General features: G+C 45.7%; 1 protein-coding gene and 2 pseudogenes across 1 annotated transcript; 2 read left to right on the top strand and 1 right to left on the bottom strand.

Moving 5' to 3' along the window:
• Positions 1 to 11,119: 11,119 nt before the first annotated feature.
• LOC142590424 (uncharacterized) lies at positions 11,120 to 37,877 on the bottom strand. The gene is made up of 5 exons (XM_075702521.1): positions 37,718 to 37,877; positions 17,538 to 17,599; positions 17,242 to 17,319; positions 16,296 to 16,328; positions 11,120 to 11,226 (listed from the first exon to the last, which is right to left on the bottom strand). The coding sequence occupies exons 1-5, from the start codon at positions 37,803 to 37,805 to the stop codon at positions 11,140 to 11,142; spliced, it is 348 nt and encodes a 115-aa protein (XP_075558636.1). The 5' UTR covers positions 37,806 to 37,877; the 3' UTR covers positions 11,120 to 11,139.
• Positions 37,878 to 55,814: 17,937 nt separating this feature from the next.
• Positions 55,815 to 65,051, top strand: LOC142591196 (uncharacterized; annotated as a pseudogene).
• Positions 57,356 to 63,366, top strand: LOC142590760 (uncharacterized; annotated as a pseudogene).
• Positions 65,052 to 114,671: the final 49,620 nt, after the last annotated feature.

Raw genomic sequence — 114,671 nt, 5'->3', positions numbered from 1 at the left:
CAGTCAGATTGTCCCTGGTGTTCAACTCATCTCCAGTGACTCCGGCGCGGTTGGCTAGGCCTCGCGCAATGGAGTGGGTGACCTCGTTGAGATTGGGGAGGTGTGGGTGGACAGGGCCCGCATGGACCGGGATCCATGTTAGGGAGATTATGCTGTCTTTAGAGTGTGGTGCCTGGCAGAGACGCGAAGAGCTTGGGGATAAATACGGCCTTTGCTGAAGTTAGTGACGGCTGAGCGAGAGTCACACGCGATGGTGTGACAGGTGGGATCTAAAGTGGCCAGAGCGATGGCCACTTCTTCAGCTGTCTCGGCAGTGGGGGTAGTGACGCTGGAGGCGTGGTGTAGGACTCCATCGCGTGTGGCGACGGCCACAAATCGTGTGCCATGGGAATATTGGGCAAGTACAGAACAGAATCATACATATTGCGTAAAAGTTGCGATCACTACATAAACCAATTATGAACCACGAACAACGTTTATGTTACTCATTTAGCATATTCGGATCATCTGATACTTAATATTTTCCCAAAATGTTGGTGTCCTCTAAAAACTTTTTCAGAGCAAGAAGCGCTCTTTTTTGAAGGCCCGCAGTTGGCCATTGGCCAAGTATCTTTTTTAGAGTGAATGGTCTTCTAATATCAACAAATTTGCTTGCAGTACCCTTCTTTGTGGATCGTATTTCATGCACTCGAGGAGATGATGCACATTTTCGTCTGGATGGCCACAAGAACACTGCGCACTAGATACAAGTTTTATCCTGTACAAGAAGTGTTTCGTAAATGCAGTACCAAGACGCAGGCGGTGTACCAATGTTTCAAATTTTCTGTTGTCTCTTAGATTTTCCGGTATTGATAAGTCTATACATGGGTATACAAAGGGTAACTCCGAGTCTTTAGTTTGCTGATCAAACCAGGTAGTTTTGCTGAGGCGACAAGAAATCTGTCTCAGGAGCAGACGGACTTCACTACGCAATAGGGGAAGATTGGTTGTCTCCGCGGTATTGTGCGCCCGATTCGCAGCTGCGTCCGCTGCAGTATTACCAGGAATATTGAAATGCCCAGGTATCCACTGGAATGCAATTACGTAGTTCATGGCGCTTGCTTTTGTAAGTTCTTTGAGTGTCTCATACAATAGCAAAGTGTTGAAAGAATTTTTCTGATTGCTCTGTAGTAGTGTGAGAGCGACTTGCGAATCGCTAAAGATAACCCATTTTTGCAAAGCACACAGGATTGCAAACAGTTCTGCCACGGTGGAAGATGTCTCTCGGGATAGTTTAAATGTTTGCTCTAGCGCTAAATGTGGAAGGACGAATGTTGAAGTCGAGGAATTTTTATGACACGAAACATCTGCATAAACGTGGATGTACTGGGGATATAAGGAGTAAATTTGGAAGAGTGCCAGTTGTTGTGCGGCTACTATGAACATGTCTTTCTTAGATATAAGAGAGATGTTCATAGCAGCCGCACAGTTGTTGCTGCTGCTGAGCTCGTTGGGCCCACGTCAACCGGTCATCACCACCAACTCGTGGGCTGGGGGCGAATCGTATCCTTGACGTGCATCTCTGGCTCGGGTTCCTGGAGCGCCCTCCAGACCATGACGACGGGCGACCGCGGTTCCTCGATCTCGAGCGCCACCGCTCGCCGGACAAGCAAGCATCTGCGTTGGCGGGTCGTTGATGGCACTACTCTCGCCGTTCTTGAGTGGCGGAAGGTCTTGCTGACTCAGGGCGAATGGTCCTAATCCTGTGGTGCTTTTACTTGCGTGCGCTGCGATTCTTCTTTCAATTCGTCTTCTTCGGACGACGTAGGGGAGGTGGAAGCGGTTCCTGCATTCCTTGCTGGCCGTGACGTGAATTCCCTCGCAGAGGGCACACTTGATCGAGGTGCACACATTGTCTGCGTTAGGGTTAGCTAGTCCGCAGCCTTTGCAAATGGCGTCGCCGGGCGAGGGGCATAAGCCGGCACAATGGCCGAGTCGGCCGCACACGTGGCACATGGCGGTCTGCTTGCGGTAAAAGGAACACTTGATCAGGGCGTAGTCGAATCTGACCTAGTTCGGGACTCGAAAGCCGTCGAAGGCGATGATGACCGAGCCAGTTTCCTGGATTCTCTTTGCCGCCAGTGCGAGCGGGTCGCGTGGGTTGACGATCTTGCGGTTTATGGAGTCCTACATCTCATCGAGCGGGACCCCTATTTAACGCCTTTGCACGTTTCGTGCGGCGCCGTCCTACATGGAGTGGTTTCAAATGTTTGTTCTCCTATGGAAATGTTGCGGATCCTGGGTTCGCTTCGGACGGTGTGCTGACCACCACGATGTTTTGCTTCAAATTGGAGCATATCGAGTCCTCGCTTCGCTCGTTAGGTTCGATGCAAGCACCCATGCAAATTGCTTTGGTGACCGTAAGTTGGCATACCTTGGCTATGTTGATTCCACCACGTATGCGAATCACGATCTTGATGTTGTCTTGCGGCAGCGCGGGCATCCTGCTTGCTTTGATCACGGAGTTTCTCGCTGTTGAGACGGTTTCGTTCGTATTGCCTCCTTTTCGTTGGAGGTTAGCGAGGGTGGTCTGGCTCAACGCAGTCGTGATTACTGACGCGCGCGGTGCCACCATAGTCCAGCCGGCGTCTGCGGTAAAGTCGTCCGGGCTCATGTCTTGGCCTTTGACTTCGTATGCCATCGCTGTATAGCTCGTACTTGGGTGGAAGGCTCGTTTGTTGTGATTGCCGGAGGCCCCCGCAGCCGGGGTGAGCGCGGGGAGGGCTGAAGTCGGTGGTGGCTTGGTCGGAATCTAAACGGGCGTTACGGGCGGCTGCCGTACTCGTCGTTAGGCTTAGAGCCCATGGCGGGGCGGCGAGAGATGAAATCACTCGTAAAAAAGTCCAGAGGTCACGCACTTGTCGAAATGTAGTCTTGCCGGGTGGAAAAGAACTTCAAGAATCCGATTCCGAGTAGAAAAAGCACAAAACTGGGCAAAAAGCACATTTAAATTGGCGAGAAAGCGGGAAATGGCGCGTACGCGTCCGCCGCAAGCACATGCTTCTTCTTCCTCCATCTTGTATATGTGTTTGTGAAATAAGGTCCGTAGAGCATGGGTACTGCGCTGACTAGGCATGTGCTCTACCCGGAACAGGCATGTTCACTATCATAGCGGTTTTCTCGCGATGCTTATTTTGAGGACTCATGATCGCCTTCAGAGAACATAGGCCGACAGATTTCCACCGCAACCAAAATTGGCAAAATACCTCTGTTTAGACAGCTGATATTTAATTATAGGTAACAGCGCGCTCAAGAGACAACAGGCCGCAAAGAATGTTCCTTGAGCGAGAAAATTAGACGAGACTTTGTAAAGTTCTTTAGACTTCAAAAATACGTTTTCAGTTGGTATACCCAGACAAGCGCAAGTAGTCTAGAATTGCAGAGAAAGCGTTCACTTACTGGAATCGGAAGAACGGAATGGGTCAGCTCATAAATTCCAAGAATGGGAACGGCCCAACTCTCACCATTCCGAGGAGTTAAAAGAAGTGGAATTATTGGGGATCGCCTCTCTCCAGAATGCAGTGGGAGTGGAATGAAGCGCCCCAATCCGCAGTCCTGACTGGCGCAGATGTCGTCGGTGGGCCTTCGAGAGAGGCGCTGGGTTCCGGAGTGGCTATACACAGGTTCTCACCGAAACAGAAAACAAAACGAAATTGTAAAACAGGCCGCCGCAAAGTCTTCAGGCCAATGGGATGGCACCGTGTCTTCCAAGTAGTTAGGGCAAAACTGGTACAGTCCTTTAATTGCCACTGTCCTTGCATGTCTCAAATAATGAAATGTTTCAATATCCGTAAACTTGGTGACACTTATGGAGCCTACTTCGGTTCGTTGAGCCTTGCCGAACGATCCGGATTGTGCAACGCAGACACTGACGGTCTTCTTAAAGAGGCGAGCCGGGCCTCCTTAAAGCCTTCTAGCTGTAACCTGTTTCCGAGCTACACTACTCTGCGCCAAACCGAAACTGGGAGGCCGCAGCGCAAAGCCGCGCCCTTCCCGGCGACGTGTGAAGAATTGTCTTCTTTACAGCAGCTGGCACCCAGCGCGCTACGCCTCCATGCTCCTCGTTTTCGCAGCGCGCTGGCTGTCCGCTGCAGGGTGACGGAAGCAGAACGTCGCCTGGCGCCACTTTGCGCTCGCTGCAGCTTCCCAGTTTCGGTTTGCGCTCAGTGATGGCCGAAATTCGTCGTGCCACAGTTCTGCGGGTACTCGCATTTTTCGAGATTACAAACGTGGATATGGCTTGCACGGAGAGCTTTCTTCAATTTCCCATTGACTATGAGCCCGCTGAGACTAATTAAGACGTGTCAAGGCGGAACCGCATGGCGCGATTTCAGGCGCGATTGACGCGCGGATGGTAGGACGCGCGCGTCATTTCGACGCGTGCGCAGCATGATCAATCTTTACATGATGCCTGCCGCGTTGTCCGGTAAACTCGGTTCCGTGCCCTCTCCCTTTTCTCGTCTCCGGATAAATGGACGTTATGAGCGTCCCCTTTGGAACGGGGCGGTGGGTTGAGCCACCAAGCTCCCGCTACCACACTGCCTAATGTCCCACCTAGATTAAACAATAAAAAAAACACTATCAACTATCACCCCCAAATTTTCTGATCCCCTATTGCGAACTGTGCTTTTGTACGTCTCCGTCTTTTGTCGTTTCCCTACTTTTCTTCCACCAATCCTACAATCGCCTCTCACTAATGCCTATTGCGGACATGTTTACTTTTCCACTGCTCCCGCTGAACCCAAGGGTTTCAAGGAGACCAGTGGCGCCTAAATCGACCGCTGGGTAGACGTCTTCACATTCTAATAAAACATGATCCGTCGTTTCCCTAGCTTTACCGCAGCAAGCACATGCTTCTTCTTCCTTCTTATATCTCGCTTTATAGGTGCGTGTTCTAAGGCATCCCGATCTCGCTTCGAAAAGCAATGAGCTTCCCTTTGAGTTATCATAAATTGTTTCTTTCCTGATTTCGTTTTTTCCTCTTAAGTAGTTAGTCATAACAGGTTTGTTTTCCATTTCCACCACCCATGAGAATATTTCAGCCTCTCTGACTTTCCGCTTGACGTTCTTTGTTGTTGTGTTGCCCACCCTACAGGCCGCATACTTGTTGGTAAGCTTCCTAGTTCTTTTCCTCCACTGTGAATCAGTGTCTTTCCTGTACAGATACCTGAACACTCTACCAGCCCATTTACTTTCTTCCATATTACTCAGCCGTTCTTCATACTCAATTTTACTGCGAGCTTCCCTCACTTCAAAACTAGTCCAGCTCCATATCGCCCTGCACAGCTTCATTTGTAGTCTTCCCGTGAGCGCCCAATGCGAGGCGACCCACTGACCTTTGGTTCCCGTCGAATCCTGATTGTACCCCTGATTTAAAGCAAACAAACCGCATTTCAAAAAGTAAGTCCTGGAACAATTACACCTTTCCATATACCTCGGAGGACCTCGTACCTGTTGTATCACCATAGCGCTCTGTGCTTCATTATGGCTGAATTTCTCTTCCCATTCACTCTTATTGTTTTTTCCTGCGTTTCCAAATATCTATTGCCCTCGTTTATAACCATATACCAAGGTATTTATATTCTGTTACCCGAGGTATTTCCTGGCCCTGTATCTCCACTGTCTATTCAATGTTTTCACTGAATACCATAACACCTGATTTTCTAACACTAAATTTCAAGCCTAAATTGTTGCCTTCCTGTGCACAGATATTATCCAGACGCTGCAAATCACTTTGCTTGTTAGCTAGCAACACAATGTCGTCCGCATGAAATAAACCTGGAAGCTGCTGCTCTACTACTGTTCCCGCCTGTTTGTATGAGATATTAAACCCGATCCTTCTAGCGCCCTCTCCATCCTCACCATGTACATCATAAACAGCAGCGGCCATAAAGGGCATCCATGCCTCAGTCCCTTGTTGATATGAACTTTCTCCTCGCTCCTCATCCCTTCCCCTTCAACGGAAACTGTATTTTCTAGGTAAATATCTTTCAAAAGCTGTAGACAATCGTCACCTAAGCCTTCCACTTCCAGAATATCCCACAAAATGTTGAAGTCTACGTTGGCGTAGGCTCCTGTAATCTCTCAAAAGGCCACATATAACGGTCTGCTTTCTACTTTTATATATTTCAATACACTGAGTAAGAACAAATAAGTTATCATCTAAACGCCGACCTATTCTGAAGCCATTCTGAAGTTCTCCCAAAATGCCATTATTCTCTGACCATGCTTGAAGCTTTGATTTGATTGCCTGCATTGCTACCCTGTATATTACCGATGTAATGGTCAACGGTCTATACGACTGAATTCCATCTTTCTCTTCCTTACCTTTATAAATTAAATTAATTCTACTTTGCCGCCAACTGTCTGGTATTCGTCTATCTTTTTAAGTTTCTTTCCACGGCTTTTACCAGAGCTTCCTTACTTTTGATCCCAGTTCATTAATCAGCCTAACGGGAACCTCGTCTAGCCATGTGGCTGTGCGCTTAGGAATTTCTCTTCCGCTTTCTTCCAGTTTAAATTTGTCAGCACCAGCTCCTTTTCCACTTGGGTCTCTTTCATGCTCTTTTTTTTCTTCAATTACAACCTCGTCATTGCCTTGGAAAGATTCGGCTGTTACTTTTCGGATGTAATTTATTGCCGCTTCTCCTTCCAGTCTGTTTTCATCTTCGTCTAGGATATGTTGTAGTATTGTTGTTCACTTCCTGCCTAATAATTTTATGTGGTTCCAAAATATTCTAGGTACGACCTTCTTTTTCTCACGCATTTCTGACAACCAACGTTCACTTTCAACTTTTAACTTTGCTTGCACCAGTATTTGAACCGTGGACTTTTCTCCCGGTATATTTCCCATTTACTGGTTACTTCATCCGGTGGCAACTGCGCCTTCTTTGCCTGCCTGTGCTCTCGAGATGCTTTCTGTCGTTCGGAGATCGCTTCTCGTATCTCCCTGTTCCACCAGCGTTTCGGTTTTTTTTTCCTTTCCACACAACATGTTGTTTCTCTTTCCGTATTTCTGTCGTTATTACACTTAGAAGCTCGCCATATTCCCACTCTTTACTTGGCCATTTGCCAAGTTCTTCCTCGAATCTAGTGACTGTATTTGCTATTTGTTCAGCGTTCAAATTTGGACTGGCCATTGTGCTTTCCTTGCTCTCTTTCCCAACTACATATCCCATTTTCAAAATGATGCGTTTGTGGTCACTCCCTATGCTACTAAACCCTTCCTCATCGATGACCATTCCTCTCAACTTATCATGAATTCCTTTGTCATCAGACAGTAATCGATGGTCGATTGCCGGTTTCCCATTTCCCACGTGATCTGCCCTTCACACTTAGGCCCTGTATTCACGATAACGAGGTTATGTTGTTCACATAGTCTAGCACTGACTCCATGTTGTCGGTATAGCCATCTAAATCCTGTATGTGGGCATTCATGTCACCTAATAGGACAATTTCAGCACCATTCCCGAAACCCCTAATATCAGCGCTTATGTATTCCACTAACTCTTTATTCTTCTCTGTGCAATTATTTCCGGTCCACAAATACGTAACGCCCAGCCAAGTTTTTTTTCCCCACTCATTGTAGTGAATTTACTCTTTTCCTTTTGGCTCCCTGATGGACGAGCATTCCGACTTCCCCTCCCTTTCTTTCCAACTTAGTTCGGTTGCACCCTTCCCAAATATAATTCTCAATAACTGGCGGCTCTTCTGAGTCTCTAAGGTGCGTTTCTGTAACCGCATACACCCCTATTTGTTCGCTATTTACCCGCTCCTCAATCTCTGCCCACTTTTCTTTTCTTCTGCCGTCCTGCATGTTTATGTAGCCTATTATATTTGGCGAGCTCTCTTTCTTGCTTTCCTCCTTTTTCTGTTATCGACGGTGATGCTCTTCTGAGGTTCCCCTATGGGACCTTCTTCATTACTACCTACTCTGGCCTCCTGAGCGCCCGCGGGTCCCCTAAAATAGCAACAGTGCGACCACCAAGTCGCCAGCCCACTTCTCGTTCCAGCCTGTAATTGAAGTGGATTCCGTCTCGTTTAAAATCACCACACCTTCTCACTTTCCTGTTTACTTCGACAACCTCGAAGTCTTTCTCTCGGCTCATTTTCCATATCGGCTCATTAGCAGCCACTACGGCTCATTGTACGTGACTGTCACGCACAGGCACCTCCGGTACCGTGCGCACCACGATCTGCACCTGAGGGCATAGCTCGCGCAAGTCATCCACCCCTTCACCAAGCGCTGGCCTAGTCCTGTCCCTTTCCTGTTTAGGACGTCATTTAGCCCACCTGCTACTATGACAAGTTTGCGCACGTGGGCATTTTCCGCGAGCTTTTCTTTTGCTCGCTCCATGACAGAACTCAGTGTCCGCCCTGGAAATGTGCCTAACGCTATTTTTTTATCGCCTTTCATCCTCTCCACAATTCCTTTTGAGCACCCAGCCAGGTTTAAGACGCCGGCGATAATCACCCTTTCACTCTCTCCTACCTCCCTGCTTCCCTTTGTCCTTTTCCGCGTGATTCGGGCTCGACAAAGGGCATTGTCCCCTGGGCTCTTGCTTTTTCCGCGTGGCGGCCTCAAGGTAGCTGCCGCTCTTTCCAGCTAACCCTTCACCACGCTGCACGCATTCCACGTACTTTCCTGACAGTCCCTCTTTTGTCGCGTCGGGAGTCTGCGTTCCATTGTCACGCACATTCTCGTTCACAATGGCGGCCCTGTTCAGCTTTTCCTCGGCTACTTCAAGTATCTTTTCAACTACCTTTCGTGCATCACGCTCCCTGTTTAGCTTATTTTTGAGCTCTTGTACCTCTTTGACAAGCTCTTTCTGGAAAGTCTCCATTTTCTGCAGCCCAGTATCGACATCACATTGTGTGCCGGATGTTTCGACGCCCTCTCCATTCTCATCCTTCTCCTCATCTTGCTTCAGGGACCCCCCGCGCACTGCCTGCTTTCCCTGCTTTCTCGCCATGTATTCACGGCTTTCTGCAAATACTATAATAATGCTACTACTGATGCAAATACTATAATACTATATCAATGGCAGAGCACGTGCCTTTTAACAAATAGCGATACGCACAGGATCCAAATCCTCAAAATGCCGCAAAGCAACTCTCACCACTGTTTCAAAAGCGATCAATGCCGCGGAGACCGAAGGTATGACACGCTCTCGCACGCGCTTAACCACGCGGCCACGCTCTCACTTTTCTACAAAACACACACAGTAAAACCACTAATAGCTATTAGTTTTGCCACTTCCAAACTACCATTTAAAGACTACACACACTCAACGTCCCACCCGGTTGCACGTGTACAAGCACGTGGCGCGAAAGGTCGCTTTAACCATCTTGCAAAACCAAATGTACACGAAACACACCTGCTCACCTGAAATACGACAAAGAAAACCACTCAATTACTATTTAAAGGCAAAAAATCAGCAAATCAAAAACAGAAGCAAGCTCAAAGCATGCACAAAAACTTATGATTTCGTCGCCGCCACGGAGCCCCGAAAAGCGCGTCCATTCGCCACATATCAAAACCATCCCGCGAAAAGGCAACGAGCGCCTCTCATGGCGAACGCCTGCAACTTAGATCAAGTGCTGCGGGCTCTGAGATTATCACGGCATCTGTCACCGTCTCGGAGGTCCACGATAACGCTCGCTAACAGACGCCCGCGCATATAACGCGCCGGCGGAAGCATTCAGACGCCGCTGCCACATCCGCCGGAAGTTGAAAAGGCAACGAGCGCTGCCTCACGGAATTTATGCTGAACTAAGGGAACCGCCGCTACAATGGGAATGCAAGCAACGCGGCGAGCATCTAGTAAAGCAGGCATTGGCATGATCCATCACGAAATCGCGGGCTGCTGCTCGGAGTAGAAAAAAACGCCGACGCGCGGGCGTTAGCTGCGCGTCGCGTTTTTCGGTAACCCGCCGTGGTTGCTCAGTGGCTATGGTGTTGGGCTGCTGAGCACGAGGTCGCGGGATCGAATCCCGGCCACGGCGGCCGCATTTCGATGGGGGCGAAATGCGAAAACACCCGTGTGCTTAGATTTAGGTGCACGTTAAAGAACCCCAGGTGGTCAAAATTTCCGGAGTCCTCCACTACGGCGTGCCTCATAATCAGAAAGTGGTTTTGGCACGTAAAACCCCAAATATTATTATTATTTTTCGGTAACGCCCGCGTTGCCGCCGACGCGCGAGCACCCGTACGAAAAACAGTAGCGGCGCTTTCGCGCCGCGTTTTCCGGGTTGCCAGACGACCTAACTCCGAACCACATGAATTGTATTTTTTACTGTGTATATTACATGCCCTTAAACTTACAAAAGATTACAATGAAAACAGTCCTTGGGTAATTAGACAGCTACATTTTTTCCAAAGTATTAATCAAGCTTCAGTTCAAACCACGATGGAAGAAGCCTATCTTCCACCGTGGCACAGACGCAGCAGGCAGTACAGGACGTCCACGCCTGAATGCGCTCATAATGCGTGCTACCGCACGTTGAAATTAAGTCTCGTCGGGTGCCGAGGACGCAGGAATCAAGGACGACCACGATACGCGCCAGTTCTGCCGAGAAAAAAAAATACGCCAAAGAGGTTCCGTCGCTATGCGTAAAAGAGATGCGCAGAGAGCAGGGCCATCTGGTGGGAAAATCAAAAACAAAATGCCACGTGACTTACCTGGACTCTGATTGGCGGACGCGCCGCGCGACGCGTTTTTTTTTTCTACTCCAAGCAGCAGCACGAGGCGGCGCGATTTCGTGACGGATCATGCTGGGCACGCGTCGAAATGATGCGCGCGTCACACCATCCGCGCGTCAATCGCGCCATGCGGTTCCGCTCCCGTCACCCCGCGGTCGCCACCGCTGACGGCATGTCTCCGAAGGAACCGTCCTTTTATTTCAGAACGGCTATTCTTAACTATTGCTACTTGAAGGGTTTTATAGTGCAACAACAATTCGTTGTATGTTTTACCCTGCCTGTAAGCGTACAGTAGGAACAAAAGAAAACAAATACAAAGCGTATTGGAAAACGCTTTAAGGTCATCAAAAGCCTTATGAAAGAACAACAGAGGTGGTAGTGGCGGTAGTTCGCTGGGTTTATTCTGAATCATTCTGTCTCATTCTCGGCATCATTCTCCGCAAGCACATGGTGCCTGCAGTGATTCCTTCCTTGATTTCTGGTTTCTGCAAGTTAAAAGATATTTTTTTCTTTTAAATGAATAATGCATATGCAGCAACGTTTTACAGACACGATCGAAACAACAGACAGCGAACACATACCAGGCGGTAACATCTGGAACCCAGGAATTCGGTGCACGAACATATTGTGCCTTCATCGGCCGCAAATGCTGCTACCACGAAACAAAAGATCTTTGTTTTTCTTTTCTCTCTAAAATGTAAGTCTACGGCAACGAAGCGAGACTCCCAAGATGAAAAAGAAAAATATCTACTAATGGAGGCACACATGAAGCTTTCAACGGTATGGCAGCGTACGGCAGCAACGTACAGCGATGCCGGGTAAGGCCAACGCCCTCTAGAAAAGCTCCCTTTCCAGTTGGCGTTGGTAGGGCACGTGTGAACATTAACTGGAGCCAACGCTCGAACTTACAACGGAGAGCAATGAAGCGCATGGTGACGCGTTGTCGCGGAAGCGGCAGGCCTGAATACAGTCGGGTCTGCAAAAACAATTAGTCCTTTTCATGAGACGTGGCGCGAAAAGGCGAAAAAGATTACCACGTGAATTAATCTGAGTGCTATCGTGCCAACAGGCTATACCTTCGAGCTCAAGGTGGTAAGGGAAGGGTAAGGCGGTCAGAAACACGGAGGATGAAGAAAAAAAAAAAACAACCTCCGCCGTGATCATACGGTAACACGTCGCGCCAAACGCGTTTTTTTTTTATTGAGGCAGCATTCAATGGATAGTTAGGAGTGATATCACTCCCTTCACCCTTCACTTCTGCCTTTCCCCGTATATAAGGTATCCGTCTTCCATCAATAAAATTTAGTTGACAGTCAGCGCTTGTGTCTGGTCCTTGTTACTTTGTGGTTGCATGTGTTTGCACTGCCACAATTCTTACGTTAAGTATGCACCAACTCGCCCAGAAAGAAGTTTTAACAGTTCATGCACGCCAGCAGTGAAGTAGGAGTTACCGGAAATGCATGTGCAGACGGCGGTCCCGAAGTTCGAAACTGAAACCGGATCCTTGTCGGAAGGCTAAGCGCCGAGAGAAACAATGAGGAGAGGTAGTGAAAAAATTACCGACGATTACGTTACTTCCTAATGCGAAATTTGAGCGCAGCAAATAAGCTGTTTCACCTTTTCGATAGATTGACACCGCACAGGGGTTGCATTGGAGGAGGAGCGAAGAAAGGAATTAAGTTCGAGCCGGCGCTTTGACAACCGGAGACTCGCAGGAAGAGGGGGGAGGGGGGCGGCGTGTACACCCAGCGGCAAACGATGGGGGCAGAAGCGCGCGCAGCAAGCGGACAACACGATAAAGGGAGGAGGGAAGAGATAGCAGCGACTGACTGATGCCGCTGACGCCGATAGTGAGTCAACCCCAGCTGCGGAGTTGGTTTCAGGGACAACGAATAACCGGCGCGTCGGCAACTGAAGAGCACCCTATCCGCCACACAAGAACAGGGGGGGGGGACCCTTTCCTCCTCTTTCTGCATGGCGGCGACGGTGTTCTATGCAGTCACGTTATCTTGACTCTCTAGCGGCGTCAGCGGCATCCAGCGGTATCAGTCGGTCGCTGCTAGCGCTGGGGGGATGAAAGGGGGGCGGAGCTGGTTACGAGGCCGACGACAACGCCGACGACGACGCGAAACCCAGGAACGGACGCCAAAGAGCTGCGCTCTAAAATGTCCATAGAGGGGCGCCATGACTGGGTGCAGCGAGCGCTTACGTTAACACTGGAATCGCCGAAACAAGCGAAGAGGACACGCCGGAGAAGACGGAGTGGGGCAGAGTAGCGCCGTCCCAATGTTGTCATTTCTAGGGATTTCTCCCTAGATCAAGGGACGTTGGCACCGACTTATGGATTTGGCGTTTTGGGTAGAATAAACAGGAACCTTCAAAACGCATTGAGAGCTATTCTCAACGATGGATTTATGCACCTGAAACCGCAGTTTTTAATTTTCAATTTCAATTCTCGCTATTCCTATAGCATCGTCGTCGGCTGGTATGCCGGGTTTAGCCATTAAGAGCAACGGACGTGATGAGAAATCAAGAATGCATCGATAGAAAAGACGCTGTCTGCAAGTGGGCAGCTCTTGCAATGCGGGCTTGTTTGTATGTCATCTTGGAATGCTAGTGCAGGGCACACAAAACGATGATTATACAAGGAGAAACGCGCTGACGTAAATGCCAATCACATGAGCAAAAATAGCTGGTGACTTGTTCCCGTTTTGTTTCAGTATCTTGCCGAACACTGTTGTTTACCGTAATCTACGTCTACGCCGGAAGAGACAATCAAAACTAATCTGAATCATTATCGCTCTCCAGAAGCGGAAGAGCGGTGTCGTGTCGTAGCTTAAAAAAAAAAAAAAAGCTTGATAGATTTTGGTGTCCAGTGTCGTCAAAGGCGTTTTCTCAAGCTGAGTTGAGTGCTTCAAGAGACGCTCCGGAGCTGATAATTCAGAGGCCTAGGAAGAAAAACAATAAAAATCTCGTACGTAGATTCCAGCACGTCAGACGATGCATTAGAACGTATGGTAAATTCTAACTGTACGCTAGTCCTTTCTTGACCGGTCTTGCTACATGAACGATACCAATCGTGAAAACTTCAAGCGAGATGAGCGACCGCAGTTTAAAGACAATAAAGGCTCAGCAGAAAGGGATAAGTATGAGTCGATTCCTAATGACTCTCGCCGAATGAGAACCGTTCAGGTTCAGTCGCGTGAAATATGAGCTGCAACACGGTACACGGGTTCAATAGGGCACCAAGACTGCACGGCGGCGCCAACATCCGAAAAATCGGTGTAACAATTACCTTTATATTCTAACTGTGTTCAGCTCTCCAATTATTCGTATGTCGGCGCTGCCATGAAGTCCTGGCGCCCTTTTGAACACGGCCACCCTGATGCAGCTAGTTAACACGCGACCGTACAAAGATTAGCACGTACCGTGAGTTTATGGGCTCTTGTCTGTCTTTCGCGCCATAGTGACGCAATTATTAAGCGCGACGAAATAGAGCTGACTCGTGCAAAATACCCATAAATACGTAAAACTAGGCCTTTTATTTTGTCAAACTAGATGTTCTTCAGGATCTATAGGGCTCACTAGTAAGCACCATCGTCCTATTGAGTGTCTGGCCACTCGAGCGCCACATTAGTAATCCGTGGCACTAACAGAGACATGTTGGGAAGTACACGCAAGACTTTGGAGCACATTCGTCGCCGTCCAGTTTTCTGCGCGCCTACGCTTCGCCATTCTCGCAGGGCTTCTGCGCGCCCAGCACGTCGTAGGGGCGCTTCGACAGCGCGGCGTCATCCTGCTGCTTGTTCAGCATGGCGTCTATCGGCTTCCTGGTAAACAGCAACGGAGGCCATCTTTAGTGCGCGTGCCACCAGGGCGTAAGCTCCGCGCAGCCATGAACGCGATATTCCCTATAACCTCCACATAGATAATAATGCATTAGCATTAAGTGCCTAAGTGGAAAAAAAGTGTGTGTGAAGTGTCGGAAGCCGGTCGTACACACACACACACACACACACACACACACACACACACACACACACACACACACACACACACACACACACACACACACACATATATATATATATATATAGGGTGTCCCAGCTAACTTGGACCAAGATTTAAAACATACCAAACAGCTCTAGAAAAAGTGTACCGACTGCACAGTAGCCGTAGTCGCATGTACTTTGGGCCAGTATACTTCGTGATGAAAAAAATGCTGGCCGCAAGTACATGCGACTACGGCTACTATGGAGTCGGTATGATTTCTCTAGAAGTCTTGGGTCTATCTTGGGTAAATCTTCGTCCAATTAAATTAGCTGTGACACCATATATATATATATATATATATATATATATATATATATATATATATATATATATATAGCAAATAACGGTGGGTTGCTTAGCACCACTGTCAGTCGCACATCGCTTTCCGAAGAGGCAGGACATGTGTCGAGTGAGCTCCTGCACAACACTTGGCAAGTGACGCGAACACGGTTAATATCCATGGATGCGGGACCTCAGAGAAGTGTCACGTAATGCTAACGCATTTCTCGCACTTACTACTAAATCTCCCCCGAAATTTTTTTTGGGATAATTTAACGTGTAATCAACAGAGTAAATAAAATAATATGTGATTGTGCATTGGTCTGTGGTTGCTAAAGCGGCAAATAAGCGTGTTTTGAAGGTTCTGGTAGCATTTTTTTCTCTTCTAAATATATATTAAATGTCATGCTATATATAGATAGCAAGCCAAGTAAATGTACCTTCTAGGGATGTAACATTTAAAAACAAATGTTGGGCACTAATATGTAATATTATTACGGAGAAACAAATATTTAATGAATATAGCAGAAAACGTTGCCAGCGTTTACTGATAATGTAAAAAGAAGGAATACATAAATAATCAGAAATATAAAAAAATGTTTCCATCTCAAAAGCCTATAATACGTTTAAGTTTGAATGTTCTAGGTCATAAGGGACAAGATAATTCTTGCTACATAGAGGAAACTGCCTTTTTCCTTCTGTGGCCAGTTATATTTGGCCCCGTTAGAAAAGTTCAAAGCGCAATACTAGAATGAAAATCAGTAAAAAATATGTGTCATGCTGCATTTTGCTGTCTTTATTTCAGCTAATGCTAGTCTCAATGTCAACCTTGAAATGATTTTGCCTCCCCTATCTAAGTCGGGGGTTACAAGCTCTCAAACCTTCGGCAGATCATTGGCGAAAACTTCGGGTAATATATTCTGTATGACGATGGCTATTACTATCGGAGAGCATTATTTAGTACATACGCTGCTGTGTACTTGTGTGAAAATCATCATGTACTGGTTATGCAATAGGTGTCGAAGAAATTATTTTGAGGCGAAAGACCACGCCGTGAGTGCGGACTAGGGCACTGAATATACGGTACCTTTCTTGTGGTTAAATAGTTAAAATGGGACCACTTGTTATCGATTGGGCGAATGGGGTTGTTGCTGTCGTACATTCTGCTGGTGACGGAATTACGTGAATGACGTCTTACCACTCCACAGACGCCTCTACTTACCGAAAAAAGTTTCTTGAAGCTGAACATTGCTTCCTGCGAAACAAGAGTACGAGAATTAAACGCAAACACAAAGGGAAGAGAGCAAACACAAAAAGAAAGGAAGAATGGTGCGTATACAGGCGGAGAATGTAGTAATAATTATGTAGACAAGAAATAAGATTCCGAGCTTGTGTTGATTATTAAAAAAAGAGAATAATATTTTTAATGATACGTCCTGCAGTGCCCATGGCGACTGCTGCTCAGCAAGACTCACGGTAGAAATCCGCGGACACGGGGGCAACGTTGTCTTAAGGGCGCTGTAGCCACATTGTTATGGCCCAAAACAGAATGAATGAATGAATGAATGAATGAATGAATGAATGAATGAATGAATGAAACACACAAACAAGGCCTGTTCTCACAGGGTTTCGACGTGTTACATTGACCACCATAAAATGCAGAACGAGCTGCACATTACGTTATTTCTAGAAAGCACAGGACAGCCTAATATACGTGGCAGAAGCCGCTTTTTCCACGACCGGTAAGAAAAACGTCGAAAGCTTTCGCGCCGCCGCCAGAGTGCGTTATTTGGAACCTCGTTTAAGAAAATCGGTTTAAATTACTTAAAAAGAAAGAGAGAATATTTAGTTACTACGTGCAATTCGAAAGTACGGCTCTCACCGCAATTCACCACGAATCGCTCGTGCAAATTGAATGACTAAGGCAAAGCGAATTGAGTTGCGAGGCGCTGCACATCATACCCCAGAATTGCGGTAATCTGTGCAGCTTTTCCCTATAAGTAGGTAATGTTACGGTATGCCAGTCGCCGTTGCGTTAATTTTCGGCTAGTTTTCTGCGTACCGCATATGGAAAGAATGCCGGGTTTCGTCTACCAGACTAGCTTGCGGCTCAGAGGTATTCGCGAATCGCGAGAGAAAATTTTCGAATAAGAACAAATGGCACTTACCGGTGTGCAGATAAACCTGGCTAGTGTCTGGACGTTCAGGCGGTTGTACTGCATGACCTGGTTCAGCCGATTCTGAAGCTGCGACAATGGACATGTTTTTCTAGAGCTTTAATCTGCTAGAGCTTTAATCTGACGACAGCATGCTGTTTGATAATGGACATGTTTTCCTAGAGCTTTAATCTGACGACAGCATGCTGTTTGATGTACACGCTTAACTACGAATACCACGATGTTTCTTTGGAAATTAGTTTTCGACTCCTCGCGTGAAAATATAATCTGTAGAATCCCGTACTTACAGATGGCGAGAGGTACATCCACACGCATCCGAGTACTTGCACTCTGTCCCGAAGTCTCAGCGCTGAAAGGAAACGAAAAAGGAGATCCAAATACACGAACAAATCAGATAAAAAAATTCAGCAGAGATACTTAAGACTGCTCACGTGTGGGAATACGAAAGCATTACAGTCGCTTTCGTGAAATGTTTTGTTCGTTTTTTTTTTTCTGTGCGGTCCTTGCCAGCGCGAAGCTCTCGCCTGCGTTTTAACTGCGCCTCGGTAAGGCCAAATGAAAACGCGCCAGGCGTCTCAACACGCTGGCTCGCCCGCGAGGAGTTCGCAACTCGAAGGACCGCTCAGCTGTATTCGATTGGACATTAATGCTTTTTTTTATTTTATGCACTCATTTTATACGCCCATGACGTGGCGCCACCTCTTAACCATTGGCTGCCACGTGACGTGCGCGCTGCCGCATGCGCCAGGCACACATTTAGTCGACCACAACCGTAGAGCCGCCCTGGCGTTGGGGACGCGTGCTCGTCTCCCACGCCGGAGGCCCCGGTTCGATTGCCACCCAGACCGAAATTTACCTAACAACCTTTTCAAAGGCATCACTTTGTTTACAGGAAGCTCCCTGAGAAATTTTCCACCATTTCGAGTATTTTCTGATAAGGTTTTACTTTTTGACGTCGGCCATTTTGCTACCATAATTCAGTCACGCCGCCGACTACGACGCCAGGTTTTCGCGTAATGGGGCACATAATGCTTTCGCATTAAACATACAAATCGTCTGTTCAAAGTCAGAGGGTTATAGATCGTGGATGCTGAGGAAGAATCGGAGGTCCTTGCAGAACGCCCGTAGGCCGTCATAAAATAATGCTCAATCAGGAATGAAGTTCTAGATCATAAAAAAATGCGCAGTGACCTGTGTGGGGTGCCGTAAACGAAGACTCATGCTAAACTTTGACCATTTCATGACTTGAGAGTGCATCTGTGTCTACGTACACCAATTTACACTCCATCCCGGCAGAACTACAGCCTTCACAAACTGTGGCCGTCTAAATCACGACGTTAAGCTCCGTACAAAAAGGCCACAGACTTAATGAGCCGTACTGTTACAGCCTCGTTACGGAATCAATAAGGCAACCGCGATTTTCTGGCCGTGGCAAGGTGATGAAAATGTTTAGGGCTGTTCAGGTATCCAGACACTGCAAAAATATCGTCCCCGATTCCGCACAGTTTTAGTGTTGGGATTGTGACACCCGGCTGAGTGTTGGGCATGTTTGTAAACTTACCTGGAAAACATTTTAACGCAGGCAGAAAGGGACAAAATGAACATGTTGACACACGGGTGTGCTAGCGCACTCTGGTATCTGCGTCTGCTCTAGTCCCTGTCTGCCTTTGCTAAAATGTATTCTAAATTTTTGTCATTATTAATGAACGCAACCAAGCTATAATCAGCTCCACAACGTAACTTCGTTCTCAGCTCGATATAATAGCGGTATAATGTGTAGGTGAAGCACAGTTCAAAGCCAGGGTGTCAGCAGGGTCGGGATCCGTATGTAATATCCAAATCTGTCGATTCCGGAAGGAAAGACTTTCATCGATCAAAAGAGACTGTTCCGTCGAAAGGGCTGGCGGTGTTCTAATATACGCGGGTGTGACATGTTGACCCTACGCAATAAGCGAGGAACAATTGCCGCTGCACAAAAGGAGCGCCGCTATGCCAGCTGTCTCACGACACTGTAGCTAGAAGAAAAGAGAAGCACGCGTCGAAACACGATGGCGTACGAGGAGACCGATGGAAAACAGTCGCCATTTGTAGCCAAGTAGTGCTGACGTTTTGTTGGTTATATGCCGGTGGTATACAGGACCAGGAAAACTAGACCCGGACATCGGAAAGCCAGAAAACCAGGCACACGAACAAACGGAAATGCTTCCTAACTAGCTTCATTTGTTATAAGAAAAAATGTTGAAGAAAAAAAAGTTTAAAAATATAGTGGGTACGGTTTGTTTTATGCGACTTGGCTTCAGATGCTTACATTCGCGTACTACACGCAGATTCACAGTAAAAAAAAAGTGCTTCGGCTTCGTAGTTTTGGCTGCACTGCAAAAGAAAGTTGCAGCCAGAGATAGTGCGCCGGCGTGGCCCTGGCGTGGTATGCCCACAGCTTCTCGGCGAGTACCTGCCGTGTTTCTGCGCACAACGCTGCACGACCGATTCCGCGCAGCGTGATGACGCGTTCACTCGGCCTCGCCATTTTTTGCCTCCAAAGGCGCTGCATGTCGAAGGGCCCTCACCAGGCCTCGTAGCAAATTTCGGTTACACGGTGGAAGCTGTTACGTGCGCTCTAGCCAGCGTTCTGCCGCAGTAATTATTCAGGCTAGTTCATTAACAGGCGAGACAGAATTATTTCTGCGCCGTGGACCCACGATTTCAGGAGGCGAGCGCCACTGCCAAGCGAGACACTCTCCGCTTGCCCTGTCTGTCTCCCGTAAGGGAAATTCCTTCCCTGCGTTCTCTCATACCGGAGCAGGAGGATCGCGTGATGCATAAGTCACGGGCTCCGCCTTCATTTTTTTCTCCTCGCTTTTGTGCTGCGCTGCGCACTTCGCTAACGGCGCCACGCGCGAGCTGTTGCGTTTGTCTCGTTTTGCGAAGCGGACTAAGGAGGAGGAGGAGGAGGAGGATGAGGAGGAGGAAAGAACATTATTCTGGTCCTGTGCAAGGTGTTGCCACCTGCCTGGCTAGTCCCATGTTGGGACCGGGAGATCAAGCCTCCTAGGACTATCACGGGCGTACTGGACAGCCAGGACTTGAGGGATGTGATCTGGAGATCTGATCATTCCTAAAAACTGATTCCGGGAAATTCCAGGGCCGAGCGACCCACACTCCCAGAGCAGATGTTCAAGCGTGCATATCTCCTTTTTGCATGCTTTGCATATAATATTCATGTCTGCAATGTCATACCATTCCTTTATTTGTGCAGGTGAATAATAAGACTGTGTTTGTAGTTGCCTAAGTGTAACTGCTTGTGCTCTGTTTAGCCTACAGTGAGGGGGTGGAAACTCCCTCCTTCCCATGCAGTAATGTTTTGTAATTTCGTTGTATGTAATGAGCGTATCTCTCTGTAGGTTCTCCAATCCAGCAGAATCAGAACCATATGTAAAAGCGGCCCGGTCTGTAAGGTCGCGGGCGACGCTGTTGGCCGATTCATTTGGATTGACAGGAATGCCGTCAAGTGAACCAAAGTGCGCCGGGAACCAATATGTGTAACGTGTAACATTTGTTTTTCTTTTGTTAATTATTCTCACAACCAGTGGGGCCATCTTTCCCCAATTCAAAGCTCTAATAGCTGTTTTCCAGTCACTATATATTTTTGTGAATCTATCGTCTGTTAGTGCCAATGCAATCGCAATTTGTTCAGCGACTTCAGGCTTGCTTGTGTAACCGTGGCGCCGTTGGTGCATTTGCCTTGATCCACTACCGCCACCGCGAACTTAGTTCGATCCTTGTAGGCAGCCGAATCAACAAAGCAGGCTCCTCTGCCCTCTTTATCCATTTTCTTGATTAACGCCCAGGCTTGTGCAACTCTCATTTGATGTTATGTTTTGGGTGCATGTTCCTGGGTAGCGGTGCGACAATTATGTTGTCGGCGAATTATTGATGAACTTTAGTGTACTTTGCTGGATCCGCAATGGGGTTGATAATTATCTTGGCCAGGATTGATCTTCACGTGCTTGTTGTAGATAGTGTCGCTATTTGTGATATTTCTTGAGCCTCCGCGATCTCCATCGTCGTGTTGTGTATTCCTAACTTGAACAATTTTTCAGTGCTGGTTCGAATTGGGAGCCCCAATGCACTTTGAACAACCTTATTGATCGCTGCGTCAAGCTTCTTGAGTTGAACCTGCGTCCAGTTGTACATGGCAGCGGCGTATGAAATATGACAGAGTACGAAAAAGTTGAATAACCTGATGAGGTTATCTTTCATGCACTTGTGTCTTCCTGCCAGGAGTCTGATTATCCTGCACGCGTTATCCGTTTTAAGGGTGATTTTCTTGACCTCCGTATGGTTTTCACCGTTTGCATCAATGAAAAAGCCTAGTACCCTGATCACGTTGACTTTGGATATATTGATACCATTTTCTGTAAGTAGGTGTATATCGCTTTTCGATAGAGGTTCCCAGCCCTTAGCCCTGCCCCCTTTTTCACGTCTATAAAATAGCAACTCCGATTTATGTGGGGAGCACCTGAGTCCAGTGGGTCTCAGGTATCCCTCCACCGTCCTGATCGCTTCAGCCAGTGCGTCCTGTATCTGCCCTTCACTGCCACTAGCACACCATACAGTGAGATCACCAGCATATATGGTATGGTCAATACCCTTAATGTCGCCCAGCTTTCAGGACAAACCAATCATGCACAGGTTGAAAAGAATGGGAGAGATCACCGATCCTTGGGGGTTCCTCGATGTCCGAGCTGAACCACTTCCGAGTTTGTGTCGCCGACCATTATCTTCGCCGTGCGTGCTTCGAGAAAAGATTTGATGTATTTAAACATCCTGAACCCTAGTCCAATGTCTTCTATCGTTTTGAGGATGTACTCATGCTTGACGCTGTCGAACGCTTTTTCCAAGTCTTATCCAAGTATGGCCTTAATATTTCTAAAATATTCATCGAGTATGTGGTGTTTGATTTGCTTCATGACATCCTGCGTGGAAAGTGCGGACCTAAAACCTAGCATGTTGTGAGTGTATATATTATTGTCCTCTAAGTGGTCTTTTAGCCTATTAAGGATTGCGTGTTCAGCGACCTTCCCCACGCATGATGTAAGTGATTAAGTTGTTCAAGCTTAAGTTGTTCAAGCTTGGAGGTTTACCCGGTTTCGGTATTAGTATAACTTGTATTGTTTTCCATTCTTCTGGGACTTCGCATGGGATCCATGCTTCATTGATGACGTCTATCAGCGATTCAATTGACGGCGCATCGAGATTGCTAAGTGATCTGCTTCTTACTCCATCAGGACCGGAGGCTGACTTTCGATTTAGTTCACTTTACACCCACCGGATTTCGGATATGGTGAAGGGTTGGTCGAGTTCAGGTTGAGCGACTCTCCTGTATTCTCATAGAAGTGGTTGGTCCAGCTCATCTCTAAATGGTAGGTATTTGTCAATTAGTTGTTTGGTAACTGTTTCGATAGGCTCATTCTTAAGGGCTATGTGTATAGCTCGGGCGAGGCTGTGTCTCCGGTTGGCTTTGGTGCCTTCTTCATTCAGCAGATGCTTGATCAATTTCCACGCCTTGCCGTTCCTTATTTGCCCATTGACTGACTCACAAAACTCATCCCACTGTTCATGGCAGAGGGTGTTACAATCTTGTTCGATTTGTTTGTCAAGTTCTGCGATTCTTTTTCTCAGCCTATGATTTAGCCTTTGGGCCCGCTACCTTCTGGTTATGGCTTCCTTGGCTTCTATTAGGTGGGCAAGTTTAGAGTCCATTACCTCTACATTAGTGTGTGTAAAAATCCTTTTGGACGCTGTTTTGATGTCCCTTCTGACGCCCTCCCACCAGTCTATGAGATTGAGTTTAGTGGTTTCGTTTCATCTTTGGGCTCTTACGAAAAAGTCTATCTATGACCTCGAATTCTCGAGTTCGGCCTTTCTCAACTTCCAGTTTGACTTCCATTACGTAATGATCGCTGCCAAACTTCATGTTTGACGATCTTACTCGCTATGCACTACAACACCTGGCTAGCGGTGTAAGTCAGTGCCACACGAATACTGAGGCAGACACAAGAGGATCAGCGAGCATGTTCGGGAGCTGGCACACGGTAGGAAATGACACTGTTTCGTTGTCTACGCGCGCGACTGCACGACGTGGGAACAAGCAGACGGAAACGGAAGTGCATCTCTCTTGCTGCGGCGCGAAGTAAAAAAAAAACAAACAAACACGCAGACATTCCCTTTGTCTGTCTCATTATTTCTTTAAACTTTTATTCGTGTATTGAAGCTACAGATTACACAAATAACAGATGTTGCCTTTAATAATTCTCGAAATCGCGTGCCACTATGAGTGACGTCACATCACTGCCATGTACGTAGGCGTACTTGTTCGATGTGCGTCGACTCCCCGGCTGGGAGCGCGGCGCCCGCGAGGAGAAGGGCAGACGGCGTTCGGTTTGAAATTTCAGCTCTTTTCGCGGCGCTTAGCGATGTAATACTTAGCAGACACGATCGTTAGCGTGCATTGTATGCACGCTAGCTCAGAATGGCCAGCTCAGAATGGCCAGACCTGGCGAGGGGCCCTTTAGCGAGGACCAAACACTTAGCTTACGCGATTACGTCCCACAAGCGCGGCTGACGGGATGCGTACTGAATGTCACGTGGTGACGTGCGAACAACACGTCATCAAAGCGGTAACTGGTGACACGCGCGTGGTAGAAGCGGAATGCATGCGAAATATCATGCTAAGACGCTGCTGCCACGAACGGAAGTGACGTCGTAGTTGGGATCACTTGATTGTGACGTCATTTAAAGAAGTATGGCATGTTCCGGTTTATAGTTTTGCTCGCGCTGCTGGACCTGCTTCAGGTTTCGAGCTTAGTTGAAATATAATTTTATGGTGTGCTAGAATATACTTCTCGTTGATGCCTCGAGCGGCCAGTGGCGCGGCAATTCTGCCTGTATTCGCGTGCTTCTTTTCCGTTCGGAAAAAAACTTTAATGTAGCACGTATTGAGCAACAGAAAGGTGTATCGAAAGTTTTTCCTGTACCTCTACAATGTACTAATTGACGCTTTTCATCTGATCATAACATTTGAGAAGTTGAATAACTGATTCGGACTAATTGTGTAATTAGGCGAAATGCAAAAAAAAAAAAACTATCTCCTTCAAAGTGACGACAAAAAACATTAGTTCGGTTCTGCCCGGCTACATGGCATTTACATATGTTTAAATCTTGGGGCATGAATGTTGGGACACACTTATAAATCATTGCTTCTTTTTCAGTTTACCATCAGTACGTCAGCGTCATACAGTCATCGTCATGCCTCTATGCTCATGGGCGACCTTGGCAAGTGAGCGGCATAGATACGTATATGGGACCATATCGGAGTGTGGTGCATATATAGCCGAAGTAACGAAAATCTCAGAATCACCACTACACGTCTCAAACAAGCGTCACTTTCCTAATGTGGTCTGTCGTTACATTGCTCGCCTTCTATTCGCATTACCGTCGACAGTCTTCGTGCAATTAATTCTACCGTAATTTTTTTTTACTGCTGCCTCAATCTTTCCGATGCTATAAATTAGTATCACTTATTCTGTTCTTGTTTATCAGGTTTGACAGTCCAGCGAATTCAGATCACATCAGATAAGCAAACTTGAATTGGACACTGTCATGCTTTGTCGTTTCACAATTAGGTCTCTTGTTACGTGGGAGACCTTACGTAGTTGGGTTGGTGCCTTAGGTCACTTGCAAGTGCTGCTTCCTAAATCAGTCTAGTTACGATTTCACTATTAGTCCCTTCATCTTTCTGTTCTAAAGCTGCACACTTGTTTGCAAGCACTAGCCTGAATTCATCTGCTTTTACGCTTACTGCGTTCGAGGTGGCCTGTTTCCTCTTGACTAATTTGTCTCTTTCTCTCTACAACTTTAGAGCAATCCTAGACCTGACTGATGTGTGATCACTGCGCTCTGCTCTACCGAAAACTTCTACATCCTGCACTCTGCATGGGTCGGCACAGGCTATGAAATCTATTTCGATTCTTATGTCTTAGTTAGGAATTTTCCAGGTCCACTTCCTGTTATTGCGCTTGCTGAGAAAGGTCATCATTATTCAGAGTCAATTCGATTCTGCGAATTCTACCAACATCTATTCTCTATTATTCCTGCAGTCAATGCCGTAGTTTCCAAGTGCCCGTTCCCCAGCCTGCGCTTTACCAGTTTCGTATTGAACTCATCCATCACCACGGTGGAAGAACGGATAGGATATCTGAACGGCGCCTTCTGTCTGCAGGACGAGATGACTACAGCCCTATTCGGGCTTCATCCCTTTGCCGGCAGCAGCGCTGTATGGTAGCAAACAGTCATCCAGCCTGCCTGATCTAATCAGTCATGCTCTACATGTTCTTTATCTAGCATTTTTGTATACATCTCCTTAATCTGCAAAAGATCTGGTAGTATCAATCTTTTACCTGCTTTTTTTTTCCACAAATACTCTAAACGTCTCTTGCTTACTCGACTGCTGACCGGGTGACGCTTCCTTCCACTTTAAACCCAAGCGCTCCTGGAAGGTGTACGTTACTTACGGTTCTCACTGGGTGAAGCCCTTCGCATTCCATTACGTTGTGCTCCCGATCTTTACTACAGTATGCAGATGCCTCACCTACTTCCGAATATTTGCTCCGGTATGTTTTTGTCCTTTTCTCCGTTTGAACCTCAAATAGCAAGGCACTTTCCCTTTGTGTTATCGTACAGATTTTCCCTTCTAATTTCTTTCTTTACATTCTTTGCACCCATTCACGGTCTCTTTCTCTCACTTTCTTTCTGATGAATCCTGGTTGTCTATTTACAGTATCAATTATCCTGTACTTGGTTGCCAACTTTTTTTACCTCTTCCTCCATTCTGTGTCCGCGCTTTTCAGGTACAGATGCACTTTAACTGCCCATTTATTTTCATCCATGTTTCCGAGTCTTTCTTCGAAAGTAATTTTGCTCTGCGCTCTTCTGACTTCAAACGAGGCCGAACCCATGTCAGCCTGCACTCACTCAATTGTGGCTTTTACCGTGAGCTCCCAAAGCAAATCCGCCCACCGATCTTTGGTTAACTTCCAACCCCGACAAGATATCCGATTTTAAGCACAGAATGACATTTGCGAATGTTAGCGCTGGCACAATTACCCCTTTCCAGATTCCACGCACCACCTCATACTTATTGTGGCTCCACAGTACTCTGTATTTCATTATTGCAGCATTCCGCTTTCCCTTTATTTTCACATTCTCTTGGTGGGCGCTTGAGTAAGTCTTTCCTTCATGTATACGCCGAGGCATTTATATTGCTTGACTATGGGTATGACTTTCTCTTGAATCGACACTACATAATTACTCGTTTCTCATTAAAGATCATAATTCCCGATTTCTCTGAGCTAAACCTAAGGCCGATTTGTTGCTGCGTTGCCACGTATATTCGCAAGTGTCTGTACATGTCTTTTATTGTCCGCTAGTAGCCCTGTGTCCTCTGCATACATCAGTCCAGGAAGCTTCTCTCGCACGATTTGTCCATTACACATGTAGATAAATCAAACGCTAAGTCGCTGTTTTCCAGTCGTCTTTCTATGCTTTTAACCTAAAGCTTGAACAACTACGGAGAAAGAGGACATCCCTGCTTCAGTGCTAGGCGAATTTCCACCACTTCATTAATTCCTCAACCTTTTCATACAGCTAGTACTCAGTTGTCTCTATATATATGCCTCAGCAGTTCCACGAAATTGTCATATATGCGTTTGTGTTTAAGAATATCTCATAACAATTCCTTGTCTACCTTGCCGTAGGCTCCTTGAATATGTAGAAATGCTACCGATAAAGGTCTATTCTGAGCTGCTGAAATGTCTATATCCCGAGTTAGTACAAACATATCATCTAAGCTTCTGCCTGGACTGAACCTATTCTCCAATTCTACCAGTACATCGTTTTTTTTTCACCCACTTCGACAGTTCCAATTTTATGTCTTGCATTGCCATTCTATATATTACCGACGTTACTGTAACTAACATGCACGAGTCCGTCTTATCCTTATCACCTTTGCCTTTGTAGATGAGGTTAATCTTGCTTTCGTGCCATCCAACCAGAATTTTCTCCGTTCTAATCACTTGTTCTATGCATCATTATTCAGCAGTGCCTTCCTCTTTGAGCCGAAGTTTTTGACTAGCTGTATTGAGATTTCACTGCGCCCCGCTACTGTGTTATTACGAAAATTTCCTTCGGATTTTTATCAATAATTTATCTTTCTACGCTACTTCGATCTCGGGCTTCTCTGTGGTTGCTGGATATGTTGTGTGAACTACGCTTTCTTTCGTGTTGAAGTTATCTCTAATAACGTCTGTCATGTACCGCAGCGAACCGTCTCCTTCGTAGATTTTGCCGTCGTCATCCATTACGGCAGTTTGCGACCCCCCCCCCCCCCCCATGATCCGCGTCATCCGCCGAGAGAGCCGTAAACCACGACCGAAAAAATTCACCGACGAATGCGATAACTCTATAATGCGAAATTTGAGCGCAAGCTGCATACGTGTTTTCATTTTGCGACATGTTGGCTGGCGCGGACAATCTGTCTCGTTGCAAACGGAGCGAAGTGTGGCGCGACTGCCTCGCTAGGCGGGAGATCGCAAGAGGCAGCGCGTGGGTGACGCGTGGCCGCGATTCACAACAAGCGCCGCAGACGGACCTCCGGGCATGCAGCGCTTTGTTACCATATATGGTATTGGTGGCGACATCGGTGAAGAGACGACGCGCGCTACTCTGGCGCCATCTCGTGGTCATCGTTGCCGCAGAGCCCGTCTCGCGCGGCACTACGATTTTCTTTTCATGCTTACGCCATAAACTACTACTCCGCTTTCCGCCTCATGGTTTCACTGCACTCTCCTCCTCCGCTTTTGTCCTCGCGCTCTCTTCGCTATTGCCGTCTTTCATCCGCGCTACGGCCGGCGTTCGGTCTTTCATCCTTCGCTGTGCTCGTTCGCTAGGTTACGAGGGAGGCCGACGCCGTCGCTCGCCATATCAACCGGTGACTGTGCACTAAAAATCGTTGACACGGCAGCCTCGTTTAGACACCTTATCTGTTCTTCCGCCATGTACCTGACTAATATACTGAGTTTGAACCTTTCTCATTGTTAATTGAATATCTTTGCAGAACTGTTCTATTTCTTCATGATTATGACTGGACGTTGGAGCGCAGGCTAGCGCTAGGTTTATTCTGTCTCCTATTTAGTTTCCTTACGACGACCGCTACACTTTCAATAATGTTCTAGAAATGATTAATTTTACTTATTCAATTATTTCGCTGACGATTCATGATTGCCGTGACGCTGGAGACAAGTGGTGACGTCAACTGTGACCTTACTAGAGCTGACTAGCGAATTAATTAATCAATGTTGCCCGCTACCTCGTTTTGAATTACAAGTCCGATCCCATATGTATACTCTTATCTGCAAGAACTCTAGCAGAGCACGTGTCCGTTATTAGCACAGCATAAGCCCTATCACTTCTTCTCGTCTCACTAAGGACAGTGACATCCCAGCCAATGCCTGATAATTCCTGAAAGAGCCCCGCTATGCTGGTTTCACTCGAGCAGGTTCGCGCGTTAAACGTTGCCATGTTCAATTTCGAGTGGTGGCGTTTGGGACTACAACAGCAAGAAAGGAAAATGATTCAGAAACTTACAGTGACCAAAACAAACTTTTTACCTGCGCCAAACACACACACACACACACACACACACACACACACACACACACACACACACACACACACACACACACACACACACACACACACACACACACACACACACACACACACACACGTGGCTGGTGGTTGTGTGTGTGTGTTCTCACTTTTGTGTGTCTCTTTTGCGTCGCTCTAATGAAAAATAATCCACAGTAAACCATACCAATGAACATGCCCAAGAGAAATTGAATCTGATTCAATTGCCGTTTATTAGTCTATCAATATTATGAATTAAACATTCACAATTAAACATTGCGCAATTATACCCTATTATTTCAATTGCTCATTTCATTACCATTTCTTGCGTGTGCGGAATTTTCTATACGAGTCACTCCGTGATACGAGTTCACCTCCCCTTGTAAAGACGACGCGACTGGCAACCTCTCCCAACTCTCCGCAATAAGCTTTCTTTGTGTGACTCATTTTGCGTCACGCATGCCTTTCAAGGCCTGTACAGCTGCTTTCCACGAATAAGTGTTTCAATATGTGGCCTAAAGAAGCTCGCCCTGTCGCGCATCTGCACAGTTTATTCCTATACTGTGCACGTCTAAAGTGATGGATCGGTGTCTTGAATTGCCGGCACGACGCATTTCGTTGTTCCAATCTTGTCTCTCGGTCAGCATTTTAATCTGGGCCACAAAGCAATTTCTATGAATGCGTTCGTGGATGGCTGCCATCTGGAAGCTAGTTCGTTCAATTCCGCGGGAGGTGCCTTGGAACTATGTTTCAAGAGGCGAAGCTAGCTCTGTGAGGCGCTGACTATTTGGTAACAGGATGATTTTACACCAAGTGCTTGCTGCTGTTGAGACAGAGCATGGTTTGAAAAGAAGCCGCTGCACAAAACTACAGCGAATACCTTGACCTTGTGGCTGATTATGACAATAACGTGGGCTAGGCCAAGTTCACCCTAAGCGATGCTATTTTTCCCTCAACTACATGCATGAACGATGCTAACAATTTAGTATAGTATGCACGATGTTGCAGATAATTTCGTGGCTCACAGGGAGAATGGTCTCCACCGAATCAACAAATAAAAAAAAATCTGGGCCGTAATTTTGCAGTGTTTCTATTTTAGCTGTCATTCTTTCTTCACTACGTCTTGTTGCGTTTCGCCTGCGACACGTGGTTTTGCCGGCGCGACGGCGGCGGGGCGGCGGACATTTTGGCCCGATCGTCGTCACCGCAACACTCATCGCCAGGTGTTTCCAGGCGCGTCTGCGGCGATGCGACCGCCTAGGGATTTCGTTCCAGTCATTGTGCCCGAAACAGGCGATGCCAAAGCAGGGATCTCATTCCAGTTATTGGGCCCGAAACAGGCGATGCCAAAGCAGGGATCTCGTTCCAGTCATTGTGCCCGAAACAGGCGATGCCAAAGCAGGGACCATCTTCTCGTTACAGTCATTGTGTCCGACCGGCAGCGCCACGACCAGGTGCTACGAGATCGTGCGCAGCGCCACGACATGGTGCTACGGCGTCGCTACGACAGTGTGCGTCACCATTAGCCCATTGTACATTCACGTGCTCGTCTTTTGAGGGGTTCCTTCTTGCCCTCAACTGCGAGAGTATAAAAACAGCTGCCCCCGGACGCCAGAGGGAGGGCTCCGATTTCTTCCGTTGAGTGAAGTGCTCTCCCGTCTCTCTACTTCGGTCAAACCTGACCGCCAACTCTTTGCGATGTTAAAATAAACAAGTTGTTTCGTTGTTACCTGTCGACTCATGCTTTGCCGGGACCTTCGGATGCTTGCAGTTGTACCCCAGGCCGCCAGGCCAACGCTACCCTTGGGGCTTGCGACCCAGGTACAACCACGGGCGTCAGCGCCGAGTTCCCAACAGATCGTACCAGCAGTCGGATCCAAATATCTGGTTGCCAGCGGTGAGATCGCCTACGACTTCAAACAACTGTCTGCCAGCGGCGAGATCGCGACAACGGAGGCCAGCAGCAAAGAGATGCAGTTGACAGTATGCTGAGCAGCTCAACGACGATCCGGGAGCAGTGCAACGAGCCCTGTGTGACGACTGGTTGCCTGCAGCGGAACGACTGCGCGGAATTCCTGCCTGCGAGGTTAGGTGAGTGCGGGACTTTCTTCTTCTGAGCTTTGCCAGGCTTTTGTTAGTGTCAGAAACAGAGCTGGTAATTGTGGTTGTCGTTGCTGCCGGGTTAGTTTGCGGCAAGACAATAGTAAGCAGTAGAGAAAGCAGCATTCAGAGCAGCCATGGATTTGAAGTCGTTGCGCAAACCGAAATTGTTGGAGCTTGCAAGAGAGTTGGGTCTGGATGTCTCAGACAAACTAAGAAAACCTGAACTGCTAAAGGCTATTCTTGAGTTAGAGGCTGAGGATGACGAGCTGTCGGAATGCCTTGAGACTATTGAGGAGAGGTCAAAAAGACAGGAGCGCGAACTTAAAGAGCAAAAAGAGAAACATGAGCGCGAACTTAAAGAGCAAAAAGAGAAACAGGAGCGCGAACTTAAAGAACAGAAAGAGAAAGAAGAGCGTGAACGTAAAGCAGAGAAAGAAAAAGAAGAGCGTCAACACGCTTTGGAAATGAAGCGTCTCGAGATAGAGATGGAACGCGCTCGTAATGGAAGTCAGGCACACGGTGCAGGAGAACGCGTATTGTTCAAAATGACTGACCTGATGCGGCCGTTTAAGCTTGGAGAGGACATTGGTTTGTTCCTGGTTAACTTTGAGCGAACGTGCGAGAAGCAGGGGTTCTCTCGGGAAACGTGGCCACAGCGCTTGCTCACTTTGTTACCCGGCGAGGCGGCCGACGTAGTCGCTCGCTTGGATAGAGAGGAAGCAGAGGATTTCGACAAAGTAAAATCGAGTCTGCTAAAAAAGTACCGGCTGTCTGCGGAAGCGTTCCGTCGGAAGTTTCGGGAAAATGAGAAAGGCAAAAGTGAGTCATATACAGAGTTTGCGTATAGGCTTATGTCGAACATGCAGGAGTGGCTCAAAGAAGAGAAAGCGTTTGGTGACCACGATAAAGTTCTGCAGTGTTTCGGGCTAGAACAGTTTTATAGTCGGTTACCGGAGAACGTGCGATACTGGGTCTTGGATAGGCCAGACGTGAGTACGGTGGCTAGAGCCGCTGAGCTAGCCGAGGAGTTTGTGACGCGTCGAGCTCGCGGAGCTAAGGACGGTCAAAAGGGTGAATTTGGCTCCAAGTCTGAGAGGCCAAGGTTCACGCCCATGAGATTTAAGGGGGACACGCGTAGTGAGGATGCGAGTGAAAGCAATCCGACCAAACGAAAAGAGACGGCAGCCGAAGCCGAACGCAGAAAGCGGTTCGAGATGAGGCGAGCGGGCGTTTGTTATACGTGCCAGAAGCCGGGTCACTTTTCGGCGCAGTGTCCGGAAACAACACCAAAAGTTGTGTTTTTTTCAATAGGCAGCACTGACGAGAACATGAAGCTTCTTGAGCCTTACATGCGAGACCTCCTCGTAAACGGGAAAGAGTGCCGAGTGCTTCGCGATTCCGCAGCTACGATGGATGTAGTTCACCCGTCTTACGTAGAACCCCATATGTTCACGGGCGAGTGCGCATGGATCAAGCAAGCCGTGGAAGCTCGTAGCGTGTGTCTGCCAGTAGCAAAGGTGCTTATTGAAGGACCTTTCGGAGCGCTTGAGACAGAGGCGGCAGTGTCATCTATGCTGCCACCCCAGTACCCGTACCTATTTTCAAACAGGTCCGATCACCTCCTGCGCGAGAAGGGGCTTTTGTTTGGTGAAGCTAGTGTTCAGGCCTTAACCAGATCGAAGGTTCGGGAGCTCGCTGCAAAGGCGGTAGTTGCGGGGCCGACGTTATCAAACAACGAAAAAGGGTCAGAGGCGCAGCAAGCTGATATTCCGAGCACGCCCGAACTGAATAAACTTGAATCTGTAACGTTAAAGGCGCCAGATACTGGAGAGGAAATGCCCGACACGGGAAAGTTAGAAGAGCTATCTACTGATTTGCTCATCGCGCCTACGTCAGACGGACTTGATAGGTTGCTAAAAGTCAGCCGGTCGGCTTTGATAGCCGAGCAAAAAAAGGATGGCAGCCTGGAAAACGTGCGCTGCAATGTCAAAGAAGGTATCGCCAGGAAAACTGCGCGTTTTGTGGAAAGAGGTGGAGTCCTGTACCGGAAGTATCTAGACCGCAGAGGAGTGGAGTTCGATCAGCTGGTCGTGCCTCAATGCTATCGCCAGGATCTGTTGCGCTTGTCGCATGGGGGTTCGTGGTCCGGACACCTAGGAGTTAAGAAAACTAAGGACCGTCTCTTGCAAGAGTACTATTGGCCAGGGTGTTTTCGGGACGCAGACCATTTCGTGAGGACATGTGACACTTGTCAGCGGGTGGGCAAACCAGGGGACAAATCGAGGGCGCCGTTGAAATTGGTACCTATCATTACGGAGCCTTTTAGACGGCTCGTTATTGATACTGTGGGACCTCTGCCGGTAACAACCACGGGGTACAGACACATTTTGACTGTGATCTGCCCAGCGACAAAGTTCCCTGAAGCAGTGCCGCTTAAAGAACTCAGCTCAGTTGAGATAGTTAATGCACTACTGTCCATATTTGCGCGAGTTGGTTTTCCTGCAGAAATTCAATCAGATCAGGGCACAGTGTTTACTAGCGCTTTGACGACAACTTTTCTCGAAAGGTGTGGGGTAAAGCTGCTACACAGCTCAGTGTACCACCCACAGTCGAATTCCGTTGAGAAGCTCCACTCCGTCATGAAGCGCGTGTTGAGAGCGTTGTGTTTTGAACATCGAACTGACTGGGAGCTGTGTTTGCCTGGGGTGATGTTTGCTTTAAGGACCGCGCCGCATGCGGCTACGGGGTTTTCGCCAGCTGAACTGGTGTACGGTCGCTCGCTTCGATCTCCGCTTCGCATGCTTCGAGAATCATGGGAAGGTAGGGGCGACGACCCAGTCGTGGTGGAGTACGTGCTTAAGCTCCTCGAACGCTTAAGAAGGGCACAGGAGTTGTCAGGTGAAGCAATGGCAAAGGCCCAGCAGAGGGCCAAGGTTTATTATGATCGGACAGCCAGGGCCCGTCGTTTTGAGGTTGGCGATGAGGTCATGATATTGCGCACATCGCTAAACAACAAACTAGACGTGCAGTGGGAGGGCCCAGCACGAATTGTTCAGAAACTGTCGGACGTTAACTACGTGGTAAGTCTGCCAGGAAAGCGGAAAGCACAGCAAGTTTACCACTGTAATCTGCTCAAACCTTATAGACAAAGGGAAGCAGTGGTGTGCATGATGGTAAACGTTCCTGAAGAGCTTCCGGTCGAGCTTCCAGGACTAGGCTCAGTGACGAACAGGGAAGACACCGGTCAAGTCATTAGTGACCTTATCAGTAAAGCACCGCTGTCGCCTGAGCAGAAAACCGAACTACACCAGCTATTACAAGAGTTTCAAGGTCTGTTCTCTGAGAGGCCTGGTAGGACTTCTGTACTTACTCATGATATAGAACTTACCTCCACAGAGCCAGTACGATCCAAGGCGTATCGGGTGTCACCCCGCCAGAGCGATATTATGAAGGCTGAGGTAAAGAAAATGCTACAGCTCGGTGTTATTGAGGCAGGTGAGAGTGATTATACCTCCCCTTTGATTTTAGTTGAGGTACCGGGCAAGGAACCTCGTCCTTGCGTCGACTACCGCAGGCTTAATTCCATCACTAAGGATCAAATTTATCCGATCCCTAACATCGAGGAGCGCCTTGAGAAAGTTAGTAGCGCTCAGTTTATTTCCACCCTAGATCTTGTCAGGGGTTATTGGCAGGTTCCACTTACAGAAGAGGCTAGTAGGTATGCGGCGTTCATTTCACCAATGGGAACATTCCGTCCTAAAGTGTTGAGTTTTGGTTTGAAGAACGCGCCATACTGTTTTTCAAGTCTCATGGATAAAGTGTTGCGGGGACAGCAAGAATTCGCTTTACCGTATCTAGACGACGTAGCGATATTCTCCGCATCCTGGTCTGAGCATATGACACACTTGCGGGCAGTGCTAACCCGCCTGCGCGAAGCGGGCTTGACAGTCAAGGCTCCTAAGTGCCAGTTAGCACAGGCCGAGGTTGTCTACCTCGGTCACGTGATTGGTCAGGGTCGTCGCCGCCCCTCTGAAATAAAAGTGGCCGCTGTGCGAGACTTTCCGCAACCGCGCACAAAGACCGATATTCGGTCGTTCTTAGGTGTCGCCGGCTACTATCAGAGGTACATCCCTAGGTACTCTGATATCGCGGCTCCCCTGACGGATGCTCTAAGAAAGACAGAGCCTCAAACAGTCGTCTGGGACGAGACCAAGGAAAGAGCTTTTAGCGCCCTAAAGAGCGCCCTAACAAGCCAGCCTGTGCTACGATCGCCAGACTATACAAAAGGGTTCATTGTTCAGTGCGATGCTAGTGAGCGAGGCATGGGCGTTGTACTGTGCCAACGGGAAAATGGAGAAGTAGAACACCCCGTCCTGTATGCTAGTCGTAAGCTGTCCAGTCGTGAGCAGGCGTATAGCGCCACCGAGAAAGAGTGTGCGTGTCTCGTGTGGGCCGTTCAGAAATTGTCATGCTATCTAGCCGGCTCGAGGTTTATCATTGAGACGGATCACTGCCCTCTCCAATGGCTGCAGACCATCTCTCCCAAAAATGGCCGCCTCCTGCGCTGGAGCCTCGCTTTACAACAATATTCCTTTGAGGTGCGTTACAAAAAGGGGAGTCTCAACGGTAACGCCGATGGCTTAAGTCGAAGCCCCTAACGTAGGAATCAGCCTCAAAATTGTTTGTTACTGATGTTTTTCTTCCTGAGGCAGGATTTTTTTTAACATATTGCTTTTGTTTAGTGTTTCAAAGTGAAGATATGCTTTCTAGTGCAATTTTTCAATTTGTGGACGCGTTCTGAGTGATGCTAGACTACTGTAAGGAACTAGGCAGTGGTATAAAAAGGGGAAAGAGCCTGGCAGGGCTTAGTGAGGGTTGTGCCGTGCTTGCTGACTGAGCGGTTGAGTTTTCAGCGTAGTTCTAACGCTTGCCGGGAACGAGAACAAAAATGTGAACTCTCCCGAAGTCACTTTGCAGTGTCCCGTGCGAACCTGAACGAGAGAACGAGGCCTTCTCTGTGCGCTGCGCTCAAGAAACGTCAAGGGACGCCCGACTTCGGTTATGAGCATCATCGAGCGACATCCCTCCGGACAGCGGATGCAGTCCCCTGTCCATCGGGATCTCCTTTCCCCGGCGGGGCGGTCTGTTGCGTTTCGCCTGCGACACGTGGTTTTGCCGGCGCGACGGCGGCGGGGCGGCGGACATTTTGGCCCGATCGTCGTCACCGCAACACTCATCGCCAGGTGTTTCCAGGCGCGTCTGCGGCGATGCGACCGCCTAGGGATTTCGTTCCAGTCATTGTGCCCGAAACAGGCGATGCCAAAGCAGGGATCTCATTCCAGTTATTGGGCCCGAAACAGGCGATGCCAAAGCAGGGATCTCGTTCCAGTCATTGTGCCCGAAACAGGCGATGCCAAAGCAGGGACCATCTTCTCGTTACAGTCATTGTGTCCGACCGGCAGCGCCACGACCAGGTGCTACGAGATCGTGCGCAGCGCCACGACATGGTGCTACGGCGTCGCTACGACAGTGTGCGTCACCATTAGCCCATTGTACATTCACGTGCTCGTCTTTTGAGGGGTTCCTTCTTGCCCTCAACTGCGAGAGTATAAAAACAGCTGCCCCCGGACGCCAGAGGGAGGGCTCCGATTTCTTCCGTTGAGTGAAGTGCTCTCCCGTCTCTCTACTTCGGTCAAACCTGACCGCCAACTCTTTGCGATGTTAAAATAAACAAGTTGTTTCGTTGTTACCTGTCGACTCATGCTTTGCCGGGACCTTCGGATGCTTGCAGTTGTACCCCAGGCCGCCAGGCCAACGCTACCCTTGGGGCTTGCGACCCAGGTACAACCACGGGCGTCAGCGCCGAGTTCCCAACAGATCGTACCAGCAGTCGGATCCAAACAGTCTTCAGATAAAACGAGGCCAGGCTCCCGATAGCGTCGAAATTGTCCACTCGCCGGGGCGGATGATATGAACTGAATACAATGGGATGAAAAGAATCTATTGCCCTTCAGTCCTCTATCGCTTATGCTGGGCGTCAAATCCAACGTCACTGAAGTCGTTAAAGGAAAAACTGGTGCAAGGTAACATTATAAGACCTAAGGTATTCGGCCGTCAGTCATCTTCTGTCACCAGGATCATTTTAAGTACTAATTACCTGCTAAGTAGACAAGATAATAACGGAGATAAGTATTTACCTTAGAGAAATATATTTGCGCATAACGTAGCGCTCTGAAAACGACTGAATGGGATGTTTAAGGGCTTTCCCATGGAAAGTCACGCCCATAATTATAAATTTAAATAGGTTGACATGGCGGGTCTTCCAGCCATTAAGTTTTCTTTTTTGTGACGTTCAGTAGTATAATCACGACACGCGTACCACCCAGTGGTAGTGATCTTCATTGTCACTCCCTGGTTTCTATCGTATCCCACGGCATCACAGTTCTACAGAGGTATCTGGTAGGGGCCTTCGACGACAGATGCTGTCACACGCTCTGTAAATATTAACTGATGACAAAAACTGCGCGTCTATCGAGAAAGCGACTGAAGGCAAACACTACCACTGAGACGAGGGTCTAGTCGGGCGGCACATTTAACGCACCGAGAACGTCCAACTTACGGCAGAATGCAGGAATTTTCTTTTTCGGAGCGCACAGGCAGCAGGTGACGCTCAGCAGCAAGCACACGCCCAGCACCGTTAACCTCATCTTCCTGGTTTGTGTTCTCGTTGCGGGACGTTCCTGGTGGCCAGCGAGAGAGTCGTTTGTGAGACACCTGGTTCGTTTCGTGTCCTTCTGGGTTAACCTTCCAGAGCAGCCGACATTGGTGCAGACAGCATTGTGTGTCGCACACGTCAATCAAAGTTTCAGACATTGTTGGTTACATTGGCGGAGTGGGCTGCATTGTTTGCATTGCGTCTATCTAACCGGCTTGGTCATGTGCCTGCTTGAAAGAAACAATGAAGCGCTCACATAGGAGCCCTCTCTGGCTAGCTGTAGGTGCGTTGTAACTTTACGCATGTTATTACAGTTTCTTAAAAGAAAGGGCAGCATGCACGAGGCGGCTGTCTTTGTGCGAATAAATGACAAAGACGCTTGTACAATGACGCAACCTATCACACACAACACTCTGACAAAAAGCATGTAAGTATAACACATGTGGATGCAGAAGAACACATCGGCATAACATGAACAAAAATTTGATAGAACCCGTCTCACGATGGCTGTCGCTAGTTATGCGCTTAGCTAATATAGCGACACAACGTATAGCCACCGTCGAAACGAGTTTCGCAGCTTGTGCTGTAGCGGGGTTACTCTTTCGCGCTTCCCTAAGAACACTCGGCGCAATCTGGCGCCGCCGCCGCCGCGAAGCCTGTCCGCATAGGGTGCCTCGACGCGCGCGCTCTCCTCCGCCGCCGTGCGGGGCGCGCGCATCGAGGCACCCTATGTCCGACATGCATGGCGCGCCGTCTAGTGCGAGCGTTGAGAAACGCGTCATGCGGCAACCAGGCTCCTCTCTCGCACATCTTTCTGGACACGCTGCGCCGTCTAGTGGCGCTGCCTAGAAGTCCGCGCGCGGCCCCCGGGACGAAAAGCGTGGCGCGCGGGTGCCTGAAAACGCCGAGGGATGTTCCCTCGCTTGCCGCGCACCCTATGGCACATACGTAGTCACCCAAGTTGGTGAGAGGGTCATCGAAGAGCAGCACATACCCAGTGCATTATCTGGCGCAGCCTACTAAAGGCTCTGGTCGCTGTCCTTAAGGAACCCTTGTGACTTGGCTTCGATGCACTTTTTTTTTGGTGTGTATGTGTGTGTGGGAGCACGTTTGTTAACTCTGCATTTGTAGTATTCTATTATTGATCGGAGTATGTGCTCAATATTTCGCTTATGTAACTTTTTTGTGAGCTCGTTTGTTAACACTGCTTTTATAGTATTGTATTGCTGATCGGAGTATGTGCAGAATATTTCGCTTATGTATCTTTTTTGTTCGCTTGTGTTCGCCTATTCACGTACTGCCTTATTCATGTACTGTACCAATTGCCTAAGTACTCCTTTGGCCTGTTTTTTGTGCTATATGTATTATTGGAATATTCATGTATTGGTACCAATTGTTGAAGTGCTGCTTTAGACCCACCCTGTAACGGCAGACAGGCCAACAGTATGAGTAAAAAAATTTCCGCTCAGCATCGGTGGTGGTGGTGGTGACAACAGCTTTATTTTGAAACTTCGAGTATTGGCCTCCGGGCCTAGGTCGGTCTTGCATCTCCTATATCAGGGAATCCAGGCCGGAGTCCACGATATAGAATAGTAAATTAATTTGGGGGCCATGAACCCACGCCTGGAGGCCATCCGGATCGGTAGGTACTATTAGTTCTCGATGGACGTGCCTTCTTTGAATGTCTTCTGTGGCAGCGCACTTGCAAAGGAGGTGTGCCGCATCTGCCGCTGCTCCTTTGCTGTTGCACTTTGGACGGGGCACCGGTTCCGCTTGTTCCTCAGAATCCTGCGGACGCTGTCGCCAACTTTCCACGATGTGAGGTGACAGCGCGACGTCAAGCCGGAGGCGTCGTAAAATCATTTCCTTCTTCCTCGTCAAGCGGGGGGGGGGGGATAACGACGGGGAACCATGGAATTAGGACGCGAGCGTCTTGTTATTCTGGCTCCCGGGCTACTTGAAGGGACAATATGTGATCAGTTTTGTCGGCGCTTTGATCTTAGTGCAGTATTGTTTCGTTTCGCGACTGCGCAGTGGCAAGCTCGTGTGCACGTTCATTTCCATGCAAGCATGTTGCGAGTTCTCCAGCGAGCGTGTGTATGATCTGGCTAGGAATAACGTGTTATGTACCTATTTATGTCCACTGAATGCCCTTTAGAAGTCCGTGTACACATACGTCGATGCGCTCGTCAGGCTGGATCTCTATTAGAGCCTGAAATGGACATTCCAGGATTGCATAAAATTCTGCTGCGGTCTGATTGTCGTAGGGAACGTGTTCGTCTTCCATTTGTCCGTTTCCTTGAATGGCACCAAATGGTGACGATGGTGTCCGCTGTCCATGTCGTGCCTGTGAATATGGCGTGGTAAGTACTCTGGATACACTGAATGTTCTCTTGTTGTCTTCTAAAGGTAGGACGTTGGTGTCATACAGTTTTCGGCTTGCGGTGTTGTGTATAGATTTGTTGCTCAATATGGTATGCCCACGGCGGAAGCTGCCACCATGAGTCAGTCTGCTCGTACGTCAGTTGCGTGCCGCGCATGTAATGTTTGATGCGACTGTTTTGCCTGTAGCGACCCGTATATCTGTTGCAGTTCCGCTGGTTGACGACCTTTTGAAGAGTGCTCATCTGGACCTATTCCCGAAGAAGTGGTATCGGTAGTAATTTTGGGAGGCCTCCATGTCACTGTACCCATCGCTTCTTTGTTAGTATTTTCAATTAATGGCTGTTCCAGTTGCGTTAGCCTTAGGTGTTGCGCTGTATAGGTCATACGTGGTTGCCTTACGCCTTTATAAACCGAGTTGCTACTTCTGTCCATGAACCACCAGCTCGGACAGAAATCCTTCCTGTAAGACGCATAGTCTCTAGAGCTGATGTCCTCGCTCGGTGGACCCAGAGACCACCCCCTTCGCCTGCCTTGTGAGAGCATAACGCTTAACACTTTCAGTTGGCTGCATTTAATTAAGAGGCTGATATCTTTGTGTTAGCTGCATGTTCGCAAAATCTGGGCGACTGCGAATCATCTTACTGGCGATTCGCATACATGTTGTTTCTTCGCCGACATCTCCAAACCGATCCTTCTAATTTCAGCGTCAATTAGGTCGCTGGCATTTTCAAGGCATTTTTCTTTTTGGCTCTGTCACGCTCGGGAGGTTGCTCCAGAGGGTCACATCTTGTGCATATATATGAATTGCCTGCTTCTCTGTACTCAGCATCGGATAAGTTGAAGCGACCTCTTTCGATGTGGTAGAGCGGCACATTCCCACAGTGGTACACACTTAGTTAACCATGCTTGCGCTAAAGACGCTCATTAAAGAGCGGCAAACACCTACTGGCACACGCGCAGTGACCCAAGTTGGCATCATAGAGGCTGGTTGAAGACTAGCACAGATCAAGTGTCAAATACCAAGCGCTCCAAGTCGGCCTTAAAAAGGCTTCTGAACATCGGCACCTACTTAGTCCGGCATACACAGTGACCCATGTCGGCGTGAAACAGGTTCGTTGAAGAGCGGCACATATGTACGCATTGTCAAGTTGGTCCGACGGTTGGTTTCAAAACTTGTTCTCTCTGCACAGCAGCCCGATGCACTACGCATTCGACCAAGGGCTACCCAGTGACCCAGTTAGGCGGGAAAACTGTTACATAGAAACATACAGCCCCAGAAAGCGCTGGAAGTACCCTGATAATGCTAACGCATTAATAAAATGAACGGGACGCAAGCACATTCAAAGAGCTGCACTGTCCTAAGTACGTCCGTTTAGTGGCACGCACCGTCAGACGGTCATAAGGACTGGGGACACGGGATTGACTGGGACTATTTCCGGCGGCGAATGAGGCGTGGCAGTTGCCGACGGTGCGGCGGTGGACGAAGCGCAGAATCATCCGGTCGACACAACTCACTTGCAGTGATGAACGTTCGCGGCAACTGGATGGCTGCTACGCAAGCCCTGCAGGAGACGTCAATAAGGACCAGGTACGGGACCCTCAGCAGCGCCCGATGTGGCCCAGGTCGTGGAGAATGCTCGGGTCCCTTCACCCGGCTGGCGACACATATACAACCGCCAACTACGCCTAGCCCGTCCTGCGTGCTCATCTATGAACTTGTAGTGACCGTCCGTGACTTCGTTGTCCCCGCCGTAGAGGTCAATGCCCCCTGCTCTTTCTTGGAACCAAAGCTGCTGCCCGGCTGGGGCGCCTATACTGCCACTCGGCAAACCTGCTTTTACTTGGTTCTCCAGCTGTTAAAACGAGCATTCCTTGCCTCAGCTGAACCGAGTTCCCCAAAAAGCTGCTACGCTTGAGTGCCCGAGCTTCTTGAACAGCAGGGCTGCTCTTCGATATGTCTGGCTGATAAATGGATCATACTCACGAGGGGGATTGGTTACACTGGAGGTATCGAAATGTGCACGCACCAAAGAAAAAAAAGAAAGCAATCAAAATGGAGACCTTGTGCAACTGAAGGATAACAAAATTTCGATAGCACTTATTAACTCAAAATAAAAAAAGGAAACCTAAGCAAGAGCGCAATGGCCGGAACTCCTAGAAGCGTAACTTTCGGACACTTCAGTAAGCTCTCGCAGAGCAGCTGTATACTAGACTTGGGACTTGTACGTAAATGACAGGCGCCAAAGGACAGTAGATTTGATGTTGCTGGAGTTAGGCCTAGATTACGCGCCTGTAGTACGAGAAACATTCTGCAGAGGGAAGAGAAGAGGAAGCAGAAAAAAAAGAAACGACCAGTTGTTTTTGGTTCGTTACACAAGGAACAGAAGTTAGTCATAGGGAAAATAGACCTATAAAGCCAAAGATATAGATGCACACCTCTGCAACGGAAAGCTTGATAGTGTCGCCTTGGATTGTATTTAAACACATTTGCTCGTGTTCCACGGAAATTGTAGGCGTCGGAAATCATCAAAGAAAATTAGAGACGATTTGTTGCATTTTCGAAGGGAAAATTAAGGTGTTTAAATCTAGCTCCTGCAACTAAATAAATATTAGGAAGAACATTTAGAACAGGACCATTTAGTGGCGAGGATGCGAGTGAGTCGCCATACTCATTTGAGAAGATTGCAGTGCGCCCGGGTAACTACACAAAGCGAACTCCAGACGAACTGTTCGGGCCAAGTGTCGAAAATGTACGCATCTAACACGACCGCAATAATTATTCCTTTATACTGCTCACGGCCCAACTTTTTGGTGGACAAGGTAATTGCCAAAAGTTATGCGAGAGAGATCCCTAGTCAAAAAAAATTAATGGGTCCTATTGGAGAAATATCAATTGGGTCCAATTGGTTTACAACCAATTGGAATTTCGCCACCAGTTGGAGGGCACCAATTACATGCAATTGGTAAAGCAGTTGATAAACCTATTGAAGCCAACTGGTCATCCAATTGAAACTAACTAGTACCCCACTTATCGTCCAGTTGAAGCAACATGGTGCCCAATTGGTTAACCAGTTGAACACAGATGCCATCCAATTGAGCCTAAATGGTGCCTAACTGGTCAACCAGTTGAACATATATGGTCGTCCAATTGAAGCTAACTGGTACCCAAATGGTTAACCAGTTGAACACAGACGCCATCCAATTGAGCCTGAATGGTGCCTAACTGGTCAACCTGTTGAACATATATGGTCGCCCAATTGAAGCTAACTGGTGCCCAACTAGTCAACCAGCTGAAGTAGACTGGTATTGAGCAGGTTAACCAGTAAACACATGTGGGCATCCAATTAAAGCTAACTGGTGCCCAACTGGTCTACCATTTGAACACACATGTTTATTCAACTGTAGCCAACTGGTCATCCAATCGAAGCTAAATGGTACGCAACAGGTCAACCAGTTGACATAAGCTGGTGTCCTACATTTTAACCAGTTAAACACACATGGTCATCCGATTGAAACTAACTGGTGGCAAGCATGTAATGCGGACCTAGGGGCACATGCACGGAACAAAAACCATACAAAGGTACTTGTTGCTTATAATAATTACACTTAAATACATTGCGATGGGGCACCAAGTAAGTGAAAAGTATGGCATTGTTCATTAAGACTATTTCCAAAGGAATAGAAGTGGTCCCGACGGCAGGATACCAGAAATTGCACGTAACACCCTGGCGGCATCCTTCTTCGAGTCCTCGAAGGAAATGGCTTGTAACATCTAACCTCTGAGCTGGCGGAGCACAGCCTTGGCACAGGCTAATTACACAGGGAGGTGGCGGAAAAGCAGCATTGTTGGCATTGTTCACAACAGCTTGCAGCTTCAGCAGTGAGAATGACAAAAAGCAGCAACCTCTTTTTGTTGCATGTGGTGTACATAAAATGATAAATTATACTGTCCTAAATTAAACTTTTGACATTTTCGATTGCTACGGAAGGCAACCATGAGAACTACAGAACAAAAACAAAATTTCATGCACAGTAGAGTGAACAAATGGTGGAACAAATAATGAATTATACTACTAACTAAACGAACTATATTAGGGACGCATGAAAATGACAACAGGACTGTTCTAAAGACTTCATTTATTTGCGAAGTACAAATACCTGGTATGAAAGACTTTCATACCAACAATTTCTTTTAAAACGTGACTCTTCTACATAAGCACAGAAAAGATAGTAAAGAAGAAACTGGTCAGCATGCAAATTTTGCTGTTGTAGCAGGGCCGTTAAAAACATAAAAATAAGCGATACTGTGCCGAACATAAAAAAAATGACTAGATTAAGTAGGCAACGCGTTCAGCAATGAAGTTGTAAACAGCTGCTCCAGCCTAAAGCTCAACAGTGAAGTCTGAAGTATATAGTCGTAGATAAATAAATTAGCACTGAAACAAGAGATTATGAATCAGTATGACTAGGCAAAACTGATGTGCCTGCTTAATGATAGATGTGTTAAATAAAAAATTACTACTAAAACAGAACATGGATCACTATTACAATGACTATTGTGAACACTTGCAACACCCAGATGCAGACAATAAATGAATTAATTCACTAATAATTCACTCTCACGCAAAGCGCGGCTTCCTTATTTGAATGAAAACATTTTAAAATAAATTCCCACCGCAGAAGCCTGCTGCACTCAGTCATGGCTTGCTTGAGGGTCATGGTTGTGCTTTTCCCTGAAAAATGTTGAAATATGCATAAGGGCAGGAAAGCTTCAAGTTTGTGCACATCCTGCAGCAAAATGGTGGTGCTGCCCTGGCAGTACATTATGAAGATATATGTGTTGTAGCTGTAAGAGATGATAGTGTGGCAATGGAAAACGGCGCTTTGGGGGTAGTTCCAAGAGCGCATGCGTGCAGAACAATGTGGGTTATCTTCGAGAGGATTGCAGTTAATAAAAGTTCAGTTGTGTGGGATGCGTCATGCTCACTCGTCTTGCTCTGCCGAGAAGCGCATTTCAATTATAGCAAAAGGGCTGCACGCTTGTTGCAAAAATGCTACTCTCATGGGCTGTCACACATAATATGCAAACTATTCTCATAACTGCGCCACAAAAAGTACTCGAAGAAATTTCCTGTTGCTGTAATGCAGTACTGGAAGTGACTTTTGGTGTTTTGGAACAGCCTTTGGAACAAGAAAAGACAGTACTAGCAGCCACACCACTGCACGCTCACGTTCATGTGCCACTATTAATGGTTTAGACTGAAAATGCTTGGCTTGCTCACTTGGGTGACGTACACTTTTTGGAACCATTACAGTTAATTCAGACTACAGTCGGCATGGAGGTAACATAAATATTGTGAGCCTAGGTGGAGATGTGGTGCGACAGATATGAAAAGCAGTCATTTCACGCATTATGTACTTGTCTTAACTAATTAAAAACGGAATTAAAAACGGATAACTAATTAAAAACGGAAAGTAAGGGAGCTGATGCTGCGCATCATTTTTGGCAATTGCGTGCTGCTAAACTATATTCACTTAAAAGAGGGGTCTATCTGAAGAGTAGGGCTGCATGTTGTTCCCAAACTAGACAAATTTAGAAGCTCTCCGTAATTAGTCACCAAACATGCACAACAGCACTTCACCGTTTTGCCAGACTCTCAAAGTCTGCCAGCTTCTCAACCACAAAATGGTTCAGCTGCTTGAGTGCAGCAGGCAAAATGTGTTTAGGGACAGCCTGGCGCTGCAGTCTTTGTCTGTAACAGTCTAAAACAGAAAAATTCACAAGGTCTCACTAGCTGGAAGCAAGAAAATTTTTTTAATGAGTATAAGGACTGTAAGACTATCCACTTACCGCGCATCACTTCCACCTTCGAAGGTGTAAGCGGCGCCTTTGCAGGCCGATTTGGATACCGAGGACACCGCTTAGCTGCACGACAGAAATGGACTATTCACCCCCCATAGTGTTGCAACTTTTATTTAAAAAATGCTATAATAAGGTTTAATGTGCAGTTATGCACCTTGTAAAGAGCGGTTTTTCAACTGGTCCTTAGGCCAAATGCGCAGCAGGAGATCTTTTACAAAAAGAGAGTCCTTCTGGCGGCCTTGGATGTGGCTCCATGCTTGTGCATTAATCGCCACACCACGGCCAATGTCCACATGCACCACAGAAATGTGTTGCAAAAAAAAAATTAACTGATGACAAGCATATAGCAATAATACAAAAAAAACTGCAGAGGTTGCCCTTTAGATCGGCATCTTACCATGTTGTTATCCTTTCTTGCACAATTGGCTGGTGGTGGTAGTGGAGGCGTCGACTGTTCGATTCTCTCGAAGCTTTCATTAGCTTGTGGTTCCCCAATCGAGTGACCTCTTATGGCGTGGAGCTTCACAGTAGACTGCATTATCAACATGAGATATGGCTCATTACAAACAGCAGAATGCAGTTACTTCAACAGCATGGCATCACCCATTGTTCTAAATTTTATATGTTAAATAGCACTAAGAAAATGTTAATATATATAAATTTTAAGAAAACCATATTTTAAACAGTTAGCTGAACGTAGTGCGCACGTATTAAATAGCACTATGTCGCAGCCACAAAGTATGGAAAGATGAATTCCATACCTTTGTTGTCGAGCATCATCAGCATTTTCTCTTGGAGCCACATATTTAGCTGCCTAAGGTCCTTTTCCTCCTGCTCGAGGGTTCTGTTCTTGGCTCGAACTTCTTCCATCTTTCTCTCTTTTTTTTTCTATTATGTCCTCTAGCCGTTGCACCTTCTCAAGGAGATTAAAACACGGGGGTCACCATATATGGTCCACTTTCTTCCTTTTTAGTTTTTGCGAAGAGGCCTCCACCTCGTTGCCTGAGGTCACCTGTTTTCTTTTTGAGTATTTGAAGAAGTTCATGCTTTGGTCCCCGAGGTTGCTTTCTTGCAGGGCGCTGCACATAAAACCAGAAAATGTCTTATAAGTCTACTTTAAGAGACACAGTCCATAAGCATTGATACAGCACTGAGTAAATAGATACCTCTGCTACTAGAGCATAGGAAAATTAAAACGTTGCAACACATTTAGTAGTTCACACACTGATGCTTCTATTTTGCATGCTTAAATAATACGCTTTCTATTCGTATAAGAGGGAAATCAAAACTTTCAGTAGTCTAGCTACATCAGTGCTAAAGCCGCCATGCTCAATCTGCACGCAAGCCTGCGCGAAAACAGCAGGAGAAAAGTACAACTGTGCGTAGTTTCACAGAAAACATGACACATTTTCATTGTTATTTATTTAGCCGATACCCACAGTAATTGCACGCATGTTATAAAAGATTTCTCCATAATTACTTTTCATAAGTGTACTTGAATGTTACAGAGGTTGCGAAACATCTATTACCCTAATTTCAGGACAAAATTATTTGTGATCGTTGAATACCGGGCGATCGAGCGCACGCACAGGGTAGCAGCAGCAGTCGGCATATGCGCATCGCGGAACACAAGATACACTGAACATTTAACTTGAGAAAGCAAATGAAATGTACACTAGGCTTTAAAATAATGAGCTCACCTCCAAAGGCGAGAATTCGAGCCCGGTAATAATATGACGTCCCATCAGGATCCGTCGACTTCACAGAATAGAAGGATTTCGACTCGAAGTCCTTTGTATGTTGAGGACAAGTTTTCAATGTCCTCAATGCTCACAACAGCCAGCTTCCGGTCATCCTCATAACGCACTTTCGCGGGGGTTGTCATTTGAAAAAGTTATCTGCGTTAACTTTTCCGTACTGAAAGACATGTGCCAGAAAACTAGCGGAACACGATCGCACGTGTAGGTACAGTGTACTAGAACGGGGGCAGCAACTCACTGTAGCGCACGTGATGTGAAGAGCCATACTAGCCGCGTGCTCGTACTTCAGGCCGCATGCCGACACATAAGAACGTCGCGCTGCGTAGATGTACGTGACTTCTACTTTACTAAATTTAATTTATTGACTTCATTTTGCTTGAATATATATTGGGAAACGGGAAGTATATTACTGTTAAATAAAATATTCAAATACGAAGCAACGAATATGTTTCGCCGTTCCCGCCGAGTGATTCCCACGTGGAATATACATGTATATGCGGAATTAATAGCAAGACCTTAGTCGTTGGGTATCCTTAAAACTTCGTAAATAATGTATAATGCTCCAAAAATAAAGAAGAGAGGCCCATATAAAGAGTACATTAACCATGGGTTCATGCTGGGTTCATGGGTTCATAACTTCATGCTAACGAGAAGTGCTTCGAGGGCTCACCAACGCAGTGTAAGTTTATCTTTGTTGTTATTCTGATACCTTCGATGTGCGCTTGTGCCACTGTTTTATTTTTGTGTTCAAAATTTATACGAGACTGCATTTTTTAGTTCGTGCAGTTCAGTAAAGCACCCAGCATCGTTACTTGCTCTGTTTGTCCGCACGCGCGAGGGGCAGCAAAAAGAAAAAATAATGATAATTGCAGCAGAACTCGCTCCTACAACGCGCAGTCATGCCGAGCTATTTCTTATAAAAAGTGCGTACCGAAAAGAGTGCCACTGCTGTTACGCTTGAGTACAAATAAAGCGGTGGTAAAGGGCGCAACTGTTAGTCATACACCGTTTACTGCATTTTCTTCGATTAAGAGGAAGTTTTATCTCAAGGCCCAACTCGGATTTCCGTATGAAACTCGGAACTGGTTTTATATTACCACTGTGCCGATTTGAGCGAACTTTGTTGCACTTGAGAAAGCTAAGTTCTAACAACAGGAACAAGCAGAATTTTGATTTAGGGCCTCGATATGTTTCAGGAAAAAAAATAAAGTCACAAGCCCATCACTCTGTATACCGAAAGCAGCTGTCGTAGTTTAGTAAATTACATCTATAAGAACGTCTAAAGCGGACAGTATAATTTCAGAGGTTATGTGAAGTTGCTACAACATTTGCAAGAACCTTGCAAAAGTCCTACCTACAGACTAGTGTTTTATTTTATAGCTGTACATAATGAATACATCAATTTTGTCTGCTTTAGGTGCATCATGTGCAGTTTACGGAATTATGGTATTGATTTTCATGGCTGAGTCAGAGTTCGCGTGTCGAATTTTTTGTTTTCATGAAATAAAAAATAAAATTACGCCAGAATTCAAAATATGCTGCTAAAGTCGCTAGATTTTGATTTTCACATTTAAATGCAACATACCTTTTCTATTATGAGCCCGTGCTATGGTTCTCAAAGAAAAATATTTCACATTCATAATTGTTTAGATGACAGCTACCGAGGCGGAGCTTTCTCTTAAGGCACGCTCATATTCCTAAAATGTGTTTCTAGGTTCAGGATCTGTCAGCAGATGCATACTTATCTGATGATGATCCAGCTGTTTATAACACAGTAGCCGGACCAAGCCGAGCAGCAGTTCAAACCCGATTCTTGACAGAAAGAAACAGCGCCTTTGGAACTGATGCATCGGGTAGTGATGATGAACAGGTGAGGTAGTATGTTTCAGATCTTAAGTGTGTGGTATAATCAGCTATTTCATCGCAGGAGGCTGTTAACAACATTTGCAGTGCAGCGGCCAGCTGCACGACAGCTGCCGTGGTTCATAACGCTGCTTCAGAACTGCAAGCAATCGGCGATAGGTTCCAGCATGCCAGCCCAATAACTTCTCATGACACATCGGTAAACGACAGCTAGTCAATTCGGGTTTAATGGCGCAAAAGCGACTAAGGTCATGCTGCGCCAGCCACAAGATATTAGGAATTCAAATGTTGAAGCAGCGGAAGCTGTGTTACCTTAGAGTCTGTGTAAAAAACCGTTTTTTTCTAGAAAGTTGAACAAGTCAGTGAAGGGCACTAGCGGTTTATCTCCGAGTATTGAGGCGGCGTTAAAGGTATATGCAAGTTATAGAGATTCTGTAAAAGCTTTTTTCTCTGTGTTTCAATATTTGGACATGTCATAATAATGTGCATTACTGTGAGGGGTTCATGGCACTTCTCGCAAGTTGGTGGGTTTTCGTTTTGTAGCAGAAAATTGTGTGTCAGGTGTGTATGCCCGATTCGGAGTCTACATAGGATCACTTCATAGAAGCGTTGCTGGTGACTGCACGACTTCCATTCGCTAAGCAGGGGTTTTATTGTGTGTAACTTGTTATTTGTGCAAGAGTCCCATTCTAGTTGCCACTTTGATGTCAGGGCCTTATGAATCGCTCGGATACTGTCTTTGTATGGAAGTGTTATTTGCGTTATACCTTTGTGTGCTGCCATGAACGCGCATCTACCTGCTGCTTCGTTGCCTGGTACCCCAACATGGCTTGGGACCCAGCAAAATCGTAAGGTTCTTCCGTATTCGTTATAGGCCAACATGTTTAGGATATCACCAAGTAGGCGTTCAGACTCGGAGTTAAGGTTTAGAGCTCTGAGCGCGCTTAACGAATCAGCATATAGGATAGCATTCATCTGGTTGTCGCTGGTAATTTTTTTTACTGCCGTCCATATCGCAAAACCTTCAGCGCTAACCACTGAAGAAAAATTATTTATCCGAATGCTATTTTGCCAATTTTTCGTTATTATTCCGACACCTACGTATTCTTGTGTTTTGGAGCCGTCAGTGTAAAATTCCATGTAATTTTTGTATTTTTCTTGAATAGCTCGGAACTCTTGTATTATGTGTTCTTGTGGAATGTCTTTTTCTTTAGATGTGTTAGTGTCCAGTCATATAGCTGTGAAAAGTTGTACAATGGTGGCAATCTTGGTGGCCTTTCAGCAACCTGCAGGACCTCATGAGGACCATCATAAGCTTGACAGTATTCTTCGTATCGTAAGATTAGTGGCCGAATCATGTTCGGTTTGCTTATGTAGTGTATCCGTGATTTGCACTGTGTTACGATGCTGTAGCATATATGTTGTGGTGATGATCGAATTCGTAGTACATAGGAAAGTGTAAGTAGTGCTCTGCGTTGCTGTAAGGACGGCTCATTGCAATCAACATATAAACTTTGGACAGGCGATGTTCTGTAGGCACCGCTTGCCAGTCGTAGGCCGAGATTATGAACTGGATCGAGTCGCTGGATGTATGACTGCCTAGCTGCACCATAAACTACACTACCGTAGTCGAGGATGCTACGTACGAGGGACCGGTATATACGTAGTAAACAAGTTCGGTCGGATCCCCAGTGCTTGTGCGATAGCACTTTGAGGATATTTAATGCTTTATTTGCTTTAATTTTAGTTGTGTTAATGTGGGCCAGGAAGTTCAGCTTTGTGTCAAATGTTACGCCTAAAAATTTGTAGTCTTCTTTGACCGGCAAGGTTGTACCATGCAATGTGGCAACTGGATTGACGTGTAACCCTCGTTTCTGGGAGAAGAGAACTGTAACAGTTTTTTCTGTTGAAAAACGGAACCCATTTTTGTCAGCCCATTGTACAAGGTTATTTGTGGTTATTTGTAGTTGTCTTTCGCAAGTGGGTAGACTTTAGGCGCGGCAAGCCACTTGCGAATCGTCGACATATATTGAGTGCATAACAGAAGATGGTATGATCTTATCAACAGAGTTCATTTTGATTATGAATGGTGTCGTGCTCAGAATACAACCCTGTGGAACGCCATTTTCCTGTGTAAATGTGCGTGAAAGTATTGTGCCGAGACGCACCTCAAATGTTCTATTTGCCATAAAATCAGACAGACAGTTTAGCATTCTGCCACGTACTCCGTAGTCAGCCAGGTTTCTTAATATTCCATACCGCCACGTGGTATCATACGCTTTCTCTAGATCGAAAAATACTGTGAGACAGTGTTGTTTGTGTAGAAACGCGTTACGTATTTCATGTTCTAGTCGTACGAGGTGGTCAATTGTCGAGCAGCCGTTTCTGTGTCCGCACTGGTGCACGTCTATTAGGTTCCGTGATTCAAGGATGAATGTGAGCCTTATGTTTATGATACTCTCGTACGATTTCGCTAGACAGCTTGTGAAGGCAATGGGCCTGTAGCTGTTTGGAGACGTTGCGGGTTTACCTGATTTCAAAAAAGGCACTATTACTGCATTCTTCCAGTCTGTAGGCATTACTCCAGATTCCCAGATCTTGTTGAAAAATTTAAGAAGTGTTTCTGCTAATGCTTGAGATAAGTGTGCCAACATTGTGTAGTGGACACGGTCAAGACCTGTTGCTGTTTTTTTTACCGGCAGAGAGAACCCTGGTTCAGTTCTTGCATTGTGAGGACGTTATTATAAGGTTCATTTGAAATTCCAGTAGTGGGCAGTCTCTGTTTCTCCGCCGACTTTTTATATTTTAAGAAATCAGTTGAGTAGTTTGCTAAGCTGGAGACCTTGTAAAAATGTTCGCCTAATAAGTTGGCCTGGTCCCGTAGTGTTGTTTGTGTGCCTGGACATGTGAGTAGTGGTATTGTGTATGATGTGTACTCTCCTTTCAATTTCATTACCCGGGCCCACATTCGTTTTGACGTGAGCGTATTATTAATGGAAGAAACATATTTTTGCCATGACGATTTTTCTGCCTGTCTTCGAATAAATCGTGCTTTGGCTTTTGCCTGTTTGAAATTTAAAAGGTTGCTATAAGTGGGGTACCTCCGTAGGATTCCCCAGGCCTTATTTTGTTTCTTTTTGGCTTCGGTACACTCGTTCGTCCACCAGGGATTTACCCTTTTGTGTACAATACCGGATGACTGAGGTATTGCCTTTTCTGCTGCAGAGATTATGACCTCAGTGATCTTTTTTTAAGTTCGTCAATGCTTAGTTCTTGTGAAGAGACAACTTCCAGTTTCGCGTTTTTCATAAAAAGCGGCCAGTCAGCGAGCTGTATAATTTCCACTGGCGTGGCCTAGTGATTAAGGTTCGTGGTGATGATAAAAAATTGATGATTGCGGGCAAGTGATCACTGCCATAAGACTTGTCGACGGTTTCCCATTTAAAATCATGAAAAAGAGATGGTGAGCAAAAAGCTAAATCTAAACAACTAAAAGTGCGGGAAGTCGGTGAAAAGTATGTCGGTGCACCTGAATTTAACAGGCAGATATCATTTGACAGAATAAAACCTTCAACCATTTTCCCTCTTTGGTCAGTTTTGATACTGCCCTAAAGAGTACCGTGAGCATTAAAATCCCCCACTAAAACAAATGGCTCCGGTAATTAACCTGTTATATTTTCTAAGTGTTTAGTGGTAAAATGGGTGTGGGGTGGGATATACAGCAAGCAAATGGTGATGGTTTTGTGAGGTATAACGGTGACAGCAACGGCTCCTATATGACTGATAATTGGAACTTCTCTAACTGCAATACCACCCTGCACAACAATGGCTACACCACCCGAAAGCCGGTTCAAGTGAGTACGGTCGCGCCGTACAACAGTGTAACCTTTTAAAATATGTTTGTGTTTTTCATCTAGGTTTGTTTCCTGTAAGCATAAGGCCACAGGAGAGAAGTTAAATAACAGGTCTTTAATGTCACCTAAGTTATGTAAAAGACCGCTACAATTCCAGTGAATAACAAAGGCCATTATGGAATTGAAGGGTAAAAAATGTCTTTAACAGTTGAATAGGAGATAGGAAAGATATTAGGTGACGTAGATCTCAGGAAGGGTGATACAAAGGAGCGATAACCTTCAGGTTATCGCCTTCTTATTTTGGGTGGTTATTGGGATCTTGTCCCTCTTACCGCGCTCAAGAGAGCGCTTGTCCTTCGGTGTCAATGACACCGGGGTTTTTGTATCGACCTCCATCGCTCTCTCGGAGGCGCTGGAGGACCGAGAATTTGGCGCCGAGACACGTGTCTCGGGCCTTGGAGTACGCTTGATGTTAGGGCCCTGCGGGACTGGTGTCTGCAGGGCCGTTGAAGAGGACGGAGCAGTACTGACTGCTTCCACCACGGGGGCGGGGGGAGTCACTGCGGCAACACTGCGCGTGGGCTCGGAGGACTCCGGAGGCCTCTGTGACGCTGCCCCCGCCTGCGTCACATCGGCATAACTTCTTCGCGGAAGATATGATAGCCGCTTCCTCGCTTCAAAGAAAGAAATTTTTCTTTCACAGTTAGTGCAATGATTTCCTTTTCCTTCTTCCAGCTTGGGCAAGACCGCGAGTAGGCTGGATGGTCTCCTTTGCAGTTAATACAATGTGGGGAAGAAGTGCAGTCTTCATATTGATGATCATTTGAGCTGCATTTAGCACAGGTTGTTTGGCCTCGGCATGCATGTGAAGCATGTCCGAACCTTTGGCACTTGAAACACCGTCTTGGGTTTGGGATATATGGTCTGACATTTACTTTTACGTACCCTGCAGCCAGAGAGGTAGGCATTACGCTTGTTCCAATTGTAAGTATGACATGTTTTGTTGGGATCTCTTGGTCATTCCTGCGGATGACTATTCTTTGTACTTTTGTCACGTTTTGCTCCTGGAAACCCTCAAGGAGTTCCTCATCGCTCAGGCCAATAAAGTTTTCCTCTGATATCACACCCCGGCTTGTGTTCAGTGTTGTATGTGGTGAAATTGTCACTGTGGCGTCGCCAATGCTGGTAAGTTCAGACAGCTTATCCGCTTGATCTTTGTTATTCAGTTCTAGGAGGAGGTCCCCGCTAGACATTTTGGAGGTTTTGTATGTCTGTCCGATTTTATCTTTCAGGCATTTGGCTACCAGGAATGGAGAGAGCTTTCTAACAGGCGTGTTGCTTTCACTGTGGACTACATAGTATTTGGGGAAAGATGAGGCGTTGCTTCGAAAGGAGAATTGAAATGGTACTTCGGTGCGGCATCTTTTCAGACGCCGATCATGGACAACAGAGATTTGAGCTGCCATAGGAAAGTATGTGTGTTCGGCAACAGCGCCGACCGCCCACCCCGGAGCCCAACGCGGGGACGCGGCAGAGCTTGTGCCCAAGCCTGCACGACACCAGCCGTACGCCGTCACTATAACCAAATATGGTGTACCCAAGGTAGGATAGCCACACAAGGTTAACCCTTGCCGCCGTGGAGAAAGGAAGAAAGAGGTGTGTTGCCTCCGCCGGGAAGCCTTAAAGGTCCGAACACCCAGCATTGGCTCAACCTCCAGGATCCCCCTTTCCCTGGACACGGCTAAGCCGCGCACGGCTACACGCGGGAGGGTCCAACCCTCGTGTGCTCGGGTACGTGGTGTCGCAACACACCAAACGTCTGCTGACGCAGACGCCCCTGCGGGGATCGGTAAATGATGAACAGGTACATATAATAAAGGGAAAATCAGACATCCACCCGTTCGTAGCAGTTGCTACAAAGGAAACCCATACGGGTGCCCCGAAAGAAAAGTCTCGCAGTTGTATATATATCCATGCTCTGCTGCCTTATACATATACAGTATATGCTATGCATGTATTTTGCACCAAACTCTCTGCTAATGTGTTAGTGCAGGCTATTCGTAATCCCTATGCTTGGTTTTTTGGTGCAGAATTTACAATGACAAGACATGAAAGCACTTGACCATTTCTTTTAACTGTGTGTGCTGGCATTGTAGATTGTGCACTAAAATAAAACATGTTGATCTTGCATGTCACTGAGTGCATCTATAACAGGTGGGGCCGACCTCTGTTTAGTTCCCCTTTCCTCTTTCATTATTTTTCTGTCTTTTTTTGCAGCTGTTCATGCCTGATGACGACTCTTCACAGCAATGTGTTCCTGGAGAGCTGGCTTCAGAAGAGGACATGGTAGGTCCATCAGAGCTTACAAAAACTACCCAAACATTTTTGACGTCAATAACTGTTGGTAGGCCCCTCACCAGCTGGGGCATTGAAAATAGTTCAGTATTGGTCACATAACGACCTCTCCTGATATTACACCAATGTTTGCCATAAAAGGATGTTGAAATATCGCTTGAATTGAAATCCCATTAGCGCCTTTTGGAAGAAGCATTAAACAATGCAATGGAAATTATACAGAAGGTGCGAGAATTTTCCGAGCGGTACTGCATCTCGTCATTTGCTTTATGGTGAAGGGACTGCTTAAACACAGGAGTATGGTCTTGGGTTGCTGCTTATAGACTTCAATTCCAGGCTATTTTTAGTTTTCAAGTATAGTAATGTAATTTGTTGGGCGGCTTGGTTCATATTAGTTCACAAAAATTTTCCATAAGCTTGTGCACATTTGATCACCTCTTAACCAATCTTAAATTTTTTTGCATAGGTTCTTTCCAAAAACATTCTGGTGTACGTTCATTGAGGGGGATGTCTAGATACGCTGATTAAGTTGGTAGGGGGATAATTCTTGCAAAGGGGAAACATTGCTTAAAACATCAGAATTTCATTTACCTGTATTTGCATTGGTAGGCCACTCCAAATTTTTAAAGGAGCTGGCTTTCCCAACAATGTATTACCGTTGTCTATGAATAATACATGTGATGGGGACTGGGTGAGCCATCTTGTAAAGCTGGAAACTAAACATGAAAACTGGTGTCATTTAGAATGAAAGTTGTGCTAAGTTTGTTGCTACATGCATGTGAAATTTTCAGTAACAGTTGCAATCATGTTGCCCACGCAGTAGGTTATAAAATGTCTTGCTTTAAATTACCTGCTTATTGTTCAGTGAAGGAAACTAATACAACAGCTTCTAGCTCCTTTTCGGGTCCAGCGCTTGACTGTCAAGCTCTATAGAGTCAACAGTACATGTTGACAGCTATGCACTTGCTGCATTTTGGGTGGTTATTTCTTTGCTACTTTCAGCAGCAAACGCCTGACAGCTCCATGGGGCGCGGTCATGGTGGCAAACCGTATTTCGGGGATTTACTTAATGATGTTTCACTGAAAAACTGGTTCTGTCCAAAGGTGATATTCTCCTCATGGTGCTGAAGCACACTGTAAAAATAATTTATCATTTACAGGGCTGGCCAGCATCTTAGACTTTATCAACAGAATTTTTGAATGTTCAATATTGCCACATTCCCGGTACCAGCTTTCCAAACTGTTGAGAAAACGGGCACAACAACGTGACATTTTTGTTTTTGCCCTAAATGCTAGACATAGAAAATGCTGAAACAAATTCTTTTCAATGCACACAGTGCAGGCACAAAACCAGTGCTTCCAGTCTATCAGATTTGCCTTTTTTGTAACTCTCGATGCGGAGTCACAGTTGCAATATTGTTAAAACACTGTACACTTCTTGACCTGACAACGCCACTTCACCATGATAGTTGCTGATATATGGGATGGTGAAATGTACCGAAGATTTGCCGCTGCAACACGACACTGTGGGCCTAGAATCAGCTTCACATTCAATGCTGACGGAACACCAGTTTTCAAGTCAACTGGTACAGCCATTTGGCCCATTCAGTTGATAGTGAATGAGGTTCCTGCTAAGCAGACGATGTCCAAACGGGTTCTTGCAGCCTTGTGGTTCTGGAAGGAGAAGCCAAAGATGGAGCTTTTTCAAAGCACATTTGTCGAGCAAATGAGCCAGCTAAGTGAAAATGGCTTTGTCTTGGAGCGACAGGGGCAACTTCAGAGATTTAAAGCTTGCTGCATTTGTTGCGCAGGTGATTCTGTTGCCAGAGCACCCATGCAAGGTGTGACTCAATTTAATGTGTATTTTGGGTGTAACTGGTGCCTACAGAAAGGTGAACGAACTGGTGGATCGACAAAATACCCAGTAGAGTCAGTTAATTCCACTGAGAGAACGGAAAGCCAGATGCTTGAAGACATGCAAAAAGCAGTTACGGAAGGGGTGACTGTTCGTGGTGTGAAAACAGTGTCTCCATTGATAAGCCTGCATTTTTACATAGTATGGGGGCTTTGTTCCCGACTACATGCATTGCATTTTGCTGGGGATTGGAGGACAGTTCTTATCTTTATGGTTCGAGTCTTCTGGTGGTGCATACTCGCCAAGTCGTGAGCAACACAAAATCGATGAGAGGCTTATGGCTATCATGCCACCGAGGGATCTGAAAAGATTGCCAAGACCAACGAAAGAGCGAAAGGGGTGGAAAGCAAAGGAGCTGGAAAATTGGATATTATATTACAGCATTCAAGTGCTTGGTGGCAGTCTTGACAAGAATTACCTTCAGCACTGGGCATACTTAGTTGAAGCTTTGCATATTATGCTGCAGTGCAAAATACAAACTTATGAGTTAATTCGAGCTGAGCAACGCTTGCTGGAGTTTCATGTGCGTTCTCAAATGCTTTTCGGCAAGGCATTTATGACATTTATTATGCACCAGATCACACATATTGTGAAAAGTATTCGTTACTGGGGTCCGCTCTGGGCACACGCTGCATTTCCATATGAATCTGGGAACGGCGGCCTCAAGCAATCTGTAAAAGCTGTAAATGGGATTCCCCATCAGCTGTGCAGGGTTTTGCAAATCGAAAATACTGTAATGGAACTGCAGGACCTGGCTGGTAAGCCTAGTGTGGTGCAGTACTGCAGTTCTTTTGATGCTAAAGCAACACAGAAAAGTGTATGCAGCAGTGATGGTACCCGATTTTTTGGGAGTAGTTCTCAGTATATTCGACCAGCCTGTCCATTGCCTTGCGATCAAGAGATCCGACCACATTCTGTCCAATACAGAAGAATAACTTTAAATGAGTCAATCCTTACTCACAGCTTGTACGCTCAATGGAGAAGACAAACAGCTCAGCCGTGCAGCTCTCTGACAAGTCATTTGCCATCATTGAAGAAATTATTTGCACTGGTGATAAGACTTACATACGTGTTAAAAAGCTTAGGTGCAGACCATTAAAGTATCACTTCGTGACACTAAATCATGTGCAAGAAGTGTTTCACAAGGAGTCATCCACGGTAATTCTGCAGCCTGCAGATATAAGAAGTTTTAGTGTATTTATCAATTTGGAAAGTTCTGCATGCATATGCGCTCATCCCAGTACACTTTCCCTTTAGTTCTATTTTTGGGGGAACACTGTGGGACTAACCATTATATATTTTGTTCTATGGTTAAATATAAAAAAACAGTCTTTTGTAATACATGATTGCCAGCAATGAAATCACATGTCGTTCGTTTCAAGCTCGCAGATAAAACAGTGGTTCGTAGAACCCCCTATAATATGTCCAGAGATAAAAAGGTGTGGCTGAAAAAGGAGTTGAAAGAAATGTTGGACGCAGGTATCATCCGGCCTTCTGTATCCCTGTATCCCTATCTGCTTCTCCTATAACTATTGCACCAAAAGAAGACGGGACATTCCGCCTCTGATCAGACTACCGGGCTCTCAATCGTCAAACTGAATTGATCCCTTATCCAATGCCGAGAATCGATGAGATCATTGACGAAACTGGTGGTTGCCATTGTTTTTCACGAATAGACCTCTACAAGGGCTTTTGACAGATTCCACTAAGTGAAGAAACGAAGAAGTACGCCGCGTTCATAACCCCATTTGACTTGTTTGAGTACAACCGCCTACCGTTTGGTTGGAAGAACTCCCCTGCGTGGTTTTAGAAGATTATGACGGACATTCTGAAACCTTACCTGCGCATATTTTGCAATGTGTACATCGACGACATCATCATCTACTCAAAAACAAAGGAAGGACGCCGTAGTCATCTTTCAAAAGTTCTTCACGCTCTCAGTCTTGCCCAACTCAAAGTCAACTTCAAGAAAAGTGCGTTCTTTCAAGATACCGTAGTGTTTCTTGGCAGGGTATTTGATGGACACACTAAAATCACTAAGCAAGAATCGGTAGAGAGAATCTCCAAGCGGGTAAAGCACCTATGACGTGCACTCCCTGCGCGTTTTTCTTGGCCTAGCAGGGCACTTCCAGCGTTTACCAATGACTATGCACTGAGAACAAGGTGCCTCACACGTTTAACTCAGAAAGACGTGCCTTTTCAATGGGACGAGAAGTGCGAAGCTGTCTATTGTGAGCTTGTGAAACTAATACCGTCGGACACCACCTTCCGAATACCGGACTTTCCCCTGCGTTTCGTGCTGAATACGGACGCATCACATTATGCTACCGTGCGGTTCTATACCAGAAACCCTCCAAACAAGCTGTTCAAACCAAACACTACTTTGTGGAGTACTACAGCTATACCCTGAAACGCGCCGAAATCAATTACCATACACAGAAAAGGAACCTCTGGCCGTCTGAAAAGCTGTGCAATACTTTCGTACTTACCTGGAAAGTGCCAAATTCATACTTTTCCCTGACCATCAAGCACTGACTCAACTTCTGAGCATGGCCCAGCCAAGAGGCCACATTGCTAGATGGGTGAACTATCTTCAACAATTTGATTTCGTAATTTCGCACCATCCTGGCCCACTCCTCACTGACGCTGACGCGCTATCAATATTACTTGTACACGAGTCAAGCAAGAATCCAGAGGCAATCAATCATATTAAGCTGTGGGAAGGTACAGAAGAGCTCCAATTTATCAATGGAAGGTATCACGTACCACCAGCTACGATTGCAAGGATTTTTAATCTACACCACGACACTCCTGGATCAGGCGGACATGATCGCTTCTCGCGCACTTATAAGAAATTCCACATGAGATTCACAAGGCCGGGCCTGAAAAACGACATCAGCCATTACATCCGCACATGCGACCTCTGCCAGGTGAGCAAAGTTAAATTCAAGCGATCGACAGACGTTATGACAAACTCTGCATAGTCAAGCGTCCCGTTCGAAGTAATTTATTTGGATTTCGCGGAGCTCAAGAAGAAGGGGGAAAGAGTCAAGCGAACGCAAGCTTTCTTGCTCTCCATAGATGAGTGCACAAGGTCGATTGCGGCTAAAGCTGGCAATGAAGACGCAAACAGCGTAATAGATCTCCTCAAGGCTGAATGTTTTAAACACACAAAGACGCTCGACTGCGACAACGGGCCGGCTTTCCGGAGTGCCAAATTATCAAGGTGGGCACAGGAGCACGGCACAATGATCAAGTATTCTTCTCCATACCATCCGGCAGCAAACGGCCTTGCGGAACGTCCCATACGAGACATCAAACAGTATCTGAAGATGTATCCAGACGTTGCCGGTGGCTGGAAGTGCTGTCTCGAGGCCGCTGTGAAACATCTCAACAGATCGCACACCACTGGTTTAGGCTGCAGCCCTCATTTTGAAACTTCGGGTACAGCGCCCATACTTACTGCAGATCGTAAGGTAGTCCTCCTAGAGAACCTCGAACTCGCGGAAGTAAGGAAACTGTCAAAGAACAGGAGGTCTACAAGCGCCGCATGAAGCGAAACTTTGATAAAAGACACAGTAGCGAGATACCGGACATACAACCTGGAGTCTATGCCCTTGTAAGGAAAGGAGCTGTGCCTTCAAATTCTAAATTTTGCGGACCATTTCAAGTGATTAAGACTGCATGCCACCATGGAATATTCAAGAATGTCTGGTACACCGGAGCCTCGGGTCAAACCATGGATCAAACGGAGTGTGCCTCTATTGGAAACATATTCAAGCATTACCCCAGAAGGTGTAATTAAAAGAAGTCCGGAAGAATGAAGCGGTCTGCGCTGGACGCATGACAGAAGACGAAGAAATGGGCTAGGAGAGAAGTGAGAACGAAGTTGGAATAAAATGGCGGACGACACCTGTCTCACTGAGATTATGTCATTTCTGCTGCCGTTCTAGTTAGGAACGCTACATATCTTATTCTATTTAATGTGCAGTTAAGCTTTGGCCACTTCAGGTCTTCAACACATGCAGTCCTGCACTCCTTGAACAAAAAGAAATACTGCAGGGATTTGAACGTAAAATACTGTCAATAGGCATATTTATACATTTATCGCACGGTTTCGATAGACTTAACCATCTTGGATTACATTCAATACCTGAGCGATATAGTGTCTATGGTACAGCCCTAAACTTAATCTGAAATTATTTAATCATCACATCCAACTTATAGTAACCAATGAAACCAACTCTGAATTTGCATTAATCAATGCAGGAGTGCCTCAAATTGCCATTTTAGGTACATTATAGTTCCAGCTTTATTATCAACAATTCTATATTAAATTTAGCATTGACATTTGTTATGTAGGTAACATTTTTCTGAATGCAGCTATTAACAAAAATTATCTTGTCTATAAGTGCCACATTAAAGAACCTTCATAATTGAAGCACTGCCAACTCACTAGTCATTAACACACAGAAAATTAAAGCTATTTTCTTCAGAACACGAAATACAGTATTAAAAGAAACTGCAGACCAAATTTTTTTATAATACAAGTATTTCACATGGGAGACAAAGTATGTGAGTGACATCTTACGAACCTCCTGTCACAGAATTCACAAGTCAACCATAAAGATATGCAAACTTTCCAAAGCCTGCATGCTAATGAAGGTTACTCTAGCCCAGGTAATCAGGCTGCTTGTTTTCAACTGTCTTTTTCCAGTCACGTTGGATGCCTCATCTTGCGTGGTGCACCACTGCAGCTTAAGCTTAATGCAGCTTTTGCAAAAGAAGGCAATTTGCATCATAGCCAGCGTTCTTTATGGTTAACAATAATCCCTTGCTCCAAGAATTTAGGATGATTCGTTTTAAATACTTACCTATATCTGTAATTCGCCTGACGTAAAAGACCCAGACAGAAATGGTGCACTACTACAGAGCATTTCTAAACTAACCAATATCCACACACACATACCACTTTTGTCGGACTCCCCTTGGCACATTCTCTATAGCAGAATCAACTATGGATACCGAAAATTGCTGTCCCAGTTACCGTCCATCGCAAATATTTTGCTAGCACTTAGCATTAACCGTGATGCTGTCATACCTAAATAACAAAAAGAACAATACTTCATTCAAAGTAAACTTTGAATGAACTTTGAACTTTGAAACTTCATTCAAAGTAAACAGAGTCCACACATGACTGGATTTATTACAGCTTCCAATTCATTTTCTCTCTCAGCCCGTATGTCTCGTCTTCTCCACACTATAAAGAAGTGTTCATTTGCTAATTTTTATTCTGAAATACCCAGTTGCAGAATCGTTGCTGTATTAAATTATTTTTTATGCTTGCTATATACGTATACACAGCACACCTTTTTCTCATTAGTTTCTACTTTATATTGTATTTCCATTATTTTCATGTGATTTACGCGTGGCATATTTTCTAGTAAACTTGGCTTACTTTAAGTTTACAGTACTCTCTGTTAGTGCCTGATAGTTGTGTTCCACATGTTGCAGCACATGCCTGGAAATCGGGCATGATACCCGTCAAGCCCCCATAATTGTTGAATTTCTCACTCCCTCCTTTTAAGATGCAAAATAACGTCAGTCTTCAGAACACGTCCTTTAAAAAAACTGCTGAAACGTTGCAAACACTTTGAGCGCCGTGGTCTCCTTCATGTGCTGACACCATATTCAGAGGAATGTTTTTTTTAAAGGAAACGTTAGATTACGTTTCTTCAGCTAGAAACCAACTATAGTCTGCAGAACCAATGCAGATACATTCTTGCAGACAACGCCTCAGGCTAAACTGATGTTCTTTAGTGTTATTTTGTATTTGTTCCGTTAACACCTCAATACTTAACACCTTCATTGTATCTTTGTTCAGGGATGTAAGGAAAAAGTGACTGCACTGTTCATCTTAAATCAGAGAAGCATTATGTAATGTTGCTGTCTGGTAATTTTTCTCTGTTCAAGGTTGTCTGCTGATGCACCTGACATAATGTTGGAGCAGTGCCCTACACCTTCTGAGTTCACATTACAAATTTTAGCTGTGTTCGGCGCTTTGTTCAACAAACTATGTTTTATACAATGGTTCTTTTACAGTTATGATTGGTACTTTTCTTATACTTTATTTGAAACATTTTCTATTTTATTTACAGCTGGCTGGAGTGATGAAGAGACAAAGCTGCTTCTTGATTATTATGCCAAGTATGTGCCATATGTGGGGCCAATGAAGAAGTTTCAATGCAAGAGGGCAGTGTTTGAGCAAGTTGCCCGCGATATTTTTGCTTTACTCAATGTTGTGCGAACTGGTATTCAGTGCAATAGTCGTTTTAAGACCATTGCGAAGAGCAAACGCAATGAGTATCGCAACAATCGCACATATAACCATTCACTCTGTAATGTGGAATTCTATGAAGAGTTGCATCGATTCGAGCTATAGATGACAGCCTAGAACCAGAAGTTCTTCGGGGAGTTAAGAAAGTGATGTACAAGAGGTTACCTTCTGCTGCACATGCCATAGGACCCAAACCTTGACTCGTCAATATCATCAAACTCGGGTGAAAATAGCCAGGGCTCCATCAACACAGCACCTCCAGAGCAAGTGGGAAATGGGAGGCTTGATTGTGATCGTACTACAACCAAACGAAGACCTGAGCGCCCAAGAAATCAACGGCCAAGTACTGACTGCATGAAGCATATGAAGACGTTTTTTGATGAGACGTACAAAATAAATGAACAGCAGGAAGCGCAAAAGGAAGAAAGAGAAAGAAAGCGTGAAGAATCACGTGCACGGCGACATCAAGAAATCCTCCAAGCACATGCAGATTACATGGAGGCACTGCGGGATATCGCAAAAGAAGGGAGAATGGGCACAACCTAATAACTCTTGAGGCAGTGAGGCACACTGTAAATAATGTTTCCAACATAATATCATATTTATTTTAACTCCAAAGCAGTGGGACATTTACACAATTTGCGTTGTTTTTTTTTATTGCAAAAGAAAATCTGCCATAAATTTGCTTTGTACAACAGAAATGTAACAATTGCTTTTGTTAATAAAAAGGAAAACGCGCTAATGCAATGCCTTCTTCGCAATTAGGAGAAATGCTTACACATCCTTCTCACACCATAACAAGGAGCAAACTTATAAACACTGTGCCAGGTTGTTCCGCTTCAGTTCTCCAAGGTGCCGCAGGGCTGACTCTCTCTGTGTCGGGGCAGACTGGCTTGCTTCCTTGAGTTCTTCCTCTTGGAGAATGTGATGCTGAGCGATGTCTTGTTGCCTTTCCTGCAGGTCGTCATCAGTTAGAATGTCATCGACATTTAAATCCCCAACGTCTAGGCAAATATTGTGCAGTGTGCAGCAAGCAATGATGAATTGCGTTATCTTGTCCACAGTTTGCAATTCAATATACCGCAGTTGGCGGAACCTCTGTCTGAGCCGCCCAAATGCATTTTCCATAACGACGCGCGTCGAAGAGTGACGGTGGTTGTATACAACCTGCGCATCTGTCATGTCGCCCAAATCTTTGTATGGTGTAAGAAGGTGTTCCCTTATTGAGTAGGCAGCATCTCCAAGAATGTGGTACCAGTTGGTTTGTCAGATTGTTGGTAGGTCCTCATTCACTGTTGACAGCCTAAGGACTCTGGCATCGCGGATCTCGCTGGGGGTGCCTGTAAAAATGTCTTCAAATTTCCCGTTGCTGTCGCATATGCCTTGCATGGTGATTGAAACTTGGTCATGTCTGTTTGTGTAGTTGATCTGAGTTTGCTGTTTGGGCATCTGATTGGAATGTATGTCCCATCAATACACCCAAGCACGTTGGGAAATCCAGCAACCTGAGGAAAGGTATGTTTATATGAAGTATTCACAGCTGCTGAATAACACATGCAGAGATTTACAAGTGTTATCCACATACAAAATATGTAAAAAAAACAGTGAATGAAGAAAGCAACATATAAGGTGCAGTAGCCATAGAAAATGCTTTTCTGCTTTCCAATCCACCGAATTTATTCATTGATGAAGCACAATACTTCCAATTATGCGAGCCAGAAGCAATGAACCTACATCAGTGATGAAATTCGCAACTAGTATGTGTACTGCTCATTCCGACGAGTCACGTTGGCCTGAAGACGTTCTCTATTTCATTATATGATTGCGAATACATTCGATGCCTGATGAAAGTGGTCAGGAAAGTAGCTACTGCTCGGTATGTGTGCAATGGTAACCGTTTCCATCACCTTTTCGGTTTGTTTTGAATGCATGCACCAGGAAAGTAGCCTTCCCTTTTCAAATTATTTTGCAACAGCTTCCTTGTTGCTTGAAAAGTAGACCACCTCTGGTGCTACGCTGCACATGAAGTTGGGAACCCTATCTATAATAGCTAGTTGCGTGGATTCAGCGCTGTCAAAGAGAACGGACACCTCCCTCATAGAAGCCTTGTTGGCCGCGTATCTGTTAGCATAATATCAATAAGCAGGTCATGAGCAGCGAATTGCACTAAGCCATAACCAAATGCTATAACATGGTTCAGAATGTGCCTTCACTGCAGTGCGTTCGTCAGCTCTTCACGTCAGATTGCATACTTTTAAACGTGGGAGCAGCTTACAGATAAATATGGCCATATATGTGCTAAAGTACGCATGGAAAGTAGCAAGAATTCTGTCACAGGGGCGTTGTGCATACATGGATATTATACGGCTAGGGCACGCGTGTTTCATTCCCTGAACGTTAACAGTGCTCGTCAGAAACAAGGCGTGTATTATTAGGCCGGAAAATGCAGACGTATTGCCCTTAAAGGGCTCACCACTGTTTCGATATTTGCTTCATTAATTGCCAGACGCTCATATTTTCTTTTCACAGCATGCGCAACGCGCGGCTACGCAGCGGTGACACATCGTGCAGTTGAGTCATTGCACACATGTTTTTACAATCCGCTTTTCATTCCGCATCCAAAGCCCCGCTTGAAACAGAGTAAAGCCTTAAGCATTAAGGTTTCCTTACCAAAGGAAAGGAAAACACGTGCACCTCGGCCGTTTTGGCTGGTGAGCCACCGTGCCGTTGTTTCTAGGGGTAGAAGCCGGATTCGGAGAAACACTCAATTAAGGCGTAGCATAATTTTCTGGGTCGCCGTACATTCTTGCCAAACTGATGAAAAAAAAAAACATTCAGTTTACTTATAACGCGATAGTTCGTGTAACGACCCACCTCTTTCTCTGAGTGTGTCCGAAGAACGTTCTTCACGTAGCCTGTGACCTTCGGTGTTCTGTTAGGCACGTCGAAGAGCGGGGCAAATTTCTGCTCAAGTACGGTTGTAGTCGCCGTCGTCGCTCTCTGAGCTTTCGCTGCTTGATTGCACGTAGGCCAGCAAAGGTGAGGGCATGAACGCAACGCTCAAACCGTCTTTTCTTTGCATTTTAAACGAAATAACTCGGCGACCAGACGACACGGAAATATCAGGCGGCGACGCCGCGACGATGTGTTGTGATCACGTGACCGGAAACGCTCTCGATCTCGAGGACTGCTCCGACGCCAGGGCTCGGAGCGCCTCAGAGCGCTCGAAGATGGAGGAGAGCGATCGAAAAGAACCAGCCAAACACAAGGCGCGCACCCTCTTTCAACCAGCCGAAGACAACGCCGCTCGCTAGAGCGCTCTAGAGCGCTCCGAAACGACCAGCCGAAGATGCCATAAGTAAGCAAATTTGTTTCTTTGGGGGCTGAGCGCAGAGAACGCTTTAAGTAACCTAGACGTGCTAGAGCTTTAGAACAGGTTGTTTCAATATGTTTGGACCAGGATAAATCGTGTGTGAATAGAATGCCAAGGTACTTATATTGAGAAACGTTTTCTACACGAATACCATTGAAACAATAAGGAACACGTAATTGTGTAGTGCCTGTAGACAAGGACATAGAGACAGTTTTGCGAAAATTGATGTTCATCTGCCACTCTTTACACCAAGTACAAAAGTTGGAAAATGCTTCATTCAGAATGGCGTGGTCTTCATGACTGGTAATTGCGTGATAGATAGCGCAGTCATCGGCGTAAAGACGAATTTTCGTTGGCAGCACGTTCTTAGGTAGGTCATTATATAAAGGAGGAATAGAAGCGGGTCTAAAACTGAACCCTGCGGAGCACCAGAGGTAACGGCCACTGCAGGTGATTTTGCAAAATCTAAACAAACGTATTGCGACCTATCTGAAAGAAAACTAGAGATCCAGGTAACTAGGCTAGGATTATTTAAAATACTATTTAGTTGATGCAAAAGCTTATAATGTACAACTGTATCAAAGGCTTTGGAAAAGTCTACGAATATGGCATCGATTTGAAGGCCTAGGTCAAGTTCGTGGCAGATGTCATGAGCAAATTCAGATGTTCGCGTACTGGTGCTGAGGCCACTGCAAAATCCATGCTGGAAGACCGCTAAAAACTGTTGGCCGCAAGAAACTCAATAACATGTTTGTAGACGAAATTTTCTAAAAGTTTAGTGCAACTAGAGGACAAGTCTTTTTGATTACTATTAAAATTGGGGGATTAGAGACAAACTAATTTTTGCTAACCAACCGTTATAGGAGTGGGAGACATTAGAAGTTCTGCTATCTAACTAAATTAAGTGATTAATAACTAAATTTAGGCAGCTATGTTAGGAGGCATGTTAACACGAAAGTGTAGATTTGAATACATTTGGTAGTTGAGGAATAACCATTGCTGGAACATCTGCGCCTTATCAAACACACTACTTTCTTGAAGTAATCTCGAAATTTGAAACAGCATACATTGCTCTTCCGATGAGCAGTTTCCATTACACCATTTTCCATCAGCACATAAACATATTAACTGGAAGACTTTGCAAAACACTGATAATTATTTAGCCTATTGGCACTTATTCCACATATTCTGATATCCACTGCTGCTATGTAGCTTGGCCTGAAAAAATTGTAATTTGACTCGAAACCCCTATTTCTCATAACGTGAATTACGTATACAGGGTGTTCTGTTTAGCTGCACCAATTCTTTAAAAGTTGCCTGTGGCGGATAGCACAATTCTAACCCTTGATCTAAACTACTTGATAAAGTGGGCATTACTTCTATAAGAAATAAAAATGCCTAATTGAATAATTAACATTATTATACTAATCACCTTCCAGTTAATTAATTTATGGCACCTATTTCAATTGACAAATTGCAGGTGGTGAGATTGCAGCGCTTATCCACTTGAAACACATTATCAGTATTAGCCCAGTTTCGAGATATGGATTTTCAAATGTCCAATGAAATGCGTTGGATGCATTACCAACAAAAAGCTATTATTATTATTGGTGTTCCAGTTACTTTTGTGCTTCAATGCATAGAACAGTTATTATAAGAAGTAAGTGGAGGAAAAGTGATTTTTTCCGGCAAGTTTGATTCCGCATATCTCGAAACCGGTGCACCCCCCCCCCCATCCTCAGGATTTGTTCCCAAACAGATACGCCTTGCAAACACACTAGCTGCATTTCGTAGATGTAGAATGCAGACAGAGAAGGTGGTGTAAACGTAGCCATATTTAGCGTGGATCAAAGTGTAGTGTCTGTTCTTATCAGCTGAATATATTATATGGGTTCTGTTTGAACCCAAGACATTAAACTTAAAGCCTGCTTAAAGCCTGCTTCACCAATAACTTTGAGCAATATTTTTGTGTATACTTTAATGTGGCAAATATGCTGCAGTGAGGGTTGTCAATGCATGTGTGAGTGTGCCACTGTTAGAGCATATGAAAAATAGAAGTGAGAATATTGGGCCTCTCAAATTAGTAAATTAGTTAAAAGACCAAGAGAATAATCTAAAGATACATTTAGAGACAGCCATCTACCTCAACAACTGCATCTTTAAGATATTAATGGTTATATTTTAAAACAAAATTTAGCATAACCATCGAAATTGCCATGCATAAGGCCACGCTTACTAGATTATTCAAATGTATGGTGATATTCATTTCTTGCATTCTTTGCCACTTGCTTAGCAACTGCGGAATTCCTTTTTTGATAAATCTCGGAGCAAGTTTGCTGGAAGAAACATACATCCACTTAAATGCCCTCAGGTGTTGAGAACTTTGCCATGTTGACAGTGAACTTGGAAAAGATGAAGTGGTCTGAGGGTACAGTATGTGGGAGAGGGGTGTCAAGCAACATATCCCACTCAAGCACAAGCAATCTTCCCTCAGATATTGTGGGATATGGCGTTGTCATTATGAAAAGCAATGCTTCTTTTAAATAAAAAATTCTGCCCTTCTCTCCTAGATTGTTGTGCATAACTGATTGGATAAGCAACAGCACTTCGTATAAATTGACTATTACGTTGCTTTCAGTAAAGGATTTCTTGTGGAAAGGTTCGTGGTCATTGTTTTTACACAGCTGGCTACTTATGGGAGGCAGTGATAAAGGTTGCAGTCACTGAACTTTTGTAGAACTGAAATATGTTATTGGTGGATATATGCAGCTTTTTAGAAATGGCCATGAAGTTCAGACATTTATAGTTTGAGTAGACTATCCACATACTAAGCGCTCGGATGGGAGTTATCATTATTTCCTTTTATTTTGTCAGAACTACCAGAGGTTATCTTGCCACTTTGTTCGTGCTCTTCAAAAGTAGAGTGAAATGAGTGGAAAAAAAATTATTGTAGCAGGCAAGCAAAACCTTTCAATTGGAATGTTATTCCAAATGTCAGAAAAATATTTTGAATGAATCTCTGCGAGTGGACATCTTAACCGCTTCTTGTTTATGCGATCCGTAAGGAGTCATTTTCCATAGAGTGTAAAGGAATTAGGATGAGTTGGAGCACACTTTTGCAAAAGCAGTGTCCCCTTGTCTTTAGGGGTGTGTGGATGTTCCAGATTACAAATATTGAATTGAATAGTATTTGCTGTTTGCCTTGTAGATGATTTATAAATTGATTATTAAATGTTATGGAATAATAATTAATTTGGTTATGTAAACGATAAAATTTATTGGGGCCTCAAGAAAGAGAAGAGGTAGGAAGTGAGGACTATTCTGAATAAGTCTGCTGAACGGAAGCTGTGGTTGCTATACATGAGAGCTAGTTCTTGAGCCAACACAGGGGTCACAGGTGTTTGATTTTGGCAAAACAATTTGTTATTTGGCCGCTTGCATGATGTATCAATCATTTTAAAACAATATGCAGTTCTGTAGTATTACACTTCTCTCCTTGAACAAACTCAACCTTTTGAATGGCTCCAGGTGTGCTATTCAAAATTTCTTTTTCCATTACTATCATTGCCATGACATACCCGATTACTAAAAGTAGTTGTTTCTCATTTATACGCTCCTCAGTTGACCGAACGTCTATTTTGCGAACAGCATAATGTGCATTTAAATGTGCCTGTAAACAAGCCATGTAAATAATGGCAATTCACTTCATTTTTTCACAACTAGCACTCTACACTTTATATTTCAGCAACTTTAGAAACTTTCTAAATTTGATTCAGTATTTGGAAGTTGCTTTTCCCAAATATATGTATATGCAGTAAGAAAATTTCATTACTTGAGAACCCCTTCTTATTTTCTAAAATGACACTAATAAATTATTTTAATCTGCATTGAGGGAGAGAGAGAAAAATATAGGAGGGGCTGTTACATCCCTTTTTGTGAAGTCAGACAATGCCATTTGGTTATGCAGACCAAGCAACTCTTTCTTCTTTGTGCTGTCAGAACACCCATGTATGTTTTCCGTTTCTATGCTACCGTGCACCAGGCTTTGCGAGCCTGAGTACGCTACCTGTGTGGCCACAAAGCTCAGTATGAGCAACTGTGATGTACGTTAAGGTACCTTATGAAGAAATGGAAACTAGCCGATTTTGCTGCACTTTGCATGTATAGTACGATGGTACTGTGTAACTTGACATCAGATAGCTTCTTTTATGTACACAAAGAACTTGGAAGTGTGATAATTTCCACAATAACTTCATTACTTTAAGTGATTATTAAAGAGAAAAATTAGACATCCACCCGTTCGTAGCATTTGCTACAAAGGAAACCCATACCAGTTCCTCGAAAGAAAAGCCTCGAAGTTGAAAAATTCGTCCTGGTCCGAGACTCAAAACACAGGACCACCGCTTTACCGGGGCAGCAGCTCTACCATCTGAGCTAACCAGGCGGCTAGCAGATGGCAGGGCGAAGTCGAATTTGTCAATAACTCGAAGCAAAGGCAAGAGTTTGCGGAAACCCACAAGGTGGAGAGAGGTAATTATTAAAGGGAAAATTAGACATCCGCCCGTTCGTAGCAATTGGTATAAAGAAAACTCATACGGCTTCCTCGAAAGAAAAGCCTCGCAGTTGAAAAATTCGTCCTGGTCCGGGATCCGAACCCGGGACCACTGCCTTTCCGGGGCAGGCGCTGCCACAGATGAACAGGTAACTTTGGTAAGTACATATATAATGAAAGTTTACAAGAAGTTGCAGGCATGGAAATAAGATGTAAATTATTTGCATTATGTTGGGTTGTTTTCAGGAGATAAAATAACCTTATTTGGTATTTACAATATGTGATTGTTAACACAAACTTAGCATTTGTAGTTATATTAATGGCTACTATACTGAACTGTACCCCCTTCAGACACGAATTATGCTATTCCGCCAGGACATTTTTAGAGCTAGCACGCATTGATGCTTTAGGTGTCCAGAGTCCGAAGAAAAAAATTCCCCTCTCTAGGAACATTATTTTGCAAAGTGAAACGCGTCCTCATATGCCGACATCGTGACTCAATACTTTTTTTTCGCAAGTGCACTATGCCACTTTAAAGGAAGGAGGACAATTATCTATTCAAGGTTGTGCGAGTGGTGCATCAATTGGTTGACAGGTTGTGATATTTGAAGAAGTGGTCCTGAGTTGCGATGCACAGGAAAACATCGCATTTCCGGCAGTGGCCCTGGTTTTTGCCGCACACTTCTCGTACTTGCACTGCTACGAAAACGGCGCCTGGACTTTCTGGGGCCAGTGGCCCTTCGCATCGTATCTCACACAATCGCGTCATGTTCAGAGCAAGGATGGTGACTCAAAATGAGCTATTCAGGATGGACATCAAAAGAAAATGCTAAATTGCAGCGCAGACAAGATCCTGAAATACGAAAACAGAAAACAGTCCGTACTGCTTGTGCAGGTCAGCTTCGGCCGAACGAAATTCTGTTCTTCTGGGATCAAGCTAGGACTCTCTCATATCTAGGCAACCATTCGTGGAAGCGACATCATCGGCACACCAACGTTGTGCGTTTGATGGCCCGGAAATGTGAGCGTTTACCACCTTCACGACCAAACAGTGCGTACGGCGATTTGTACATTTAAAAACTGCCACCACTCAAAACTAAAAGGAACACTAAAAACACAGTGTAATTCTTCGACGGTGAACTAGATTGCGCAAGAAGTCCAAAAAGTGTCGGTAGTTTGAAGTTTTCGCAGAGTGGCTGTGGGTCGCCGCCTTGGTAAAACAAAGATTGAGTGAGTCACGGTGTCTCCGAATGGAGACTCAGATGAAAACAGGATCAAAACTATTCTGTAATGGAACTACGAGTATTTTGTAACTGTTTTCATTAAAAGTAGCCCTTTCTTTACATAAAACAGGGTTGTTTAACTGTTCTGAGTGTTTGAGGCTGCTGCAAAAGAGTAAATTGAGCAGTGAAAAACCAGAGCTTCCGTAAAACATGGAGTCGTCCGTCTTCAAACATCTTTTTCTCTAGTAGCGTTTCGTCGCTTCTTATCAGATGGCGTTCATTGCATTTATGTATGTTTCCAATATTAACCCCATCAGTGTGCAGTGTCACTTCTTCGCTTTTTGATGAAGAACGCGACTTAGAAAGTCGTGTCTTCATATGGAGACACCGTCACTGAAAGGGGTGCCGTAGCCATAACAGCCACGTAACCATGAATGGATGTAGTAGTGAACAGGAAACGGACGTTCCATGTGTAGCTATTGATCAGGTTTGAATGGCTTTGCAATATATCTCCATTGAAAATGGACAGGAGGAGATATTGCACTGGAATCTTGCCGTCCTTTATTTGCAATGCCTAACAACTCTAAGCGTACCAGACTTTAAAGAATGCGAGCATAATGACAAGAATATAGTTGTTTAAGAATTGGAAGAACTACATACCCATTTGTTTAGTCTCAGTATTGTACAAGATATTCACTATCAAATAGAATGAGGGATGCACTTGACCACAATATTCAACGATAGATCTCATCCAATAAGACATTTGAGACCATAATCAACCTCTCTATATGACCTTCGCAATGTACACATTTGGTTCAGTAGAGACAATAGTGGTCATGGAGGCATTGCAAAGAACTAGAAGCATGCACGTATACCCTATTACAGTCGCGTGAACTCATGCTTTCTCAGTGCATAGTTTTAGGCAAGTACCCTGAATAAAGCTTATGCAAAAATTTTGAAGACATTATTGCCATCCATAAATTTTCTGAAAAGTGTGTCGGCATGCCTCCGCTATCGCTACACAGCTGTAAAATCATGCATCTAGTCAGCCTGTGATTTCATTCTCTAAAAGATTATATCGTACGTCACCATCCGAACTTTAACTGGGCTTTATTGCGGAAAACTTGCACGAGCAGCAGTTGCTGCGCAGAAACATCAACCCAGCAACCAACTAACCCATCTAAGTCTCTTAATCGCTATCCTTTATAGTACATTGGCCCTGTCCTTCCTTCTCATTTGAATCAAGCCAGCAACGAACTAGCTCATCTAAGTCTCTTAATCGCTATCCTTTCTAGTACATTGGCCCCTGTCTATCCTTCTCATTTGGGTCAAGCAAGCAACCAGCTAGCCCATCTGAGTCTCCTAGTCGCTATCCTTTCTAGTACTTGGGCTCTGTCCTTCCTTCTCATTTGCATCAAGCCAGCAACCAACTAGCCCATCTAAGACTCTTGAATGGTAGCAGCGCGTGGATCATGATCATGAGCACCGTTGATTCTTGCCTGTCAAAATTGTGGCAAGAAATAAATCAAGTATGGCGGAGGGAAAGACGGACCGAACATGAAGTACGACGCTTATTGTGGAAGATGGGTTAACCTTGAGGAAACGCCTTTCGAATAGCTTGGAAGGTATATGTAGGCATGGTAGCGAAACTCCACTAGAAGCCCATATGCACGTCCTGCAATGGCAGCTTATGATGATGTTGATGATGTAATTCAGGTAAACTATTTGCAATGCAGCGTTACTAGACTAGCTTCAGTTTTCAAACTCGGCGCCGTCGCGCGGAACCGCCACCCGCCCGCGCCTTCGTGGCGCTGCAGTCGCGCCCACCTTCACTTCCTGACTAGCCGGCTACGCCAGCGGGCTGGACTAAGCACGCGGTGCAGCGTTGGTGTATTCTGTGGTTCGTTGTTGGCGGCAATATCAGCAAGCATGTCATCCGCGAAACTGTAGCCTTCGCCGAGTTCGTTAAGAATATCAGCAGACGATGCCGACGTGCTGCGTACCTGGCTGCATAAGCGCGCGCTATCGGAAGGATGTCGACAGTTCGGCCCGCCACTTTTCTTGTGCTCCCAGCAATGCGACGCTTCTCTCGGCGTGGAACAGAGCGATTCCTCGTGCTGACCGGGACCTCTCTGCGAAATTTAAGGTGTGGGATTTACACTTTCATGAGCAGGACGTATTAAAGTGTTATGTGCATGTTACCAACAGACAGAGGGTTGAGGTGCCACGAGGCAAGTGGACACTTGCCGAGAGTGCGGTGCCGAAAGTGTTCCCGAACCTTCCCTCGTACCTGTCGGAGCCGCCGGAAAAAAAACGCCAACCAAGAGAGCAGAACACTGGAAAAGCGGTTGGTCTCACCTTGTCACATTCAGGGGGGGGGGGGGGGGACAATGTGAAGACGTACAAGAACCGCAGATCGTTTATAGCCAAGTCAAGGTTCCAGTCTTGAAACTACGAAGGAAGTCACTTTAAGTGAAATGGAAGGCGTACGGCTACCGTCTTTGTGGCGGATGCTTACTCTTGAGGAGATCAATGGCAAATATGTCGTGTTTTCCACTCAGAAAACAGAACAAAGGCTTCGTCAAATTGGAAAATGTGCTGCAGGGGGGACTGAGAATACAGCCACGGCAAGTGCTCTCGGCCAAGTGGTCGCGGCGTTCAAGAACGTTAGCATCCGCACATTGAATGACCTAGCCATTCAATAGGCAGAGTTGACGGGATCGATGTCTGTCATGGGCTAGAAGCAGTAAACGGTACGAGCGTTCCACGCCGGTGCAAGGTGCTCACTTCTGAAGCGATGTGCAGTCAGTACCAAAAGAAAATGAAGGAGCAGGAAATTTAAATGAAGCGAAAAAAATTCAGAAGGAAAAGGAAATTTAAATTCAGAAGCAAAAAAGAGCGTCGCACATCCAAAAAATTAAAAAGATTTTCAGAAGAAAGAAATAAGGGCTGTGTCTGCAAGAGTTTCTTTTATAACCGAGGTAGATAAGCTAGCAAGCCAACTGTCTATGGCGATCGAGGAGGCACTGAGCTCACTACCACCAGTCCAAAAACTTCCATTTCAGACGTCAATGCAGCAGGGGAAGTCAAAGGGTCCTCAAGGTGTTCGATACAGAAGAATGTGGGTAATGAACTGCCTCCTGCTTCGCATTTCAAGCCCGAAAGCTTACAACCTTCTGAGAAACACGAAGCTGCTTCCCCTTCCAACGACCAGCCGCCTAAGCCAAATTCTGTCTGGTGTACCTTGCGAGTACGGATACAATGAGGTTGCACTTGAGACAATCAAGGCCTTTCTCAAAGACGTACGTCCTATCAAGCGGTGCGCCACTCTTGTATTGGACTAAATCGAGCTACGGAAGTGGGTAGATTTCAACAGATCAACTTTGAACTTCGATGGGTTCGTGGACTTGGGGGCCATTCAGGGGAGCAAGTTGTGGCTGACCACGCTCTAATGCTCATATTCATACCACTTTTTCATAGGTGGGTGCAGCCAGTACCCAGCTTTGTTACTAGAGGCGCTGCACCAGGCTTTGAACTGGACAAAATACTTATGGAGTCTGTGCTGAAAGATTAGCGCTATGGTGCTACCATCATGGCCGTCGTGAGTGACGGTGCTGGGAACCACAAGTCGATGTGGAGTCACGTTGGGATATCACGCAAGCTGTCACAACCAGTCAACAATATTCCGCACCCGACCCACGAAGACGGACGTTCTCTTCACTTCTTGTGCGATGTTACACATATTGTCAAGTGTGTGAGGAATCACCTTTAGACCCAAACGTATGGAAAGGGAATTAATGTCCATCCAACTTTTGAAAAATTTCGCACCTGTGAAGGTTACTGTGTTTTAGAGCGTCAATGCTTGATTTTTGTTATATTCTTTGTAGTCTTGCTCTGACATGGTGAACTTCGACCACTACAGTAAGCTTCATGACACGGAGAAAAAAAAAACAGCTAATGGTTGTACCAAGGCTGACGGCATCTCCCGTTAGTTTGAAGAAGCTCCAGAAGAACGTTCGCCTGGCAACACAGGTACTACCTACGTAGTACCACAGTGTGCCTTCTGCTTTGAATAGTTTTTTGCAGTTGCTGTCTTGGCACGTTAGTGGCAAAGCAAATGTCTTGAGATGTAGACTGTCTACTCTGATCATGGGTGTTAAGTGAAATATTTTAGTATTAGTGAATGCTACTCTCAGCTCTTCAGCAGGAGCGTCGCTTTGGGCCAGAAGTTCTACCGGGAGCAACGAATGCCTGGTTTTTAAGGAACAGAAGGGACGGAGAGCTTCACAAGGCGGATAAATGACCTCTTTGATGCTTTAAATGCCAAGTGCCCAGCTGAAGGCATACGCAAGAATTCGCCCCAAATCAAGGTACAAGGAAGTTTTTTATGCGCTCAGCGTGTCTACTACATTAAACAGATGTGCTGCATGCCATTTACTTTGCAATCTATGTGATCATCTACTTCCTTGACATGCTGAACTCAACAGACAAGGAGAGTCTTAAGAATAACACAAACCTCTTTGCCTCCCAAATGACGATCGAATCTCTTCGAGTGACACTGATGTCAGTCCTTGGCATTGGCTACGTGGCAAGGGCGTCAGATATGTCTTGACTGTGAAGCTTAACCAGGACCCGCTAGAGGTAACCCTTATTTCTTTGTCTTGAAATAATCGTTCCTTTTAAAGCGAATCTTTATATGCCTAGGCGAAATCGTACATGGCTAGGCAAAATCACGTGTGTACAGAAAAATATCATCAGCAGCATTGGCTCGAGCGTCGTCGTCTTATTCCGCAGCTGACTCGCTGGCGCCCCTCGGGTTGCGCTCGTGCTCTGCACGCGCGTGTGCCACTGCTCCCGCGTTCGTCATCGTCGTCGTCGTCTTCCACAGCTAGCTGCGTTGCTGTTCATCATTACAGCGTAGAATTTGAATTCTGTCGTCGTAATGGGGAGGCCGCGTTTACGGGGGTATGAATCTGCTTAAGGGAGTATGAGCCACTCATTGTCTTACATGGCGGACAGATTTAATTTTGAAGAAATTTAATTTCGAAGAATCACAAGCGGCAAATGGCGGGCGAAGGCTGCTAAGCACGCCGCCGAGCAAACTCGAGACATCGAACACAAGCGACAACGGCGGACTGCGGGCATACCGTCAGTGACGTCGTTCTCTCCGTCACAGTCTATTTTGTGTGTAACCTTATAATTGGGAAATACCTTAATGAACCCTCGGGATTAACCCGGTGATAAACACAGGAGCCGTAAGTTTCAGCTTCGCTGGTTAACCATCTTCACAGAGTGGAAGAAACCCCGATTTTTTTTTTTTTTTTTTGTGGCTTGTGTGTTCAAGTACTGACCTCATCTTTCTCCTTTTTAGCGCTTCTTTGGCGTGGTGAGAAGCTTCGGTGGGGATGAAGATCATCCTACAATCACTTTGGCCAGATCTTCTGGCTCCTGACCCTTTACACACCACTGAAGATGCAAATGTAAGGCAATTGCTCCGGTGATGCTGACCCGGTTCTTTTTACTGAGGAGGAAAGCCTAAGCACAAAGAAGTTGGAGGCGTTGTCCCGAAAAAAATGACCGTCAGCGGAAGCTGGCGATGTTGATAAGCCAGATTGACCTTCGGGAGGAGGTAGACCGTGACTCACCCCAAGAAAGCGGCAGTAGCCTTTTTGCATCTGCAGCTGTTTTCCACTGTCTTGGCGGCTACGTTGTTAAGAAAGCTGCCAAGATGACGGACTGCAGTGACTGCCATGCGGCTTTGGAAGCTGCATCAAACATTCCACCTCCAGCCATTCTCACCGAACTTAGGTCATTTGTGGCTGGTGCTTTGAAGCACCTGTCTGGAGCCCTAACATCTATGCTGTCAGTCATTGAATGTATTATAGAACGGCAAAGTCCAACAATGCGTTTTGGTGGCCTGTTCTGGGCCATATTAAAAGAGCTGTCAGTGCATACGCTGAGCCGTGTTTGGTGCCCCTTGCACTTTCAGGAATTGATTGCACGCATCATTAAATTTTATTTAGTCACGCGCATGCATTTTTATGCAAGGTTCCTGGAGCAGCGGCGGGGATCCAGTCTTGAAGTAAAGGCAGCGAGGAAACGTGCCAAGCTGCTGTAGCTGGAGTTGGTTACCACGTGGGCGCAAATCATTGGCCTAGGTTATGTCCCTTGTAACAGTTTCGGCCTTAGCTATATATGTGGGTCATGAAGATTATTTTACTTCATTTGCTTTAGTAAATATTGATAAAAAATAAAATAAAAGTTAGGTTCATAAGAAAGTTGTGCTGTTATTTTTGTGGATAATAAATTTGGTATCGCTAGCTGGTTTATAACTGCCTCAGACCAAAGTGTTAATTAAGCAAATAAAAGCAGTGAGGAAACGTGCCAAGCTGCTCTAGGTGAGAAGTAAACAGCGCGAAACAGGAAGGAACACAACATTTAGAAACGCAGCTTCTGCGCTTCGCTGTATGCGTTTCCTTTCGTAGAGTTTACCCTTCTCTCAGTATGAACCAACTAGCCCGATAAATCTTATTGCTGTAGGTTGATACCGCTTTCCCGTGGTATCACTAATTCGGACAAGGGAGAACGCCAGCGAGCGTGAAACGCACATACAGCCCGTCCGCACGAGCTCAAGGCTGCGGCGAGGCGTCTGCAGTGGAGCTGCAGCAGCTGTAAGCGCGCGGGCGGAGAGTTTTACCACTGGTGCAGTGGGCAGGCCCTATGGATGCATGGATCGATGGATGCTATGAACGTCTCCTTTGGAACAAGGTTTGGTGGGTTTCGCCACCAAACTCTAATACTGCATAATGTCCCACTTATGTTAAAGAAAAAAAAAAAAGAAAACGAATTCCCATAACCAAACTTTCATGGACCGCTATTGGGAACTTTGCTTTTGTACGCCTCCGTTGTTTGTCATTTCCCTATAACCAAACTTTCATGGACCGCTATTGGGAACTTTGCTTTTGTACGCCTCCGTTGTTTGTCATTTCCCTACTTCCACCAACGTTCCAATCGCCTCTCACTACTGCCGCGCCCTAGCGGAGGCACGGCAGTGCCATCTACTCACGGGACCAACTATTCGGTGGAAAAAGAACAAAGTTTGCCGTTCGAGGCTAGTTACGCTATAGAATGGTAAGCTGTTGGACTAGTCGGTTTGACATATCTTGCAATGGGTGTCGTGTTGTCAGGGGTATGAGGAAGACCGAGACACGTTGGGTTTCGAACACGAGAACGAACGACGCGTTTATTCTTACGACATGTTTTTATTCTACGCGCGCGCACGCCTCTAGCCTTGACAGCCTTCCTAGCGGTGGCGATCCCAACATGTACCTGGCGCCCTCTCTGGAGAACGTCATGAGTTCACTCGACGCGACAATGGAGAGCGTTGAAATGTTGCGGGAAAATGAGACCAAGACAGGAACGACGCTGTTCATCTATTGCGCCAGCTCACATCACATCGCATTTACAACACATGCGGAGCACACAGCAGAACAAATGAAGCGTGATAATATTCGCCACGACATCGCGTCACAATTCCAACACTAACGCACTCATTGACTCATATATAATATATAGCCGTCATTCTATCACGGCAGGCTTGAAAAAAAGCGTTTTACTTGCCAAAAGTACGGTCTGATTATGAAGCATGCCGTAGTGGGGGACTGCGGATTAATCTGAATCACCTGGGGTTGTTTACCGTGCACCTAAATCGAAGCGCACGGGTGTTTTCGCCCCCATCGAAATGCGGCCGCCGTGGTTTGATCGCACGACCCCCACGCGCCTTGAGAGTTTGGCATAAATTCAGAGCAATGGGTGTACTCAGACTTTGAACTAAGTACCACATTCATGTGTCCTTGGCGCCAACACTTATTTGCCATTTCAGTGTCAAGATGAAATCAACACTACATTGAAACATTTCGTAAAGCCACACTTTTATCTTCACTAACGCAGCACGCGTGTCACTTTAGTTCTTCTCTCGCAGTGGACACCTAGCTAAAACATATTTGGTGAAAATAATAAAGTTACTCATCAAATCGTATAAGGTTAATACTGCATATATTGTCATTATCTTTGATGGCTACGGATAAGAGAGTTTCATACTCATTATTATTCGAGCATAGAAGCAAGCAGCCTGTGACTTGACATTTTCGTAATCTAATGTACATTGTGTACACTTTCTGAAATATTTCCATTGGTGTCGTACTAGACGCGCAATTTTCATTAGCTGGTGATTTGCCCCGCGAGATCTCATCGAGTTTCAATCACACGACCATAATTGATGCCGCTGCTCGTTGGCTTGGAACCGCATTTCAATCTTGCCTTCGCGACCATGTGCATGGTGGTGTGAGCAAGCGCCGCGGGGGCCACGTTTTGTGCGAAGTGCGATGGCGGCAGCAGCTGTGCCGGCAGAGGCGCATTAGAAGACTCAATTTTCTTTTTCCATTTCTTTCATGGCCCGATCCTGGCACTGCCTGTTTATCTCCCGTTTCAAAGGCATATGGCCGCAGGCACCAGGATCATTATCATCAACTTGCTTCCGCCGTTAAGAGAGACACGAGGAAGACGCCTTCGTTTGCAAAGTTCTAGTGTACTGCTCTCGAAATATTGTTTGCAAAATATGTCTGACATTGAATTGCAAATGACGGGGCCGGAGAGCCACCAAGGCACGTCCACGAATATTTGAGTTACGGCACTAGAGCTTGCCCAACAACTAATTACAGTTATTGCTGCTCCATTGGCGTGTGGCTGCGGCGGGCGAGCGACTGCGGAGTAACAGAGGACGACTGAACAGCAAGTAGTCGACGGACTGGCCACACATGTCCAGACGTTAACGAGAGCAGTTTCAAGCACAGGTGCTTACAACGGCGGTTTGCACAACAACTCGGACAGTGTGAGAGAAGCCAGCCAGGTGATCAGCAATACAGCGATGCATTTTTTTAGGCTGTAAAAAGTCACCGAAGCGCGAATCAACAATGAACAAGCCGCGCGGTCCGTGCATCCAGCTCCCACAACAGCTGAACGTTGGAACTCCCTCGCGGAAAACCGGTCGAAAAGACAGAAGCAGCACATGGAGGGAAGACTGGCACAGTGGCGACAGAGCGAGCTTGCTCTGCTGATCCGCTACTGTAGGGCCAATGAGGATAGTTCTAGCCCTGACCCGTGGTGATCCATTGTGCAAGATCGCAGTCAACAGTAGCCAGTTGCAGCAAAGGTGGTTAAAGAGGCAAACGCAGATTCACTTCAAAAAGTTAATATTGCTTGACGGTTGTACCAAAAAAAGCTAAGCCTGCTCAAAGAAGATAAAACAAAGGGAGCAATAAATGTTTTCCTTTGTACGGTAGAAGCTGGCCTTGCAAACAATGTCGCCAAACAGAAGCGTGCTAAGGCAGTCACCCCGAGCTTGCAGAACAAATACAGACAACAATGATCACCTGCAGGGATGCATGTAAAAATCTCCTTCAATTTTGCAATACTTGACAATGATAAGTATGCTAGATCCAGATACAAGAAAATTTGAAATCAGAACAATTCTGTTTTCACTGACCAACAGACAGTTGTCAGGCATGCTTGTGCTGATGCTCCAAGCTTCTTTACGGAACTGATTCCAGCCGGCATAGGAAAGGATAGGACCACTTGAGTGGCTGAAGGAAGCTAGGACACCAGACTGAGCAACTTCAACATTTAAGCGCATGACACTTATTTCAGACTGTTGTTCATTCATTCGGTTGCAGAGCTGTTGCAAAGGCTTGTTCCCAGATCTTACAAGGAACTTCAGGTCCTTCACATAATACCCAAATGGGAAAAAACTGAACGAGTCAAGGTACCCAAAGCGGCGGGCATCATTACACAAGTGAACAAGGCTCTGGGTAATTTAAACTAGAGACTCCTTTTCATAGATGGACTTAGAAAAACTGATCAGAAATGTCAAGAAAGTTGTTCATTGACGGAGAGAAAAGAATAGCTATTGCAACATGCAGCAGCAGAAAGTGTTCGTACACGTGGTTTAGCGAAACCTACCTCAAGGCTACAGGACCTGAGTACAGGAGGAAATGCCGGAATTCAGTGGCTTTCCACATCTCAAAAGTTTCGATGGGTCGCAGCTCTTGTGCAAAATCCCTTGGTGCCTTTTGAACATGTGCAAATACTCGGATGCTTGCACAACTAAGCGATATGTAATCCGCACAGACAAGGGCCCTTTCAACCAGTGTAAAATTATTTTCCTGACGACTTCCAGGCAAACTAGATGCATATAGTTGAGGGGGAAGGATGTAACCATAGAAATGCCAATAATGGCAAATAGTGATACGCCTTTATGGTGCTCTCTCTGAGCTTGACTTGCAAAAGAGTCATCTGAGTGCAATGGGCTGCCAATGCTTTGAAATGTCATACGCCGAAGGATAACTCCCTCCTCGCAACATTTGTCAGATCCGAAATAGCCACAATACAACTTTGTAACCTTAGCATAAGCGTTTTGCTGGAGCATTACAAAGTACTACTTTGAGCGCAATGTTGTAATGCTTGGCTTTGTAAAAACCATCTGAAATTAGTGGCTTCAACTCTTCAAGGAAGTTCTTCAAGTAGTCAGAGAGAATGTCTGGCTTTGAAGTGCCACAGTAAATTCCTACAGCAAATACTGGGTCCAACTGCTTCATGTATGGAAGATCGAGCTGAACAAGGATGGGCCGAATCTGCTTATACTACTTTTGTATAGAGGCAGACCGTCAATGTTTACTGAAAGAAAGAGGTCCTGACTGCCCTCTTTTACGGCAGGCCATGCATTGATTGTCTGCTAAATGTCACTGCAAAGGCCTAAGTGAGCATATTCCCCGCTGCTTATATTTATAATTGGTACACCTAAAGGGGTGGAGAGAAAACCCTTGTGTGTTTTAGGGAGATATGCGACATGTGGCTTCAAAATCTGGAGCAGTGAGCCAACTGCTGTTGTGCTAATGTGATGCTTGACAGCCGAAGTTTTCAACTAAGTGGTAATGCCCTATGGACGGACTTGCGCTGTAGACGGCAATGGAGAAAATATTAGCTTCTTTGATGCGGCGGAATCCGACTTCGAATTTTCATGTTAAATTAGATACCAGTTAAATATTCACCTGAACCTTCATATATGCTGCTTCCTGCCATAGCACTATTTAATGCATCACTTGGGAGGCTCTGTTCACATGAATTGTTTTGAAGAACATATTGCTGTTGAGATGGTGTTGCGGCACTGTTGCCTCTTGCGCAAGTGTCACTTTTCGAGAACACTTGACAATTGCTTTTTTATGAGCCGGAGCCCTCGACGAAGCTTTACCCTGACACCTTTATCCATAGTGCTTCAGATATTTACATACCCTGTGATTTGTGCTCTTGTGACCAGCAACTGAGTTCTAAAAAAGAATGCTCCATTAAAAAATGTTCAGCAATAATGCAAGCACATTCCATTGCGACGCTCTAAAATAAGTTATACTGCTTATGCTTAACCTTCCACAGCAACACAACCTATAGGGAAGCAGCATTGGATGGTCTGCATTAAGTTGACACCCCTCACTTTCGATCGCATGCGTATGATTCTAGTACTTAAATATTTTTTCTCATTTTGCCTCCACCTAAATTACGGTAGGAACCTGCCAAGTGACGCTGTATTCAACACTACATCAGGCACTCAGCCACCGCAGTGAGTACACAGAATATATTAACAAAGGTGCAGGACGTGTGTAGTCTAGATGGAGACAATAAAATGTGCACTAAAATAAAGCAACAGATTGTGCCGACCAGATAAGTGCCTGTATAGTAACATTTAAAGACGTGCATGATCCACACAAATCATAGCATGGCGACTTGTCACGCAAATTAATACATACAATACCAGGAAACGATCTGGGCTACACTGATTCGTCATCAGAATTGACAGCTGGGCGAGTCAGTTTAATTCATACTGTGGGTTCACTGCTTCATGAGTGAGGCAGCAAGTTACTGTACTGCCATCCTACGCAGCAACTCTGCTCCAAATTCTTAGAGGTACACAAGATTTAACGTATTGTAACTTATGCTTGTCTGCATTACTGTCGCTACTATGTGGTGAAATATTATAACAAAAAGATTATTGTGGCTGGCGTATGAGAATTATGGCACTATGTGCACAAATAAATGTACCAAATGGATCTCCCTGCCATTTTAGAGTGACAGTAACACATATATTTTGTTATTCATTTATTTAAGAATACATCACAGGCCTCGTGGGAGGCATTGTGTAAAGGGCGCAGTACAAGTGGACTGAACAGGAAAACTTTATTATGGTCCTGCAGGACGCGCTTAGCGTGTAGCGGGCATCTCCCGCGTAAGGACCGACAGAGAGCACCTGGGGGCCTCCACGTAAGCTTGCTGGACGGCCCATTGCTGGTCGGCCAGTTGTGAGCTTCTCAGGGACTTCTCCCACTTGTCCGAGGTAGAGTCGGGAAGAGCGTTTGAGGGCAAAAAAATATATTACGTACGATGTAATTAAGTACAACATCGGCAGAGTTCCTTCATTTTAGTATAATAACGAGTTCGTTGTCTAACATCACTTCTGTACCTGCACTTAACCTACAATTCTCTGGAAAACAATATAGTACAGAACAAAAGCCAAAATGATGCAGTAGTAGCAAAGAGAGTAGTAAAGTACAACAAAGTTATATATTACCAACATATAATACGATGATAACAATATCGATACTATCACTTCGTTGGAAGAACAAGCACGCACGCAGTTATGGATACCACGGTGGCTATGCAGGGTTCTACTTGTCTAGGTTTGCAAAACAACAGGTGGAAGATATCGTAGTTAGGCTAGGAGGCAATTTGATGCGGAAGATAGTTTCATAGACGATGGTATGTGAAAGCGCAGAGTAGTTAAAGGCATTTGTTGTGCTATAAATGCGGTCCTAGCTAGATTTAGTGTAGTCTGTGTGATTTGAGGTACGGTTGTTTCAGGCCTGCTGCGGCTAATCGAGAAGAATATATGATTTTATGAAATAGTGATAGCAAGGCAATGTCACAGCCAATGTCCAAGGGTTGCGGCAAAAATTCGTGTTTAACTCATCTTGTACCGGACTGTTTACTGTAGTTATTTGAAATAAAACGACATGCTCTATATTCAATGGTCTCCCAACGTATAGATGAGGTATTTTTCAGGAGACCAGACCGAACAAGCTTATTCAAGCTGAGGACGCGCCGGAGTTGTAATGACAATTGCTTTATAAGACACGCACTTTAACTCAGTCGGCATGATTAAACACTATTCCACACGCTGGTACACTCATTGCTAAACTCCGCACTTGCCCCCATTTCAGGGCACTGAATTTCTGTAAACACACTTCTTATGAGTTAAAAATTCCAGCAGAAAGATGCAGAACTCAGCAATCCTTTTAGGTGCAGGAAAACCAGCATGTACTGCACTTCACTTAAACCCATCGAAGGCCTTGTCCTTCCACGAAGTTAAAAATTTCAGCCACTTTTGGCTGGCAGCATCACTGGGTAACTGTCATTGACCTCTTAGCTTTTACAAGGCGTTGCAGGCACGCCTTAATGAGGTTAGAAGAACTGATGAGACGTATACAGTGCTGACTAAAGGCCACGTCCTCTGCTATAGAGGACTCCAAGATAGGAAGCAAGACGGGGTAGGATTCCTAATACATAAGGACATAGCGGGCAACATTGATGAATTCTACAGCATTAATGAGAGGGCAGCAGCAGTCGTGATAAAACTTAATAAGAGGTATAGGTTAAAGGTCGCAAAAGGCTACGCTCCAACCTCCAGTCATGATTATGAAGGAGTAGATCAGTTTTATGAAGATATGGAATTAGTCATGAGAAAAGTGTAAACTAAGTATTGTGTAGTAAAGGGCGACTTCAATGCAAAAGTGGGGGAAAAGCAGGCTGGTGAACAAGGAATTGGAAACTACGGCGTCGATTCTACAAACACCACAGCAGAGATATTTGCAGAATTCGCGGAAAGGAAGAAGCTCCGAATAATGAACACCTTCTTCACAAAGCGCAGCAACAAAAAGTGGACTTGGAAAAGCCCTAATGGTGAAAGAAGGAATCAAATTGATTTCATACTTTCTGCCAATTCCACCATAGTGCAGGATGTAAAAGTGTTACGTAGGGTAAAGTGCAGTGATCATAGGTTAGTGAGGTCCAGGATTCACCTCACTTTCAAAAGAGAAAGAGTAAAATTAGTCAAGAAGAAGCATGCCAACCTAGACGCAGTAAGGGTAAAGGCAGACCAATTCAGGCTGGTACTTGCAAACAAATATGAAGGCTTAGTACAGCGAGATGAAGATAACGCAGAGGATATGAATGAAACCGTAACTAGGCTGGCTTCATAAGCAGCAACTGAAATACGAGGTAACGCACCAAGGCAACCAGTAGGGAAGTCCTCCCAAGCAACGAAGGACCTAATAAAGAAAAGACAAAGAATGAAACTGTCAAACTAAAGAGATCAGGTACAGTTTGCGGAATTGTCAAAACTCATCAACTAGGCGAAAATAAAGGATATTCGAAATTCTAACGTAATAAAGACTGAGGAAGCAGTAAAAAATGGACGCAGCATGAAATCAGTGAGAATAAAATTTGGCATAGGACAAGCCAAGATGTATGCGCTGACAGATAAGCAGGGTACTATCATCACCAATTTAGAAGATACAATAATAGCAGCGGAAAAATTCTATACAGACCTGCACAATACCCAGAGCAGCCAGGATACCTCCATTGGAAGTAGTAATGAGCAGGTTACAAAGCTCCTATAACTAGCGATGAAGTTAGAAAGGCCTTGCAAGACATGAAATGGGGAAAATCGACAGGAGAAGATGGACTACCAGTCAATTTATTCAAGGATGGAAGAGACATCATGCTTCTCTCACGACTTCAAGGGTCCCAGAGAACTGGAAGAATGCCAACATTATACTAATCCGCAAAAAGGGAGACGCTATAGAATTGAAAAATTATAGGCCCATCAGCTTACTTCCAGTACTGCATAAATATTTACCAAGATAATTTCCAATAGAATAAGGGCAACACTTGAATTCAGCAAACTAAAGAAACAGGTGGGCTTCAGGAAGGGATAGATTGCAATGTATCACATCCATGTAATCAATCAGGTAATCCAGAAATCTGCAGAGTACAATCAGCCTCACTGCATGCCTTCGATTGACTACGAAAAGGCATTTGATTCAGAAGAGATACCAGCAGTCATAGAGGCATTGCGTAATGAAGGAGTACAGGATGCTTACGTAGATATATTGGAAAATATCTACAAGGATTTCACAGCTACCTGAATTCTCCACAAGAAGAAACATGCCTACAAATAAAGGGGTCAGACAAGGAGACGCAATCTCTCCAATGCTATTCACTGCATGCTTGGAAGATGTGCTTAAGCTATTAAATTGAGACGGCTTAGGAGTAAGGATCAGCAACCTTCGGTTTGGAGGTGACGTTGTCCTGTTCACTAGCAGTGGGGACAAGTTACAACAAATAATTGAGGACCTTAACAAAGAGAGTGTAAGAGTTGAAGATTAATATGCAGAAAACAAAGAAAATGATCAATAGGCTGTCAAGGGAAGAAGAGTGCAGGATCGCCATTTAGCCTCTACAGTCTGCGAACCAATATGTTTACCTAGGTCAATTACTCACAGAGGACCCTAATTATAACAAGGAAGTTTACAGAGGAATAAAACTGGGCTGTAGCGCATACGGCAGACACTATCAGATCCTGACTGGAGGCTAACCATTATCACTAGAAAGAAATGTGTACAATCAGCGCATTCTACCAGTGCAGACATATGGGGCAGAAACATGGAGACTGACAAAGATGCTCGAAAACAAGGACTGCGCAAAGAGCGATGGAACGAAGAATGATAGGCGTAACGTTAAGATACAGGAAGATAGCTGTGTGGATCAGAGAACAAACGGGGATAACAAATATTCAAATTGACATTAAGAGAAATAAATGGAGCTGGGCAGGTCATGCAATGCGTAGGTTAGATAATCGGTGGACCATTAGGGTTGCAGAATGGGTGCCAAGAGAAGGCAAACGCAGTCGAGGACGGCAAAAGACTAGGTGGGATGATGAAATGAAGAAATTCGCAGGCGGAAGTTGGAATCGGTTGGCACAGGACAGGGGTAATTCCAGATCGCAGGGAGAGGCCTTCGTCCTCCAGTGGACTTAATATAGGCTGATGATAATGATGCTATAGGCTGAGGGTGATTATAATCCAGGCACACTGCTGACGTTGATTCTGTAATGTGGAGTGCTCGAGAAAAGAGATGCTCATTCTGGTCGTGGCAGGTAGTGGAGAAAATGTAACGAGAGATTTTTGACTTTATAGTATTATTAATATTTTGCACAGGTCTAAGGGAATGTCCATTAGCGAAAGTTGGTGGATTATGCAGTGTTTTTTTTACCCAACATATTTTTATTTATTGTAAAGAGGGAGCCCTCTGCTTACTCTATGAGTGAGCTGCTCTGGCACTATGCAATGCTCATAGAAATTTAACAGGCAGAATTTCCGTACACCACAGTACTTCGTCAAAGGTAGTCCTCCACACATGTTTTAAGGCTGCTACACTTACGGCATTTGTCCATATTACGAAATTACACCACTTCATACCTGTGACACCCATCATGCCTTCTATCTGATAACATGCATGATTTTTTTTCCAGTTCCACATTGTCAACAGTTACTTTCAAACAACACTTTCCAGTGTGCTTTTGACAGAGAATGGGCACTTCACCTCCAAAAGACTAGTGTCGCTCCGTTCAAAGAAAAGCCTGTCCGGAGAGGCAGCAATAAATGGATGCTGGAGATGAACATGCCGTCCAGTATACGCAGTAGTTACGTATCTGTCCCTGCATGCCGTTATTTCTTCATATATTTAGCAGCATCTTCCTCGTGAATCCTGTCATATCGCATGGCTTCGTTGCTGACTTGGCGAGGATACATTACGTCCCTTACGGCACAATCAGGCTTTCTGCACCACGGCAACTTCTTAAACACTGATGTCGTAAGTCGTACAATGCGTTCTTGACGCCAGTTCTCGTTCTCTGCCTGGCCCATTGTGCCCTCTGAAATGACTGGTCTGTCATCGAGGCTCAGGGGGCTGGCAACAGTCCCAACAGATGGCAACAGCCCAGGTGTAGGATCATAAACTTTCTTCTTGCTCCTGTTTCTTTCAAAATGAATTTCCGTAAGCGCCACGCTTGGTTCTTGCTTTTTCAATGAAGAGAGATTAAAAGTGCAAAAACAGTGAAAAAGTGAAAACTATCTCCAGCAACTGCTATATTACCAAGATATACTGTTTGACTGAAAGAGTTAATATTCTTGCTGAAGGTATAGTCAACTAAGATTTCGACTGTACTGTCGTCTCTGCTACAAAATAGGCAAGAACTTCTCTATGGGAAATCTGCAGACAGGGAGATCCAGAGCGCATAACTGACTACAGCAAGGACTTCTACTTAATTTAGTCAGAAATGCACGCGTTTCAAAGACAGGCAAGAGGAACGTAACCCGGTAGCGTACAGCGTTTTTCTTACCTTGAGGGGGCACAATCCATGCACAGGGGACAACCGCGCATGTTGCGTCTCCATGTGGTGCCAGGTTGCTCCCTGTGAGCAGCAGACCAAAAACGTGCTGGCAGCTTCGAGTGACGCTGCAAAAATCATGATAACAATGTATATTATTAGTTCTGATCTGCAAGGCATTCAATGTAGAGCAACAGCTGGGAGACGTGCATCAGACAGCCTGGACATGTTTTGCAATAGTGATATTGGACACAACTTTACCCATTATGATTGACTGTGCTTCACTATGCATGCCGTCGCGGTAGTGTTGCGCACAAGGACTATGAGACCTTGCCAAACTTGACTGCAGTAAGAACAAACTACGAGTCCTATGTAAAATACTGCAGTACACAAAGCGATTGAACGCTGGCTTTAAAGAAGGTACACGATTTTTCGTAAGTGCCGCTGACGATGCAAATGAGATTAACAAGAATGGCATGCCGCTCTACCTCGGCACGGGCTGACCGAAAGTTATTGAATCGTATGTGAGGTGCAGGCCGGCAAACACTACATAGCTGACACGGCTGTATCCTCGAGGTACGCGCATCGAAAACGCCGAAGTATTAAGTGCACAGCGACTGAAACGCGGCATCGGAAAACACTGCTTGCCGGCGCTTTATTGCGCTACCGGTGGGTGCCGAGGTCACCAAGCCGACGCATCGGGGCATACGATGAAAGCAAGGCCATTTCTGGTGCGTTGTGATTGCAATCGGCCCCTCAGTTATCAACCAGCGTTCACCAGCGCCGCGAAAAGCACCTGCAGTCACAGGCTTCGAGTATCCCGTTCCAGTCTCTGCATTGTTCAGCGCGTCCCTGTACTGGAAACAGAGTAAATCTCCAAAGTTTGGCCTAAGGACGACACGGAACGGAGAAACCAGAGAGTCAGTACTTATGAACATACTGTATTCCATGATAAACAAAACTTATACTCACCCGGCTGGGAAGAGGCAGTGGCCTGCCAGTATGTCGTCTGTTCTCTTCTCCAAGGCCACATGCGCGATGTAGTAGCCGCCTTTTATTGACGGTAGACGTATACTGCGAAGAGGTTATACGGCGATGTGGAACAGAAGTCATCGAACATGATGATAAGCAAATAACCGTATTCGGTGAATTTCTTTCCTTTCGCAGTTTGTCTTGCGAACCTCGATCCACATACCTCCATGAAAGCACTTAGCTGCTTTTCGTTGGGCATCCTGATCTGGTTTGGTCGTTTTGTCCACACGTTCGCAACGGAAAAGCCGCCCGGTATGTACGTACTCCCAGGTTCAATTATCCAACACAAACGAAGGAACTGCCGATTGTAGAGCCCAGACTCGAGTAAATTCGAGGGTCGCAACACCAGGCTACACCGTACCACGTAGCAACAGCGGTCAGCCGATGCAGTACATTTCGTTTCTCGCAGTATCCGCGTGAGGGCGCCACACAGACATTCAAAATAGGGTGCCTCGATGTACTCCTCGCCCGCCGCTCCGAACGGAGCGGCGGGCGAGGACATCGAGGCACCCTAATTCAAAAGGCGGATTGATGACCCGCGCGCGTATTTGGAATATCCAGAAAGTACAACGCATGGCAACCGCAGCACCACGCTATTGGCTTACGCGCCTGCGGGACGCCGTGATGTCACCCCTAGCAACGGCGCCAAGCGATAACTCTCGTTCCCGGTGCTCTCCGTATAAAAATCCCTCACGTGACCTGATCATAGGTGCCTAGGGACAGGATCGTTTAGGGATTTTTGAGAAGGCATGATGGTGGCGCCGAGCGGCGCCGTGGTGTGTTCGTTCTCGGCGTGATCGTTCTCCGGCTCGCGCGGACGGTGCGTTGTTCAACGTTGCTTATGTGATCGTGCTTGCGTTACTTGTGTGTTGGTGTTAGGTTCTGTGTTACTTGGCGGAAAGCCGCGAGTAGTGGTGGTGCGGCAGTGCGACTTTCGCCTCGGTGAGCTCTGGCAGTACAGAATCTGCGTTGTGTGACCCGTGCTTCCTTGACAATTGAAATGTCGAACTGGCCTAGCGCCTCGGCAGCGAAGTTCTACGAACCGGGATGTGGCGTCGCCGTGTCCGACTTTGCTTAACGGACATCGAGGGATGTGCTGCTCGCTACAAGTCACGTAAATGCAACTGCGTCGACCGCCCATGCACTGTTCAGCGCTGAATGTGTGTTAGGTGTGCTGTGCTTGATACGAGTGGTGCAGCCGTGCAGCGGGGGGTGGTGGAAGAACAGAATGGCTTAGGGGTCTCCATTTGCACGTTCACAGATATGTGCTCCCGTTTTGGTCTCATTAGCGGCTTTCGCGGGATTGTGGTGTGCGCCTTGCCTAGTATGAAGTTTACGATGCTAACACACAGCATGTTCACGTTTTTCCGTGCTATATGTCATTTGCATGACGACCGAGTTGAAAACAAGGCATCTGTCTGTGTTGTTCGCATTTGTGTGTTGTAAATTACTTCCTACTGTGGAAGTTCTGGCAGTCTTATTACGCAGGGAGTGCGAACGTAAACATATAAACATATTTCTGTGTGTCTGAAATTTTGAATTTCCTATAATAGCCTTTACGACTGATAAGCGGGCTACACAGCCTGTGTGAATCAGCTACCTTTTGTTGCGACCCTCTTCCATGTGGTAGACTGATGCATGGTGCGCGTTTATTTCTGTACTGTTGTAAAAACCATTTGTTTATTCACCCAATACAAATGTACTGCTTCTTCGCCGCAGTACATTTTAGTTACGCGCTGAAGGATACTAAAAGTGGGAGGGGACCGCTATCACCCAGCATAGTATGTCCACTCAGGCGACCTGAGAGGCGGCGGTTGCGCGAGTGTATAATTAAAGAACTCTTTTTATGTTCAGTGACAGTGGCCCCTTTCCACTTTTAGTATGCTTCACCGCAGTACATAGGTGTATTGCGAAAAAAGGTAATCTTAAAAAGCTCAATTATGCAACGTTTCTTTCGTAGCTTGCTACACTGCAATACAGGGGTGTAGCATTGTGCAGTAAAGCATACTAAGAGTGGAAAGGGCACATAGGTTTACTCATTATTTTCAAATGTGATATAATTTGCAAGTGCATCTGTGCTCTTGGTAAGCTTTATTGACAATTCTTTGTACATTACAAATTCATATTGCCGGGAAGCTTACTAAGGCACATTCGCCATGTTGTAATGCATTATTCACCTTCAATGCAGGAGCACAATGCGGATTCATGCCTATGCTTCTGGCTGGACTGCACGTGCTCTTTGAGAATTGATTCGTTGTTCATAAGTGCACTGGTACTTACTCTAAACTGGAGGGCTGAAGTTGATATGGAAGCACAATTTTTATTAAGGGGACAAGATGTTGCCAAGGTGGTTGTAGCACAGTTTTTTGTTTCCAGGTACCTTTTCTACTAGAAGCTTCCATTGCAGTGTTTCGAGCCTCTTTGAGCCAGCACATAGTGTATATAAAAATCGGACACCGATTGGGAACATCACCTATGCTCTCTGCAGTAAGCTGCGCACAGGATAAGTTCATGCCTAATATAGAAAAAAATGTAGCATGACCAGACAAAATAAAAGGTGGTGGGCTGCAGCAATACTAAGTGTTAAATGTTGCCTTATCCTTTCTGTTGAGTTTTCTGTTTGGTGCTTTTTATTATGGATCCTCCACAGTAACCATTAGATTGCCGAACGTGAGCTTGTTGGTCTCAGATCTCATGGTTGTTACTAACAAAACAGTGTGATAAATAAACAAGGGCTTGGAGGCATCCTGTCACCTTGCTTATCTCATGGTGTTGCTTCATGAGCACCGTGAGCCTCCAGACCAACTAGGAAGGGAAATTTGTTGCAATCACTTCAGAACTGTATTGCAACCAAGCGAACAGTGCTCTCAATGACAACTTTTGGACAGTAGAATGCTTGCACCCAGCAAAGTCTAAGAAGAAAGCATTCAGGATGTGCAAGTGGGCCTTTTGAAGCTGGCATCATTGCTGAAGGGGCTTTGCCTGCTGCCCTCTTTGTGGATACACAAAGATGATTTCCTCTTTGAGAGGGATTGTTTCAGATGTCGTTACATGGCAACAATGCTGGGTGTATAGTAGCAGAGAAGCTTGTCTTTGCCCACTGTCAATAATATGTTCCTTTTCCAGTGCCCCTGTGGAAGTGCCTACTTTTTGGACACAAAATGCTCTCCATGCATGCATTTTTAGCTTGTAAAGATGTCTATTATCCTTTGCCTCAAGCTGGTCCTTGATGTCACCCAAGAAGGCATTGCGGAGTATGGCAATGCGCACTTACATATCAGTGTTAATGCCAGTGAAACCAGATTAATAGAGCTGCCGTTTATTTCTGTCCACTCCATCTTCATCCAGTTACAATGAACAGTTCTTTGTCCAAACAGAAGGCATATGTAGTTGGTCTTGCATAGCCTGCGCACTAAGACTTGTTGGCGTGCCTGAGAACCTTAGCATGGCGCTGGCGGCGATGCAAGGATATAGGGAGAATAAATCGCTAAATATTCTCACAGACTCGAAAGAGACTTGTCGCAACTACATGAGGGGCAGAATATGCAAAACTGCCCTTAGGATCCTCAGAGGGGGTAACCCCTCGGAGGAGGCGAAAATCAAACACAATCTGATCTGGATACCTGGACACGAGGGCATAAGGGGTAACGAGGCGGCGGACGGTCTAGCTCGAGCTAATAGATTCCGGGCTGGGCAGCAGCAGGAGTACCGCGCTAGTTACGCCGGGATCCTCAGTGACAGTTATTCGGAATTACTGCAACACTACAGGGGGACTAGATTCAAGTACCCACCGCCCCATAAAGCGCTGACGAAGGAGGAAGCAACGGGCTGGCGTAGGCTCCAGACAAACACCTTCCCCAACCTTTTCATATTCAACAAGATGTTCCCAACGCAGTATAGGGACACCTGCCCCTGGTGCGGGGCTACACCCACACTCTATCACATAACTTGGGAGTGCGAACGAAACGACGCATTCCGCGATCATAAACCCCCGAGTGCGGAGCATTGGGAGAGCCGGCTCGTCAGCTGCGAACTCGCCGTCCAAAGAATGATGGTGGAGCACGCTAGGGACGCGGCCAAACTCAGTGGAGCCCTGGACTGAGGGACCACCCGTGCTGAAGAGGCTTCCCTTCGACGAGAAGGCAGCGTGCAGAAGAGAAGACCTCGATCCGCGAGAATTCCATTTTATAATTCAATAAATGTTTTTCTCTCTCTCTCTTAGCAGTGTCTATATGCAAAAACATTCTGATGTGTTGATGACTTTCTTCTCTTTATCACACTTTGCCTGATGAAGCCAGCAACTTGGTCAACTAGATGTTCAACAGGCTTCCCATTAGTTTTCCCAGCGTCTCCTTTACCAGGGTGTTGCTCATAGATATGTTTTCTTGACCTTGCACTGCACTTAAACCATGGCCACACCTGCTGAACCCATAGTATGCGAACAGAAAAGTGCTATACATCACGTTGCTCCAAACTCATGACGTGCTACAAGGCCTTGAGGAACACCCTCATTAATTTCCGCCCTCATCATACTGTATGAAGCTTCGCATGACAAGTGTGACAATTAACATCTGCTGGTTTTTCAGTGCTATTCCTGTCCAGCTTGCTAAAAGCTATCCCAAGTGTTTCAAAAGCAGGACTGCTGCCGACAAGAAATGCATAAAGCAAGGGCAGCTATAACCATATATGTCACAAAATGAAGAAGGCCACTGAGTGTACAGGCGGTTTAATTCTTATCCAACAAGCTTGGTTCTCCCTTTGCAAGTGAGTAAACCCAACTTGCCCCAAAGACATGGCCTGTGACAAACTATGTGCCAGATGCTGTGTCCCCTGCAAAGCCGAAGATGTGTACAACATCCTGACACCCGCAGTGGCTTCTACACTGGGCAAACAGGCTACTATAAGAACGACCGCCTCTACTAATATGCTAATAACATGAAAACGTGCAGAAATTTGGCTATTCATTGGGCCCAACTGCAGGTGCAAGCCACTCTTCCACCATATGTGTGTTGTTCACAGGAACTGGAGCTATACAAATGCAGAGAAAAACAATGATGTTTGAAAGTATTTGAGTTGAACTATATTCTGCACAAACAGTGCTACTTGCAGCGCTGGTACCTTGTAGCTACAATTCATGGCTGTCCCACCATGCAAAGGCACTATTCTTGAATTATTAACTTCTATTTATATTTATGGTGGCCATATATTGCAAGTACATATCCACATTGTGTGCAATATGGTTAAATGATGTCAACTATGATAGCCATTCCTAATCTGAGATGCAACAAAAGAACTAATATAGGCAACAAATTGTAATCCAAAAAGACAACCTGTGCACAGGATAAGTGACAGACTTCCTTTTATTGAACAAAAGTCACATGTGTCACACGTCACCAGCAGTGGGTAGCGAACTTGCAAGCTTGGGTGACAGAGGCAAAACTTAGCAAAATGCTACACTTATACTCAAATGTAAAACGGCCTATGACACAATAAACGACATTATATTGTACTGAATGAAAGGGCAAGACTCCATCCAAGAACACATTATGGCACCACATAATTGACATGGTGTAAAAGATGTTAACATGCCCTCCCCATAAAAAAAGAAACACTGAAAACATGCCTTAAAAGGCAATGTGCAGCGTGTGAAAGCAAGAAAAAACAACCCAAAAAAGATTTAGCTAAGTCTTTCAATGATTAAAATTGTCAAACTGTCTTGTCACTTCCTTATGAATCTGCATTGTGTACTAGGGTGTTCTGATAAGGCAGTTTCTGCAACTGTATTGGAAAGCAGTGTTCCCAGTCTGTGTCCAATATTTCGAATTTAAAGAGGGTCAGGCTGCCTTTCAAAGATGTACATCTTAGTTTATAAAACAGAAAAAGGCAAGCAAAATTGCTGTGCTTTAGAAATTCACTTAAAGCAGTGCTCTTAAATTAAAGTATTATTTTTTTTATTTATTTATTTCATACTGCAGACCTAAAACAGGTCCAAGCAGGGTGGTTAAACACAACAATATTACAATGCATTATTCAATCAAGTAAGGTGGTAAGACACAACAGTAATACAATGAGTCAAACAATTGAAACAGGCAACAACGAGTTATTCCAGTCTGTTATAGTTCGGGGAAAAGCTTGCACAATGCCATTATAACAGCTTTCCACCTCTAACATTATTTATCCCAGTTGTAAAAAGATGGGAATTTCTTTTTGAACAGAACTTTTTAAACTATATTTAACAGGCGAACCAAATATATTATAAAAGTGGCATTTCGCATCTGCAACAACTTCAATGTACTTGAAATATTCAGCATATTGGGACATGGAGGAAGCCATAAAAATGCAATAATGGCCAGAGAGAGTTCTCTGCAATTAGGTGAAGAAATTGGCACATACCTGCAACATTTATTGATATCTAGAGTGAACTTTAACTTCCAACACAATATAGGCTCTTTCGGGACTGTTTGTAACGTTTTGTGCCAGCGCACGTACTTTAAAAAACTATTCACGCCGTGTCGATGCATGCCGAATTGCATTAACAGGACGTGAGCAGCACAGTAATCGCAAGGGCGTTTTGTTTCCACTTGAGGGCATCGCGCTGCGTATCATTAGTAGTAGTGTTTGACGTAGTAGTTCTGCGGAAACGCCTTTGTAGCAATTGCTACATACGGGTGGATGTCTGAATTTTCCCTTTATTCATTAGTAGTAGTGGTGGAATACGACTCCATCTCACAGGTTTCGATCTTGTCGGCATGGGTTTCGCCCAGCGATCCTCGCAGCGTAAACTGTCGCACCGGCGTAGGTCCCGATTCCTATCAATCGGCAGGGTGGAGAGGGCGCTTCGATGGATGGGACGGAAAGTCGCGTCACCCTCGGCTCGCGACCGCGCCAGCACACAGTTACGCCAGTTTCACGTAGCCGCGTCTGCGTGCCAGCCACGACAAAACGTTGGCCACGGCGTTGGCCACGACCCACAACAAGCTACGCGAAACCGCTGGTGATGAGAGTACGTTGTTAGGCATGACGCCACGGCACGTCCCCGCAGGCAGCAGCCAATAGCGTGGCGCTGCGGTTGCCATGCGTTGTCCCTTCTGGATTTTCCAAATACGCGACCCGCGCTGCAACAGCGACGCTTTTGAAACACGCTCAAGCAAATTATTACCGTAAAAACTATGAGTAGATCTGGGAGAAACAAACTTCAACACAAAACACAACACAAACACTCTGCTGGAAGACTACTTTCCTTTGAGTGGCGCACTGAGGCGTTTTCACATATCGTGGCACTCTAGGGCAGCTTGCACAAAAGTGTATTTGTGCCTGTCGTAAGCAGCGCGCTCTACTCGCAGGATATGCTGCACTGATTCTCTCGCGACCTCAATCAACAATACCCAGCGATGCTGTTTCTTGGAGATGCCCGGTGGCGTTCTAGCCTGATCTCAAGACTAGCAGAGCCTTGAAACCATCCTTGAACTTCGAAAACACTTCTTCGACTGGATTGAAGAATGGGCTGTACAGCGGCAGCCGCTTCACTGAGTGTTCATTGGTGGCGAGGACAATCTCCTCAGCACTGCCTCAGCGCCAGGTTCCTGATTATGAGCCTTCTTGGACACATCGTCGAGAAATTCGTTGAGTGCAGAATGCCATTTGCAGACATCAAAGCCAAAACATTTAGAGTTGCGGCCTTTGTGCTGGTTACAAGACGAGTAGCTGGGCACCAGGTCACTGTTGTACCGCATGACTGCGGTCCACTCATTTTTGAAGCCATTGAGCAAACTTGCGGCCCTCTTCAATGACATCAGGAGGGTTACGGTCAACCGGCCTCTGAGTTACTTAGATGTATAGCCATGGCCACCGAGAAGTCGATCAATGGTCCACTTTCTGATTTTAGTACCAGGAAACTTCTCTGTTAAGGACTTCCTTATTTGCATAAGCGTAATGGATGGATTCTTTTCTACAATTTCACGCATGGCGTGAAATTCTCGGCTATATTTTTTTGACGAGCAACCATGTTTATTGGCCGTTTTTCGACCTCTTGCGGCAATAGAGTGCACAGTCTTATTTTATTCCCAGAGTTTGGGCCAGGTGCGTCAAGTCGCCATATCGTCGGTGCGCATCTATGATGTGGAAATGACTCCTGGCAGAAACGCGAGCGCAGTTGGTCTTCTCTTCATCGGGCATCTTTAATGGCCGTCCAGCTGCTCATACGTTGTCTTCCTCCATGGTACCAATGTTCAAAATATATAATTTGCATAATAAAAGTTGACGTACGCCACTCACAACGGTCACACTTTGACCGACGCTTGTGATCTGGCTGTCGTCTGCACGGAAGCGTCGCGCCCGACAGATGCAACAGCATGTCGTCTATTTTAGTTGTTATGGTAGTCTTTCCTCTTCAATGCTAGTTCAAGAATTTATCTTTTGTACAAAAAGCTGACATAATTCCAAGATAGGAAGCTTTTAGCGTCTTCTTTTTACCCGTTATGTAGAAGTGTCTGATTTACGATATCCAGACGATCGCGATGGCAGCCAACAGACGAATGCAACTTCATTGATCGTCTGCTCGTGCCCTGCAAGAAATCGCTTGCGCTATTAACTGATTGAAAACTTTATTATACCACCAAGCTGGGTGCCCCCATCTTACTCTACACGCGGGTGTAGGGTAAGAAGGACGAATCAGTCCCCATGCGTTGAGGATGGTGAATCTTCACGGCGTTAACGGCCAGGCGGATTGCTCGACGCCAGTCGTCTTCGGCCTCGCTCTCAAGCAAGGCTTCCCAGGCTTCTCTACTCTCAATCTTGCCCTTGACCCCTGGGGAGGCAGCACACTCCCATATTACATGGTCTAACGTACCTTTCTCCTAACAAATTTTGCAGAGCACGTCGTTATAGTCGCTCGTCTGAGTTAAGTAGATCCAATATGGTGATGTACAATTGTTTCCCTTGAGGCGCCGACAAATGTGAGCGTCCTCCGGAGAGAGCGAGACCGATGCGGAGGCAGAAAGATTCTTCTTTCGGCTTTGTAATCACCTATGATGTCCCAGTACGTGATGATGTTATCTTCGATCACTGGAACTGGCTGCTCTAGAATTGTCTGGTGGTAGAGTGCTCGGGCTAGCTCGTGAGCGGCTTCGTTACCTGGGACTTCTTCAAGGTCCGGAAATCAAATAAAAGTTATGTCCTTTCTAGAAGGGATCTTGAGTAGAATTTGGAGGGCCTCTTCCAAGATTCCCCCTTTGCTAAAATTTCGGACAGCTAATTTTCTGTCGCATAATATGACTCCCGCTTTTGTACCCGCACAAGCAAGCGCTACCGCAACCTCCTCGGTTGTACAGGCGTCCCTTGTGCACGTGGAGCACACTATATATATATATATATATATATATATATATATATATATATATATATATATATATATATATATATATATATATATAGGTGAGTGCAAAATAACCGCAGCATAAGAACATGACAAGATGTGAAGACATCAGTTAAACATGTCAGGAAGTAGGGAAGTCAAGAAAGGAAATAACAAAAAGACACTACTTCAAATTAACATACGTGTTGTGAAGATACTGAAATTCGCATTCTAACAGAGACAAAGATGCGTGGCTCACAGACTAATCTTTTAATGTGAAATGCCTCGATTATTTTCCGTGTGGTTTGGCATTTGTGTCTTGAAAGAATTTTTGTGTCTTGAAACAAAGGTTTACAACCGCAGTTGAAACAATGTGACGCTAAATGTGAAGCATTAGGGCTGTTAAGTGAATGTTTGTGTTCTTTTAGTCTTAAATTAATACACCTGCCGCTCTGTCCATTGTAAGTCTTCCCGCACTTGAGAAGAATCTGATAAACTATACCAGTGTTACAAGGCACAAAAGGGGACACATGTCTAACGCCGCAATCAGCTTTTCTTTTTTGCCACCCTGTTCAGGTTTCGTATTTATCATAGGGCACATGATAGACAACTTGTGGGGGGCCGAGAAAACTGTATGGACTTAATATATATTGGCTACATTCCGTAAACCATGGGATTATCTATGTACATAGGACACCACAGCTAACTTCTTTTTCTGTTTGTTTTTCTTGTTTCTTAGCGGGGATTTTTACCCATTTTAAAAGCATTTCACAGGTTAGTGATAATAAATGCACAGAATAACTAGCCTTCTCGAGCCTATGTATTTGTTGTGGAAAACTTTGTTTGATATTGTGTGGACATGACTTAGTAATGGCAGACTTAAGAGCTGAGTAAGCTAGTCATATCCACACAATATGAAACAAATCTTCACAACACGTGTGTTAATCTTAAGTAGTGTCTTTTCGTTGTTCCATTTCTTTACTTGCCTACTTCCTGATATGTTTACTGATGTCTTCATACCTTGTCATGTTCTTATGCTGCGGTTTCTTGCAATCGACTATATATATATATATATATATATATATATATATATGTATATATATATATATATATATATATATATATATATATATATATATATATATATATATAATGTTTGTTTCAATAAAAATTTAGTTGAGAGTTAGCGCTCGTCCTGTCTGCTTCTAGTCTGTGACCATGTCACTTTGCGCTACAATCCAAGATCATGTTACCCTACCAACTAGCCCAACTTTCTATCCTTATGTTCACATAGACACACTCAGACTTGTTCTTTCTTATGTGGCCGGTTATTTCCGTGCTTTATGATAAGATGCAATGCTTTTCGAATGAAAACGTGTGATAGTTCGTAGTGAGCTTATTTAAAAAAACTTTTCTGCTTAAAATTTTATTGAACAAGCATGTGCCATTATTCAGTGCTTATGTCTTTGTATTGATGTGGTTTTACTCCTTATCTTCCCTTTTACTTTTAAAATGTGCAAACATTATTATGTAACGATTTCTCTTTAATGAAATAATAAATACGTTCCTTCTGATATTTTGTCACAAATTTTACGATGATTTTGTTCAATTAGGTAACCTTAGACTAGGTGATTGTTATTCTGGTAGCTTAACTTACTATGCCTGTGGGATATTGATGTGAAAAATAAATTATATTATTGGGTATAAGCAGGTCACTGACAGTAAATGAAGCATACATAAATTTCATGAAATAGTGCATGCTTATATATTAAACAGCACACGCAGCTACACATGCAGTTTTGTTTGTAAATGCTGAAACATTATTCTAATTGGAAGCTCTTTGTTGCACTTTGTTCTTTGGCTTTCAGTGCTACCTGTAGGTCATTATATATGTGAAGGTACTAGGAAAAGCATCCCGTGAAGATAAATGACAACTTTGCTGAATAGTGGTATCAAATATGTGCTTAAAACGGCAAAAAACTGCTTGACAGGCAAACGTATGCTTCTGTAGTACTGCACTGGTTACCGTCGCCAGTCCATGCATTGCTTGGGCTCTACTACATTCAATATGAGCTACAACGACGAGCTGTGGTGGCTTCCCTCCTGGTCAAGCTGGTGTTGCTGCGAAAATTTTTGACCAAGAAAAGTGGAGGTTTTTAATTATTTCAGAAATGCATGTAACCTGTTTTGGTTGTGTGCTGTTTCCATGGAGTGATAAGTATTGGTGCACCAAGGTGCGGGAGATCTTGTGTCCTTAGTGCAGCGTGTGTTATTGCGCTCTGCATCTTGCCGGCAGTGTACTATCACTGCAGAGGAAGATGACGAAAAGCATAGGGTGTGTGCATTGCTGCGATCGTGAAACTAAAATTTTTTTCCAGAAAAGGTCACACGTTATATATGCTACCACATGACAGACCAGAAGCGCGATATGACTATGACGACGCCTCACAAATTCTGGCTGATACTGAACAAGGTAGTATCATAGCTAAGGCTAGGAAGCATTCACAACAGCTAGTCTGTCCAATAACTACATGGATGTAGTGGACGCTAAAATACTTGCAGGGATAACACCCTTTTGGAAGGGTGTTGTCCACGCTACACCCATATCGAAAGGTTGGTGCCTGTGTTACACGCATATAGGAAGGGTGTTGTTTTACACCCATATGCAAGGTGACGTCATATTAACACCTTTCCTTTGGTGGGTGTTAATTTACACCCCTCTGCTTGGGGGTAGCAATACACCCACAAAGGGTGTCACCCATGGGCAAGTCATTTACACCCTTAAGGGTGTTAAATTTTTTAGAATGTAAGCATCCCTAGATGAGCATGAACAAAATGATCGATTTAACCTACGCCCAAATAAATAGCACTGGTCAACTCGCTTAGTTTTATTTCTGATGTCCCAGTGCCTCTTTCATAAAGTTTGTTCAATTCACGCGGAAGGATACTGTTAAGAATTTGTATATCATAGTTAGTGTGGTAGTGAGAAACCATCAATTTTTCTGTTTTTCTCGTAACATGCACTTGTTCATTCAGACAATAGTTTGCCATCTCAAGAACAAAAATAGAACAAGACCACCTGCAACAGATACAGTGTTCATCCAACTGTATTACTTAATATAAATCAGTTCTTTGACTTCACAATCGACAAGCGTGCTTTTCCAAGCGCCATTCAAATTAATCCAACTGCCAGCAATTGTAATCCGACGCCACCGAAATTAATCTAAGTACCATTGAATTTAGTCCAGCACGCCAGCCGTAATAATCCAAACGCCAGTGAATTTAATCCAAACATAAAGCAATTGAACAACTTGTGAATTTCAAGGGAAGTGAAATTTTGTGAAAATATTGGGGTTAATGCCTCGAAAATAAGCGGGCGAGAAGAGAGACCAGTAGCTTTCCTGCCACCTCACTAACGACAATATTTGGAGGTTTTCCTCTTTCTTCGTCTTCCTGTTTTTTGTCATGAGAGCGACACAGCAAATTTCAATTCTCGCAATTAAGAGGAAGTGTCAGGTCGTTAAGAGATTTGAGGACACGTGCGATTTGGTCATCGCTATCAAGCAGAACAATACATAGTGATTAATGATAATCACTTAGCACTGGTAGCCTTCGGTCACTAGCAAATACGATTCACTACTTTACTGCGATATCCCTAGCCGCTAATCAAACACCTCGTCATCAATAGCTCATGAAATAACAATTAATTGCATATTGCCCCTAACCGATCGGTTGGAGTCTGTGAAAATACACTGCGCAGTTCAGTGTTCTCGCTTTTTTTCACAACTTAATGTCATGCGTATCAAATGAAATGCGATAAAGCGAGTGACTCAAGTATGCGTACTGTGAACTCGTATGCTCAAGTCACTAGTGACGTCTACTGACCTATTTTCCTTTCACAGCAGCAGCTTTCATTCGTCAATGCCTTCAATGGTGTGAATCAAGCTGTAAACTTTTGTGTTACCTCTGCTAACTGATAACGCGGAGTTCATAGTGATCACTAGTGATGCGCTAACTGCGATGTTCTACTTTCATGGAGGAAAGTGCTATCGATATAAAATTAAACATTATTCAGACAACAAACTAACTTTTATTGCCGCCATTGGTAACTGATGATGCCGGGTGATTCGACATCACTAGTTACAAGCTCAGTTCGATGATTTCGTGCTTTCATTCAGCATAATATCATGGGTATCAAACTAAAAGTGAGTCGATAAGCAATTTAAGTTTGAGATGCTAGTAATTAGTCACTGGTTAACATGGATCATTTCGTTTGGTATGACAGCGGTAGTTATCAATCGTGCACATAGTTATTGATTTCTCTCAAAATCTTTTTGAATAAGCATTCTTTCGGCTAATATTGCTACCTGATAATAATGAGCGCTTAGTGATCACTAGTGATAAGCTCAGTTTAATGTTCTTAGTAAACACCACAGTGTCATTGGTATCAAATTAAAATACAAATGGCGATTCAAGATTAAGAGCTAGGAGATGCTAAGAATGAGTCCCTTAGCACGATCTCGATCGCTTTGTTTGGTATGAGAGCGCTAGCCATCATTGTCATTTTGTCATGGCTATGAAAGTGTTTCCTCAAATACTTTCCTCTGGTTGAGATATCAGATCTGGTCGAAACGGTGGTGATCACTAGTGATCATGGAAACTTCAATTTCCTCGACTATTCAGAAATCACAGCTTCATGGACATGAAATGAAAGGTCGCTTAAGAGGTGATTCAATAATGACATTTAGGAACTGGGAAATTTGAGGCAGTAGTAAATATCAATAACCTATCCACGATAGCGGTACTTGTACGCGCTGCCGTCGAGTACAATAGAGTGCCAATATACCAGCAAATAGCTCAGAGAGAGAGAGAGAGAGAGAGCAAATGATAAAAGAAAGGCAGGGAGGTTAACCAGGACTGAGCCCGGTTGGCAACCCTACACTGGAGAAAGGGAAAAGGGGACGGAAAGATTAAAAGAAGAAAAGAAAGTCTACTGGGATATCGGCGAGTCATTAGCAATAAATAGTGATTTTGCACAGTTCTTTGTTATCGGGTATTTGCTATCTTTCAGTGTAAAGGTGTCACATGAACAGTCGTTAGCAGGGTAATTGAATTATTGTATGTTGGATCTCATATGCTTTCGTCACTAGAGGCGCCAAATCACGTCACATTTCCCGTACGTCGCACATATATAAAGTGCAGTAATACGCCACGAAGCGAACACAACGTTGATGGTGCTTTGCAATGCGGACGGTAGCTGTGACGTGTACAGTAAGTTTTCTCAAGTCTCACACGTTCAGAGAACGGTGACTGATTTCAGCCTTTAGTATTGCAATGAATTTTTTGAGGGCCAATATTGTGAAGCAGTAAAAAGGGCGACAACGAAAGACGAAATGCCCAACAGGTCTGGGATGGACACGTAAATGCGCGGCTTGCAATCGGTAAGAACAGCTTTACAATAAGAAAAAAAATCACGTCTCTTCAGAAGCAAGCATACCAATGTGCGCTACATTTGTGTTTTGTTTTCTTTTATTTAAAGAAAGAACGTAGTATGAACAGGGTAGATAATGAGTGCCAAGAACGTTTGTATTTGTTTCGTTTTAATGTGTTTTTGTGTAAATTCATTTCTGTGAGAGTTTAATATATGTGTAAATATGGCCTTGCATATCGTCATCTATCTAGGTCATTGCGTGTGGACATCAGTTTTGTCACGTGTCGTGGACACCCTCTTCCCTATGTTCCTGTATAACTATGTTGGCTGTGTGCGTCGGCTGGATGCGCGCTTGAGTCGCAATGTCCCGGCATTGCTGAGCTTCAATGGCTGACAAGACTGGCGAAGTTTGAGGGGCGAGAAAACTTACTTTCTCAACCGCCATGAGCCTGCCATTTCCGTTGGAATTTAAGAACACCTTCGAATGACCACAACAGTTTCTTTTCAGTTGGAGTATTACAGCTTCGCTTTCAGTCTTTCACATGCTACTGCCTGGCTAAACATAAGAGCTTCCCTTTATACTGTGTGCTCACAAGAAGCCAGGAAGATCTTCGATACGCTGGGATTTCAAGCATCAGAGTGCTTTGATATCGTAGAGCAAAAGTTCAAGGTAATTTTTATTCATCACCCTCAAAATGTGTGTTAACGCGTGAACTTGGATCACCGAACGTAAGAAGGAGAACCGGAGCAAATCTCTCTTGCGCAAATCACGACGAAGGTGCAATATAGCGCAATATTGGGCAATATTGTGCAATATAGTGCAATACAGCGTTAGAGCAGAGCTTAACCTCAGAAAGCGATCGGCCTCCGGTCCGGACTGCATAACGAATACAGCTCTCAGGAATCTAGACAATGAGTCTATCATCGCTCTAACCAAATAGATAAACCAGGTGTGGGAGAAGGGAGAACTCCCAAGAACGTGGAAACAGGCGGACGTGGTCTTTATTCCAAAGCCAGGCAAAGTACCCGGCTTGAATAACATGCGACCAATCTGCCTCAGCTCGTGTGCAGGGAAATTGATGGAGCATGTTGTTCAAACGAGACTGACCAGGTACATGGAGGAGAACGATCTTTGGCCCTATGAAACGGTTGGATTCAGGCCACAGCACAGTACACAAGACGTCATGATCACACATAAGCATGACATCCTAGTCCGATACGACTCAACTAACACCAGCGCCATCCTAGGTCTCGATTTCACCAAGGCATTTGGCAACGTTATCCACAAGGCTATCTTGGCAGGCATCGAAGAGGTAGGTGTGGGACATAGGGCATATGCTTACATAGACTTTGTCATAGAGGGAGGCGAATATAAAATTTCTGTATTTAAGCTTCCCTCCCATCGCGTTTAGGAGCAAGGGGACATCGCAAAGTTCGGTGCTGTTGCGTTTCGCCTGCGACACGTGGTTTTGCCGGCGCGACTGCGGCGGGGCGGCAGACATTTTGGCCCGATCGTCGTCGCCGCAACACTCATCGCCAGGTGTTTCCAGGCGCGACTGCGGCGATGCGACCGCCTAGGGATCATCCTCGCATTCCAGTCATTGTGCCCGAAACAGGCGATGCCAAAGCAGGGATCTCATTCCAGTCATTGGGCCCGAAACAGGCGATGCCAAAGCAGGGATCTCGTTCCAGTCATTGTGCCCGAAACAGGCGATGCCAAAGCAGGGACCATCCTCTCATTACAGTCATTGTGTCCGACCGGCAGCGCCACGACAGGGTGCTACGAGATCGTGCTCGACATGGTGCTACGGCATCGCTACGACAGTGTGCGTCACCATTAGCCCATTGTACATTCACGTGCTCGTCTTTTGAGGGGTTCCTTCTTGCCCTCAACTGCGAGAGTATAAAAACAGCTGCCCCCGGACGCCAAAAGAAGGGCTCCGATTTCTTCTGTTGAGTGAAGTGCTCTCCCGTCTCTCTACTTCGGTCAAACCTGACCGCCAACTCTTTGCGATGTTAAAATAAACAAGTTGTTTCGTTGTTACCAGTCGACTCTTGCTTTGCCGGGACCTTCGGATGCTTCCAATTGTACCCCAGGCCGCCAGGCCAACGCTACCCTTGGGGCTTGCGACCCAGGTACAACCCCGGGCGTCAGCGCCGAGTTCCCAACAGATCGTACCAGCGGTCCGATCCAAACATCTGGTTGGCAGCGGTGAGATCGCCTCCGACTTCAAACAACTGTCTGCCAGCGGTGAGATCGCGACAACGGAGGCCAGCAGCGAAGAGATGCAGTTGACGGTATGCTGAGCAGCTCAACGACGATCCGGGAGCAGTGCAACGAGCCCTGTGTGACGACTGGTTGCCTGCAGCGGAACGACTGCGCGGAATTCCTGCCTGCGAGGTTTGGTGAGTGCGGGACTTTCTTCTTCTGAGCTTTGCCAGGCTTTTGTTAGTGTTAGAAACAGAGCTGGTAATTGTGGTTGTCGTTGCTGCCGGGTTAGTTTGCGGCAAGACAATAGTAAGCAGTAGAGAAAGCAGCATTCAGAGCAGCCATGGATTTGAAGTCGTTGCGCAAACCGAAATTGTTGGAGCTTGCAAGAGAGTTGGGTCTGGATGTCTCAGACAAACTAAGAAAACCTGAACTGCTAAAGGCTATTCTTGAGTTAGAGGCTGAGGATGACGAGCTGTCGGAATGCCTTGAGACTATTGAGGAGAGGTCAAAAAGACAGGAGCGGGAACTTAAAGAACAGAAAGAAAAAGAAGAGCGTGAACGTAAAGAACAGAAAGAGCGAGAGCAACAAGAGAAAAAAGAAGAGCGCGAACACGCTTTGGAAATGAAGCGTCTCGAGGTAGAGATGGAACGCGCTCGTAATGGAAGTCAGGCACACGGTGCAGGAGAACGCGTATTGTTCAAAATGACTGACCTGATGCGGCCGTTTAAGCTTGGAGAGGACATTGGTTTGTTCCTGGTTAACTTTGAGCGAACGTGCGAGAAGCAGGGGTTCTCTCGGGAAACGTGGCCACAGCGCTTGCTCACTTTGTTACCCGGCGAGGCGGCCGACGTAGTCGCTCGCTTGGATAGAGAGGAAGCAGAGGATTTCGACAAAGTGAAATCGAGTCTCCTAAAAAAGTACCGGCTGTCTGCGGAGGCGTTCCGTCGGAAGTTTCGGGAAAATGAGAAAGGCAGAAGTGAGTCATATACAGAGTTTGCGTATAGGCTTATGTCGAACATGCAGGAGTGGCTCAAAGAAGAGAAAGCGTTTGGTGACCACGATAAAGTTCTGCAGTGTTTCGGGCTAGAACAGTTTTATAGTCGGTTACCGGAGAACGTGCGATACTGGGTCTTGGATAGGCCAGACGTGAGTACGGTGGCTAGAGCCGCTGAGCTAGCCGAGGAGTTTGTGACGCGTCGAGCTCGCGGAGCTAAGGACGGTCAAAAGGGTGAATTTGGCTCGAAGTTTGAGAGGCCGAAGTTCACACCCATGAGAGCAAAGGGGGACACGCGTAGTGAGGATGCGAGTGAAAGCAGTCCGACCAAACGTAAAGAGACGGCGGCAGCCAAACGCAGAAAGCGGTTCGAGATGAGGCGAGCGCGCTTGTGTTATACGTGCCAGAAGCCGGGTCACTTTTCGGCGCAGTGTCCGGAAACAACACCAAAAGTTGTGTTTTTTTCAATAGGCAGCACTGACGAGAACATGAAGCTTCTCGAGCCTTACATGCGAGACCTCCTCGTGAACGGGAAAGAGTGCCGAGTGCTTCGCGATTCCGCAGCTACGATGGATGTAGTTCACCCATCTTACGTAGAACCCCATATGTTCACGGGCGAGTGCGCATGGATCAAGCAAGCCGTGGAAGCTCATAGCGTGTGTCTGCCGGTAGCAAAGGTGCTTATTGAAGGACCTTTCGGAGCGCTTGAGACGGAGGCGGCAGTGTCATCTATGCTGCCACCCCAGTACCCGTACCTATTTTCAAACAGGTCCGATCACCTCCTGCGCGAGAAGGGGCTTTTGTTTGGTGAAGCTAGTGTTCAGGCCTTAACCAGATCGAAGGTTCGGGAGCTCGCTGCAAAGGCGGTAGTTGCGGGGCCGACGTTATCAAACAACGAAAAAGGGTCAGAGGCGCAGCAAGCTGATATTCCGAGCACGCCCGAACTGAATAAACTTGAGTCTGTAACGTTAAAGGCGCCAGATACTGGAGAGGAAACGCCCGACACGGGAAAGTTAGAAGAGCTATCTACTGATTTGCTCATCGCGCCTACGTCAGACGGACTTGATAGGTTGCTAAAAGTCAGCCGGTCGGCTTTGATAGCCGAGCAAAAAAAGGATGGCAGCCTGGAAAACATTCGCTGCAATGTCAAGGAAGGTATCGCCAGGAAAACTGCGCGTTTTGTGGAAAGGGGTGGAGTCCTGTACCGGAAGTATCTAGACCGCAGAGGAGTGGAGTTCGATCAGCTGGTCGTGCCTCAATGCTATCGTCAGGATCTGTTGCGCTTGTCACACGGGGGTTCGTGGTCCGGACACCTAGGAGTTAAGAAAACTAAGGACCGTCTCTTGCAAGAGTACTATTGGCCAGGGTGTTTTCGGGACGCAGACCATTTCGTGAGGACATGTGACACTTGTCAGCGGGTGGGCAAACCAGGGGACAAATCGAGGGCGCCGTTGAAATTGGTACCTATCATTACGGAGCCTTTTAGACGGCTCGTTATTGATACAGTGGGACCTCTGCCGGTAACAGCCACGGGGTACACACACATTTTGACTGTGATCTGCCCAGCGACAAAGTTCCCTGAAGCAGTGCCGCTTAAAGAACTCAGCTCAGTTGAGATAGTTAATGCACTACTGTCCATATTTGCGCGAGTTGGTTTCCCTGCGGAAATCCAATCAGATCAGGGCACAGTGTTTACTAGCGCTTTGACGACAACTTTTCTCGAAAGGTGTGGGGTAAAGCTGTTACACAGCTCAGTGTACCACCCACAGTCGAATTCCGTTGAGAAGCTCCACTCCGTCATGAAGCGCGTGTTGAGAGCATTGTGTTTTGAACATCGAACTGACTGGGAGCTGTGTCTGCCTGGGGTGATGTTTGCTTTAAGGACCGCGCCGCATGCGGCTACGGGGTTTTCGCCAGCTGAACTGGTGTACGGTCGCTCGCTTCGATCTCCGCTTCGCATGCTTCGAGAATCATGGGAAGGTAGGGGCGACGACCCAGTCGTGGTGGAGTACGTACTTAAGCTCCTCGAAAGCTTAAGAAGGGCACAGGAGTTGTCAGGTGAAGCAATGACAAAGGCCCAGCAGAGGGCCAAGGTTTATTATGATCGGACAGCCAGGGCCCGTCGTTTTGAGGTTGGCGATGAGGTCATGATATTGCGCACATCGCTAAACAACAAACTAGACGTGCAGTGGGAGGGCCCAGCACGAATTGTTCAGAAACTGTCGGACGTTAACTACGTGGTAAGTCTGCCAGGAAAGCGGAAAGCACAGCAAGTTTACCACTGTAATCTGCTCAAACCTTATAGACAACGGGAAGCAGTGGTGTGCATGATGATAAACGTTCCTGAAGAGCTTCCAGTCGAGCTTCCGGGACTAGGCTCAGTGACGAACAGGGAAGACACCGGTCAAGTCATTAGTGACCTTATCAGTAAAGCACCGCTGTCGCCCGAGCAGAAAACCGAACTACACCAGCTATTACAAGAGTTTCAAGGTCTGTTCTCTGAGAGGCCTGGTAGGACTTCTGTACTTACTCATGATATAGAACTTACCTCCACAGAGCCAGTACGATCCAAGGCGTATCGGGTGTCACCCCGCCAGAGCGATATTATGGAGGCTGAGGTAAAGAAAATGCTACAGCTCGGTGTTATTGAGGCAGGTGAGAGTGATTATACCTCCCCTTTGATTTTAGTTGAGGTACCGGGCAAGGAACCTCGTCCTTGCGTCGACTACCGCAGGCTTAATTCCATCACTAAGGATCAAATTTATCCGATCCCTAACATCGAGGAGCGCCTTGAGAAAGTTAGTAGCGCTCAGTTTATTTCCACCCTAGATCTTGTCAGGGGTTATTGGCAGGTTCCACTTACAGAAGAGGCTAGTAGGTATGCGGCGTTCATTTCACCAATGGGAACATTCCGTCCTAAAGTGTTGAGTTTTGGTTTGAAGAACGCGCCATACTGTTTTTCAAGTCTCATGGATAAAGTGTTGCGGGGACAGCAAGAATTCGCTTTACCGTATCTAGACGACGTAGCGATATTCTCCGCATCCTGGTCTGAGCATATGACACACTTGCGGGCAGTGCTAACCCGCCTGCGCGAAGCAGGCTTGACAGTTAAGGCTCCTAAGTGCCAGTTAGCACAGGCCGAGGTTGTCTACCTCGGTCACGTGATTGGTCAGGGTCGTCGCCGCCCCTCTGAAATAAAAGTGGCCGCTGTGCGAGACTTTCCGCAACCGCGCACCAAGACCGATATTCGGTCGTTCTTGGGTGTCGCCGGCTACTATCAGAGGTACATCCCTAGGTACTCTGATATCGCGGCTCCCCTGACGGATGCTCTAAGAAAGACCGAGCCTCAAACAGTCGTCTGGGACGAGACAAAGGAAAGAGCTTTTAGCGCCCTAAAGAGTGCCCTAACAAGCCAGCCTGTGCTACGATCGCCAGACTATACAAAAGGGTTCATTGTTCAGTGCGATGCTAGTGAGCGAGGCATGGGCGTTGTACTGTGCCAACGGGAAAATGGAGAAGTAGAACACCCCGTCCTGTATGCTAGTCGTAAGCTGACCAGTCGTGAGCAGGCGTATAGCGCCACCGAGAAAGAGTGTGCATGTCTCGTGTGGGCCGTTCAGAAATTGTCATGCTATCTAGCCGGCTCGAGGTTTATCATTGAGACGGATCACTGCCCTCTCCAATGGCTGCAGACCATCTCTCCCAAAAATGGCCGCCTCCTGCGCTGGAGCCTCGCTTTACAACAATATTCCTTTGAGGTGCGTTACAAAAAGGGGTGTCTCAACGGTAACGCCGATGGCTTAAGTCGAAGCCCCTAACGTAGGAATCAGCCTCAAAATTGTTTGTTACTGATGTTTTTCTTCCTGAGGCAGGATTTTTTTTAACATATTGCTTTTGTTTAGTGTTTCAAAGTGATGATATGCTTTCTAGTGCAATTTTTCAATTTGTGGACGCGTTCTGAGTGATGCTAGACTACTGTAAGGAACTAGGCAGTGGTATAAAAAGGGGAAAGAGCCTGGCAGGGCTTAGTGAGGGTTGTGCCGTGCTTGCTGACTGAGCGGTTGAGTTTCAGCGTAGTTCTAACGCTTGCCGGGAACGAGAACAAAAATGTGAACTCTCCCGAAGTCACTTTGCAGTGTCCCGTGCGAACCTGAACGAGAGAACGAGGCCTTCTCTGTGCGCTGCGCTCAAGAAACGTCGAGGGACGCCCGACTTCGGTTATGAGCATCATCGAGCGACATCCCTCCGGACAGCGGATGCAGTCCCCTGTCCATCGGGATCTCCTTCCCCCGGCGGGGCGGTCTGTTGCGTTTCGCCTGCGACACGTGGTTTTGCCGGCGCGACTGCGGCGGGGCGGCAGACATTTTGGCCCGATCGTCGTCGCCGCAACACTCATCGCCAGGTGTTTCCAGGCGCGACTGCGGCGATGCGACCGCCTAGGGATCATTCTCGCATTCCAGTCATTGTGCCCGAAACAGGCGATGCCAAAGCAGGGATCTCATTCCAGTCATTGGGCCCGAAACAGGCGATGCCAAAGCAGGGATCTCGTTCCAGTCATTGTGCCCGAAACAGGCGATGCCAAAGCAGGGACCATCCTCTCATTACAGTCATTGTGTCCGACCGGCAGCGCCACGACAGGGTGCTACGAGATCGTGCTCGACATGGTGCTACGGCATCGCTACGACAGTGTGCGTCACCATTAGCCCATTGTACATTCACGTGCTCGTCTTTTGAGGGGTTCCTTCTTGCCCTCAACTGCGAGAGTATAAAAACAGCTGCCCCCGGACGCCAAAAGAAGGGCTCCG

The sequence above is a fragment of the Dermacentor variabilis genome, chromosome 8 (genome assembly GCF_050947875.1).
Source record: "Dermacentor variabilis isolate Ectoservices chromosome 8, ASM5094787v1, whole genome shotgun sequence".
In the NCBI taxonomy this organism is placed as follows: Eukaryota; Metazoa; Arthropoda; class Arachnida; order Ixodida; family Ixodidae; genus Dermacentor; species Dermacentor variabilis.
The sequence above is the reverse complement of the archived record's forward strand: the minus strand, read 5'-3'. Positions and strand labels throughout refer to the sequence as shown.

Bases quoted from the DNA above. Each gene is read 5' to 3' on its own strand.
- LOC142590424 (XM_075702521.1), bottom strand. From the start codon at position 37,805: ATGAGGTTAACGGTGCTGGGCGTGTGCTTGCTGCTGAGCGTCACCTGC. The intron at 17,600-37,717 runs GTAAGTTGGACG...GTTTCCTTTCAG, and splicing joins GAAAATTCCTGCATTCTGCC to CGCTGAGACTTCGGGACAGA. The intron at 16,329-17,241 runs GTAAGTGCCATT...CTTGTTTCGCAG, and splicing joins CCAGGTTTATCTGCACACCG to GAAGCAATGTTCAGCTTCAA.